Source organism: Dipodomys spectabilis, unplaced genomic scaffold, assembly GCF_019054845.1.
Source record: "Dipodomys spectabilis isolate Male_0828 unplaced genomic scaffold, ASM1905484v1 ptg000002l, whole genome shotgun sequence".
Lineage (NCBI taxonomy): Eukaryota > Metazoa > Chordata > Mammalia > Rodentia > Heteromyidae > Dipodomys > Dipodomys spectabilis.
Genome location: NW_024870679.1, coordinates 36043805 through 36182428, shown reverse-complemented (window position 1 = coordinate 36182428; position 138624 = coordinate 36043805). Strand labels below are relative to the sequence as shown.

The 138624-nt window shown below is 40.5% G+C and overlaps 3 protein-coding genes and 1 pseudogene across 9 annotated transcripts; 1 reads left to right on the top strand and 3 right to left on the bottom strand.

Annotated features, from left to right (window-relative positions):
* The first annotated feature begins 20515 nt into the window (after positions 1-20515).
* Positions 20516-86605, top strand: Il12rb2 (interleukin 12 receptor subunit beta 2). Of its 4 annotated transcripts, none has more exons than XM_042683721.1 (16): positions 20516-20712; positions 32612-32719; positions 33458-33730; positions 34984-35089; positions 36310-36494; positions 38550-38692; positions 42207-42354; positions 50913-50992; positions 60307-60526; positions 65506-65706; positions 66773-66871; positions 66959-67117; positions 72833-72970; positions 74737-74827; positions 80035-80134; positions 85249-86605. In XM_042683721.1, the coding sequence occupies exons 2-16, from the start codon at positions 32644-32646 to the stop codon at positions 85774-85776; spliced, it is 2547 nt and encodes an 848-aa protein (XP_042539655.1). In that variant the 5' UTR covers positions 20516-20712; positions 32612-32643; the 3' UTR covers positions 85777-86605. The 4 variants fall into 4 exon arrangements, with proteins under 4 accessions (XP_042539655.1, XP_042539673.1, XP_042539664.1 ...); XM_042683739.1 differs by lacking the exon at positions 85249-86605 and adding an exon at positions 80954-81220; XM_042683730.1 differs by lacking the exon at positions 66773-66871.
* LOC122111062 lies at positions 78210-79446 on the bottom strand (annotated as a pseudogene).
* Positions 86606-97710: 11105 nt separating the features above from the next.
* On the bottom strand, positions 97711-112967 carry Serbp1 (SERPINE1 mRNA binding protein 1). 4 transcript variants are annotated; one of them, XM_042685589.1, is made up of 8 exons: positions 112541-112967; positions 108875-109025; positions 108178-108318; positions 107979-108068; positions 107383-107502; positions 105051-105228; positions 100187-100360; positions 97711-98686 (listed from the first exon to the last, which is right to left on the bottom strand). In XM_042685589.1, the coding sequence occupies exons 1-8, from the start codon at positions 112851-112853 to the stop codon at positions 98630-98632; spliced, it is 1224 nt and encodes a 407-aa protein (XP_042541523.1). In that variant the 5' UTR covers positions 112854-112967; the 3' UTR covers positions 97711-98629. The 4 variants fall into 4 exon arrangements, with proteins under 4 accessions (XP_042541523.1, XP_042541531.1, XP_042541538.1 ...); XM_042685597.1 differs by having other exon boundaries at positions 107979-108050; XM_042685604.1 differs by having other exon boundaries at positions 107383-107457; positions 112541-112966.
* A 24211-nt stretch (positions 112968-137178) lies between these two features.
* On the bottom strand, positions 137179-137693 carry LOC122103725 (40S ribosomal protein S24-like). The gene has a single exon (XM_042674335.1). The coding sequence runs from the start codon at positions 137674-137676 to the stop codon at positions 137179-137181; it is 498 nt and encodes a 165-aa protein (XP_042530269.1). The 5' UTR covers positions 137677-137693.
* Between the last annotated feature and the right edge of the window lie 931 nt (positions 137694-138624).

Here is a 138624-nt window from a genome sequence, read left to right as displayed (position 1 = left end):
AGGCTGGTGTTATTGAACTCTGATGGACACAACTCTGACTAGAAGATCCTACGATTCCTTCTAGTTCTAAGATTCTTTAATTCCAGAGACAGCCTGAGAAGAAATGGAGGGATGGAAAAAGAATTCCTGGAGGTCCAGGGCAAGCTCCTGGGATAATGTACTGTGCTGGCAGAAACATAACCATTGCCTAATCCATCTCTTGGAGGTAGGCCAGAGGAAACAGAGGGGAGGGTTTGGGTGAGGCTCCTGGCAGACAGGCTAATACAAAAACAAACTGTTGGAGCTGAGTCCCATTTCAATATTAAATTACTTTTAAGGGGTAGCACTGGTGATTCATGCCTGTAATCCTAGCGACTTAAGAGACTGAGACCTGGATGATGACAGTTCAAGCAAGCCAGGGAGAAAAAGTCTGACACCTCATCTTCAATCAATTGGTAAAATTCTGGATGGAAGCATGACTCAAGTGATAAAGCACCGGCCATGAGCGAGAAAGCAGAACAAGAATGTGAAGCTCTGAGTTCGAGACCAGTATCAGCACAATCAAAAACAAAGAACTTTTTAAAGGGTATTTTATACACTGCCAGGTTTGGCAACTACCAAGCTAATTGTTCCTTTTCATGAAACAAAAGGAGAGCTTTTGCTTCTATTACCCCAATCCTTTCATTAACTCCTCTTACAGGAACCATAGATGACAGTCAATGAGAGTCTGCTCCCCTCGTCAGCAGCCCATGCTCCAAACTTCCTCTGACCCATCTCCTCTCCTTCTCTCCATGAATGAAAGATGCTGCCTTTCCTTTGCCAGGCTAGTTCTTCTGCTTGGCCCTGAACCCTCTCCTCCATCTGGCACTGCTATCTGGCTACAGCTAACTGTTTATTTGCATGCCACTCTCATCTTATTACCAGCATTTACCACAGTGTCTGGCGCATGTGAACTGTGGTAGTATCTGTTAACTTGTCAGTTCAATGACCATTTCCATATGCTATTTACTAACAGAGCCCCTGTGACACTGATAGCAGGAATGTTCCTAGCTAAAAGCTGCATTTCCCAGCCTCCTTTGCAGCCAAGTGTAGCCTTGAGATTGAGTTCTGGCCAATACCCTATGTATGGAAGCTATTAAAAATTGCCAGGATTTTTTTGAAGAAGGGACTAGCAAAGAAATTATCTCCTCCCTTCTACTCCCTGCCTCCTCCCTGCTGACTGGAAGATAGGAGTAATGGCTGTTGGAAGTTAGAAGCCATGCAGTATGGTTGGCGAAGCAGAAAGTAAGAAGGAGCTCATATACCTGATAATTTGAAAAGTTGCCCTGAATCACTGACCTCAATGTATTTGCTCTGGAAATAATGTTTTGGGGTCTTGTGGGTTTTGGGCTTTCTATTTGGGGGGGTTGTTCTTTTTTTGTACTGCTATGTTTGTAGTGTTACCTAAGCTAGCGTCAAACTCCTGGGGGCTCAAGTGATCCTCCTACCTCAGCCTCCTGAATAGCTAGGACTCCTACTATTACTATGTGGGCAAATCCACCATGTCCAGCTGTCAGTGATGTTTTTAAGTCACTGTTAGTGAAGGTCTTGCCAATTGTATTTGAACTATTCCTCATGGAAACACTAGAAAACCAGAAAGTACTTTTTCAGAGAATGGATAGAGTATAGCATTATCATGGTTGTCTTAATCAGCTCAGGCTTTCATAACCCAGTACCACAGATGTGGTGGTTTAAATAAAGAACATGTTCTGTCTTATAATTCTGAAGCTGAATTATAAGGCTAGAAATACACGATAAAAATGCCAGCCCAGTTGATGTCTGGAGAGGCTTTTCTTCTTGACTTGTAGATCATCTTCCTCCTCCTTCTCCTTCTTTCTTCCTTCTCCTTCTTTCTTCTCCTTCTCCTTTACCTTTTCCTTCTCCTTCTTCTTCTTCTTCTCCTTCTTCTTCTTCTTCTTCTCCTCCTCCTCCTCCTCCTGCTCCTCCTCTTCCTCCTCCTCCTTCTTCTTTTTCTTCTTCTTCTTCTTTTTCTTTAAGCTTCTTCTTCTTCCTCCTCTTCTTTTTTGTTGTTGTGCAGTCCTGTCCTGGGGTATGAACTTAGATCCTCACTTGACTTGCTTTCTCAGCTAGTGCTCTACCACTAGAACTACATTTCCAACCCTGCTTTTTTGTTGATTATTTTGGAGACAGAGTCTCTCCACCTTTTCTGTCCAGGCTAACTTTGAGTCATAATCTTCCAGATCTCAGCTTCTTGAGTAGCTGGAATTGTAGAATCAAATCACCAGTGTCTGGCTGGTTCTCTTCTAAAGCCATCAATCCTGTCAGATCAGAGCCTCACTCTTAACTTGCTTAGTATCAAATCCCTCTCTAAAGGCCCTTTCTTCAAGTAGCTCACATTGGAGTTTAAGGATTCAAAATATGATTGGGTGGACAGATTTCCCTTCATACAGTGATCATTATTGTCTTTCCATGTTGTGTCCCTTTCCTAGGGACTGCTCCTTTGTTCCTACCCATGATTTCCTTCAGCTTGTCTAATTAGCTAGCTAGGCAGTTGATTGACCTAAGGTACACACCTATTACAAGCTAGACCAATCAAAGGTCTTCTCAGAACCTGCTTCTGGAAAGGTAGGGCAGTCTGGACTAATCTAAGTCTCCCCATGGGAATTTTAGTATTAGGTCAAAGACAGATCTTCAGTGACAGAATGTCAGATACCTACTTCAGCTGTCTTAGTCTTATTTTATCCATGTGGCCAGGATAAAAGAGGGATGGAGATCATATGCAGTCAGACAGCAAGAATAATAAATACATAAACAAAACAGGGCAAAAGAAAATGAGACCCCAAATGCACTTGAGTACCTGTTTTGTCAATAAAACTCAGTCACATTCACAGCTAAGGGATCAGTTGATTTTCTTTTGCTACATAGACTTTGGCTCATTATTTATCATTGAGAATCTCAACTAAAATGTAATTTCTAATCTCCTGATGAATCTCCTTAGAATGTTTGTCTTGCTGGGCGCCGGTGGCTCACACCTATAATCCTAGCTGCTCAGGAGGCTGAGATCTGAAGATCATGGTTGAAGACCAGCCAGAACAGGAAAGTCAGTGAGACTCTTATCTCCAATAAACCATCAGAAAACCAGAAGTGGCACTGTGGCTCAAGTGGTAGAGTGCTTGCCTTGAGCTGAATAGCACAGGGACAGAGCCTAAGCCCAGAGTTCAAGCCCCACGACCAAAAAAAAAAAAAAAAGAATGTTTGTTTTATCTTGAACTTTAGTTTACATGAAACTGAGCAGGTACCACTGTCTAAAGAAGTATTTGAAGTTATCCCAAAAAAGTGTCCAGGGTTAAAACTCAAGCTGACCTGACCACTCCTCCATTCTTCAACCCCTTTGCAATGGCAAATGAAAGACTTAGCAAAACGAAAACAAAAATAAAACAAAAATTCAACGTGAAAAAACACTGTAAGCTAAAAAACAAAACAAACAAAAATCTTGTGAGGAGACGCTGGGTCCCACAATCAATTCCTTCTCATGTCTATTTAAAAGGCAAAATGAAAGTTCTAATGCATTTACTTTTATAAATGATTACAACAAAATGATTACAATTGTCATCTCTTAAAACTGAACAGTTTTCCTGCATAAAGCTATTGCATGGTATCTAGGAGGGGAAAGAAACCTTTAAAGTTTATGACTGAGTTACAGAATGCAAATAAAGATCTGGCTAACCATACTTTGTTTAAGTAAAATGATGCAAATTTCCTTTCTCATGACTACATAAGCAAAAATCCTTTGCACAGTACCAAGTTTGATGTGGTGCAGCATATAAAAGAAGGCATTGTGTGTGCACAGAAACACGATAACTAGGGAAGAAATGACTTGCGTGTCAGCTCCCACATCTGCTGTGACTTGGCTTACTAGCTATGAGGCATCATAACCATTAGCATATACACCTGACAGAACTGAAATTTCAGTGCACAAATTAAGAAAATATGTCTGTATAAAAAGGTTCTATGACTTCCTATGGTGTTTCTCCTATACTTCATTAAATTTAATCTTCTAATAATCAAGGTAGATTATCTCCACCATTTTACAGTTGAGAAAACTGAACCAGAGCAATGAGGCCTCTTGCTCAGCATCACCTATTTGGTACTTGGAAGAGCAGTCTTGAGAACATAGGCCTCTACCAGATATTTTCTTTTTATTTTTTATTGTGAAAATACCATACAGAGGGGTTACAATTACATGGGCAAGGTAATCAGTACATTTCTTATCAAGCATTGTTGCCTCCTCCTTTGTTTCCCCTTCCCATCCCTTCCCATCCCCTCCCCCAAAGTTGTAAAGTTCATTTTTCCACATAACGTCTTGTACATCTCATTGTTGCAATGGGTCCACTTGTATCCCTAGTTAAACAATTTGTTTTTTCCCTTCCCCTCCACAAATTATACCAACATCAAATACAGTGAAAACGGGTTATACTGTGGGGGAGGGACATACAAAGCAACAAAGAAATCATCTTATAAATATGTTAGAAACAATCTCAAGAAAGGAAAAACATTTGAATCTTTATCCTGGGGTTCATTTCGCCTAGCATCAACTTATCTCACCTTTTCTGCTTGTCTCAGACATATACTTGTTGCAAATAAGGGAAACCATGGGACCTATGTTTCTTTGGGCCTAGCTTACTTCACTTAACATAATTTTTTCTAAGTCTTGCCACCAGATACTTTCCTTTTGCCTAATTCACCACTGGGCTGTGTATTCTTCAGGGCTGTGGGGCCACTAGTTAAATTGTTTCTTTAAGTTGCCATGCAAATCTGGTGGCTGCTTCTTGGTAAAGCAACAAAAGAATAGCAGTAACACCGAAGAGTTATGACAGCCAACAGATGTGTGTGTGTGTGTGTGTGTGTGTGTGTGTGTGTGTGTGTGTGTGTGTGTGTGCATATGCACATGCAAGCTAAAGGAATTACCCAAAGTACACACCTATGACATACATTGAAATTCAGTCATAATACATAAATTAGTCTCCACCTCCCAACACAACACCTGATCCTGGACTGTATCCTGTGCCTAAGGCAAGTTTGATGGGAAATTTCCTCAAGACAAGAATACTGTTGGGATAATCAATGAAAATTTTAATATCGTAGATTATTTTTTAAAAATGTGTTCATATTAATTGTCCTTCATTTTTTACCTAGGCTACAAATCTTTAAAAGCATGCAAGCCTTTATTAACATGAAAACACACTGGAGTTGCAGCTAACAATCCATAATATACACATTTGTTGGAGTATTTGGGGAGGAAATTAGATAGACAGACAAATAGATAATAAAATATATGTGACCAAAAAATGTCTAAAAATAGGTAATCTGGCTGGGTATTGGTGGCTTATACCTGTAATCCTAGCTACTCAGTAGGTTGAGATCTGAGGATCATGGTTCAAACCAGCCCAGGCAGGAAAGTCTGTGAGACTCTTATCTCTAATTATTATTATTTTTTTTAATTGTTGGTTGTGAGGCCTGAACTCTGGGCCTGGGTGTTGTCTCTCAGCTCTTCAGCTCAAGGCTAGCGCTCTACCACTTGAGCCATATAGCACCACTTCTGGCTTTTTTTCTGCTTATGTGGTGCTGAGGAATTGAACCCAGGGCCTCATGCATGCAAGGCAAGCATTCTACCACTGAGCCACCTTCCCAGCCCTCTAATTATTAAAAAGCCAGAAATGGAGCTTTAGTTCAAAGCGATATAGTGTTAGCTTTGAGCACAAAACCTCAGGGACAGTGCCCTGGCCCTGAGTTGAAGAGAAAGAAAGAAAGAAAGAAAGAAAGAAAGAAAGAAAGAAAGAAAGAAAGAAAGAAAGAAAGAAAGAAAGAAAGAAAGAAAGAAAGAAAGAAAGAAAGAAAGAAAGAAAGAAAGAAAGAAAGAAAGAAAGAGAAAGAGAGAGAGAGAAAGAAAGAAAGAAAGAAAGAGAAAGAAAGAAAGAGAGGGAGAAAGAAAGAGAAAGAAAGAGAGAGAGAAAGAAAGAAAGAAAGAGAGAGAGAAAGAGAAAGAAAGAAAGAGAGAGAGAGAGAAAGAGAGAAAAAAGGGAGAGAGAAAGAGAGAAAGAGAGAAAGCAAGAGAGAAAGAGAGAAAGGAAGAAAAAAGAAAGAAAGAGAGAAAGAAAGAAAGAGAGAGAGAAAGAATGAAAGAAAGAAAGAAGGAAGGAAGGAAGGAAAGAAGGAAAAAAGAAAACACCATATATGGAAACTATTTGTGTGTTTTCATGTTTGTTCCAGAAAATGAAACTATTTCCAGATATAGAATTTTCTTCAGCAAGAGCGCGAGGCTCAAGCCCAGGAGTCCTACTTTTTTTCTTCAGGTTTTTTAGTCATCCATTGGGCAGCTTTTGTTCTTTCACAACCTCTTTGGGCCGCATCTCTTTCCTGTCACAAACTTCAGAACTTTTTAAACTGTGGATTGGCATTCTGTTATAGAAATAAACTTCAAATCATCCATTCCTCTACACTGGATAGTTTCAACAGCAAACAAAAGTTCACTAAAGAAGCTGCAGCTGCATGAAAAACCCAACTCTTTGTCCTTGCTCAGTAGATCATTGTAATTGTGGACAGTAGAATGTTGTAGGTCCAGAAGCAAAATGACCTTGGTCTATGTCAGGTCATTTACAACTCATTTACCTTAACTTTTGTGATCTGCCTAGTTCTTGTGACTATCATATAAACATCTTGGGATGTATCACTAAGCTTATCAGACCTCTAACCTCTACCAACCCTAAAGCTAGGAATGCTGTCATCTCTAAACCTGTAGAAGGGATGTCTCCGCTTTGTAGTACCTGGTAAACTTGCTGCTCCCACCTGTGAATTATGAAAGTGACTATGTTTTGTTCTGTGACTATAAAATGTCATGTAACCTCTTCCACAGGAGAACGTGTTTTTATGGTAACTCAAACCATGTCCCTGAGCCATGAGTTTTCACATTTGGCTCAGAATAACTAGTGAAATCAGAGGTGTTATTTTACAGTGACCTGACTTTTTCCCTATAACAACAAGCAGCACTGCACTAAACAGCCATTTGCATGTTCTCTGATGATCACATGGAAGCTTATTATATATCTATATCAATGTAGATAAGCTCAAAAAAGAAACTGGGCAAAAAATGCACTGCAAAATAATGTGTGGGGGGGGGAATTCTTTTTCTTTTTCTTTTCTGGTCAGTTGTGGGGCTAAACTCAGACCTGGGCACTGCCCCTGAGCTCTTTTGCTCAAGTCTTGTGCTCTACCACTTGGAACTACAGCACTACTTCCAGTTTTCTGGTGATTAACTGGAGATAAGAGCCTCATGAACTTTCCTTTCCAGGATGGCTTTGAACTGTGTTCCCCAGATCTCAGCCTCCTGAGTAGCTAGGATTATAGGCATGATGACACCAGTATCCTACTTGAAACAATATATTTAATATGACTTCACTTGTGGAAAATTTCAGACAGTAAACTATACATCACAAAGTGATTTACATTGGATTAATATATACCAACATTATCTTAAAGCTTATCTCTTAGCAGGGAAGAAAAAGAAAGAGGATTTGAGTGGGTGTTATGATCTGATTATGAAATATCCCTTACTGCTTATTTGTCAAAGTCTTGGGCCACATATGGTGACACTACTTTTGTGAAGTGGTCAAAAACCTTAGGAGATGGGCCTACCTGTTTGAGCCCTGGGAATGTGCACTAGAAAGATATCCATTTCCCCAGCTTCTTCCTTCTTCTCTCTCTCTGTCTGTCTCTCTTTGTCTCTGTATCTATCTCTTCTGTCTCCTTTTCTGTCTCATTGTCTCTGTCTGCCTCCCTGTCTGTCTCTCTTTTTCCCCCCTTTCCACCATGAGCCAAGCAACTTTGTTCCTTCCAATGGCGTTTAGCCATGATTATCTGCCTTACCATGGCCCAGAGACACGAAAGCTAGCTAACTATGAACCAAAACTTTGGAAACTATGAGTCAAAGAGATTCTTCCTGTTTTAATTTGTTCCTCTCAAGTATTTATCACAGCACTGAATATCTGCCTAAGACAAACAATTGGTACCTTGGTGCCAGGGGCTGTTACTTTGACTATCTCACCATGTGATTCAGGAAGGCATTTGAAAAACTTTGAAAAAAAAGGTCTTGAATATGTTTACAATGTGCTGAAGTACATTCAAGGTCCTCCATTCAAACTCTAGTATAGCCGGGTGACAGTGGCTCATGCCTGTAATCCTAGCTACTCAGGAGGCTGAGATCTGAGGATCACAGTTCAAAGCCAGCCCAGGCAGGAAAGTCTGTGAGACTCTGATCTCCAATAAACCACTCACAAAACTGGAAGTGGTGCTGTGGCTCAAGTGGTAGAGTGCTAACCTTGAGCTGAGGAGCTGAGGGATATTACCCAGGCCAAGAGTTCAAGCCCCACAACAACAACATCAACAAAAACAAAACATTCAAGTAGGGAGCAATAGATAGATAGAGAGAGAGAGGGAGTGAGAGAGAGAGAGAGATATATACATAATACGTACATACGTACACATGTATATACATAGACTTATATATGTGTGTATATATCTCTCTATATAGATATATACATGTAGAGAGAGAAGAAATAGAGACAGAAAGGCAGGGAGGGAAGAAAAAAGGAAGGGAGGGAGTAAGAAAAAAAAATAAAGAAAAGAAGAAAGGCAGGGGGAGAAAAGAGAAAAGCAAATGCCTAGAATGCTACAAAGCAGAGCCCAATGGGCAGTTCTGGTTGAGTAGGAAGAAGACAGCAAAGATTGTGCTCTTGATATTTCAGATGAAACTAAGAGCTCCATTGGAGACTGGATGAGAGGCCATGTAGATTACATTCTAGCCAAGAATTTTGTCCATGCCCTGAGACTTTCATGAGGTCAAGTTTAAAGGTGATGAACTAGTTAATCTAGCTAAGACAATTTCCAGGCTGCCCAGTATTTGTGTTGTTGTACAGATATTGTGAGCCACTTTTAGCCAGATTTAAAGTGAGAATTGAGAGTAAAAAGTAGAGCAGAGAGACTTGAACCATTTGCAATTTAGGAAGAAAGAAACAACTTAAAGTCGAAAATCAAGGAAGCTGTAGCTGCTCAATCGATTAGTTCCATTAAAAAGAATCTCAGGGGTCCAGGCATGCAGCAGATGAATGCCTGTGACCCCATTTATATGGGGGCGGGGGGCCATAGGTAGGATGATCATGGTACAAGTCTAGCCCCATGCAAAAATGTGACCTTGTCTAAAAGAAAATAATAACTAAAAGACCTGAGTAGAGAGATATGGCTTAAGCAATAGAGCCCTGTCTGCCTAGCAAGGAAGAGGCTATTAAAAGCACAAATATCTTGAATTGGACAGACTAACACAAGCTCTAGGATGTGAAAGTGTAAAATCCCTTGGAAGTCTTTCCCTTCACAGAGCAGTATTAGAGCACTCTGCTCACACAAAGACTCCAAGAAAATTGTTTCTCCAGAACTGATTTCATTGTGTCTATCAGCCAACTAGGTACTCAGAGGCTACTGCAGCTATGTTCCAAAGAGGCCAGGCTTCTGTTCCTGTTGGTAGCAGATCTTTGCTGCCAGCCATGGGTGATGGTTCTGCAGGTATGCCAGGATGCAAGGTCATAGGGGCTTCCACCCAGATTTCAAAGGAAAATCTGAGAGGCCAGAAAATATGTAGCAGAGTCCGATTTCCTGCAGGCAGGTCCAGAGAAGGTGGCACGTGACCCTGTGATATGGGAGCAGAGGCTGCAACAGGGACCCCAAAATGTGAAGATGGGAGAATGTAAAACTTCTCCTGAGGAAAGCCAGGCAGAGAGAAGAGTCATCCAGAAGAGAGAGTTCATACAGCTTCAGCTGGCCAGGCCACGGGGGTGGGGCTGCCCAAGCCCCTTGTAGCTCACATCATGCCACCACATGTCTGAATACCAGACATGAAGCTGTAGCACTTAAAGTTTGCCCTGTTGGGTGGCAGTCCTGCTTTGGACCCATCTGTCCTGTGTTTGTCCCCACTTTTCCTTTTGGAATGAGAAGGTTTACTTTGTGTCTGTCCCACTATTGTATTTGGGAAACACACAATACTTTTTTCTTTAAATATTTTAAATGCTTCTTCCTCCTTGCGATTTTTTTTCTCAAGTATTGGTCACAGCAATGAAAGACTAACAGTAAACTTGAGATGTTTTATCTCTGAGAAAGACAGAGATAGTAACTAGTAACAGTGATCTAGATTAACAAAGTCATCAGCTTAAGAATTGCTCAGATCCCTTCTAGCAGTCGTGGTTTACATTTATGTAGTATGAGTATGTGGAGACTTAACTGAAATTTAAGTACATAGTAAGAAATTCTTTACACCTGACGTGGAGTACTGCCAAGTGTAGCCAGAGAAAAATGAAACTAGTAACCTAAGTTTGGAATCCTTACAAGGAAAAAATGCTGAGAAAATTGTACTGAAGAAAAAGGCTTAGTCGATCATTTTCTTGAGACAATGGTACATAAGCTACTCTTCAAAGAGATAAAGAACACTCTGGGAGGGACATCTCACTTTGTTTGAGGTAGCACACATATTCCTGATAGGAAAACAGGAGTTTTTCATTCTTAGGATTGTTGATTCCATGAACTGCTTAGGGAAGTTACACTCTAGAAGGAAACATCATTACACATTGAGTTGATTGGTTCTCTATTGCAGCTACAATTGACTTGTATATGATGACATATACTTGTATATGATGACAAATACCCACACCTTCCCCAATCTGCTTCTCATTTCACAAGCTGTCTTTGTGTGTGTGTGTGTGTGTGTGTATGTGTGTGCGCACGCAGAAATGGTTAAACTCTATTGATGATTTAGTTTATGTGTCTCATTTGTCATCTTCTCATGGGCACCTCCTAATGCTCATGACACATAGCCGTCATTTAACACATACTTCGTCGCTGGTGGGATAGGTACTGGCACTTTCAGGGCTTCTCAGAAATGACTAATGAGAATGGGTCCTTCCCAATCTGACCCACATACATTCTAGTCCATTGCTTACCATATCATTAACAGGAAGGCAAAATCGTACCTCTATCCTCTCAAGAACTGGACTAACACAAGACAGGTAAACAACTTCCCTAAATGAGATTTTATGAAATGAGTGCCTTCTAAGGAAATGAAGACTAAAAGGAAAGACCCAATTGTAGCTAAGTCATTACACTGTGACAAGGCTAAGGGAAAGCTGAGGATTTGGACAAAGTCTGTTTGTGTAGAATTCTCTTAGCTTCATCTTCATCTTTGATGATAAGGATGCTACTTTCCTTCTGGTATAGGAAAGTACTTTTCATGGTGCTTTGTTCACTTTGGGGAAGAGAAGGGGAGCCAGGGCACACTTCTTGATGCTAATGCTTCCATTTTTAAGAGTCTTTAGCCCAAAAGTATCTTTATGCAGAAGTGGCATTTTTTAAAAAGAATTAAGTAGGATACATGAATAGTACAAGGGAGTTTCATTGTGATACTTTTATAAGTGCAAATTTTTCCTTAATTATCCTCCCTCTTCCCTGCGTGTTTCAGTCTTTGGTGATTTCATTATGGTGTCTTTAGATGTGTGTGTATATGTAATACATTTTGATTCTTGTACCTCCTAGTACTTTCTCCTTTACCTTTCCCACTCATGATAATTTCAGCACCCCAAGATAGTTTCCCTTTTAAACTCATGTCTCATTATCACCATTATTAACATCATCATCATCATCATCATCATCATCATCATCATCATCATCATCATCATCATCATCATCATCATCACCACCACTTTAGGTCTATATCCCACATATGAACAAAAACATGCTCTATTTGTCTTTCTGAGCTTTGTTTATTCAATATGATGATATTCAGTTCTATTGATTTTCTTACAAACAAAATAGTCTCATCCTTTATTGCTGAATAATCTTTCATTGTGTACATGTGCAATATGTTGCTCAATTGTTCTCAGGAGTTCTCTGTACATCTTAGTTACACTGAGACAGTTTACAGATTTGGCAAAAATTAGAAAGTTGATGTGGTAGCCACAAAAATGTGCCTCAAATAAATCTACTTTCTAACTTCAAGAACTTGTGAATGTTTTGGGTAACATGGAAAAGAGAATTAATACTGAAGATGGAATTAAGGTTGCTAATAGAGACTGATACTCTGTCTGAGATAGAGAGATTACCTAGGCAGGCCCAGTGTTCCATGGAAGGGAGGACGGAGGAGGGGTGTTAGAATGGTAGCAGATAAGGACTCCGGCGAGGACTATCTTTGAAGATGTTTCCATCTTCAAAACCATGAACCAAGTCACACAATTGTGCGCTAGAAGCTGGAAAGGACAAGAAAATAGATTCTCTTTCTGAAATGAAGCCCTGCCAATATATTTATTTTAGCTACACAAAAGCCATTTTGGACTTTTGATTTGTTGAACTTTAGTTTCATATTATTTTTAGCCACTAAAATTGCAGTAATTTGCTGCAGAGCAATAAAAAAATGAATATAGCTGAATGATACAAAATTCCAGAAAGGATGCAGAGAAAAATTGTTATCCCCACATGCCAAGTGATGCAGGATATTCTGAAGAGCAATAACATGGCATCATTAGTGCAATCAAGTGTGTGTATCACTTAAAACCCAACACTTCTATTTCTGCATCCACATCTGAGAGAAATACCTGTAGTCATGCTCAAGGATGTTCAGTTATCAAGTATTATTTGGGTTAGAAATTGGTGGAGTGCCTAGCCATGGGCCTAATCCTTGGTGTCAAACACACACACACACACACACACACACACACACACACACACACACACACACTACAATAACTGGATGGTTTTAACAGAAGGGAAAAAGGCAATGAAAAATTTGCAAATTGAGGGAAAGGCAGAGAGGGAAAAAGAAGACTGAGAAACAGTGAACAGAGTACCATCTGAAATTGAACAGATGGAATCTAGAAAAGGAACATAAGAAAACAGTTGAGGAAACAGCTGAGGTTTCCCCCCAAATTTGTCAAATGGTACAAAACCACATCTCCAAGGAGCTTGACAAATACCAAGCAGAATAAACAGCAAAGAAGCCACACCAGGGGATGTGGGATAATTTAAAAACAGTGATATGGAGATATTTAAGGCATCAAAAGGAAAAGAAAGAGAGAAAAAAATTCAGGAGAACAACTTAACTCTGTTTTCCCCTCAAAAACAAATGGCAGCTGAAAACCTTCAAATTATATGACAGTATGAAACACTGTGATTGTTGAAGGAAATGAATGGATCTCATACATGTTACCAAATGAAGCTTATGTATGTGTAGATAGAATGGCTGTTTATGTATAGAATACTTACGTTTTCCTTTTCATTTAGATTCAGAAAAATATGGGTTTTTTTTGTGGTAGTCCAGGGGCTTGAACTCAGAGCCTGGATGCTGTTCCTTAAGCTTTTTTTACTCAAGACTGCTGCTCTACCACTTGAGCCACAGCTCTACCTCCAGTTTTCTCTTGTTATTTAGAGATAATCGTTTCATGGTCTTTCCTGCTCAGCCTAGCTTTGAACTATAATCCTCAGATCTCAGCCTCCTGCGTAGCTAGGATTATAGGCATGAGCCACCAGTGCCCAGCAAAAAAATACTGTGTTTTAAAATATCTATAAAGGCATAAAGACATAAAGATTCTCATAAAACAATTATATGAGGAAGATGAGATAGGGAGAAGAATTTATTAAAATTTAATGCTACCTGTAGAGTATGATGTGTAGAGGACCCCTAATTGAGCACAGCACCTGGGGGCCACTCAAACACTGTACTATGTGGCTGAGAGTGTAGCTCAGTGGTAGACTCATGATGTGTTGGGTTGGATCCTCAGCTTCTCCAACAACAACAACAAAACCCCACAAGCTAGCACACACCCTGCAGTTGGTATGCTTTGGGGTAGTGACTTCCATGGTCTTACATTTTTCTCTTTTTCAAAGCACAAGCTACAACATGCTGAGTGAATGAAGGATTGAGCAGCAAGTTATAAGGGTTTTTTAGTTGACACATTGCCATGTCCCATTAAGCCCTTACTACCATTCATTGCTCAGAAAGGTTGCCTCTGAGCTGGATTCAAGATGGGACAATCATCTCAATTGGGAAATTAAAGTGCTTTCCATGTACCATACAAAGGAATGTTTAGAGAATAGAAGATTGGAATATAAAGAAGAAGGTTAATGTCACATTCCAGAATGATCCTTAGGCTTACACTTTCAAAAATGTTTGATTAAGCTGGCACCAGTGGTTCACGCCTATAATCCTATCTTCTCAGGAGGCTGAGATCTGAGGATCATGGTTGAAAGCCAGCCAGAACAAAAAAGTCCGTGAGACTCTTATCTCCAATAAACCATCAGAAAGCCAGAAGTGGCACTGTGGCTCAAGTGGTAGAGTGCTTGCCTTGAGCTGAAGAGCTGAGGGACAGCGCCCAGGCCCAGTGTTCAAGCCCCATGACCGACCCCCCCACCCCCCAAAAACAAGTTTGATTTAAAAAAAACAAAAAACCTCGAATACAAGATGTATGTAGCTCAGTACCCAAGCACTTGCCTAGCAAATGCAAAGCCCTACCTTCAATACTCAGCAAAAGCAAACAACCTAAACCCACACACAAGAAACATATGTGGTTTTACACAGGAATATTTGTAAGAAATTTCCCTTTTATATGAGTCGCTCTCCTTTTCATAAGAATGTGCCAAAGTTTTGCTGCTGAGAGTCAAGTAACCAGCATCATGTGGTAGCATCTATGAATCCTGTAACTCTTATGTCTACACTTAAGAACAGCCAAGAATAGCAATGCCAGTTTGTGAAGCAAGTTTATATATTACAGGACTGTGTGTTTTAAATTTGTCTCACTGTGTGTTTACTTTTCTAGCCTTTATTTTCATTTAGCTAGGCCTCTGGAAACCTCAGATTTCTTGACAATACCCGATCTCTCTCTCTCTCTCTCTCTCTCTCTCTCTCTCACACACACACACACACACACATACTCACTCTCTCATTCTCTCTTTCCCTCTTTCTCTCTGTCTCTGTCTCTGTGTCTCTCTCTGTTTCCCACCCCTCCTCCCCCCCCCCCCCCTTCCCGGCTTGATCTCAGAGCCTACGAGCTGTCTCTGAGCTTCTTTGGTTGAAGACTAATGCTCTACCTGTTGAGTCACAGTGCCATTTCTGGGGTTTTCTGAGTAGTTTATTGGATATAAGAGTCTCAAAGACTTTCCTGCCTGGTCTGCCTTCAAATGGCAATACTCAGATCTCAGCCTCCTGAGAAACTAGGATTACAGGCACAAGCTACCAGCACCTAGCTCTGACTTTTCTCTTTGAGACATGGAGTTCCCACATGTTTTGTTCACCCCCACAGTGTCTGTGCCTGCTGAATGTCAGTTGAGGAGAAGTTACAGCTTTGCATTTTGAGAACCTTTGGGGTTTACTAGAATCTGAGGATCCTGCATTGCCCTTTTATGTATAACCCTCTTCAACATATGACACTATGAATATATATAGGAGATAAATTGATTTCTATCCTGTGTGTTTTACACTTTGGAATGAAGAATGACACTCCTGTCAGTGAAAACTGTAAAAAGGAATACTTGCTCAAAATGAGACAGCAAAGATGAACTGTCAGTCTTAGTTCTAAGTCTCCTCATTATCAATACAAGATTAAATGTATGTTAACATCTTCTTACAGAGCTTAATTAGTAGCAGTATTCCTCTAATGCCCCTAATCTCTGTGTTGGCAAACACCTCTTACTATTTACCCTAAGTGACATTTTAAACAGAGTACATCTCAGTTACTCATAGAACAGTGTGATGAAGTCTTTTCAAGATGGTTAGTGTCAACAATGAACGAAAATAGACATTTAAAGGGATAGAAACACAGAAATGGAAACTGAACTCACATTTCCTAGAAAAGGCTTTGTTACTGTCACTGTGGTTATTCGCTTAATTGAGCTGTTGATTTGCGAGTATATTTGTCTGTGCAGAAAGAAGGCTGCATCACACCCAGAGACATAAGATTCTTTATCACCTGCAAAATCAGAGGCTGACTTTTTGTGTTAGGCTCTTGCTTCTCCAGCTCTTTACCACTGTCTAGGGTTTACCCTTCAGGAAGCACAGAAGCAAGGTTTTCCTCTAACTACACAGGCAATCCTTGACACCCATGGTAATGATAGTCATGTCTCTGCTACTGAAACTCCCTAGATAATAAAAGTAAGAAGAAGAGGGGAAATAAAATGGATGGTAGATAATATCAAGGTCTCTACAGCTGAAAGACTATTGACTTGCTAAGAAAAATCATGTAGGGCTGGGAAGGTGGCTCAGTGGTAGAGCGCTTGCCTTGCATGCATGAGGCCCTGGGTTCGATTCCTCAGCACCACATAAGCAAAAAGAAAAAAGCTGGAAGTGGCGCTGTGGCTCAAGTGGTAGAGCGCTAGCCTTGAGCTGAAGAGCTGAGGGACAGCGCTCAGGCCTAGAGTTCAGGCCTCATGACCGGACACAAAAAAAAAAAAAGAAAAGAAAAATTATGTATAGCTCAACTACTTTTTAACTAAATGGAACATTTATTTGGAAGATTCAACATCTCTAACTTTGGTTGACCAAAACTAATGAGATGGAATCATGTGTCATTCCTTGTATACCAAGGAATCTGCAGAATGAGAGAACCACTGTTGCCAATAACCATTAGTGTAAATTTTCACATGATCCCTGAGTTGAATGATACACTGTTGGACTTAGAACATGTTGATCCTTTTAGAACTACGCAAAATAGTTCATCCTGTAGTTTGCTTGAGAAGATGACTAAAGCAAATTATCCACATTACCTATATCATATTGTATTTTCATAATTTGTTGTGTTTGTTTCACAATTTCACTCAAATCCTTGTCCCTCAGAGAAAATGCCCAGATGCTTTTGAAAATGACCTTGACTTAACAATGTTATAAGTTGCTGAGTTAGTGGTTAATAGAACAGTGGTATCTCAACATATTAAATTAGTCCTTCAGAAAAAAAATAAACATATAAAGGATTTTAAAAACCACATCCCCAAAATATGTTCCATTTTTTCCTTTATATGTCAATAAAGATGTAAACAAAATGAAAGGCTTTCTCCCCACTACAAAGTATTTTTTTAATCTAATCCATAAATTATGGAATTTTGGTATTAATATGCACTGCCATTACCTTATCCTTGATATCAATTAGCTGTCTTTTCAAACTAATCAGAAGCTTCTGGATATTCATATTTTGCAAACAAATAGGCTTAAAGTTTATTGAAGTGCTCAATTAGACAGCTGGATTTTGAGAGGTCTATGAGACTATCCTCCACTGTGAGAATTTTTGTTGTTGTTGTTGGTCATGGGGCTTGAACTCTGGGCCTGGGCACTATTCCTAAGCTCTTCAGCTCAAGGTAAGCACTCTACCACTTTGAGCCACAGCCTCACTTTTGGTTTCCTGGTGGTTAATTGGAGATAAGAGTCTCAGAGACTTTCCTGCCCAATCTGACTTTGAACTTCGATCCTCAGATCTCAGCCTCCTGAGTAGCTAAGATTACAGGTTTGAGCCACTGGTGCTCTGTATTACAGTGAGAATTCATAAAACAAATCAATGAATGTTAGTTACACTGCTGTCCATCCAACCCAAAGTCAATAAGTTAACAAGAGTCGCTCAATTGTTACTTGAAACATTGAGTGCTGTTTAAGAACATTTATTACAATAAATTGTACTTCACTTAACTCTAGTTATTGTAACTATTGTAATTGGTAGTCACCTATGTATTCTTTCAATTAACTTGCACAGTTTTTGTATTTCTTTCCCTTTGCTTTGATTATTTAATAAAATGTGGTTTATTTCTATTAAATAGAATCTGGCAAAAAAAAATTTAAGAGACTGAAAGGTAGTAAGTAAATAGGTTCCATTATTTTAAAAAAAAACATGCTTGTGTAGCTGACAAATTTATTTACTTTTTACCATCAAAATTATACAGACTCATACCTAAGTACTCAGGAGGCTGAAATCTGAGGATCGTGATTCGAAGCCAGCCTGGACAGAAAAGTCCATGAGATTATTTTTTTTTCTTTTTTTGTTGATCATAGGGCTTGAACTCAGGGCCTGGGCACTAGACCTGAGCCTTTTTTGCTCAAGGTTAGCACTCCACCACTTGAGCCATAAGTGCCACTTTCGGCTTTTTCTATTTATGTGGTACTGAGGAATCAAAGATTCATACATGCTAGGCAAGCACTCTACTACTAAGTCATATTCCCAGCCCCATGAGACTCCTATCACCAGTAAACTACTCAGAAAAGCCAGAAATGGCACTGAGGCTCAAATGGTAGAGCACTAGCTTTGAGCACAAAGAGGCTCAGAAACAATGTTCAGGCCCTGAGTTCAAACCCCAGGCTGGCACACACACACACACACACACACACACACACACACACACACACACACCCATAACCTGATGGCAAGATCTTGAAATATTTGCTTTAAAATATTCTCTTCTCATTATGTTTTCACTTGGGGTTAACATTGGTTTGAAGGAACAAAATTACGTGTGGGTTTGGGTTTTTATAATGTTTCATTTAGAAAAACCTTTGAGTATTGAGTAGCATATTACTGAGAAAGAACTACATATAAGTACTGAGAAGTTCAGAAAGTTTGGATATTTGTTTTTATAAAAATATTTCTAATAAACTCATATTAAATAACTTTCTTAACAAGAAAACTTTGTCATAGGCTGGGAAGGTGGTTTAGTGGTAGAGTGCTTGCCTAGCATGCATGAAGCCCTGGTTAGATTCCTCAGTACCACATAAACTGAAAAAGCCTGAAGTGGCACTGTGGCTCAAGTGATAGAGTGCTATCCTTGAACAAAAGAAGCCCAGGGACAGCACCCAAGCCCTGAGTTCTGAGTTCAAGCCCCAGGACTGGCAAAAAAAAAAAAAAAAAAGCAATGCAACTTCAATGATTAAAAAAAAAAGAAAGAAAGAAAAGAAAAGAAAGGAAAATATTGTCACAAGATGATACCTAATTGTTACAAACGATTTTTACAATCAGGTACCATTTTGTGATAAAGCAGTACTATAATGCTACAATTTAAAAAAGATTTATTTGTTGATCACAAACTAAATCTATCAGCACAACTATGTTTATTGTAGCATTATTCACCATAGCTAAGATATGGAACCAACCCAGATGCGCCTCAGTAGATGAATGAATCAAGAAAATATGGTGTATATATACATTTTTTAGGAAATGGAAAGACTTGGAAAAAATAATAATAAGTGAAGTAAGCCAAACCCAAAGAAATATAGTCCCATGGTTTCTCTTATTTGCAATAATTAGTATACATCTAGGGGATAATCTTATCAGATGAGCAGAAAAGCTCAAATGTTATGTGCATATGACCATATAAGATGATGCTAAATGAAATGAACCCCAAGATATGGACACAAGAAACTTTTCTTTGTTGTTGTTTTTAATGGACTATGTGACTTTTTTGTTTGTTTCTTTTGTATGTTCTTCCCCCTATGGTATAAATGCCTGTTGTCACTGTATTTCATTTTGGTACCCTGCATCTTGTATATACATTTATCTAATTTGGGGAGGGGAAGGGGAATAACAATGCTGAAACAAGGACACAGATGACCCATTGCAACAATGATACTCACACGACACTATGTGGGAAACGAACTTTACAACTTCTGGTGGGGGGAAGGAATGAGGGAGGTGGGAGAGGGAAGGGATAGAATAAGAAAAACAAAGGAGAGAGTAACAATGTTCAACAAGAAATGTGCTCATCACCTTATTCTTGTAAGTGTAACCACTCTATACAGCATTTTTACAATAAAATAAAATTTTAAAAAGATTCATTTGTAACAAAGTATTCACATAAATAAGTTACTAAAGCACATAAATTATAATACATACTTACAAATCATTGATTTCCATTTTTCTTTTTTCTTTCTTTCTTTTTTTTTTGTAGATCATGGGGCTTGAACTCTGGGCCTTAGCACTGTCTCTCAGCTCTTCAGCTCAAGGCTAGCACTCTACCACTTGAGCCACAGCGCCACTTCTGATTTTTCTGATGGTTTATTGGAAATAAGAGTCTCACAGACTCTCCTACCTGGGCTGGCTTTGAACTGTGATCCTCTGACCTCAGCCTCCTGAGTAGCTACGATTAGGGGGGAGGGGAGGGTAAAGGGGGAGGGAAGAATTGAGAAGCGATGGGAAGGGGAAACAAAGGAAGAGACAACAATGCTTGATAAGAAATGTACTCACTATCTTGCCCATGTGATTGAAACCCCTCTGTACGGTGTTTTCACAATTAAAAAAAAGTTCATTAAAAAGAAGAACCTTGAAATGAATAAATGGAAACGGAAATGATCCTGGTGATGAAGCAGCAGTGTATCATAGTTTCTGTGGAGGTTCTTTTGATTTCTCACTGGATGGCCCTTTCTCTCAGAACCGCACTGAAGTTCCTCATTAGAGGGTTCTTTCTTTCTCGCTTCTTAGACGGCACATTGAAGGAAGGTTCTAGCAGTTCCTGCCCGGCTCGGTGAATGGTCCCTCACTGCTACTACGGTCCAGGGCGCAGAGGAAGCTCAGACTCGGGGACAAATTCCCCCGAGGTTTGCAACGACAAAAGTGCCGCGTGTGCGTAGCAGAGGGAGCCGAGATGACTTTATCCTGCCTCTGTCTTGGTGTCTCAGATATCTTGGTGAGTGTGTCTGCGCTCCGTCCCCAGGAGGCAGACTCTGCCTGGGGAGAGAGGGGACTGCCTGGCGCACGGTGACACACGCCGCGCTCCCGGGTGGCAGACCCCCGTCCCGGGCGGCTGGCGGTGGGGAGCGGACGGGCCACCCGCAGGCACGGGCCCAGCCGAGTCCCGCTGCTGTTGGAGAAGCCCGGTTCTTCCCCTTTGGCGGCTGCGGTCACCGTCATGGTCAGGGGCAGGGACACGGCCGGACGCTGGGATTCGCCCTGGCCAGGTGTGCTCACTCCGGGCTGGGCGGCGAGCACGGGTGAGCGGGGAGCCACACGCACGTGTGGCCCAGAGGATCATCGGGGCCCCCGGTGCGGTCCCCGCGGGCCGGAGAACCAGGGCTCATGGGCTGGCCTTGAGCGGTGAGTTGATCGGCGGCTCCTGTGGGCGGCGGGAGCTGGGGATCCCGAGCACGAGCTGAGCCCCTGGAGCTGCGCTGGGGGGGTTCTCCTCACCGAGTTCCTGATGGATTGGAGCTAGGCTGGAGGGAGAGGACGGCGCTCACGCGGAGCCTCCCTGGAGTTCACGGGGACTCGGAGCTGAACTTTGGGGGTGGAGCAGAGGGACCCCCTCGGGGTCCAGACCCTGGCCCAGGCCCACGGATCTGCGGTGCGTTAAGGCTCTTGGGAGATCTTCCTTCTATCTTGGATGAGGGTGTACTGCCCTGCCAGACAGCACTTTCTATGGCCTGGCCAGTTATCAGCAGGGGCCTGTGGGGTCACGACCATCAGATGTGAAATGTGAGGTTCTTCTTACCTTCTCGGGGGCTTCTTGCGCTTTGCAAGGGCGCCTGTGTCGGTGCACTTCTATTCAGGTTTTGCAAATAGTAACTCTCAAAAGTAAAGATTTTCCTTGGGAAAGAAGGAGAAGGAAGGAAAGAAGAAAGGAAAGAAAGAGGAAGAACAAAGGAAGGAAGGAAGAAGAGAGAAAAAGGAAGGAAGGAAGGAAGGAAAGAAGGAAGGAAGGAAGGAAGGAAGGAAGGAAGGAAGGAAGGAAGGAAGAAAAAGGAAGGAAAGAAGAGAGGGACAGAAAAGAGAAGAGAAGAGGAAAAGAAAAAGAAAAGGAACGGGAAGGGAAGAGAAGAGGAAAAGAAGAGAAAAGGAAAAGGAAAGGGAAGGGAAGGGAAAGGAAGAGAAGAGCCAAAAATGAAGGCAAGCCACTGGTTCACATCTGTAATCCTAGTTACTCAGGAGGCTAAGATCTGAGGATCAAAGCCAACTCCAGTGACTCTTATCTCCAGGTTATCAGCTAAAAGCCAGAAGTGGAGCTGTGTGTCAAGTGGTAGAGCACCAGCTTTGAGAGGAAAAGCTAAATAAAAGAAAGCACAAGGCCTGAGTTCAAGCTCCTTAAAGAATACGGCAAAATGAGTCAGCTTTCTTTCTTTCTTTCTTTCTTTCTTTCTTTCTTTCTTTCTTTCTTTCTTTCTTTCTTTCTTTCTTTCTTTCTTCTTCTTGTCCTTTTTTCTTTCCTTCTTTTATTCTTTCTTTCTAGTCTGGTAATTGTTACAATGTGCTGTGTGCTCTCCATATGAATGAAACTCCTTGTGGAACACCTACCACATACTTGACCCTTGGGTTTTTATTGTTATCCTATAAAATTCTTTATAAACACAATGAAGGTGTTATCAGTATTTCCATTTTACACATATGGAAAGTTGTACACACAGAGAGAATTACAGGTTTGTGGCTACAAAGTCTATGTTCCTTTGGCTTGCATTGCCAGCTTTTAATATTATATCCAGCTTCACAGAAGCCAATACACTTTAGATTTTTACTCTCCATCAGTAAAGAGTGGTACAATGCTAGTTTCCTGTACAGCATGTAACTGAGAGGACCTTTGTGGCTAAGAGCTGACACTTTCTTCCCCATTTCAGTGTGAAATATTCAGTTCTTAGCTCTTAGGTACAGTGGGAAGAGTTTGCTATAGGCCCTTGATCATGTGTCATGGTTCTTGAACGTCATCCTGGTTAGATAGGATGGTAAATTTCCAGCCCTGAATCTCATTATTTATTCTTAGAATAAATTTTAATGTGAAAAAAATGTTCTAAAGCATAGCTTTCTCCTCCCCCCCTTTGCTGGGGATTTCTTGAGCTTGGGCTTTACCACTTGACCACACCTCTAGGCAGCTTGCTATTTAGTTGGAGATTAGAGTTTACTCTGTATCTCAGTCTCCTGAGTAGCTGGTGAGCCACCAGCACCAGACTTGCACAGGTAGGATTTTTAAGGAAGAAGAATATTCGTAGAACAGTAAGTGTTGCAAATCATCTCTAAGTATTGGACTTATTTTTATATTACTTCACCTGTTTTGTGCTAACAGTATTTGTCATTTTTATAATTGTAGTCAAAGTACTGTTCTACTATCTACAAATAAATAGAATTCCTAGAAAAGAAAGCCAGGATATCTCTTAAATAATTTCCTTTGATCTGGGAAATTTCTAATACTCTTTGCTAGTAGTTACAGTGTTTGTTGTTGGTGGGTTTTTTTTCACATACAAATATACATCAAATACCTATTATTCTCAATGCATTTGCTGGGCATTATAATATATTGAAAAAATACAAGACCCGGTTTCTGTTCTTAGAAGTTAAAATTGCTTGGGAAAATAAGAATTAGCAAAATACAGATGAACAGGCAAAAAAAAAAAAAATGGTCAGTCAAGAGAAAGGCTGCTAACCTAATTCTAACAATGTCCTTGAAAGGTAAGTGATAACTGTGTTTTGTCTTATCATCATCATAAAGCAGGTGTTACTTCCTGAGCTTTTGCTATGGACAGAGTGCTAAGCTGGGAGAATCTCATATAACACCCACAGTAACCTGTGAAATGGCTACAATTTTATTTCCATTTTACAAATGAGGAAACACAGGCTCAGGGTCACTGGCCACAAAGCTAGAATTGTCAGAGCTCAGAGGGGCTCTTTTGAGAGCTTGCACTGAGGTGATGTGATTGTTCATCTTTGACTTGGTCACTTGGTAGCATCAGCATGGCAGCACCAGAGTTTGCTGAGTGAACGAGTCTAAGCCACTTTGCACAGCATTTAAATATATAGGGAGAATTGAAAAGGCATTTAGGCAGGTCCAGTGGCTCACTTTTATAATCCCAGCTACTCAGTAGGTGCAGATCAGAGGATTATGGTTTGAAGGCCAGCTTAGGGGAAAAGAGGGGATGCTATCTAATAATAATAACAACTATTACTGCTACTACTCCTACTACTAAGGCAAAAAGAGGCTCAAGGTGTGACTCCAGTAATACAGTATTTGCCTAACAAGAAGGAGGCCTAGAATTCAAACCTTAGTACTGCCAAAAAGGAAGAGGAGAGAAAAAGAGTGTTTGTTCATTTGTTACTAGTGAAGAAGGGAAACATGGAAAACAGCTGTGATCTATTTGTGGTTCTCCTCCTAGATTTTCTAGTCACTGTGCAGATTTCTCCCCTGTAGGCCAGAGATGTTTTACATAACGGACCAACTATTCATAGCAAAATGGTATGTTCTGTACTGTGATAAAATGCCAGAAAAGACTATTAACATTTAGAATTATGGCTTAAAATCTACTTTGTGCAGTGGGCCAGGAAAATGAAGGCATTGTGTAAATATCAGGTAGCAATGAGGGGTGTTTATTACAAAAACTTACATTGAATTATTAATTTATATAAGAAACGTTGTAGTGTGGTCATTAGCCTTAGTTGTTGTTTTTTTTCTTAACCTCTTTCCCTAGAAATAATGAGATTTAAGATAATCATGAGATTCTTGGAAAACCCTCAAAATAATGTGATTGTAATATGCTGACTTATTTTAAGTGCTTCATAGCACTTTAGGAAAAGACAGGGGTTGGTGTTACAAGGTAACTTGAACTTGCCAGGATTTTCCAGTATTCAAAGATAGCATGCCAGGCTTTTCCAGATTGGAAGACAGCTTTTCTTCTCTTCTTCTCAATGGAACCACTTTTCACAAATGGAGACTTTAGACTGAGCATGTCAAAGGAGAGAGCTTGCCAGTAAACTAAGGAAGACAACAGCAAAAGGCATTAATTTTTTAATTGCCTTTTCTTTTGCTTCTGTTTCCTTTGTTTTCTCTCTCTGCGTTTGTGTATGTTTGAGAGAGAGAGAGAGAGAGAGAGAGAGAGAGAGAGAGAGAGAGAGAGAGAGAGAGTGTGCTTGTTTTTGCATCTATTTTGTTGAGATGAGGGTCTCACAGTGCTGTACAGCCTGATCTTGGACTCCTGAGCTCCAGATCCTTTTCCTCTCAATTTCTTGAACATTGAGACTACAGGAGTGTGCTACCACAGCCAGTTTGCTTAACTTGTTTGTTTGGTTTGGTTTTTGTTTTTGCCAGTCCTAGGGCTGGAACTCAGGGCCTGAGCACTGTCCCTGAGCTTCATTTGCTCAAGGCTAGCCACTCTACCACTTGAGCCACAGCACCACTTCCAGCTTTTTCTGTGTATGTGGTACTGAGGAACTGAACCCAGGGCTTCATGCATGCTAGGCAAGCACTTTATCACTAGGCCACATTCCCAGCCCCTGAGTTTGCTTAACTTGTGTATGTGTGTGAATGTGTATGTGTGCCAGTCCTGGGACTTGTATCTGGGACCAGGGTATTGTCTTTGAGCTATTTTGTTCAAGGCTAACACTCTACCAATTGAGCTGCAGCTGCACCTCTGGCTTTTTTTTTTCTGGTGGCTAATTGGAGATAAGAGTCTAATGAACTTTTCTGCCTGGGCTGGCTTCAAACTACAATCCTCAGATATCAGCCTCCTGAATTGCTGGGGTTATGGATGTGAACCGCCGCACCTGGCTCTTGCTTGCCTTTTTTAAAGGAAAGAAAAGTGGCTTTGAAATATGAATTAGTCTCCATGATGACACAGGAGCAATAGAAGAAGCAGAGTTGGTACCCAAGTCTCCTAAGCCCTGGACTCCATGGCTTTTCCAATTCACTATCCTCCCAGGTAGAGGGAAAGAAGCAGGTGGTACCCCGGTCTCCCCAGCAATGGGTGCCTTGCCCTTTCCATCCTCCAGCTTCCTTTTCCCTCTAATTCTAGGAGGAGGTGAACAGAGGAGACAGAGGCTGGATTTTTACAATTTTTTTCTGAACAAGTATCATAAGAACTGTACACTTATAGGAGTCAATCAGAGACAGGAAAGAGACTAGGCAGCAAATGTTATCATGTTTGCACATGCGCTGTTTCCATCTCCATCCATGCCTTGTTTCTCCTTTCTTTCTTTCCTTCTTATTGTTATGTTGGTGAGATGTTTGGTCATGTAGCCCATGTCTGTGATGTTCAACTATTGGATAGAAAGGGAAAAGTAGAGGTAGTGGATAGATCTTCCCCTTCTCCTTTATATATATTGGATTATATATATATATATATATATATATATATATATATATATCTTCAGCATTATAGATGATGTTAAATTTCACATTATCTTTTCTAAGGTCATCAATTTTAAAATTATCTTTAAGTAGCTCACAATATCTTTAGTATGATGCTGCTGTTCTTGCTATGATTAGAATTGGTCTCACATGCTAGGAAAGTTGTTGGATTAGAAATCAGAAAACCAAGTTTCTGCTCTGTCCATTTATAAAACGGGAAGGTGGCAACAATGACCTCTAGAACACTACCTGTGTACTGACCTACCACCAGTAAAACATGTTTCAGGGAACTTTGTGATAGAAGGGAAAGTCGTGCACTCTGTGTCCCCGAGTCTGCTGCTATGAAGCATTTTTAAGCCAGCCAGCCTGGTTGCACATTCAGAACCATGGTTTGTTAGTCCTTTGGTATCCCAGACAGACACGTCAGCTGTGGGGAGGCAAAGTGAACAACAGAAGCAGAATCGTTACCAGGTAGCCTTTGAAGTTTTTTTCCTTATTGTCTAACATGCAATGTTTTATCTGCTATAATATAACACACCATTCCACTACATGGCTGGGTACCTAATGCTTATGTTTGTAATCCCAGCTACTCAGGAGGCTGAGATCTATGGATTAAGGTCCAAAGCCATCCCAAACAGACAAAAACCAAGAGACTTTTATTTCCAGTTAATCAGCAAAAAGCTAGAAGAGGAGTTATGGTTCATGTGCTATAGCACCATCCTTGAGTGAAAACAAAAACAAAAACAAGCAAACAGAGCACAAGACCTTGAGTTCAAGCCCCAGTATTCACATGGGCATGCACGCGCACACACACACACACACACACACACACACACACACACACACGTATGAAAAAAAAGTTTTCTTAAATGTTTTGCAAAAGAGATTCAAAGGAAGATTCAGGAAACACAGGACATAGTGTCTATGCATAGCTGATTTTGTGGTTGGTGTTTGCATGGGTCCACAATGTGTTCATTTTTTTTCATAACAACTCTGTCTAGCTGGTGAATGAAGTACAGGTCACAGCCTACAATAGCACTGAACATTTCTAGTCTTCTCCCTTTTACAAGACCATCCTTTTCCTCAAACAGAAGTCAGCTAATGTAGAAGTGCAGCGCGCCACCTACACGAGATCATAACCAGAGGAGAAAAACAAAAACAAAAACAGCTGTGTTTCCAAGCCCCATCAGTCAATTTTGAGCATCTGTCTATCTTGTGCTTCTCTCTGGAGCTATAGGGACAGAGACCAGCTGAGGAGGAGAAGTTTGCAGCACCCTCCCCCCACCCCCCTCCACCCCCCTGCGCCCCCCAGCTCCGCCTTTCTGCCACTTGGTCTTTCATGCCTGGCTCCCACCCCTCCCCCTTCCCCTGAGACATTGACACTGTCTGGAAATTGTCACAGAGTGGGTGATGACTCAGTGACATAGCACACTCTTTGATTCATGACAGAGTTGTAGTTTTACTACAGACCCTCTCGACTGATTATATGAAGGATGTTTACAGTGTTTAGGCGGTTTCATTTTATTGGAAGATACCTCATTTACTTGAAGGTCTTTGGGGGTTCTGGGTTTCTCATAAATGGACTTGTTTTCACTTCGTATTTAGAGAAAATTAATGTTTATGTTTGGATCAACATGTGACACGAAATAAAAATACCTATTTTTACCTTGTCATGTGATGTTTAGGTTAAGTACTATATATATATATATATATATATATATATATATATATATTATGTTACATGAGCTATAGATCATGCATTTTAACCTATTTAATATATAAAGGTATGTGTATACATAAACATATCTCAGATGTATGATATGAGATAGTAATCCTTGGAATGACCATCTAAGTTTTTCATTATTTGAAGAATAATCCCAATGCATGTTGAAAATCCCTATGAGAGTGCTATTGGAGCTAGGCATGGTGCAACACATCTGTAATCTCGCACACAGGAGGCCAAGACAGAAGAATCCTAAGTCTAAGGCGAACCTAAAAGTCCCTGTGAGACTCTTATCTCCAATTAACCACTCAAAAAAAAACCAAACAAACAAAAAACTGGAATGGAGCTGTGGCTCAAAATGGTAGAGTGCTAACCTCGAGCAAAAAAAGCTCCAGTCTCTGAGTTCAAGCCCCACAACTGATAAACAAACAAACAACAACAGCAACAAAAAAGCTAGGTATGGTAACCCATGCCTATGATCCTAGCAATGTAGGAGGCAGAGATCAGGAGATCACTGAGGCCAACTTGGGCAAAAAGTTAGCAAGACTTCATCTCAACCTACAAAAAAATCTGGGTGCAGAGTGTGGTGGCACACATCTGTCGTCCTAAATACTCACAAAGTGTAACTAGGAAGATCAGGCAAAAACGAGATCCTGTTCAAAACTATCAAAAGGCAACGTGAGATGGAGGACATGACTCAAGTAGTAAAGCTCCTGGCCTGCAAGCATGAGGTTCTAAGCTTAAATCCCAGTACTAGAAAGGGGAAGGAAAGAAATAAAGTCCCAAAGAAGCCTTAGTTACTTACGTACTAAATTGCAAAACTAACAATAAACTGCCAAAATATGACTAAAGGACAAAGATAAGAGTTATTCTAACAAGGTCTATACCTTATTCTTTCAGTCTCAATTTCCCATCCCTGAAGATAAAGATAAAGCCTTTGCTTCTTGTACCAGAGAGTGTCTTTCACAAAGGAATTTCATGTGCTTTTGCAAAATAGCATGAAGAACAAACTGACATCCTGACACCTGCTCAGAATCAAGTGTCTTGATGGCACATAGTCAATACGCCAGGAGAGCGTCTTTCTGTAGTTCTTGGTGGTCATCGTGGAGCTTGAATTCAGGACCTCGGCACTCTCCCTTAGCTCTTTTGCTCAGGGCTAGCGCTCTACCACTTTGATCCACAGCACCACTTCTGGTTTTCTGGTGGTTAACAGATAAGAGTGAGATAAGAAAGCTGGGTGTCGGTGGCTCACACCTGTAATTTAGCTACTCAGGAGGTTGAGATCTGAGGATCGCAGTTCAAAGCCAGCTGGGGCAGGAAAGTCCATGAGACTCTTATCTCTAATAAACCACCAGAAAACCAGAAAGTGGCTCAAGTGGTAGAGCACTAGTCTTGAGCTGAAGAGCTGAGGGACAGTGCCCAGGCCCAGAGTTCAAGCCCCATGGCTGACAAAAAAAAAAAAAAAAGAGTGAGATAAAAGTCTGACAAACTTTCCTGCCTGGGCTGGCTTTGAACCACTATCAGATCTCAGCCTCCTGAGTAGCTAGGATTACAGGTGTGAGCCACCAGTGCCCAACCCAGGAGAGCATCTTTAAATCTCTTCACCTACAGTATTAAAAACTTACCAATAATGCCAGCCACAATGTAGCAGAAGATGGAATATAGTTGAATGTAACCATATGGAAGTAAACTAGCAATGAAATAGAAGGCATAAGCAACCCTGCTTAAATTTTTTCATGTTACTCATCTCAGAATGTGGCCCCTGCTCCTCAAGAGCTTGCAGAGCAATGGCCAAGACAGGCAGGTGCTAAGAAAGGACAATGCCAGGATGCTACCAGGATACTGGGAGGAGGTTTTGGTCTGACTTGAACATGTAAGTAAGGCTCCCAGAGAGGCCCTGCTGAGGAGCATATCAGCGGCACTATCCCTGGATCTCTGCGGTGGTTTCTGGCTGGCCTGAGGGAGAAGGCAGGAGCCACTTCCACTATGGACCTATTTTTGGAAGGGATTTGTCTACTGCCTTCTCCAGTTCTCCATAGCTGTGAAGCTGCCCTGGTCTTGTCTCTGTGGGCAGAGGCCTGCAGCTTTGCACTCAATGCTCCCTCTCAGGAAGGCTCAGCTTGAGCCCCCATCAGGCTCAGCTCCAGCTCCTCCAGGAAGCATTCCCTGTCCCTCTCTTCTCCAAGCTCTGCTGCCTCTTCTCTGTTCTGTAGTGACTATCTGAAAGGATGTGTTACTTATCTCCTTTGTTGTCTGTTTCTGCACTCCAGAATATTGTTTCCACATGAGCTAAAATCCTATCTGTCTTGTACTCCTATTTCCTAAAACATAGCAGTGGCTTAATGACCAAGTGGCTTGATTTAATCATCTGACTTAAAAAGATGCCATCAGTCTAAGAATCCTAGAAATGCAAGGAGACCCACATGAATATGAGACACAGAGCATGATAGACATAGGAGGTTCAGAGACACTGTTTCCTCGGGGTCGTTACACAATGAAGTGTCAGCAGATAGTGGTAAAATTAATTTCCAGAGGCTTTTATATGCCTTGACCTTGGATGTTTGGGTTAGATAAGGAGAGTAGGGGGAACAGCAAAGTTTGAGTTAAATCTGTATTTCTCAGTTTAAACCAAGACTTACAAAAATTGTATTTCATGTTGGTTATAAACTGAAGTCCACCCCTAGCTTTTGGAGGCTACTGCACTCCTTGGCTCATAGCCCCTTCCTTCATTTCAAACTCAGCAGTGGTAGGTTGAGTCCTTCTTACATCATGTCTCTCTAACCAAGTCTTCTATCTTCCTTTTGTTCTTTCGTGGATTCACATGATAAGATTGAGTTAATGTGAACAATCCAAGATAATCTCTAGGTCATTAGTTTTAATGACATATCCATGTTGCTGCTTCAGGTAATATAGTCACAAGGTCCTGGGGATTAGAGAGGAACGCTTCAGTGGTCCATTCTACCTGCCATTTGGATATTCATTGGCAGATTTCTCTAGCTCTTATTCCTTCATCTCCCCTCTTGCTCTCTTTTAAGACATATATTGACACTAACTTTTACCTGGTGTTAAATGCAATGAGCAATAGTTAATATTCTTCTTATCATGGTATGTGTTCTAATATAGAAGATAAATAACAAGTAACTAAGAAACCAGGTAGTTACAGCCTGTGCCATGAAGACAAAAAATAAGGTGTTAAATAGAAAATAATAAGGAAGATGACATTGGTCAGCAAGAACCAGGGAGAGGATCTCTGATAAGATCTGACATAAGTCAGCCAGAGGATATAGGAGGGCACAGGTAGCTAACAGCCTATCCCCTTCCCAAAATACCTGAAGGCCAGTGTCAGAGAGACAGAGTTGTTTGAACAAGATGCAGGGGGAGGGAGGTCATGCCATAGCTAAGAGACCCTGTGTGATAAGGACTTCGGATTGCATTCTAACAGCAATGAGAACCCACAGGAAAGTTTTACACTGTGGTCATGTGGAGTGGGTTTCTAAAAGTTAGTTGGTACTGTAAAAATGATTTCCAAAGGTCAAGGACGGGATATGTTAGAGGGCTCTTGTAATCTAAGGAGAGATGTCACTGGTTGGTACAGTAAAGTGGATTGATTTCCGGTGTGTCTTGGAGGGAAAATGACAGGACAGGTGATGGTTTAGTTGTGGGGGATGAAGAAGAGGGTGGAATCAGTGGTGACTACAGGGATTGTAGCAACATCGAAACATGAATGTCATTCATGGAGATAGAAAAGGCTGGGAGAACTGGCTTGGAGAGAGAGGCCAAGAATTTGACTTAACTTTGTTAATATTGAGAAGACTGTTAGACACCCAAGAGGTGATAAAGCTAAGGTGACAGATAGATAGGGAACCAGAGCTCAGCGGCATACTTGAGTTGTAAACATGCATCTTGAGGGGCTTTAGCTTATAGAAGATGGGGCCATGGCACTGGATGAGATTCCTAAGGAGAAAGTAGAAATAAAGCAAAACCTATATATCTTGAGTGTGCTGTGGTCCTCAGGGTGTTGCATCAACAGAAGACAGAAGAACAGCTAGCAGAGACTAGAGACAAGATGCTTTCACTACTTGGATCTTCCAGAATGATGATCAGGCTAAAGAAGGAATCAAAGGGACCCTTTTTAGAGCTCTATGGGGGGCAAGAGAATGCTGAATTTCTATGGAATTAGAAGATTAGGCCTGTGGGAGCTGATTAGATCATAGGGCAAAACCCATTTGAATAGATTAGTGCCTGGGCTGCCTTACTCTACTTCCTGAGGACCTAACTGAAGAGCACTAAGAATGAGAAAACAAGTCTTCATCAGACACTGAATCATATAGCATCTTGATTTTGAACTCTTCAGTAATGGATGGAGACATGTATATGACCCACCAGCTTCTCTCCAGGCCTTCTGAATTTGTTGTTTCATTTATTCATCCATCTGTCTGTCTGTTTCCATTTCTAGTCCAGGCTGCCCTTGAACTTTCAATCTTCCTGCCTGGCATTACACATGAGTGCCACTGCACCTGTCTTCCAACCTTGTGTTGACTCTAAGAAGCTTCACTAAAATGAAACATCTCAGCAACATGGCTGAGATGTTTCAGCTTACTAATATCAAGGGTATTTTTTCCTTAAAAAAAAAAAAAAAAACAACAAAACACCAAAATCTTAACATGGAGAAACAGAAAGTGCTGCTTTAAACTATTATGGATAATTTGGGTTCTGGTATTTTTTGGATGTATTTCACATGAATGAATTTGTTTTCTTTACCAGGAAAACCAGTTGTATCCCAGAGTTGACTGTTGATGGCCCTTACTATTGGGGAATGCACATTGGCACTTGTTTTTATAACCACGTGGCTGTTGATTCAAGCAAACATAGGTAAGGTAGTTCTATAAGCTGGTCTGCACAAGGATTTCTCCCTCAAACTCTCATCACAGATGCATTCATGGTAAATATCCCAAGTGGTCTTTTATAGTCTTTTTTCATCTAAATATAGGGCTCTAGTTGTATAAGTAATATGCGTTTTATTTCATTTATTTTAACAATTGAGTCCAGTTATATCAATTGTTCTTAAGTGGCTGGGTAACTCAGGCATAATGAATGCATGTTGCACATAAAAGTCCATTGTATCACAAGACTGCTCCAGAGACGATGCAATATAGAGGACTGAAGTTCAAAGCCAGCCTGCACAGAAAAGCCTACAAGACTCCATAGTCATAACAGCAAAAAGCTAAGGTAGAGGTATGGCTCAAGTGTAATATGCAAATGGGAGGTCTCAAGTTCATACCAAAAAAAATTACATATATCAAAAAAAAAAAGCTGGCTTAAAAAAAAGAAGATTGAGAGTTTAGCTTTGGTTTTAGAACCCATTCAAATGAAAGAAGATCGAACATGTAAGATTAACGGTGAGACTTCATTTTTATTTTAAAATAATTTTCACTATTTTCTTTACTTGACTTAAATAATGTTAAAAAAAAATTCATCTTTCTGGTAGTTGAACCAAGCAATCCTCAAGTTACTCAACCATCTTGAAAAAAAAAAAAAAGATTGTCAAGGGAGCCTTCATGTCACATTTGAAATTGAGAGTGAGACTGTATTTCCTTCTTCCACCTGCAGATGTGTGCCCCAAGGGCAATGTCATAGCGAAGCCTTCCCACGTGATTTCCCTTGGATCAGCTGTCAATATCTCCTGCTCTCTGAAGAACAATGCCAGTGCTAACAAGTTAATCCTCGAACGGGAAGGCATACAAATCGCTTCTGGTCGGGGGAGTTTCATCAGTGCTCGAGTCACTCATCTCCCCCTGGGGAAAACCTTGTTTGTCTGCAAGCTGGTGTCTGCCCACAGGGCAGAGATCTGGCCAGTGTGCGGAGTGGTGATCTCAGTTGGAGGTGAATGGCTTTTCCAAATTCCTACAGAAGTGGTGGTGCTTGTTGTGTGTTAAGCAGAATTCTTCCTTCTCTTACCACATGAGGTGTTAGTTTGATCCCAGCATGAAAGCCTCAGTGTGGGATGTCCGGAGGTCAATAGAATGAGGGTCTTATTCCCCCCTTCTCTTTTTCCTTTCTTTAGCTTCTCCCTATTCTCTTTCTCCTCTCGTTCCTCTCTTCCCCCATCATCTGCTTTCTCTCTTCTCTTCTGTCTTTCCTCTTTCTCTTCACTTTCTCCTCTTTCTTGTCCTTCCTCTCCTTTTTCCCTCCTATTTGCTCACTCTTCTCTCTTGCCTCTCTTTCTCATTTATTTAACTGCTGCCCTTGAACCACAGTGCTAGGAAGGAATTGGATGTCTGCAGTCACATCATAGTGCCCCCTTTGACTTTTGGAAGTTGATTTAAAGCTAAGGAAGAGTATCTTGCAGCTCAGGCTGACTGCATACAGCTAAACACCTCTCCCCTCTCTCACTTCATACATAGAAAGTCATCATTCCATCCATGCTTACCCCTGACCCCTGGATATCACTTATAGTGGAGGTTAAAATGGTGACCATACTTATGGTCTTTTCTTGGTTTCTCTAGGAAAGTGCCTGGACATGCTAACACTTCAAAAGAGAGAAGGACTTTTCAGAAAGCCAAGCGTGAGGAGGGGAGCTTAAAAGAGAGTTTGGTCAAATATGACTAATGTGTCCAGGAACATTGAGGCTGGTTCTGAGACCTGTGTCACTAAGTTGATTTCATTGCCATACAAACATCATAGAGTACTTTTGCAGACTAAATGGCTAGGACATCACTAGGCCATATGATCCTATAAGACTACCATTATATGTGATTGACCAACACATCATTGTGTGACACAACATGGTATAAAAAGTGCTGATGATACTGAGCTGGTAGTAGTTTCAACAGGAAGTATACCTGGTTAGTTGGCCTTTTAGGGACATCCTCAGAAAGAGCACATGAAGCTGGTACTAGGCGCTTGCTTGCCATTTTATATAGGGCTTGATAGCAATTGATTGATTGATATTTGCCCCTAGTATTATTCTTCTTATAAGAAATATATACCTTTAGGGGAAATTTGAACCTGATGGAATCTGTTGTCTGGATTGGGGAGGAGGTATTGTAAATTTGTTGGTGAATAATAACAATTCAGACTGCAATCTCTCCTACATGATATTTCAAAATGCAAAGTCTTACTATTTCTTTTGACAGTAGTTCCAGAGCAGCCTCAAAACTTGTCTTGTGAACAGACGGGAGAACGTGGGACTGTGGCCTGCACATGGAGCCGAGGGAGAGACACGTATCTGTATACATTACAGTGAGTAGGAGACTGCACGCACATGACCTTTAGCTTACCTCACAGTCATCTCTACCAAGGGCAAGCCAAACTGGATACTCTAGACAGTTATATTCCTGAGAAAAAAACATTTTGGAGTTCATCAATGCAATCTCATTTGATCATCCAAACTGGGAGACCTGACCCCTGGTCGTGTGCTCTCTTTAAGTCACCCAGGCCCAAATGGAGGATATTCTTCCCTGCTCTAGTTGTAGTCTTGGGGTCATAACTCTTTTTTGTTGTTGTTGTTTTTGGTTGTGGGGCCTGAACTCTGGGCCTGGGCACTGTCCCTCAGCTTGTCAGCTCAAGGCTAGCACTCTACCACTTGAGCCACAGCACCACTTCCGGCTTTTTCTGCTTATCTGGTGCTGAGGAATCAAACCCAGGGCCTCAGGCATGCAAGGCAAGCACTCTACCACTGAACTACCTTCCCAGCCCCTCATAACTCTTTCTTGTAGTCATTTTTCACTAGCTTGGAGAGACTGCTTTTAAGACAGAATTGGCTTATGGAAGAGTTGACAGGAAGAGAGATTGTGAGGAGATTCTGTTCTTAAGAGCAGATTCCACAAGCCCATTACAGATCGCGCTGATGGGCACTGTGGCTGAGTGTGCAGGACTTGGGGAAGAGTGCTTAAATGACCACTGTTCTGGCCCCTGAAGTACAAGGAGCTGACATTTCTGTGCAGTAGATGATGCGGTGGTCACAGAGTCTTTGATTAATGTTGAAACTGCCCTGGGATGCCAAAATGACAGACTGGATTTTGAGAATTCAGTGTAGGCACATTTACTTATTTATATGAGCATTAAAAAAGAAATGAATTTGTTATACCAAAAAAGAAGAAGAAGAATGGATGAAATGCAGGTTTGTTTATAAGAATACAATGCAAATATTCCCATGGTGTATCTCATAGTAAGACTAAGCTTTAAAAACTCTGAAGTTTTAGGGGTTGTTGGCATGGCTCAGTTGATAGAGAACCAGCCAATGAGCAAAGCATCAGGTAGATAGAGTCCCAGTCTTGGAACAATGAAAGGAAGGAAGGAAGGGAGGAAGGGAGGGAGGGAGGGAGGGAGGGAGGGAGGGAGGGAGGGAGGGAGGGAAAAATTCTCAAGTTTTAAATGTTTGAGCATTTTATTCTTTTGTACTAAAAAGAGAAAGTAGCTCTTAAAATATTTTTCTAAATGCAATTATGTTTTGTTTTTAGGTTTAATGGGCCAAAAAATTTAACTTGTCAGAAGCAATGCAGGAAGGATTGCCCTGAGTGGCTGGACCTTGGAATCAACCTAACCTCTGAGTATTCTGAATCCACGTTCACAGCCAAGGTCACTGCCACCAATAGTCTTGGAAACACTTCTTCCCTTCTGTCTACATTTACATTCTCAGACATAGGTACAGTTTACTTCACCTTTTGTCAGTGTCACTCATTGACATATAATATTAATTTTAAAACCATTCATAACTTCTTGTGTGTGTATGTTCTCGTGTGTGTGTGTGTGTGTGTGTGTGTGTGTGTGTGTGTGTGTGTGTGTGTGTGTCTGTACTCACTGCTATTGGGGCTTGAACTTACAGTCCTGTGCTGTTGCTTGGCTATTCTGGTTAAGGCTGGTGTTGTACTACTTGAATCATAGTTCCACTTCCAGCTTTTTGTTGGTTAATTGGAGATAAGAGTCTCATGGATTTTCTGCCTCACCTGTCTTTGAATAACGATCCTCGGCCTCCTGAGTAGCTAGGAGTACAGATGTGAGCCACCAACACCCAGCTAAAATCATTCATACCTTCTATGTGCAGTTACAAGAGGGATAAAGGTTGATGGCAAGTAGCCCATAGGCACAAGGCAGAGATAGAAGTTACTGTGATGTGAGCCATGAGGAGATGACTTTACAAAATGAGCTCTATTGGAGAAATAAGATGCCTGGCTTCAAACCTCATGAATGTATCAGTCACTTAAGGTACCATTCACTGGAAAGAGGCATTCAAGGAACTCAGTGTAGGCTGGGCACAGTGGCTCGTGTCTGTAATCCTGATTGACTCAAAGATAGAAATAAAGAGAATCACTGTTCAAGGCCAGGGCAAAAAGTTCATCAAATTCCTTATCAATCAGTAATTGAGTGTGGTGTTGGGCACCTATCACCCCATCTATGAGGGAAACTGTGATTGCAGGGAGTATAGTTCCAGGCCAGCCCAGGCAAAAAGTTAACGACGAGACCCTATCTCCACAAAAAACATTTGAACAGGGTAGTATGCACTTACCATTCCACACAATATAGGGAGTGTAAATGGGAGGATTGTAGTCCAGACTAACCAGGGAAAAGGTGAGATACTGTCTCAAAAATAACCAGAGATAGAGCTGGGTGCCGGTGGCTCATGCTTGTAATCCTAGCTACTCAGTAGGCTGAGATCACAGATCAGACCTAGCTCTGGCAGGAAAGACTATACTCCAATTAGCCAGTAAAAGCCGGGAATAGAGCCACAGCTCTATTCAAGGCTCAAGCAGTAGAGTGCTATCCTTAAGCAAAAAGAAGAGGCTCATGGTCAGCATCCAGGCCCCTGAATTCAAGACCCAGAATTGGCCATTCACACACACACACACACACACACACACACACACACACACACACACACACACACACACACAGCTAAAAGGCCTGGAAATGGGGTTCAAACAGTAGTTCACCTAACTAGCTACCATGAAAACCTGAGTTCAAACCTCAGTGTCACCAAACAAAAAGAAAAAAAAATAAGAAAAGACCCCTTAATAAAGGGATCCTCTTTTCCCAATGGTTATTTCATAGTTCAGTATGTATAGAATGTATCAAAGTACAAAAACATCTTGCTCTGAAAATGCCCATGCCTCTCATCAGCCTGGAAGCTAGTCTCAGCAAGTGTAATTGGCCCAATTGAACCAGAAGCCATTTTCAGACAACTCAAATTCTGGTCGAACCTAGGCTTCTGGGCTGCCTGAAGGTTCCACTTCCCCCTGGGTGTCTCCCTTCTCCCTTCCTGTGGTTCCTCCCTGCATACATACTGCTACCCAAGCATCTGACCATAGGCATTCACTGAACTCCTTCCTTTACTCTTCTCCCCATCCTGCCTTGTATCTCTTCACAAACACTTGTGTCTTGGCCACCTTCTCCACTACCCCGGCCCCCTGTTCTATTCTTCTATTCCAATTGCTATGAATTTTCCTACCAACATTTCTTTTCTTCATGAGACAATCACCACTGCACCTCTGCCTTTTTGGCCACTGGATCTTGAGATTGGCACATTGGTTTTCATTAAATTACTGGCATAAGTGAAGTCAACATATGCACTATTCCATAAACATAAAATTGGATTAAAGGATAGATGGTAAAACCAACTCTTTTTTATTATAGTTCATGTCAATATATGAAGTGATTACTGACTATAAAGTCTGACTTGTACTTTGTTTCTCTTGGTGACTAGTGAAGCCTCTCCCTCCATGGAACATGAGAACCAACTTTCTCAATGCTTCTTCAAGCAGATGCACCCTTCAATGGGAAGATGAGGGCTGGGTGCTGCTGAATCGACTTAGATATCGGCCCAAGAGCAGCAGCTTCTGGAATATGGTAATGTTCTTTAAAGGAAAGGGGATATAATTAAGGAGTTCTCAGTATCATTTCACAGACCTCTGGCTTGTTATATGAGAAAAATAAGGAGTTTGGAGTATTTAGCCTGACTACAAATGAGTTCAAGATCAGCCTGCAATGTATAGTGAGATGCTGTTGAAAGAAAAAAAAAGGAAGGAAGGAAGGAAGGAAGGAAGGAAGGAAGGAAGGAAGGAAGGAAGGAAGGAAGGAAGGAAGGAAGGAAGGAAGGAAGGGAGGGAGGGAGGAAGGGAGGGAGGGAGGGGGGAAGGGGAAGAGGAAAATGAGGATGGAGAGAAGAATGGGGAGGAGCAGGAAGGAGGAAGATACACAGCCTGAAGATACACCTTGAAGAGCTATTAGATAGTCATGTGCCCTTCTTTTTATTAAGAAATATCAGTCAGTATAGTAAATACACTTGCATATCCATGATCATTACTGCACTATTCACAATAGCCAAGTTGTAGAAACAGCCTAGATGCCCTTCAGTAGATGAGTGGATTAAAAAAAAATGTGGTACAGGGCTGGGAAGGTGGCTCAGTGGTAGAGTGCTTGCCTTGCATGCATGAGGCCCTGGGTTCGATTCCTCAGCATCACATAAGCAAAAAGAAAAAAGCCGGAAGTGGTGCTGTGGCTCAAGTGGTAGAGCGCTAGCCTTGAGCTGAAGAGCTGAGGGACAGCACCCAGGCCCAGAGTTCAGGCCCCACGACCAGACTCAAAAAACAAAAAATGTGATACATATATACAATAGAATTTTACTCATTCATTAGAAAGAATAATATATGTCATTTGTAGGAAAATAGATAGACCTAGAACAAATCATGTTAAGTTAGGTGAGCCAAGCTCTGAGAGACAAATGGCACATGTTTTCTCCCACATGTGGAAACTAGATCTAAAATACAGTTAGACATGATAACTTATTCAGGACTGTAAGCATTCACATACAGACTGAAGGAGGATAGTCTTAGGGAGGAACCCAAAGACATAACTCCTCGGAACATCTAAACTACTATTATCAAAACACATTTTAGAAATGGAAGCATGGGTTTTTGTTGTTGTTGTTGTTTGTTTTTGTTTTCAGGTTTTTTGTGGGTTCTTTAGGGGGAAAAAGGAGGGCACAGAAATGGAGGGAAGGATAAAGTCCTGATATCCAATATATACTAGAATTAACTATGTAGCTTGCAAAAAAATGAACTATGCAACTTGATGACAGGGAAAATGAAGGAAGGAATGGTATTGTCCAAGAAGAATAGTACTCATTACCTGATTTATGGTAATTTAGCTCCTCAGTATAACTCCTAAATAGCAACAATAAAATTATATATTTTTAAAAAAGAAATAGGGCTGGGAAGGTGGCTTAATGGTAGAGTGCTTGCTTAGCATGCATGAAGCCCTGGGTTCAATTCCTCAGTACCACATACACAGAAAAAGCTGGAAGTGGTGCTGTAGCTCAAGTGAAGGCTGAGATCTGAGGATCTCAGTTTGAAGTCAGCTGGCCAAGAAAGTCTGTGAGACTTTTATCTCCAAATAAGCACTAGAAAAGCCAGAAGTAGAACTGTAGCACAAGTGATAAGCACTAGACTTGAGCAAAAATGCTCAGGGACAATGCCCAGGCCCTGAGTTCAAGCTCCAGGACTAGACAAAAAAATCATGATCACTGATTTTGAATTTTAATATTTTTATTTTCGTTAGGTAGTTGCACAAAAGAGTTGCCATTCAAGAAAGCAGTTCATGAATATAGTAGATCTTGATCTATGTCACGCCTTTCAAAATTCTCACCTACTCCTCCCAAACCACCCCTTCCCTCACTTTTCTTAAAAATTTTAGGCTATGTATTGTGATTCTGAACTTTCTAACACGTTTCTCTAAACCAATAATAATTTTCTACAGTTATTTTATTTTTTTCTACAGTTATTTTAAAGAAATAATTTATTTTTCCTTGTTTCACTATCCCCTGCCCAATTAACATTTTTAAACTTTAAAAAGAAATGTTAATGGGAGAATTTCCACAGAACCTTATAGAGGAATAACATTTTTTGCAGTAAAATGAATTGGGTTCTAATTCCTTCCAGAATTTTTGCAAAACCCAGGGACTTATGAACATCACAAAGGATCAGTTCCACAGGGAGCTGATACTTGAGATGGGTTAACTAAAGTTTTCTTTTGAAGCCAGTTGTATGCCTGTGTTAAAACATTCATCGCATGTTAATTGTAACCAAACAAAAATTAATCTATGCCTGTGTTAAAACATTCATCACATGCTAACTGTAACCAAACAAATAATAATATCTAGTTTAGAAACCTCACCAAGGCTTTTGAAAATTGAGTTTTCAACTTTTGCTCAATTCTCAGCTGATTTTATGATCCCCCTGAGAACCTGAACAGATGGAGTCTGTCCCAAGAGATTTTTGTTTCTACTTTTGCTCTTTAATGAGAAATTATTATTCTAGGTTGACATCATGTGTACTCAGTAACCAATCACTGATATTTCTCATTGAATGACGGATTTGAAGGGTCAAAAGGGTCATAGGTTCTATTTTCCTCCTCCTTCTCCTCCTCCTCCTTCTTCTTCTTTCAGTCATGGGGCTTGAACTCAGGGCCTGAGTACTGTCCCTGAGCTCTTTTGCTCAAGGCTAACACTCTACCACTTTGAACCACAGTTCCACTCCTAGTTTTCTGATGGTTATTTAGAGATGAGTCTCACAGACTTTCTTATCCCGGCTGGCTTCAAAGTACAATCTTCAGATCTCAGCCTCCTGAGAAGCTAGGATTACAGGCGTGAGCCACCAGTACCTGGCTTGGTTTCTTCCCTTAACATTAAAAGTCTTTATGTTAATTTAGTATATCAGATGCTTCTTTAAAAAACCTTATGCATTCAGCTATTCCTTTCTGTTCTCCTATAAGATTAACTGATTAGTTCTCACAAATAGCAACCGGTATTTGTCACTAGGGGTCAGGTGGGGATAGATGGAAAGAATTCACTAAGATACATCAAAACATAGTGGATTGGGCAGATGGCTTTCGAGTCTTCTTCAGCCCAATAGAGGAACTACAAGTTGAAATTGTTTATGGTACATTTTCAGTAACCAGAAGAGTATGAAATGTTAACACATACAAAAGATTAGTGTTTGAGCCAGGTGCTGGTGGTTCATGCTGTAATCCTAGCTCTCAGGAGACTGAGATCTGAGGATAAAGGTTGGAAGCTAGCTTAAGCAGGAAAGTCTGAAAGTCTTATCTCCAATTAACTACCAGAAAACTGGAAGTAGACCTGTGGCTCAAGTGGTAGAGCACCAGCCCTGAGCACAAAAGCTCAGGGATAGCGTCCAAGCCCTGAGTTCAAGCCTTACAACCAACCAAAACAAACAAAAAAAGATTCATATTTGAAAACACGGAAATGCTTATTGATTATTACACATTATATGCATGTATTGAATCATAATGTAACCCATGAAAATATATAAATATATATTCAATAAAAACAAATATCTGATTGAAGGTTAATGTCACAACTGCCCGAGGAAAACATGATTTGCTGGATCTGAAGCCATTTACAGAATATGAATTTCAGATTTCCTCTAAGCTACATTATAAAGGAAGCTGGAGTGAGTGGAGTGAATCATTGAGAATACAAACACCAGAGGCAGGTAAGTGTTGGAGGAGGGGGAGGGAAAGGAGTGAAAACATAATGATTTCCTCAGAATAGAATTTCTGAAGTACTGGTACTGAATTTAAAAGTATGATTGCCTTAACTGATGCTTAATCAATTTTGACAAGTAGATTTCGGCATTAACTTAAGTACTGAAATTGTGCAAAGACATATGTATACTGATAGAATTTTCTTTTGGGGGGGGGGGTTGGTCATGAGGCTTGAACTCTGGGCTTGGGAGCTGTCCCTGGGCTCTTCAGCTCAAGGTGAGCACTCTACCACTTGAGTCATAGTGCCACTTCCGGTTTTCTAGTTGTTTATTGGAGATCAGAGTCTCACGAACTTTCTTGCCCGGGCTGGCTTTGAACTGTGATCCTCACATCTCAGCCTCCTGAGTAGCTAGGATTACAGACATGAGCCACCAGTGCCCAGCTAGAAATTTTTAACATTAGATAAAATGCCACTGGTCACTTTGGTACAAATTTATAATTCATGTTTCCTTAATCCCTTTCCCTGTTTCCCTTATGGTCTCCATAACTGTGATTCTACAAAGCTGTAACTAGCAATGAATTTCATTCCTTTCTCCATAAACCTTGATGCCTTTTTATCATATTTTTTTTATTCTCTGATACCTAAAATGACTCTATAAGCCATACTTAAAACTTGAAAGGACTATTTACAGTTCAGGACAGCTAGGTATGGACCTTTTAAGAGCTCCTCTACTAGCCAGGCGCCGATCCTAGCTATTCAGGAGGCTGAGATCTGAGGATCACGATTCAAAGCCAGCCCGGGCAGGAAAGTCCATGAGACTCTTATCTCTAATAAACCACTAGAAAAGCAGAAGTAGAGCTGTGGCTCAAGCGGTAGAGTGTTCGCCTTGAGCTGAAGAGCACAGGGACAGTGCCCAAGCCCAGAGTTCAAGCTCCACAACCGACCAAAAAACAAAAAAGAGTTGCTCTACTGGCATGTGCCAGTAAAAGACTAAACTAAGCAAGTTCTTACAAAGATGGTGAACTTCTGAAAACTTCATACTGTGCCTTCACTAATGTGGATATAATTGTTTGACTGGCTGACATAAGTGGTCACTAAAATGACCAAACAGCATTTTCAGAGCAAATCTCTTTCTAGAGCTGCTTGCCCAGGGTGCTGCCGTGCCCAGAGGAAGCTGTGTTGAGTTTGAAGCATTAACTAAGCAGGGCCTCTCACAACACTGTATATGCAGCTGCAAGGATTGTTGAGTCTTGGATTTGCAACGTGCCTTTAAATTAACACCTTAATTTTGGCAATCAGTTTTGGACAGTGTAAGAGTGACTAAAATACATAAAGTTCCCGTGAAAACCCCAGGTCATTTTTTGAGATTTGACATGACTTAGGGCTTAGGTGATGAGTCCTGTTACTGATGTTATAAATGGTGGTTATATTCACTCATATTGCCAAGTGTGAGAGAAGAGACACTCATTACATAGTTACTCAAGTAGACAAAGTGTAGGAAAGATAATTTATTACACGAAACATGAAGTATTAAGAAATAAGAAAGAGAACACTGAATTCAACTAAATCTTATTAACATAAGGTTGAGAAATATGTAAGTCTCATGTTAGCTACATGGTGAATCAATGTTAAATATTCAAATTTGAATAGAACAGGTAAAGGAGAAGGAAGTAAATAAAAAAAAATTTTTTAATTTGTGAACATACTGTACAGAGGAGTTACAATTACATGGGCAGGATAATGCATACATTTCTTACCAAGCATTGCAACCTCCTCCTTTGTTTACCCTTCACCTCCCTTCCCAGCCTCCCCCCTCCCTCCCCACCCAATCCTTCCCCCTCCTCCCCCCTCCACTGACATTGTAAAGCTCGTTTTTGACATGACAATTTGTACTTCTCATTGTTGCAACAGGTCCACCTGAATCCTTAAACAACTTGTTTTTCCCCATCTCCTCCACAAGTTATACTGACATCAAATATATTGAAAGCAGGGGTTATACTGTGGGGGAGGGACATACAAAGCAACAAAGAAATAATCTTATAAATGCGTTAGAAACACATGCATGAAAGAAAAAAAAACATTAAAATACCTATCTATGGGTTCATTTTCCTAACATCACATTATCTGACTTTTTCCGCTTGACTCATACATATACTAGATATTGCAAATAAGGGAAACCATGGAACCTGTGTTTCTTTGGGCCTGGCTTACTTCACTTAATATAATTTTTTTCCAAGTTTTTCCATTTCCTAACAAATGGGGCAATGTCATTCTTTCTGATGGAGGCATAGAATTCCATTGTGTATATATACCACATTTTCTTGATCCATTCATCTACTGAAGGGCATCTGGGTTGGTTCCATATCTTAGCTATGGTAAATAATGCTGCAATAAACATAGTTGTGCTGGTAGCTTTAGTGTAGTCTTGTTTGTAAACATTTGGGTAAATGCCCAAAAGTGGGATTGCTGGGTCATAGGGGAGCTCTATGTGAAGTCTTTTGAGGAACCTCCATACTGCTTTCCAAAGTGGTTGAACAAGTTTACATTCCCACCAACAATGAAGTAAGGTTCCCTTCTGTCCACATCCCCTCCAGCATCTGTTGTTGTTAAGAGTTCTTGATTTTTGCTATTCTAACTGGAGTGAGGTGGTATCTCAATGTTGCTTTGATTTGCATTTCTTTTATGGCTAGGGATGTTGAGCATTTCTTCATGTGTCTATTGGCCATCCTTCTTTCTTCTTCAGAGAAGTTTCTCTTTAAGTCTTTAGCCCACTTATTTATTGGGCAGTTGTTTCTTTGAGGATTTGTTGGTGGGGGATTTAATTTTTTGAGTTCCAAGTATATTTTAGATATGAGATCCTTGTCCGTTGTATGGCTAGTAAAGATCTTCTCCCAATCTGTGGGCTTTCTATTGATCTTGCTAGTTATGTCGCTTGCCATGCAGAAGCTCTGCAACTTTATGCAATCCCATTTGTCCAACCTTTCTTTGATTTGTTGTGTTTCCGGGTCTCTATTCAGAAAATTTCGGCCTGAGCCAAGGAGATCTAGGGTTTCTCCTATTCCATCCTGTAATGTTTTCAGAGTGTCTGCTTTGACTTCGAGGTCTTTGATCCATTTGGAGTTGATTCTGGTGCAGGGTGATATATAAGGATCTAGCTTTAGTTTTCTACATGTAGTTAACCAATTTTGCCAGCACCATTTACTGAAGAGGCTGTCTTTCTTCCATTCTATTGTTTTAGCTCCCTTATCGAAGATTAGATGGCTATAGGTCTGTGGGTTCATTTCTGGCTTTTCAATTCTATTCCATTGGTCCTGAGGTCTGTTCTTATGCCAATACCAAGCTGTTTTGATTACTATGGCTTTATAGTAGAGTTTGAAATTTGGTATTGATATTCCTCCAGCAGTGTTCTTTCCGTTGAGGAGCGTTTTTGCTATTCGGGGTCTTTTGTTGTTCCATATGAATTTTTGGATTGCCTCTTCTATTTCCTTGAAGAATGAGGTTGGAATTTTGATAGGTATTGCGTTGAATTTGTAGATAGCCTTGGGAAGTATTGCCATTTTCACGATGTTAATCTTTCCAATCCAGGAGCATGGGAGGTTTTGCCATTTTTTAAGTTCTGTGTTGATTTCCTTTTTCAAGATTTTAAAGTTTTCATCATAGAGGTCCTTCACTTCTTTGGTTAAGTTAATTCCTAGGTATTTTATTTTTTGTGGGGCTATTACAAATGGAGTTGCTTTCCTAATTTCAGCCACACTTTTTTCATTGTTGGCATACAGAAAAGCCATTGATTTTTGGGGGTTAATTTTATACCCTGCTACCTTGCCAAAGTTTTGAATCAGCTTGAGTAATATACAGACACACTGGGAGCTGGTGGCTCACATCTAGAATCCTAGCTATTCAGGAGGCTGAGATCTAAAGGACCTTGGTTTGAAGCCAGCCTCCAAGTAATGAGCAAAAAACCAGAAGTGGAGATATGACTCAAATGGCAGAGTGTTAGTCTTGAGCAGAAAAAGCTAAGCAGGAGTTTGAGGCCCAGCATTCAAGCCTTAGTAGCAGCATACACACACACACACACACACACACTATTGTACAGATGATATTTTAATGGAAATAAAAGTTATATTAATACCTCTCAAAAAAATCTACAATTGATACCATGGTATAGAAGTTAATAATTTTTGCAAATTTGATCAGAGAAAAAAAATCCATTGCTTATGAGCTGGAGCTTAATATTAATGTAAGAAAATCTATAATCCACATTCTTAGAATGACCCCAATGTGCAAAAATCTAAATGCTTCTTCCTGAACATTATGAATGTGTGCATGCATGAAGTAGCCTTTTAGTGACATTCTTTGCACTCCTAATGGTTTGGGTAATTGATAACACTTAGTAATAATATTTCAGTGGCATACAAGGTCCAAAAAGAGCATTATACCTAACATCCCATTTGTAGAATAATCTTACTTTCTTCCTATACTAACTTCATTTCTCTATATTTAAAATGAATTTATTCAACAAATGACAGTGAATTATCTCTCACTTTTTGATAAAATGTCTTAATGTTGATCCACTTGCTTTCTGTTTGTCATTATAATCCAGAACTTTGCCTTTTGTGTGTGTGTATATGTGTGTGTATGTCAGTCTTCAGGCTTGAATTCAGGTCCTAGGCACTGTCCCTGAGCTTTTTTGCTCAAGGCTAGTGCTTTACCACTTGAACCACAGCTCTACTTCCAGCTTTTTTGGTGCTTAATTGGAGATCATGGATTAAGAGTTTCATGGACTTTCCTGTCTGAGCTGGCTTGGAATGTGATCCTTAGATCTCATCCTCCTGAGTAACTAGGATTACATGTATGAACCACCAGCTTGAGGCTGAGCTTTGTCTTTTCTATACAGAGTCAAAGTAATATATATGTGTGTGTGTGTGTGTGTGTGTGTGTGTGTGTGTGTGTGTGTGTGTGTGTGTGTGCGTGTGTGTATGTGTGTGTATATAAATATATATGTATATATATATATTTATCCACCTCATGGCTTAGGTTTAGTTAATATAATACAGATAAATAATCTTAAATGGGCCATATTTTACAACCCAATAGTAAGTAACAAGCTGATAAATACTAACACAACATCATTAGGCTGAACTGTAAAATAAGGTAATTGGACTTGTGACTTCTTGTCATTCTTGTATTTAGTGAAGACCTTTTTTAAACATTATATGTTGGATTTACAACTCCTTCAAGGCAAGGTGGTAAATCTAAGATCCTATGAAATAAACCTCAATCATACGGAGTATAGTGACTCATAATGGTCATGACCCAGTTATTGGCTGTGAGCAGATCCAGGAGACCGTTTCCTTAGAGTGAATACTATCACAGGCTGTGACCAACACTCAGCACACTGTGCGCACATTGCTGTTACCTGACTCTCACCACGCTCCATGGGCTCCCTTTCAGTTTCAATCTCCCTTTCCTCAGTTTGATCTTTCTGTGGCTTGTTGTTGGGCTGTTCACTTGCTCTTACCCTACACTGTGTGGTTTTTCACCCCTCACCACTGTTTCTGTCATCAGTTTCTTTATGAAACACTAACTGATGTAAACTTAAAAGGTGTGAAGTTTTTTTTCACACTTCTTTCTTTTAACCCTTTGAAGGTGTACGCATGTGCAACTTGACATTTAAAAACTTACTCGTAAGCTTTTTTTAGGTACTCTTTAAAACCGTGACTGATTTATGATTGAGCTCTTTCTCTTACAGTTTTTTGATGGTTAATTGGAAATAAAAATTACACAGACTTTTTTCTTCCCCAGGCTGGCCTGAACTCTCAATCCTGATTTCAGCCTCCAGAGTAAATAGGATTACAAGTGTGAGCCACTAGTGCCTGGCTCAAAACTAGATATGAATACATGTATCACAGCCCAGAAAGCATATATCAAGGAACCCAGGAGGTAAATGGCTCCTCTTTATCTTGATGCTCAGCAGGAACTGACCAGGAGGGGAAGCCAAAAGCAAGCCTTTGCCTTGTTTTCCTCTTTGTTCAGGTTCCAATTTCACTATACAGAATTCTCTACTTTTCCTTAGTGTCCACTAAAACAATAAGAGCAAGAACAAACAGACAAACCTGTACAACTACTACTTTCTCTTGTTTAGCCTTTTTAAAATGATATTGGTTTTAAATGATATTGGTTTATTAATTGTAGCATTGTAAGAGATTCCATCATGATGTTTCCACACACATCACTTAGATCAGATTCGCCCTTATATGACTTTCTCATTCCCTCTCCTCCTTGCCCTGAGCTATGTGATTCCATTGCTGATACCTAGAGTCCGGCACTTGGCTTGACTTTAGATGTGGATGCCGGTCTGCAAAGCAACACAGAGACAGACTCTGATTTGTTTACCACACATACTGTTTATAGAGTCCTGCAATCTCAGCCTCCTAGAAAGAACTTGTGCCTAGGAAGTAGCTGAAAATTGTCTCCTTTCTTTAGTTGCCTGTGACTTTTTTTTCTTTTTGTATCCTGGCTTGTTAGTACATAGATGTCCCAAGTCACTTCCTGGGCCACTCTTCTAGATACTGAAGAAGTGGTTTTCAGAATGTTTAATGGGAACTTGCCTCTCAGTCTTCCCTGCAAAGGTAAATAGAACCATTGGGGAGATGAGATGGGGTGATGGGAGAAGGCTTTAGGGAAGAACAAAAGGGGATGTTTGAAAAAAAAAAAGAAACAGCGACAGAAAAAAGTGACAAATGAAGAGAAGAACCATCAAGAGGCCCACCTGAGGGGAATGGATGGATTATAGAGAAAGCACACTCTTTCTCAGAACCAGGCAATTATGTGACACAGAGCAAAAACTATGGACTGGGATCAAATGTTCCTGTGGCTTCTTTAATTTGTAGTTCTGGGGTATTGAACAAAGTCCCTTAACCTCTCAGCAGTTCCATTTTCAAAGGAAGAGAACAGAAACCACTAGAATTGCTGAGAGCTTGCCAGGTGCCATTATTCTTTTGTTTAACTTCTCAAGGCAACCTCACGTGATATACAGAAATATCATTCTAGTTTGACAGATGAGGAAGCTTGCCAAAGGACATGGTTGGTGTGTGTTGAAGATTACAGAGCCAGGTTTGGTTTGTAGATGCTCTGCCTGGCTCCACAGCTCACAGGTTAGCCAGTGTCTGAGCTAACCCCCTCACTGAAGCTTCATCATATACTCACTGGGTGTGACATGGCTGTAAATGGCCACACAGGCCCATCCAGAAAGGACTCCGCCCCCACCTTTCCCTTTTGCTTCCCTGCTTCTCCCTCAGGCAAAGTTTACTACTGCAGAAGTGTGCACTATTGGCCAAAACTCAAGTAAGGAAGCACACAGAGCAGGCAGGCTTCTCCCTCTCTATTCTTAATGCAACAGGCTCTGCCCCCTGCTCAGATTGGCCCAGCTCAGGTTCATGATTGGGTACTATGAAGAAGGTAAGATGTATTTGCATTAAATGGCCATTAAGACAAAGTCCAGGTCCTAAGTTCAAGCCCTCGAACTGACTTAAAAACAGAAAAAAAAGGGGGATTTTGAGATAAGTTGATTAACAGTATGCAAGCAATCTCAAAGCATATACCTTCTGCTATTTTCTTGAACAATCTGAGGTGTGTCTTAATTCCATCTTGGAACAACCAGTTAAGACAAAACCTTATATTTCAAAAATGTTTATCCCTACATAGTTCCTCTTTCCCTTTCTTTACTTGCTGATATTGTCTTAGCAAAATAATTAACAAGAGCCAAGCTACCATAAGCAGGAACTTTTAAGCAACTGTGATAGAAGTGATGACTTTTAAACAGGAACTTTTAAGCAATTTTAAGCACTGTCTCATAGGCTGATTCCCATTTCTTTTACCAGGTCAGAATATATTTGGGCATTAAAAAGATAATATTAACCAATTTGTTCATTTGCTCACTCACTGTTTAACAGCTATCAGAAGCCTTATGGCATCCTAAACATTGTTCTAGGTGTTAAGAATGACAACATAAAAGATATAGGCTTCAAGCACTTCATTGTCTAGTAATCAAAAACAAAAAACTGTACCACAGTGTGAATTCAGGATAATACAGATAAATACAAAGTTTGTCATTTGTATTTGTGTTGTTTTTTAAAAAATACCTAAATGTTTTTCTACTGTGTCATTACTTTTCTGCCAAGAGTTCTTTCCCACTTCATTACAGAAATAAATGGCCACCCATTTATCATTTAATTTTTTTTTACTATTCTTTAGGTTTTTATTAATTACTTGTATGCAAATGAAATCATGCATTCATATATTTTAAGGGTAAGTTAGGAAATGAATTTCTTCATCATTTTTCAAAACTTTCTTTTCCACAATTTTTGGGTCAAAGATATACATGTTTATGGTTAATGTCTGTTGTTTTGTGTTAATTTTGGAAAAGAAATGCAAAAGAGAATATTGGTAAATGAAAAATTGAATGTATCCTATAATCCCATTTCTAGAATCATTTATTGAATGGCCAATTGACTTGTAAAAGTTTCCTATTTCATATGAAAATACTTTCCCCCCTCTTCAAATCAGAGCCTACTGGGACACTAGATATCTGGTACACGAAGCAGCATGTGGACTACAATAGACAACAGATTTCTGTTTTCTGGAAGGTAAGTTTTCAAGGTCAATTTAAAACTCAGGAAATTCTATACACATGATTATGTATTTTCAGGACAGAAAGAGACCTTCTTTCCCACCGTGGCTTTGCCATGAGGTTTCTGATTTTGTTAGAGTTCATTTTCTCAGACATATCCAGAATTCCTGAGGGCCAGGCCCATTACCTTTGCCAGGAAAGAGGAAGAACTTTCTCTGCAGTCACTTCCTTCTTTCATTCCCCTCCTGTCAGATCAAGGTCCTTCCCCATCCCTGGCATAGTCCTCTGACTCCAGCTACTCCATTTCTTCTGACTCTTATCCACCTTTCCAACCACCTCCCTTCCCTAAATATGCCTAGCTGTGACCATGCTGCCTTCTCTCACTCACCTGCTGGGGAATGACTGAAAGGTGAGAAGCATGGATAGCACTGTTAGAAATGTATTTTCTATAGTCATTGAAAGAGAGAGTGCAACCAGAATTCTAATAGTAGAAAGTAGCATGAATAGCAATAGGAAATGGTCTTTCCTTGAGGAATAGTTGCAAAACATAAATAAATTGAACCACTTTTCAGAACACAATGAGCCTAACTTTGTCATTACAGACTGAAAGTTTCTCCAAATGCTGAAAGCACTATTTCCATTTCATTTAACCCTCAGAAAACCCTTATGGGTCTGAGAGAGGTATTCCTATAACAGAAAAAAACCAGTCTCAGAGAGATGAAGCTCCTGCCCAAAGTTACCCAGTCACTAAATACAGAACAGGGACTGAGGCCCCATCTTGACCTTTCCTGCTTCCCCACGACTCATCTTTGTTGAAACTATTTGAATTGAACTACTGATTGGCATGCTCATGAAGTTTCCTGGTGAGGCACACTCCACTTTCCTTCTCAAAACTCACATTCTTTCACTCCTCCTCCTCCAGTGGAAGACAAAGAAACAGTTTTGAACTATTCACCCACTGAGCTGGAAGCCTAAAGAGTCACAACCATGATGATGAAGTCCTCTCATGGATTCTGATCATTGCAATCTTCTTCAAGGTTAAGAAATGGCTTCCTTCTATCTCTTTTCCTCTTCTCTCTACACTAAAAATACTAAAAATAGCTTGGTGAATCATGATCAAGCTCTTTGAAACTAACACTGCTGCTCAAAATTTATTCGAAAATAAACCCACTTTTAATAAGACGATTCTCAAAGTAAGACTTGCAAAACAGTCATAATTTGTGAATATTATAAAAAGAATCCAGCTGGATTCTTGGCTGTGGGTTCTCATTTTCACAAGGAAGTAACTGGTTAAAAGCAAAATTCCTCCTCCCTGGAAGATTCTTCCTCCAAAAGAGTCCTCCACAGTAGTCTAGAAGACTGTCATGCTATTCCATTTCATGTCTCTTTTCTCAAGATTTTCCATGGCAGAAAGAAGGTCACTATATGGGCAACAAGGCCAACCAAACCAACAAGGCCATAGTGGGGATCCATAAATGAGAAGGCACAGATGTTAAAAATCACAAGTGCCACCAAGGTAAAGGTAGATGGTAATACATCCCGAATGTTTATCCTAACAGTCAGAGTCACCTGCCCCATGCCTTGCTTCTGTGCTCATCACGGTGGCAAAGAGACTTTCTACCCTACACTTCATGGTACTCTGAAAGCAATGTTAGACAGAAGTCAAATAAATACTTCCTTAACCACAACTACCTGAGCAAATGTGCACATGCAAATTCTTCTCTGCTGCTCGTTTTGGTCTAGCTTAGAAAGCTGAAGTGCTAAGTGATTCCTCTAATTCTAAGGGATTTCAGTGCTGTTCTAATCTACCCATTCTCTCATAAACATCCAGCCTACTCCTGCCAGGGCAAACAAAAGTCTGTTGGGACATGGCAGCCTATGATTGATCAGGCTCTTTTCTTTCTTTTTGTTGGTTATGGGGATTGAACTCGGGGCTTGGGAGCTATCCCTAGCTTTTGTGCTCAAGGCTAGCACTCTACCACTTTGAGCCACAGTTCCACTTCTGGTTTGGGGGTGGTTAATTGGAGATAAGAGTCTTGGGGACTTTCCTGCCTGGGCCATGGCTTTGGACCACACTCCTCAGATCTCACCCTCCTAAGTAGCTAGGATTACAGGTATGAGTCACCAACGTCCAGCTCAGACATCTTTTTTTTTGTGTGTGTGCCAGTTTTGGGGCTTGAACTCTGGGCCTGAGCACTTGTCCCTGAGCTTTTGCTCAAGGCTACCACTCTACCACGTGAGCCACAGCACCACTCTGGCCTTTTCTGTTTATGTGGTACTGAGGAATCGAACCCAGGGCTTCATGCATGCCAGGCAAGCACTCTACCACTAAACCACATTCCCAGACCAAACTCAAGACATCTTTTACCGTTAGAAAATCCTTCTTGTTGTGTAACCATAAACTGGAGGCTCAAGAAGGATGTTTTGGCCTAGAGCTGGCTTATGTAAGAGGTCAACAAGAAGTTTCTATGAGTTGGAACATTCTATGACTTGGAGCCAGATGGTGGTCATCACTGGGCTACATGCCATTATTCCATGATGCTCAAGCCTAGTAGGTTCCCAGGAAAGCTGGGCCAGTATTGTTTGCTCAAATTCAGGGCCTGAACCTCTGTGCTCCACTACTCACAGCTCCACTTAGAGCTTTTTTGGTTAATTAGAGGTAAGAGTCTCACAGACTTTCTTGCCTGTGCTGACTTTGAATCCTGAGCCTCGGATCTCAGCCTTCGGAGTAGCTAGGATTATGGACATGAGCCATGTGCTCCTGGTTCAGTGTTAAGTTTTGCAGAGTTGTCAAGGATCAAGTCCTTTTGATTTGATCAAGTCAAATCCTGGGTTTGTCCAGTGATCCCAAATAGGCTGCTCCTCTGAGCAGAGGAGTAGAATCATTGACCAGTCACTGGGAGGGGCTTTACTGCCTTCTTGCACAATAGGCCTACAGGCCTCTAGAGACACAGGGAGGTTAGCCAGCACGTACAGTAGACCCTGACCTTGTTTTATAATTCTGCCTCTTCTGTTTGGACCCATGTGCCTACTCCCATGAGGAATGAGTCTCATGCCAAGCCCTGCTGACTTGGAACTTCCAGGAATGGTATGAGGCAATCCCGGGATTCTGTTAAATGTCTTCCGAGAGAGAACATACAGCTAGATCACAAACTTGCTTTAGAGCCCAACGTACTTCACCAAGAAAAGGAGCAAAGGTCTATAGGTGGCATGGGATTCCCAGTGAGGTCTTTGAGCCATGTTCCAGCCCTATCTATAGCTGGCTATTTGTGGAGGAAAAGTCTCTTTGTCTGTGAGGCCTGCATCTGGGCTTAATTCACCTATGTTAGGCTCCCCGTCCCCACTAGAATGACAGGCATATGCCACCACTGGCAGCTCTCCACTAAAAGGGGTCTTGAAATGTTTATGCTTGGACTGACCCCCAACCATGGTCCTTCCAGTCTCAGCCTCCCAAGTAGCTAAGATGACAAGCATGAGCCACTGGCACCATTTCACGCTCTTTGTACTCAAGGCTAGTGCTCTACCACTTCAGCCACAGTGCCAATTCCAGCTTTCTCAAGTAGTTTATTAAAGATAAGAGTCTCACAGAGACTTTCTTCCTGAGGTGGCCTCAAACCATGATCCTCAGATCTGTCTTCTGAGTAGGATTATAGGCATGAGCCACTGGAGCCCAGCATCTCACAGCTCTTTTTAAGAGAAAAAGTAGTCTCTCTCTTGAAACCAAGACATTTGATCTATGAAACAAAATAACATGGGCATTATTTAAACAACAAATGCAGTAAGAAGGTATGCTGAATCACAAAGGCCATGGTAGGGCCGAGACCCCTTCCCAGTGGCCTCTAGCTTGGGTCCTTCCCTCCTTTCCTTCTTCCCAGTTTCCTTTGTTTTGATCAGGCATTTCAATCCATGATTCAAAGACATTTTCTTTCAGTTAATACCACATGTATTCTTCAAAAGAAAGTCACCTGAAACATAATATGTTTGATAATACCAAAAAATATATAGCCCATATTAACCTTAAACTTTCCTCTGAATTTCTTCAGTCTTGGTTATAGCTAGCCATCATCTTTCTGAAGTTATAGTTGAGGCCAGGAGTGTAAGAGAGAAATAACCTGTGTAAAAATGAAGCAGAAGCCGGGTACTGGTGGCTCAAGCCTGTAATCCTAGCTACTCAAGAGGCTTAGATCTGAGGATCATGGTTCAAAGCTAGCCCAGGCAGGAAACTCCATGAGACTCTTATCTCCAAGAAACCACTAGAAAACTGGAAGTGGCACTATGGCTCAAGTGGCAGAGTGCTCACCTTGAGCTGAAGAGTGCAGTGACAGCACCCAAGCCCAGAGTTCAAGCCCCATGACAAAAAAAAAAAAAAAAAAAGGAAGAAGAAACAGAATGCACTTTGTCATTCATTCAAATGACAAATATGTTATTAAGTCTCCTCTTTTCTGTTTTGCTTTTCCAATACTAGAACTCAGGGCCTTCTGCTTACTAGGTAAGTGATCTACCACTGGAGCCCTGTCCCCAGCCCTATCAGTGTTACCTTTCAAAGAAGGTTATTATTATGAAATTAAGAGTGGGTGTGAAGGATGTGAAGGTGAACTGACAGGTTAGGGGGAGTTAGATCCATAGATGGGAGAGTTCAGTGGAATGAGTTTGAGACCCTTGTGTTGTAAGTACGAAGTAGTTGGCATGTACCTCTAGTCTCAGCTACTCGGGAGGCTGAGTAGAGAGAAATCTCTTGAGCCCAAGAACTGGAGACCAGCCCAGGCAACCTAGCAAGCAAGACCCCACCTGAAAAAAGGAACAAGAAAAAATTTGAGTTACTTCTTCACTTTGGATTTGGATTGCTGAGGGCAGCCATGATTTCCAAAATCAAGGTAGCCAGGTTAAACATATCAGTTGTATGTACTTTGTAAGCAACAGGGCTGCAGAAACCATGGAGAGATGCAGAAAGATCGTAGGCGTGCAGCATATAAGGCACCATCACGAGGGTCGTGCCTGACCACAGTAACTGAGGACTCACCAAGAGTTTTAGGCCTGCATGTGCCACATGTACTTTTTGGAACAGCTTATGTCCTTGGATGCTCCAGTAGCTTCCAGTATGCATGAAATTATTCTCAACTTAAGATGAGAATACAGAGGCACATAAAGCTCGAGAAAAAAAAAATGGCCTAAAGTTATGCAGCTGCTATGCAGGAAAGCAAGAAAGCTAAAGGTTTCCTGAATGAGATTTGGGTCTGGGGATATAGCTTAGCATGAGAGCCCTTGCCTAGCATGGACGAGACCCTGGATTCATTCTTGAGCATCACTGATAAGGGATCAGGGCACAAGGGATGACAGTATTACGAAACCAAAATTAAAGGAAAGAAGAGCAGTGGTTAATCTGTTCAAATTTCCCCAGCCTTCAAGAGGACTTGATATAGACTCCTCTCTGACATAGGCTAAGGTTTATAAGTTTTGTTTCTCTTTTATTATTTGCATCAGAAGACACTAGAGTAAAGCACTCCTTTATAACTGCAATAGGCTTAAGTATTAAGAAAAAATGACTTAACAGTTCAGAGATACTCTTTCTACAATAGAGTCTGAGTTAAAAAATAAAATGTAATCCTAGCTACTCAGGAGGCTAAGATAAATGGACCAGGGTTTGAGGTGGCCTGGGCTAAAGAGTCCTTAAGACTTATCTCCAGTTAATGCCCCCCACCCCAAAAAAAGCCAGAAGTGGAGCTATGGCTCAAGTGGTACAGCACAAGACTTGAGTAACAAAGCTCAGGGCCAGTGCCTAGGCCCCTAGTTCAAGCCCCAGGCCACTAAAAATAAAGAAATAAAAATATAACAGGCAGATTGTGACATGTGTGAGATTTTTTTTCTTGTAGACTGTTTTTTATATGGACAGCCTTTTGAGGCAGAACTGTTCCAATAGGTTTATTAAGAGACTCATTCATTCACCATTTCTCAGATGCACCTCTGTCAGAGAGTTTCCATACAAGGTCTCAGTCATTTCCCCCAGGACAACAGAGCAGAAAGGAAATGGAAGGGGGGAACTAGCAGGACAGCACTTTCCATTTTCTCATCCTCCAACCTGTAGGAAAGTGGGATGAGGACAGTAGGGCCACTGGCCAGAGAAAGTAGAAGGGGTTCTAGGTGTTGCTCCCAAGGACACAGGATGTCCATTTGGGGTAACTCCCTTCTCCCTTGCATCCACCAGAGGGCACCTTAAAATCTCATGTGCTTCCCCTGTGGGACTGCTTGAGACAGTTCCTTCTTTGACTCAGCTCACTCATCAGAATAAGGAGTTACACGGACTAACTGTGACCATGGACACAAAGTTCCTGGCTTGGGATGACTAATCAATGTTTCTTTTCCTTCTGTCACCTGAGTAAGCAGCATTACAGTTGCCTGGCTTCCCAGGACAGTGTTCTCTGGATTCACAGCTTGACTCCTATAACTCAGAGCCTGCTGACCCTGGCAGAGAAAGAATTCTGGGGTTCCACCCACCCCGATCTGTTGAATCTATGACTGCTGATGATGCTATATGACAGAGTGCATCACAACAAGCCATTAGAGAAGCTGCTTTGCAACTTGGGGCAGGAAGGTGGCTGGGATCCCAGTGCTGAAACAAGTCCTGAACTTACCAGTTCATTGATGCCTGTAGCTTCAGGAGCAGTGATTCACAGGAGAGAGCTCTGCATTCTCCTACTCCCTCTCCTGCTTTTCCTTCCTCTCTCCTCTTCTTCTTCCCTTTTTCTTCTTTCTTCTTATTCTTCTACACTATTAAAACCAGACAGTCTCCAGCAACTTCAGGAGACTAAGAGCCTATTTAGTTCAATACTTGTTTCAATGTGCTTTATTTTTTTTTTTTTAAGGTTTCTGTTCCATGGACCCTACTGGAACTCTAGGTGTGTCTTCCAATTTGCTTAAGGAGGCCAACTACCCACAAGCAGCTAACCTTTACCCAAGCCTGACATTTTATATAAGCATAACCCCCAGAATGCCACATTTACCTGTCTAACCACTTCAATCTCACCTTATCTTTTCACTCATCTTCTAAGCTCTGAAACCTGAGATCTGAAGTTGGATACCCACCCAGAAGCTCGAGTCCAGGCCCTTTACTATGTCCTGGAGACCTTTATAAGCTTCTGACCTGCCCCTTCATTTACCAAATGTTACAACCAGTTGCACTTCTGCAAGGGTGACTGCGCAAGTTCCCAGTAACTCTTTCCCCTCTTTCAGTATTTTACTCTTGGACAGAATGAGATGTCTGGGTATAGGAAGGAGAGAGATAATACAGGCTGATTTGCAAGGTCCTGTGGAGTTTTCTTCTATTACTCTCTGTTTACTTACTTGTTAAAGTAGGGCTTAAATCTCGGGTCACTGGAAGTAGAAACTTTGTTTTGCCTTTTGGTTTCTGGGGTTTTTTAGAGTGAATCCTGGGGCTTGAACTCAGGGCCTAGGTGCAGTTTCTGAGCTTCTTTTGCTCAATACTAGCTCTCTAGCACTTGAGCCACAGCTCCACTTCTGGCTTTTTGGTAATGTATTGGAGATAAGAGAGTCGCATGGATTCTCCTGCCCAGGCTGGCTTTGAACTGTGATCCTCAGATCTCAGCCTCCTGAATAGCTAGGATTATAGGCATGAGCCACCTGCACCCAGCTCCGGAAGAAGGAACTAACTGAGCTTGTTTAACTCTTGGGAAGTGCTGAGGTGAGGTACGGGGGAGGAGTAATATACTTCTGCTTGATCTACAGAGCAGTTAAAAGGATACAGTGAGAAATAACTGAGGGACTGTCTTCAATAATGCTAACTTTAGGAACCTGCATTCACCTCGTACACTGACCAGGGTTGTTATTTTTTTGTTTTTGCTAGTACCAGGGCTTGAACTTACCTTTGCCTACTCAGCTGACTGTCTATTACTTGAGCCACATGTCCAGCCTGGCTTTTTGCTGCTTAATTACAGACTGAGTATAGTGGGCTTTTCTGCATAGGGGTTGGGCTTGAATGGTGATCATCCAGGTCTCAGAAGTCAGGATAACAGGTGTAAGTCACTGGCACCCAGCTAGCCATGGTTGAAGATTTGATTTTAGGCTATGTGGTACAGATGTATTATGTTGATCTGACTCCCAGAAACAACAATGAAAAAGGCAGAGGCTCCCGGATGAATTCACAGCAAACGTGCAGCTGTTGGGCCAAACAGAAGGCTTGAGTCAGCAAATAGGAACATTCTCTCCCAGAATGCTAATTGCTTTGGGAGTCAAATTATAATCAGCCATTTTATTCTCTTAAAATGAAAAACAGAGGTTGGAAGTGAGCTAACATTCTTGATAGCCTAGCCTTTCTGATAGATGAACTACTTAGGAAATCTTGGTGATGAGGGAACCAGAGCAGGCATTTGCTGTGCCTAAGGTGTTTCTTTCAGCAGATGAAGCTTGAGCCCCCATGCTGAGAGGGGATGGGCACTGTGTGTTTCCCTCCACAAGTCCATTTTCCAGGCTTCTGTCTCCCAAACAAGATTGTAAGTCATTTGTTTTCACCTTACTTTCCATAACTGGAATCTCCCCAGTTACAACACTTAGACACACATTTATGAGGAGTTTCTTGGTTTCTTTTTTGTTTTTTGCAAGTCCTGGGGCTTGAACTCAGGGCCTGGGCACTGTCCCTGAGCTTCTTTTTGCTCAAAACTAGCACTCTACCACTTGAGCCACAGTGCCACTTCCAGCTTTTTCTGTTTATGTAGTGCTGAGGAATCGAACCCAGGGCTTCATGCATGCTAGGTGAGCGAGCACTCTACCACTGAGCTACCTTCCCAGTCCCAGCACAGATAGCTAGTTCATTTCACCAAGTATAGATTTTGCTCACTCAGCTCTTGAATGTCTTGGGTTTGATGTTTTGAACAGCCTTATATTTTCTACACAAAGCTCTGTGTGTGTGTGTGTCTGTGTGTGTGTGTGTGTGTGTGTGTGTGTGTGTGTGTGTGTGTGTCTGTGTGTCTGTGTCTGTGTTTCACAAATTTAGAAATGGAGAACTACAGGGACTGAGAGCCTAGTCCTGGGTCTGTGTTATGGCTCAGATCCCATGCTGTCTTACTGACCAGATTGAGCTACTTTCTACTAGTAAATTTCACCTAGAAGAAAGGAAGGAAAGTCCATGTGTCTTGGAGCATTATCTTTCAACAATGATTAAATTGAGTCCTTGTATAGAACTATGAAGTGGAGATGAGAAGGCATAAATTAAAAACCACTCAGATATAGCCACCTAACATAGGGACATGGAGGCCCAGGGTAGGAGCATCTAGTAACCTTGCTGGAGAGGAAATAGTAAGTGGATGTGTTTTGTTGCAGAATCTGAGTGTGTCAGAGGCAAGAGGACAAATACTGTACTATCAGGTGACCTTGCAGGAGGTGACAGGGAGGAAAATTATACTACAGAACATCACGGGCTATACCTCCTGGACATGGGTCATTCCCAGAACTGGGACATGGACCGCAGCTGTGTCTGCAGCCAACTCAAGAGGAAGTTCCCTGCCCACTTATATTAAGATAATGGATCTGTGCAGCACTGGTAAGTACTGATCCTTTGTCCTATTCGTCTTTTACCTCCAAAGTTTATACTCCCAGCCTTTGGAGCCTGGCATGAGGAGTTGGGAGTTTAAACACTGGAGTCTACAGCTGTCTTTTTCAATCAGCTGAGTGGTCTTGGTCAAGTGACTTCACACCTCTGCACTCCAATTTCTTCCTCTCTAAAAGAAGAATTCTATTTCCTATCTTGCAGGTCATCACAAGAGTAAATAATATACAAAGCCAAGCATTGGTAGGTCATACCTGTAATTCTAGCTACTCAGAAGGCCGAGATCTGAGGATCACAGTTCAAAGCCATCCAAATGGGCAAATCCATAAGATTCTTATCTCTAATTAAACAGCAAAAAGTTGTTGGTAGAAATGTGGCTCAAGTGGTAGAGTGCCAACCTTGTGCAGAAAAAGCAAGATGAGAATGTAAGACCCTTGAGTTCAACTTCCCACACCAGCACAAAAAATAAAATAAAATAAAATTATAAAAAAGGTCAAATGTGTAGCAAGCACTTAATAAAATATTAACTAGGAAAGTATTAGTTACATTAAATTGAATACTAACATTTTTCAATTAGACTAAGATCTATACTTATTGTTAAATTCTACATAAAACATTTTAGATTTACTATTCAGAATGTATTTTTCAACCAATAATATTAAAAAGAGATTCTGACTGTGATGAAACTCTAGTAAAAACTCTGCTCTACCATGGCTCTTTACTACACAAATTTAAATATGCATCCAATTATTTTCATCTAAAAACTCCCAGTGAGATGGAGAGTCTCACATTTATAGTCATAGTCTTGAAAAATAACTCCTTAAAATAAAAGTCCATGATTAGCCAAGAAAATGGATGCTAATACTACCGCTCAAGATTTGTATTCTACAAGAATTCAATGTCAACACTGTCAATCAGCCTAACATCAAAAAATGAGTAAACTGAATTAAAACCCTATAATTAGACCCTTTCTTAAGATTTAATGTAATAATTTTAGGTACATGTGAGTCTAGCACAATCATTTTAAAGAAATGTCTACCAAAACATGATCTCAAATTCACTGTTACATCCTGGTTCTGTTTCTTCTCAGTTATATATCAGAAAGCCAAAGATAATATAGTTGATAAAATGACTGAGGGAAGAAAAGCTAGTTCTGGACATGGCCTTGAGCTGTCACATTCACTAGGCATGGCCCCTAGCAGTTAGAACTGTTCTTACCAAAGGACTGACTACAGAGACTTAATTATCTTCTTATGTGAAAGATGTTCACAGAAAGATGGCTCAGGGTAGGTGACAGCTTTGTGACTTCAGGCCTCTGGGCTCCTCTTTCATTCCCTCTGCCAAGCTTGGCTCTCATCCCCAACATGGAACTGATCCAAGATGGTTGCCAGAGCTGTGTTTCCTTTTAGGCTGCAGAAGAGAAGGAAAGAAGAAGGTCTTAGCTTCACTCTTAAGAGTTTTGCAGTTAGGCACTGGTGGCTCATGGCTGTAATCCTAGCTACTCAGGAGGCTGAGACCTAAAGCTCCCAGTTCAAAGCCAACGTGGGCAGGAAAGTCTGTGAAACTCTTACCTCCAATAAACTACTCAGAAAAATGGCACTATGGCTCAAGGGGTAGAGCACTAGCCTTGAGTACCAAGAGGCTCAGGGACAGCACTCAGGCCCTGAGTTTAAGCCCCAGAACAGGCCAAAAAAATAAGTTAAGTAATTTAATTAATTAATTAATTAAAGCAAAAGACTTCAGGGGAAAGGGCTGAAGTTGCAGAGTGCTGGCTTACCATGCTAAAGGCACTACGTGCCTGCACTACATACACACCAAAAAATTTATAAAAGGAGCAATAAAAATATGAAAATAGGGGGTTGGGAAGGTGGCTCAGTGGTAGAGCGCTTGCCTTGCATGCCTGAGGCCCTGGGTTTGATTCCCCAGCACCACATAAGCAAAAAGAAAAAAGCCAGAAGTGGCGCTATGGCTCAAGTGGTAGAGCGCTAGCCTTGAGCTGAAGAGCTGAGGGACAGTGCCCAGGCCCAGAGTTCAGGGCCCTCGACCGACCAAAAACAAAAGAAAAAGAAGATAAAAATAAAAAAAATATGAAAATATGTTTGGCTTAACTAGCGATCAATGAAATGCAAGTCTGAAAACCATGGAAGACAAAGTCAGATGGACAGCATAAGTAGATCTGAGTACCTACTGGGTGTTAGTGAAGGTGTAAGGGGAAGGAATACTGTTGTCAGTTGTTGGTGGGTGATACAATGTCTGGAAAGCAATTAGGCAACAGATATCAAACTTGAAATATGCACGTATTTTTGACCAAGGAATTTTACCATTACAACTTTATCGTCAGCAAATAATAAGTATTACAATGTAAGTACAAAGATGTCTGTTGAAAATTATTTCAAGTGGTGAAACATTGTGACACAAATGTACAATAATAGAAAATGGACTGTTTAAACATACTAGGATGCTCTCTGTCTTAATCTCATACTAGCATTCAAGTGACAAGGTGGATATATTTTTATTGACATGGAATGATACACAGTCTAAGTGACTGAATATGTTTTCAAAAATGTATATGGGACAATGCCAACTATTTAAAATATGTAAATATTTACATGAGCTTGTGTTTTCCACACAGGAAAAACAAGGCTAGAAAACATGGAAATGTTAACAGAGGTTCTCTTTGTGTCATTGGATTGCAGGTGATTTTTCTACCTGTTTGTATTTTTGGTACTACTGGGGATTGAACCCAGGGCCTCACACTTGCTAGGTGAGTGCTCTATCACTTGGGCCACACCTCTAGTCCTTTTACTTTCAGTATGTTTTCAGAAAAGGTTTCACACTTTTGCCTGAGCCAATCTCAGACCAAGATCCTCCTGTTCCTGTCTCCCAAATAGCTGGGATTGCAGGTAAAGTCCACTACACCTGGCTCCTTTGTTGTTTAATGATTCAATTTTTCTTCAATGAATAGGCATCATACAAAAAATTTTCAAGTAAAAGTCTGTGGTAGTACCCTGCTGGGTTTTTGTTTGTATTTTTTCTGTCAGTACTGGGACTTGAACTCAAAGCCTAGATGCTGTCTCTAGGCTTTTTTGCTCAAGGCCAGTGTTCTACCATTTGAGCCACAGCTCCACCACTGGCTTTTTGATTGTTCATTGGAGATAACCATTCCTGCCCATTCAGATTCAAACTGGGATCCTCAGATCTCAGCCTCCTGAGTAAACAGAATTACAGGTGTGAGCCACTGGTGCCCAGCTTACCCTGCTGTTTTAAAAATGTAGTATGTTAAAGCCAGATGTGATGGCACACGTCTATAATTTCAGTACTTGGGATGTGGAGTCAGGAAGATCACAAATTTGAGGCCAGTCTAGGAGACTTAGTGAGACCATATCTCAAGAAACCTCAAACCTCACTGCATAGAAGTCTGAAAGTTACAAAACTTCATTCTAGAGTCTTTGCTTATTAAAGTGACACATCCATCATGTTAGCGTTTACCTCCCTATGCGTGTTCCTACCTGAAAGGAAAGACAATGACTCGACATTACTTAATGTGAGCTTACGTTGATGTGGAGGAAGCAGGTACAATTTTTTTTGCGAAACATATCTGCCACAGCATTGCATGTCAAGAAAATTAAAGGAGGGGGAAACTTGGAGAGAGCAAAGGAAGGGATGACATTGCCCAGAAGAAATGTACTCATTACCTGACTTACAAAACAGTACCCCTGTGTACATCACCTTAATAATAACAATATTTTTAAAAAAGAAAATTAAAGATGTGTAAAACCCATAAACCAAAATGTAAAAGACCTAGTACTTGTGCCCAAGAACTCTTGAAACAAAGGAAGAGTTGGAAGTCAGAAAATAACCAGCAAAAAGCCAGACTGGAGGCATAGTTCAAGTAGTAGCGTGCCAGCCAAGCAAGCACAATGTTACTCATGCCTGTACATGTAATCCCAGCTACTCAGAAAACAGAGATCAGGAGAATCTCAGTTCAAGGCTGGTCCTTGAACTGAGATCCTCTCCTTCCCTCTTCCTTTCCTTTTCTCTTTTGCTAGGAAACCTTTTACTTCTGAGCTATACCCCTAGGCCAGCTGGCTACTATTATTATTATTATTATTTTTTTTTGGTCATAGGGCTTGAACTCTGGGCCTGGGCACTGTCCCTCAGCAATTCAGCTCAAGGCTAGCGCTCTACCACTTGAGCCACAGCACCACTTCTGGCTTTTTCTGCTTCTGTGGTGCTGAGGAATTGAACCCTGGGCCTTGTGCATGCAAGGCAAACACTCTACCACTAAGCCACCTTCCCAGCCCAGCTGGCTACTTTTGAGATCAGTCTGATGGTATGAAGTAATATATGAGTGATATGTAAGTTTACTCAATAATCAAGCAATTCTGTGCTTGAATATCCAGAGCTGATCAAGAACAGAATGTTCTCTGTACCTGGGTCTGTATGGACAGAGCTAGAAGGAACTTCCTGATAGTCACTTGGAGATCGCACACATAAAGGGTTTGGGCACTGATCTGTAGGAATGAACTAGATTGACAAAGGAGGAGGATGAATATATAACAGACACATAAGATTAAATAAAAAAGAAAAGAAAATGTTAGATTTATCTGTCTGTCATGTATGTTCCATGAAAATCCAACAAACCACAAAGCTAGGCTAATTTTCAAAGATATATAAATGTCTACAGACATATGGAAGGTGAATTAGAAGGCTTCTCATTAAATTCACTAGAGTGGATCATGTGGGAACACAGGAACGGAATGCGAAGGGGAAAATTCCACAAATAACATTCCACAGGGCTCCGCACTGCTCATGATGTTAGTTCTCCAAGGCCCAAGAAATGGGATGAACATAAACTGGTGACCTGGAAGTCCTCAGATTGGTTCTTTCTGAATGGTGGCTGGGATGAGCTATTGTGATTTTCTATGTTTATCTTCACTGATTTCTCCCCTCCTCTTTTTTCCCCCATAAAGGGTCTTTGGCTCCTCGTGAGGTCTTTGCAAACTCAGAGGGCATGGATGACATTGTGGTGGCCTGGCGGCCTCCCAGAAAAGCTACCTTTGCTATTCAGGAGTATGTGGTTGAATGGAAGTCATTCCATCCAGAGGCCAGCATGCAGCCCCCTCTAAACTGGCTGAGGGTCCCCTCCTACAATGTGTCAGCTCTGGTATCAGGTGTGTAATAGTTCACCTTCCTTCTAGAGGGCTTCCATGTCCAGTTTTGTTTGGTGATGCTACCGGCAGAGGCCTAGAGCCTTGCCTTCAATGATCACAATGAGACAGTGGTGAACTAGAACCCATTACAACAACACTGAACAATACACTACTACAGCCATAGAACTGCTGAACTAAAATGCTATGCTGCTGGCACAGTGCCAACAAAAGAAAAATAGAACCAGAAAAAAAAAACAGAATAGTATGGCTGAGGTGGTTAATCTGTCTATGTGATACATGCCTTTATCTTTGAGCAATTCATTTAACTTAAGTAAGTTTGTGTATTGTCATTATTTTAAACCATCACACAGATAAGGAAGCTAACTAGGAGATCTCTATTCCCTATTCTGCTACTTGTTATTAGTGTGATAATTAATCCAGAGTTATGTATATAATAATTGATATCTGTAATCCTCAGGTTCATGATGGTAGTAGTTAGAATCAAGTGAGAGAAAGCAGCTGAAAAATATTGTAAAGTAATTGGACAGCTGGGTACTGGTGGCTTACAGCTGTAATCCTAGCTAATCAGGAGGCTAAGATCTGAGTATCAGAATTGGAAGCCAGCCCAAGCAGGAAAGTTCAAGAGACTCTTATCTCCAATTAACCACCAAGCCCTAAAGTAGAGCTGTGATATAAGTGGTAGAGCTCTAGCCTAGAGCAAAACAAGCTAAGGAGTAATCCCAGGTCCTGAGTTCAAGCCCCAGACCCAGAACAATAATAAAATGGCTCCCTGTGTGACTTAGCATGCCTGTTTAAGAACATGCTTGGCCAGGTGTTGGTGGCTCACACTTGTAATCCTATCTACTTAGGAGACTGAGATCTGAGGACCTCAGTTCAAAGCCAGCACAAGCAGGAAAGTCTGTGAGACTCATTTCCAATTAACCACCAGAAAACCAAAAGTGGCGCTGTGGCTCAAAATGGTAGCGCACTAGCCTTGAGCAAAAGAGCTCAAGGACAGTGCCCAGGCCACAAGTTCAAGCTCCACAACTGACATAAAAGAAAAAAAAGAACATCCTTTTCCTGGCAGAGAACATAAAGCCCTACATATGTTATGAGATCTGCGTGCATGCGCTATCAGAGGGTGGAAGAGGATGCAGCTGTGTCCAGGGTAGCTCCAAGAACAAAGGTGAGCCCGGCAACTTCTACCAAGCTTTGCTTTCAGTCAATGAGTGGGACTCAGAAGGTAACAGAACCTCCTGTGTCTTCTTCACAGAACCACAGAGTGGCCCCCGCATCAACACCATCACAGAGGAAAGTGGGAGTGCTTTTGTTTTCTGGAACCACATCCCAATCCAAAACCAAATGGGCTGCATCCTCCATTACAAGATATACTGGAAGGAACGAGACTCCAAGTCCCAGCCTGAGCTCTGTGGTACGTATGGAAACCAACTTCAGAGGGGCCTCCTTGCCTGAGTGTCAGGAAATACAAGTTTGTACATGGACACAGATACACAAAAGTGCTAGCACTGTACCTGGCACTAAGTAAGCATCAATACTTGTAAGATGAATGAATGAAGAAAAATACAAGACCCTTAAATGCACCTACGTAAAATTGTTTAATACATGCATTGCCAAATTTCTAAGATTACATAAATGAAGTAAGTGGACTAGGTTGTCAAAAGACTTACTCACAGGGCAAGGAATCATTTCAAAAAGTCATAAAGGGCCAGGTGTGGTATGGTGGTAACATACCTATAATCCCAGAACTCAGGAAGGTAAAGCAGGAAGATCACAAGATTGAAGCTAATTTGGGCTATGTAGTAAGACTCTGTCTCAATAGATAGGTATGTATGTATGTATGTAGGTAGGTAGGTAGGTAGGTAGATAGGTAAGTAGGTAGGTAGGTAGACAGGTAAGTAGGTAGGTAGGTAGGTAGGTGGGTAGATAGATAGATAGATAGATAGATAGATAGATAGATAGATAGATAGATAACCATATAGACCTTTAAGAATGGTAAGGAATACATTTAAAGAACTTCTTAAATCCCTATATTTGAAATCACTATCATAGCTGGATAAAATACAATACAGTTTAAATAACTCTTTCTGATCTATAATTATTCTATAACTCTAAGGTCAAAGCAATTAAAGTCTAGCTCCAGCATTATCTCAAATGATTTGATGACTTACTTACATTGTAGCTACATAGTCACTGAGAGATCAGATGTTCCGATCTTGTATTTAATCAGAGCTTGTGTTTTTTTCTTGGCTTGACCTTCCCTTTATCTCATGAGCAGTTGGCTAGTTTTCAGTAGCATGTATCATAAAGAGAGGACATTTTTATTCTTTCATGAGTGTTAATAGGTCCAAGAATAAACGAAGCCACGCAGGGATGCACTGTAGTGATGCCTGCAGGAGGGCTTTCCCAAGCAAACTTCAGTAGTTTGTCTTTTCTCTTGACCTTAGGAGATTTGCAGTGTTATTCTGCTAAAAATGATGGCTTTCAAAGCTAGTTAATTTTTTATTATATAAATAAAACTTGCTGAGCATCATGACTCACACCTGTAATTCTAGCTTCTCAGGAGGCTGAGATCTAAAGTTCAAAGCAAGGCTAAAAATATCTGAGATTTCATCTCCAAAAGGACAGCAAAAAGCTGACTCAAGTGGTAGAGCACCATTTATTAGCAAGCAAGCTGAGCAAGTGTAAGGTCCAGAGTTCAAACTCTGGTACCAAAAACAAAGACAAAACCGACCACATAAACAAAACTTTACCCTTGATAAAAAAACATTTAAATTTCTCAAGAAGATATGAAATGAAAATTCTCCCTTTCTTCTCACTTATGCTCTTGGAAGTTCTTTATGCATTCCTCCCAGAAAAAAAAATAATGCATATGTAAGAATAGATCTGAAGTTGTTTTCTGTATTCTGAGCTACACTTTTAGCACTCAGTAACACACCCTACAGATCTTTCCACATTAATCCATGTGGATTTCTTATTCCCCTGGGTGTGTATGTGTATGTGTGTGTGAGAGAGAGAGTCCTGGGGCTTGATTGAAGGGCCTAGGTGCTGTTCCTGGGCTTTTTGAGCCACAGCTTTACTTCTGGCATTTTGCTGGTTAATTTGAGATAAGAGGCTCACTGACTTTCCTGTTTGGGTTGGCTATAAATTTAATCCTCAGATCTCAGCCTCCTGAGTTCTTAATCCCTTTTTAACAGGCCCTATAGTATTCCATTACAAAGCCTTACGGTCATTGTTTAATTAGTCCAGCATTAATAAACAGAATGGATCACTACTTCCCACTAAGTTTATCAGTTCTGAAATGTACCCCAAGAGGTCACCAGCTAATCATTTAACCTGATTCATCATGAGCTATTTGGAATTCTTCAGGTGAAATTTGCCCCCAGGTAATTTTCATTTTGGTAGAATTTAAATTGAGATGTTTGCTTACAACCAGAAAAATCAATGCGGTCTGTTGCTTCTTCTAAGAAGCAACATTCTTATAGATGTGGAAGAAAATCCTCATCTATTTTGCCACAAATCTGATGCATCTAAAGCTTCTTAAGGGTTTTAAAATAAAGATGCTAGTGCTGGTGGCTCATACCTGCAATCCTCGCTACTCATGAAGCTGAGATCTGAGGATCACAGTTCAAAGCCAGCTCAGGCAGGAAAGTCTATGGCACTCTTATCTCCAATAAACTACAAAAAGATGGTCATAGAGTTGTGGTTCAAATGGTAAACTGCTAGCCTTGAGCACAAAATCTCAGGAACAGCACCGAGGCCCTGAGTTCAAGACTTAGGTCTGTCACTAAAAAAAAAGTCAAAGTGGAGGAGGGGTATGGATTCATATGTTCTAACAGTTTGGATGAAATTTCCCTTTTAGTAGCACACTCTTGATGGTCAGAGAGTTGAGTGTACAGAAAGAGGCAAGAAGTCCCTAATACATCACAACTTGCTATAAACCAGAAACCAGTAGGGAACCCAGAGAACAGTCTTTAAGGAGAGGGATCAGCAAAGGAAGGGTGTCCCATGGAGAAAGAGCTCCATCCTATTTGAGTTTAGCACTCCTGGCCCAGCAGCAGTGCTAAGGTGCTAGTAGGAGCAAAAAGCTGAGGGCCTTGGCCCTGCCTAGAAAGGGGGGCTTTGGCATCTGCAGTTCAGTGAGTTCCATGGGGCACTCTGGAGCCCAGCTTTCCTCAGGGGGTCTGTAGACAAAGTGATGTTTACAATACCACAGTGGCAAGCCCACTTCCATTCCCAACAGCACATTATGCTTTCTACCCATCCAATTATCTTGGCCAAGGTAGTAAGTAAAAGGGCAAGAGCTATACACTTGGCTCACTACTGTCTCCTCCATTAGTTGATAAGGAAGACAAACCCAGTTTCCACCAACACTGCAGCTGTTTGGCCTGGTCCCCTTGGCCATCCTACCCACAGCCCTTCAGATGGCAGACAGCTCCCACATCTTCCTAAATGGAACCACCTGAGTCTAAAGCTGCCCTCTGCCAAGGTTTGAAGGGCCCCCTCTATCTCTGCAGGGCATCACAGCTCAGAGGCAGCAGGACCAGTTTTTCCTGCTTGACTTCTTCCTCCCATTATACAACTCAGCCTACTTTGCCAACCAAACTGCTGACTCTATTAGCCTCATCGCTGCTCTCCCTATAGAGCTGCTATTTTTGTTCTTCAAATACACACATGTGTGAACTAGCTGTATGGGCCCAACCTCCATCCAATCCCTTTTTCCCTTCTGTTCCTCCATTGCTCACTCCCCCAGCTCAGCTGGGCTCCGGACTCCTGTACACAGTTGGGCAGTTGATTCCCTGCTGCCCGCTGATACTTTGCTGAAGCAAGATGAGCAGAAGCTCTTTCTAAAATTAATTTTTTAATCCCTTGCTTTAGGAATGGGAAAGGTTTTTTGTTCTTTTGTTGTTGGTTTTTGTTGTTTTTTTTTTTAGCTCATCATATGGCTTAAGTCTGTGCAAGCTATTTCACCAGGCTAGAGTAAACTTGGAAATTTTCCAAAGATAACTTTTCTCAATAGGATATAAAATGAAAAAAATTGCTCTGATAATCACAGCTGTAGAATGATCTGCTTGGACCTTAGCCCCTGTGGGTGCAGTGGAGGGATAGAGGAAGTGGTCTGGCTTTGTCATAAAATTGTGAACTCTTTGATCCAAATACTCTGCCTTTGTATGTCAGAGGCTAGTATAGTCAGTCACCAAGGTTCTGGTTGTTGCTATAGGTTGACATGCAGAAGATCAATGAGTGTGCCCAGGGTTTATGAACCACATTGTGAGACTGAGACAAAGTGCTGAGTTCTGTTTCCAGTCTGACCACCAGCACAGACCCAGGACAGCTGCATGAACTTAACAGCTAGCTATGACTCCTCAAGTGCCGGTCTTGAATTTATAATCCTCCCCAACATTTTTTTCCAGCACTAGGGCTTGAACTCAAGGCCTCTCAATTTGTTTTGCTGCCACTCTACTAGTTGAGCCACTCCTCCAGTCTGGCATTGTGCTGGTTATTATGGAGATGGAATCTCACAAACTTCTTTCTGGGCTGGCTTTGAACTACAATCTTTGCTGGAATTGTAGGTACACATCACCACTCCCTGCATACCTCCCTAGCTTTTGAGAGGTCACTCTAAAACCTGTGTACCCAGCAGAGTATTGGAGGAAGAAACACAGCTTACTAAAGACCACCAACACTCATGCTTCTTGGAAGACAAAAACATTGTAACACTGCTCAAAAGACAAAATCTGGGCTGGGAAGGTGTCTCAGTGGTAGAGTGCTTGCCTTGCATGCATGAGGCCCTGGGTTTGATTCCTCAGCAGCACATAAGCAAAAAGAAAAAAGCGGGAAGTGGCGCAGTGGCTCAAGCCTGTCCTGCCACCCTGACCAGTCACTGTAGGAACCTTCTCAATAAAGTTGCTTCTTTATTTAAAAAAAAAAAAAGTCTCATCTCAGAACCATTGCTCCAGTTTTTAATGATCTTATGATCTTATGATTTTAATGATCTAACTCTGAAGCAGAGTGTAAATGTTAAGATAAATTCAGGACCCAGAGCCTTCAAAAAGAAAAGTGCACAAAGCTTGGCGGTTCACACCTATAATCCTTACTCAGGGAGAGAATGGGAGGATCACAGTTTCAGATCAGTCTGGGCAAAATGTTCACAAGGCCCCATCTCAACAGAAAGAGCTGAATATGGACATGTGAGACCATCATCCCAAGTATGCAGAAAGTATAAATGGAAGGATCACAGTCAAGACTAGCTTGGGTAGAATGTGAAATCCTATCCAAAAAATAATGGAAACACACAGGGATAGAAGCATGGCTCAAGAGGTAGAGTGCTTGCCTAATTCAAATCCCAGTACCACCAAAAGCAAAAGAAAAAAGCAAGAGTAAGATCAGTTTTGAAATGTTAATACATTAAATTTCGTTAATTGCTAAAAAAAATTCTATTACTTTGAAATTAATTTATACATTGAATTTCCTCCTCAAAAATGCTCAAATATTGCTGGGATCAATGGCTCATGCTTGTAATCATAGAAACTCAGGGGAATGAGATCTGAGGATCAAAGTTTGAAGTCAGGTCAAGAAGGAAAGTTGAAGACTCTACCTCTACTTAATCATCAAAAAGCAGGCTAGAGGCATGGCTCAAGTGGTGGAGTACTGGTATTGAGTGAAAAACAAAGAGAAAGCCTTCAAACCTCAATACCAGGACATGGACATGGACGGACAGACACACACACACACACACACACACACACACACACACACACACACACACACACACACACACACACACACACACACACACACACACAGCAAATATACTTGATTAGATACTTTATATTCAGAGGAAACCAGAGAAATTGCTCCATGTAAATAATTCCAAGGACAAAAATGACCAAAAAAATTCTTTCAAAAGATTTTTACATGGGAAAAGTAGGTAGGGAGACCTCCACAAATGACAGTGCTGAGACCTATTGAATTATAAAGTGCTGAGAAATTAGGATTGTCCTTTTTGAAATTAAAGATGTGCTTTTTTCCTCTTTCCAGCTAAATGAAGCATTAACAACATAAATAAGCAAAAGGCTGCATTCAACTGTTAATGAAAACATGACTTTTTCCTTTATCTGCCTTTCAGAAATTCCTTACAAACCCTCCCAAAATTCATTTTCAATTAATAAGCTGCATACCAGAGTGACATATATCCTGTGGATGACAGCTCTGACAGCTGCTGGTGAAAGTCCCCAGGGAAATGTGATAGAATTTCGTCTACAAGGTAAGAGATGGTTCTAAAGACAGCAAGCATGAGTACATTGGTATCATTGTGTGTCCATGAGATAATCGGATTTTCCTAGATTCACTAATTACCTCTCACTGCCACATTTCACTCTTGCTGTTTCCTCAAATGGTAGAGCTCTCCCGTGTCACTGTCTCAGCCTTTGAATGCTGGGATTTCAGATGTGTGCCACTATACCTGGCTATATTCCATCTCTTGTAAGTCATCTGTAGTTCTCCAGATCTTCAAGTCCAGTTTTTTGCTGGTTATTTTGGAGATGGAATTGGCATGGAACTGGTTTTAAATCTTAATCCTCTGGATCTGTGTTCTGAGTAGCTCGGCTTGCATGTGTGAGCCACAGGTATCCAGCTCACCTCTTAACTTTTGGTATCTTGCCTTTCTCAAAATTTCTTCAGCTACCATGAAACAGTGACCCATGCTACACTGCCCAAGAATATTATTCATACCTGCTTTTACAATAGCGCATAGCATTGGGGTTTATTGCTTCCTCTTTATAAATCTGTCTCCTGGACTGTAATCATGACTTTTTTTTAGTTTTTGAAAAAACCTTTTGTTTCCATTTTCTGGAGTTCATTTTGATAGATACTACTTCATATGATCAGATGCATGTAGGCATTAAGCCTTTGTGTTCCTCTCCTAAGAATGTGTAATCATGACTTTTTTGGGGGTGGGAGGGTCGATCATGGGGTTTGAACTCTGGGCTTGGGCGCTGTCCCTCAGCTCTTCAACTCAAGGCGAGCGCTCTACCACTTGAGCCACAGCGCCACTTCCTGTTTTCTAGTGGTTTATTGGAGATAAGAGTCTCACGGAGTTTCCTTGCCCAGGCTGTCTTTGAACTGTGATCCCCAGATCTCAGTGGAACCCTTGCCCAGTGTTAGAGATCACACCTGTTATCCTAGCTACTCAGGAGAGTGAGATCTGAGAATTGCAGTGTGAAGCCAGCTGGGGCAGGAAAGTCCATGAGACTCTAACCTCCAATTAGCCTGCAAAAAGCCAAAAGCAGAGCTGTGGCTCAAGTGATAAAGTACAGTCTTGAGCGAAAAACTAAGGGAGAATGTGAGAGCCTGAATTTAAGCCCCAATATGGGTGTTAAAAGAAGAGAGAAAAAAAGGCAGGATCCTGTCCTGTTTATCTTTGTATCTCAGCACCTAACAAGGGCCTGCCTGATCTGTGGTTGGTGCTCAGTGTTAGATGGATTAATAAATAAGTAGTGAAATGTACTTCTTTTCTTGAGAAGGAGTATGCACAATTTCAAAGACCTAGGCTACATGGAAGTCTCAAACCCATGGTTTGAAAAAATCAAAAACTACCATGCCTTGAGAATTTTTTCTGTTTGGATACATTGGCACGCTTTCTAAACACACCATCTTCCATCTTCATAACTGCACAGTAGATACCCATTTGCATGTTATAGATTAATAAACTGAGGTCCATAGATCCCAAATCTGTTAGTGACTAGTCTGAGACTAGACCTCCGAGTTCCAAATTCACAACTGGCACTTAGTATACCACATCTCTGTTTTTGTGCCTGTGAGATGGTAGAGCCCCTTTAGGACTGGAGTTTCTCACAGCACCACAGAATAAGCCTCACATAGATCCCTTTGTCTCTAAGCAAATGGACAAAAATGGATGGGTTTTATTCCTGTGCCCAGCTACCCAGGAGCTGTAGCTAGGGTCCAGAGAATTTTGAAGTAGTATCGAAGACAACTCATTAACATAATTTGCTCATTAACATAACTTTTCAGGTAAAGCCACTTGGAAAGCATTTGTGGTATCAAGCATTTGCACTGCCATTGTCATCGTGGGCATCTTCTCTACACAGTACTTCCGGCAAAAGTAAGTGGGTTATACTTGCCAATTTGGTAATTGTACATTTTTAAAATAGATTAGTAAGTATTGCTGCTGTGGATCAGATGAATAGAAATGTTGATGTTACTAGTGGCACAATAAATTTGTCCATCCCTTTTGGGTGGCAATATGTGTCATATTTTAAATGTTTATCTTTGATCTAAGGATTCCTAACTAGATATTTATGTATGCAGATATTTAGTGAGAAGTGTTTACTGAACTGTTTTTCATAAAGAAACATTTGAAACAACATAAATGTACAATGATATGAGATTGGTTAACAAAACTCTGTGTATTTCAAAACACAATCTGTATCCATAAAGAGGATATAGAAGAAAATTAAATGTTACTGATTGCTATACTGCATTTTAAAAAGCAGGTTACAACACAGTATGTTTTTTTTAAAAAAAGTGTATAATCATATACATATACAAGATAGATAAGCTGATGGCCTATAATACAAAAATCAAAATAGTAAGATTTAAACTACTAGCAGTTCTTGTCCAGGTAAAGGAAGTAAGTCATAAAACAGTGCTCCCTGCTTCCCCAGGACCTTCTACTTTTCTGCTCCATCCTCCTGACATAGCTTCCATCCTCAACTTTTATCTCATGTTCCCTTAGCTGCAGAAACTCCAGCCACCACATTTGCATTCTACAACCACAAGAGGAAGGAAATTACACCAGACACTTGTGGTAGCATCCCACTGGACAGCATTTCATGAGGCAAAGGAGTCTTAAAATTATAATCTTTTAGCTGGGGGCTGGGGTCTCACATATGAAATCCTACCTACTACTCAGGAGGCTTAGATCTGAGGATCATGGTGCAAGGCCAGCCCAGGCAGGAAAGTTGGTGAGATTCTCATCTCCAATAGAAATGCCAAAAGTGAAGCTGCCTGAGCAAAAGAAGCTCAGGGACAGTGCCCAGGCCCTGAGTTTAAGCACCAGGACCGGCACAAAAAAGAAAACAAAACAAAACAAAACAAACCTGTGTTTTTTTAGCAGGATTCTCAGTCATCTCAATAAATCAGGATCCTATTTCTAGGAAATAGGGAACATAAATATCAGGTAGCAATTAGTAACTCAATCTCAAAGATACAGAATACAATAGAAATGTTGATTATATCTGGGGATAGAATTATAGGAAATGTTTTTAAAATGTTACTATATTTTCTAAAATTTCTTTAGTACTTATAAAAATTAATTAGTTTATGGTTCAAAACAACACTTCCTACAGATGCCAAATAAAATGATAGATCCAAAGTCATTCTACCTGCCATTGAACTTATCTGCCAGGCCTTACATTTATTGAAGAACCAATGTGTGGCAGATACTTCAAAGCAGAGCTCTCTTTAGGCAGACTTTGGAATAGCTTAACTCCAGAGTCAACTAGGAGCACATGGACTCTCTTCATGGAAACAGTCAGCTAGAGTAAAGGCTAACCTACTGATCTCTTAAAAAAAAGAAAAAAAGGGAGGAAGAAGAAAAAGGCCCAAAATACAGAGGTTTCAATGAGTCCAATTTTCCCTAGAGTGTAGTCATTGGGAACCTACTTTTCATACAGTCCATTCAGTCACTGTGAACCTCCATCTTATTGGCCAGCCATCACCTGGCTCCATGAACATGGTCTATATCAGCCCACAGACACTTCTGCTCTTATTTCTGTGGAGACAACACATTGCTTTGTATTACATAACACATCTTAGCCCAAAAGTTAAAAAATTATAGAAGCTTACTTTTTTTTGTATCAAACCTTTTAATGCCAAGTTTAAAAACATCTCATATTACTCCATTATTTTTAGAAGGCAAGATATTTAATTCATATGTACTTATTAGAAAAGTTTTAATATATTTTTTCTTTCTATATCATAAAAACCTGTATTTTCTTTGCCTATCAAAGGCAATCACTGTTAATAGTTCAGATATGGCCCTAGAAATATTTTTTGGCATTTTTATTTATTTTTTGGGTCCGGTTGTGGGGCCTGAACTAACTCTGGGCTTGGGCACTGTCCCTCAGCTCTTCAGCTCAAGGCTAGCGCTCTACCACTTTGAGCCACAGCGCCACTTCCGGTTTTTTTCTTGTTGCTTATGTGGTGCTGAGGAATCGAACCCAGGGCCTCAGGCATGCAAGGCAAGCGTTCTACCACTGAGCCACCCTCAGAGCCCATTTTTTTGGCATTTCTAAAACATGGTTATATTCAAGCTACTCATACAATTATGTACTGTTGGGTTTTTTTTTTAATTGCATATATCTTGGTCTTTTCTTTGTTAGTACTAGAGATTGAACCCAGAACGCTGCATTTGCTAGGCAAGTGCTTTGCCACGGAACTACATCCCAGCCCCATTGGGTTTATTTTTGTTGTTTTGTTTTTGTTTTTTTACTTTGTAATCAGTATATTAAGGAGACATTCATACATTTCAGTAATTGCTTAAATTCTGGTATCCAGATTTAAGCTTATGAATGTATGACTTTAAACATACAGTTAAAGCTATTCACTGTAATTTGCTATACTACCAACATTGAATTACAGCATTTAAAGTAAGCCTGTAACATATCTAAGGAACACCTTCCTAGGTTATAAATGCAACTTCTCAATGTACAGGTCTCTTCAATTGTTTTTTTTTTCTACCCATCTCTGAAAGTCACTACTCGAGGGCTTTATCATGGTCCAAAGGGAAAAAGAACATAACTATGACCAATCAACATAATATATATGCATATTTATATATGAACACACACACACACACACACACACACACACACACATATTTAAAAAGATGACAGAGAGGGGATGCAATTCTAGAAGTGCAAGCCCTTAGAAGCAGCATATGATAAACCTCTTCACTAGGAAGGTATCATTTCTGTATCACTGTTAACACTTGCTAAATTATGTATTATGCCACTCTTCAAGTAATAGTTGAGGCAATAAAATGCAAAGGTATCACAATGAGTCCACTTAATACAAATAGCTAGACAAATCAACATTTCTCTACAAATTAATTTCTCTTTTTCAGATTACCAGTCAAATACAAAGTTTTAGCTCCATAGATTAATGATAAAAGGCCATACACCAAAGTCAACACATATACCTAGCATTTCAGTTCAAGCTTTGTCCATGTACACAGCTGAATCAATTACAAGATGTAGTTTAACAGATTCTAGAGGAACTATTTTAAAAGTAGTTTTTACGGGTATTAAAAGTTCATCTTGCACACTGAAGTCATCATACAGAGAAAAGTCAGAGCTTTTATATTTGTTTATTCTTCATTTAACTTTTAAAACACTACTACAGTGAATATTACAACAAAAAACAGTAACAAGTAGTGAACTTATTATGATTAGTCCTTCACTCATTTACTACTGCATTTAAAATGCCAGTAATGGGTGCTATTCACTGGCCCCATTATGAGGTTGACACACACCACCACTTCTAGGGTGATGTTCATCATCCTCGTAAGCTTCTCCATTATAATGGTGCTGTCTTTCCTGATTTGGATCAAAGTCTACAAGTTCTACCTGATCCATTTCATCAGACTCTTCTACTTCCTTCCTCTCAGGAAGGAGTTTTTTCCAGCAAAGAGAGTTTATCAGGAGAGAGGAAGCTGTTTTCAGGAAAGTTTACCTTAAACTCATCAGGGGCCCCTTTTCATATGGTCGTCCATAAACTGGCATGTCTTCATTTAGCACACACTTGGTATCTCCATGCTTGACAATCTGACCTGGATGAGAAGTGATGACTATGGTTCATTTATCAAGAGTGGAGATTGGCTTTTGGACATCACACAATGCTTCAACTAGTTGTATGTCCATACACATGCAAAGGTCTTCTCCTCGTCTTGTAAAAACAGCATGGTCCATCTGATCTAATACAATGATGATATCTCCAGGCTCCAATCCTGGTTCTTGGTCTCCTTCACCATGGAATGTTATCTTCTGGCCATCTTTTATGCCTTTGTCATTATGAACTTCCAGAGTCTTCTTCTCTCAAACTATCTTCCTTCCATTGCAGCTTTTACATCTATCTTTAGGACTGATCCTTTCTCCATGGCTCTGGCACTGAATGCACACAGACTGAATTTGCTGAACCATTCCAGGTCCTATCTGATGAATACGTATTTGCATCCCAGTACCTCGGCAGTTGGGACAGCACTCCACTGCCCCCCCCCCTTTTTTTTTAACCACTACGGCCTTCACATTTGTCACAAATCACCTTCTTTTGCAGAGCCACTTTCTTGTTGCACCTTTATATAAATCTTCTAAGGTAACTGAGAGCTGATACGCAACATTTTTACCTCGCCTTTCTCTCTGCATCCTTCCTCCAAAAAACATATCAAAAATGTCCATGGGGGAACCAAAACCACACCTGCTCCACCCTCCTTAATTGCCTGTTCTCCTCCTTTGTCATATAATTCTCTTTTCTTGGCATCAGAGAGAACCACATAAGCTTGAGAAATCTGTTTAAACTTTTCTCCTTCATTTGGATTCTTATCAGGGTGGTACTTCAAAGCTAGTTTCCTATAAGCCTTTTTCAATTCTTCCTGAGTGGCATTGGGTTTACTCCCAAAACATCATAGTAAGTCATTTCTTTCACCATTTTCTAGCCGGTGAGTGTGAGTAGGCTGGGGCCGGTGGAGGAGTGGGAAGGAGTGTGTAGCTATACGCAGCTAGGGCAGCTGCTGCTCCTCCAACCTCTCTCCGAGCATTCTGGAAAGTTCCCCCCATTGTTGTTTTTTAATATACGTGTTTCACATAATTCATCAGTCATTACAATCTTTCTAAGCATTCTAATTCTCAACAGCAGTTCCTCTGGGTACAGGCCATGTCTTCTTGGTTGCTGTTCTGTCCCCAGCATGAGGCACTGATGGTCTCATATTTAGGGGTTTAGTCAATATTTGCTGAATGAATGCATGGCTGGACAGGGATAGTTTGCTAAAAACTACGTCAGCCAAAATTCCATAGTTAATTTAGCAAACCCCAAGTAGCTGCATCGTGACTCATTATCATCAATCCAACTGTCACAGAACAGTGTTCTAACCTTGGCTAATATGTTGTCTTTGCCTTTCAGGTTTATATTTTATCCTGCCCGTGCAGAGGCAAACCTCCTCTCTAAAATCACTGCACGAAAAGCTGGGCTTTCATGCCACTGTGCACATGGTTCGCCCAGTGTCATTGGTTTGTTTTTTCTGTCAATCTGTAGGGTGTTTGTTCTCCTTTCGGCTCTCAGACCTCAGTGGTGCAGCAGAGAAATCCCAGACCCAGCAAACAGCACTTGGGCCAAGAAATATCCCATTGTGGAGGTAAGGTAGGAAGGGCAGGAAGTGGGGTTCCAGTCATGACCACATCTGATTCTCAGTGTAGTTACATGGAAACCTAGGGCTGAGATCCTATAGATAAGCTCATGACACTCAGGATGAATGACAGATGACTCATAGCTTTTGGTTTTCTTCCTGGACTCAACAGCAACTCATGCACTGGGACTTCTGAATCTTATGAACAAAAGAGTAAAAGGTGCATAATGTTTTAGTCTTCCACAGGCCTTATATTCCCCTCCATTATCTCCTTACCTCGACTTACTTCAAAAGAAGCAAGCAAGTATTTTTGCAATTAGCATGCCATTTTTGCCACCCCACTAGCCTGAGCATTAAACTCATCCAGTCCTGAATTTCCCAGTCCTGTCTGAGCATAGTACAGATACTTTTGGATGTGGCAAGAAGCCAGTAAGTAATTCCATTATGCAAAGGAAAGGTTTTAAAAGAGAGGTGCCCAGCTGTCAGAGGAAAAACTGAGAGGAAAAGGAGCTGCTGCTATTCAAGACAGCAGTAAGAACAGTCCATAATAGGCAAAACAGATCATCTCGGAGGCAAGTCTGCAAAGTTAAAGCAACTAAGTTATGGAGCAAGACTACGATTAAGCAGAGAAGCCAAGGAAGGCTAGTGGCATGCCAATAATCCATTCCATTGCCTTGGCCCTTGGCAGCCTCAGGCTCCCTTTCTCAAACCTTACAGCCCTCCTCCTCCCAGTAGCTTCTGCCATCCACACCCTTGCCTCAAGACAGAAGCCAGTAGACCAGCTTCTGCTTAGAGAAGGAGCTGATCCCAGCCTTCTCTTCACTTTAGTGTTTTTGGAATCCAGCCTGGAGTCAACATACCACTTCTACCACTTTCTCCATCTGTGGGCAACTTTCCCAACTCTAAGTCCTAGATTCATCTACTGTACAGCAAGGATCAGCATCTTTTATGCCAACTGTCATGGGGATTAAACAAGATATCTTGAAGAGCACACCGAGCCATACACGGCAAAGAGCATTCACTTTTTTCCCAAGAAGACCCATACGTCAAGATCCCTCTATATTGCAGCAAGTTTGGCCCAGTTACCACGGCACAAATAATGACTATGACAAAAATATATGTATAATATGTTACATGTTGTATGTTACTGTAGTATATAATTATATCTTATATGTATGTATTAGTATAATTCACATAATTACATAACTTTCTACATGTCAGGCATTTAAAAACATTGCACTCCTGTTAACAATTCATACAATAACTATAAGAGGTTGTGCTGTATCCTCATTTTTCAGATGAAAACATTAAAGCACAGAGGATCAAGTAACATGCCAATACATTAGAAATAAATGTAGATCCTGGATTCAAATCCAAGCAAGTTATGCTACACACTACTGCACTGTAGACTATCATACTACATAATCCAACAGAGGATGAACAATGCTTCTAGTGGTCTACACATTACTATAGAGGTGTCCATACACTAGGTGAAAATATTAACATGTATGGAATATTTCATGAGCACCAAGGCTTACAGGATGCCATTACCTGTGTTAGAAGGGATTTCAAGTAGCAGGAGTTGAACCAGATGAGCTTGAAGGTTTCTTCCAGTGCTGAGATTCCAAGGTCCTAAATGCCTAAAATAGCACAGCATGGAAGCATCTCTGATCAGGTGTGGATATTGGCCTCCAAGTGCTGCTTTGGCATCGTAGGCTCTATCTGACTCTGCCTTGATGATAGGCATATAGATCCATAAGCCTAGAATCTCTCAGAAAGAAGCACAAAAGGTTAGTCAGTAAGATAGGGAGGTAACTCAGACTGGAATGTATACACCCAAAGTCATACAGCGGAAGTACATTCATTGCAGCATTATACATAGAAGTAATACATTGAACACAGTGTAAAGCCCATCCAGGTACATCCATACCACAGGGTAGTGGCAAACCTACAGGTACTTGAAAGATCATCAACATACTTAAAAGAGAAAAAAGCAAAGTTTAGGCATGTGCTGTAATCCTAGCACCAAAGAAGCTGATGCAAGAGTTTGAGTTTGAGGCCAGTCTGGGTTATATAGCGAGACCTTATCTCAAACCAACCAAACTAAAATAAGTGTAATTGTCTGAATTGGGTTTCACTTGAGAAACAAAAGAATTTTTTTTTTTTTTTTTGGATCTGGTTGTGGGGCCTGAACTCTGGGCCTGGGTGCTGTCCCTCAGCTCTTCAGTTCAAGGCCAGCGCTCTACCACTTGAGCCACAGCACCACTTCCGACTTTTTCTGCTTATGTAGTGCTGAGGATTCGAACCCAGGGCCTCATGCATGCAAGGCAAGCGCTCTACCACTGAGCCACCTTCCCAGCCCCCAAAAGAATTTTTTATATACCCACACATCTGTGTGCACAAGATTTTTCCAGAAGCCTACATATCATACATAGAAAACCTATTTGAGGGGGGTTGGGAATGTGACTTAGTGGTAGAGTGCATGCCTCATATGCATGAAGCTCTGGGTTCAATTCTTCAGTGCTAGATATACAGAAAAAGCTGGAAGTGGTGTTGTGGCTCAAGTGGTAGAGCACTAGCCTTGAGCAAAAGCAGCTCAGGGACAGTGTTCAGGCCCTAAGTCCAAAAAGAAAAAGAACATCTATTTGGTTGCTTTTGGGGAAAAAGCTGGAAAAATGAAAAACACTTGATTTTCATTATTCATTTTAAACTTATTTTAATTTAGAAAATTCAATACATATTTCTGCCAAAATAGTGTATTAGAAAGTTGAAAGAAACTAATGAGTTTAAACATGATCTCAAGATGAAACTCTTTATTTAGACAGCCTTACAACTGCATGTGATTGAGCCTTGAAGTAGCAGGACTATTTTTTATATGCTGGTCCCAAGGCTTGAACTCAAAGCTTCATGCTTTTGGCTTCTTGCTTAAAGCTAGTGCTCCACCATTTGAGGTAAAGCTCCACTTCTGGCATTTTACTGGTTGATTAGAAATAAGACTCTCACAGACTTCTGCCTGGACTAGCTTGGAACTGCAATCATCAGATCTCAGCCTCCTAAGTGGCTAGAATTGCAGGCCTGAGCAACCAGCACCCAGCAAATAGACTGGTTTTAAAGAATCAAATGTTCTACTGATGCCTGCCTCAGGCAGACATCAAATTGTATCACCCCAGGCAAAATATGATTTGAGCTCTTACGACTTATATTCCCTACCACTTCCTATGATGTAACCATGTGCCTTTAAAGATCTAGCTCTGAAGGAAAAGACAAAATCATAAAAGAGATTGTGGGGATGTTATCCAGCTTGTAAAAGCTTAAAATAGTGACCATGAGGTTCCTACCCAAAGTGGGTTCAAAAGGCTTCTTGCAGGGCTTCCCAGAGGTCCTTCTCTGGGAAAGCTTTAAGGAACAACCTTGGCCAGTGTTGTCAGCCTTTAATGTAGGCAGAGGAACTCGTTGCCTTTTGCAAACAACCAGCTCTTTCCACAACCAGTGTAATCTCTACCACAGCTATGGCGACAGTGCTTTTGGCAGCTCTGCTTCTCACAGCTGCCAGCTGTATTCCAATCCAGATCAATGTGCCAGTGCCAGTTTGGGTAGTGAGTAAAATGAGACAGACTTCACAAGCACCCCTTTCCTCCAGCTTAGAAAAGCCTTTAGGGAAGTCTGACTGCACCCTTATCTTTCTTCATCTATCATGACCAAGGCACAAGGAGGGGATATCAGAGGCTGATCAAACCAAATCCTCAAACAAGCTGTCATTTGACAAGAACTATAGCCCAGAGAGGTTAATCAAGCTTCCCCAGGCTAAAATATTGGAGTTAGGATTAATCTTCAGGATTTGCCCTGTCCCAAGGCTATTTTTCATCATCTTTCTCCTCCCTTAAGACTTGGTCCACATGATAAGATTGTTTGCAAACATGTTAAAAAAAATAAGTATCATCACTTGCCAAAAACCTACAGGGTGCTTTCTCCACAGCTGGAGGATTCCAATGGGAAGAATGGTCATTAAGGGCCTAACAATAGAGGCAGGAGCCAAGCAGGGGTTTGTGGAACAAACAGAAGCAGTAAGAGTATGTTGGTGGTACTGTGAGGAGGGTACAAAGTAAGTGTGGCCTGGGGCTGAAGGAGGAAATCAGTGAAAGAACTGGAAGGTAAAGGAAGTAGCAGAAACCCTGACCAGGATAAGGACTTTATCTTTACAGGTAAACCCTAGTCATTACAAGATTTGGAAGCCTTTGGCTTTGTGAGTGATAGTTTCTAGTATATAAGGGAAACCCAAAGTCCTGTAAGGACTTGGACTCAAACTGGCAGAGTTAGAGAGAAAAAGAGTACATTACAAAGCTGGTGATCAATGGAAGCAAGAGAACTAATGAAATTCAAAGCAAATTTTCCCAGTTACAAACAAAACTAGCTAACGGGGACAAAGAATGGAAATTTTTTTCCCAGGGAAGTTACTCAAGTGGTTGGTCTTCCTAAAAAGCAAATGTGGCAAGGGTATTACCTTACCTGAAACCTAGGAGACCCACCATATTTCAAACCCCTTGGCATTCCATGAAAGGATGTGATCCTCCCCTATCTCCAAAGCCAGTGCTTTCCAGGAATAGAAATAACCATGGAGTTGAGAATGTAGCTAAGTAGTAGAGCACTTACCTTCCATGTGTGAGGCCTCTGGTTTTATCTTCAGTATCTTAAACAGCAGATTTGATTGCCCACTGTGTCCTACCTGGAAATGCTTCCAGTCCCTCAGGGTTCACTCCATTCACCTCTTCCCTAGAGGCAAGCTCCACCTCTCCTTTATACCCATAGTACTGGTGCCCTCCATCCTAAATGGAAAAGCATGTAGTGCAGCTCTGTTCAAACTAGAAACACTAGCTGAAGGTTGAGCTGGGTAGTGACTCAGTCCCCTGGCAGAAGGGGGTGAGGGAGAAAGGGGATTAAGGAGTCTTTGGCTCCACTACTTCCCTAACCACTAATTGTTTCACTGTTAATTGTTTCTCTGAGAAAATGGACAGTTTCTCACCTGTTGCTAAGGCAGTGCAGGTCATCAGACCTTTGAGAACCCTGGAGATGTAGATTGTCAAGATGATCTACTCTGTAATATAAGCCTTTCTTCTTCCTCTCAGGAAAAGATGCAGCTGCCCTGGGACTGGATCCAGATGGCCCTGTGTGCTCCTGAAGAGCCAGAACCCCTGGTCATCAATGAAGTACTTCAAATGACCCCAATTTTCCAACACTCACAATGCACCAAGTGGCCAGAAAGAAGACCAGATAGGCAAGGTCACTTTACCTCTAAAGAAGACATTGCATACAGTAGCTCCAGTTTACAACCTTCAAGAGTTCTTACAGCTGAGACAAGACAACTCTACAAGGTGCTTGGAAGCAGGGGTCCTGACTCAAAGCCAGAAAACCCAGCCAGTCCCTTGATGGTCCTCCCAGTGGACTACCTACCCAACCATGAGGGCTACTTACCTTCCCACATAGAGGAGCTTCCTCCACAGGAGGCTCCTCTCACTGACCCTTTAGAAGAACTAGAGCCACAGCACATCTCTCTCTCTATTTTTGCATCTCATTCCCTTCACCCACTCACCTCCTGTGGTGAAAAGCTGACTCTGGATCAGTTAAAGATGGGATGTGACTCCCTCCTACACTGAATGAAGCTTAAAATCTGGAAAGCCAATGTGTTCCCAAACCAGCCCAGCATGCCCAATCTACCCACCCCTACTCACCATCTTTGGTAGCATCAAAAACTGGCTGTAGCTGGAGGACAGGCCAGCCAGTTCTTGGTTCTAAGAATTGGCCTTTCCCAGAGCCTTACAATTACATACTCCAACATTGTAGACCTAGAAACTGTAACCTCGGATCCTGGCAACTTCTTAGATACACTGACCAGGAAAAGGGGATGGGAGTGGAGCCCAAACTCTGAGTAACAATGGCAAAGATCCAGAAGATCATTCATGGAACAACTACCTTTGAGTATGTACTACTATTCAACAGAATTGACATCATAGAAATGCTCTGTCTGCAGTCAATAGAGTAGACAATATTCACATATTAGGCTGTCTAGCATGATCACAGAAATAAATGTTTACAGTAAATAGCCATACATGGTTTATAGCTGCTATACAGAATGCAACTCTAAAAGGTAAATTAGAAAGCCTTCAAAACAATAAAACAAGATAGGGTGTGAATATGACCAAAGTATGCCTTCAAAACAAAACAAGATAGGGTGTGAATATGACCAAAGTATATCATACACATTAATGAAATGCCATGAGGAAACACCTTATGATGCACAATATGCCAGTATTTTTCAATCAACCTAGTTTTATGGCTGAGACCTAAGACTCTGGTGAACTCTAATGTAAAAAGGCACTCGAGATGGTCATGACTGTATCTTTAGACATCTTTTTCCCAACTTTCCTAATTTGTTTTTTGTCAGTTGTAGGGCTTGAATTCAAGGACTGCGTGTGGTAGCCTTTTGGCTCAAGGCTAGCATTTTTGTTTTTGTCAGTCGTGGGGCTTGAATTCTGGGCCTGGGCCCTGTCCCTGAGCTCTTCAGCTCAAGGTGAGCACTCTACCACTTTGTGGTGGTTAATTGGAGATAAGTCTCTCGGGCTTTCCTGCCTGGTCTGCCTTAGAACCACAATCCTCAGATCTCAGCCTCCTGAGTAGCTAGGATTACAGGCATGAGACACTGGCTCCCGACTTCCAGTTTTTGAGTGGTTAATTGGAGATGAGAGTCTCATGGAGACTTTTCTGTCTGGGCTGGCTTTGAACCACAATCCTCAGATCTTAACCTCCTGAGTAGCTAGGATAACAGGTGTGAGCCACTAGCACCCAGCAACTTGCCTAGTTTTGAAAGTTGTTTTATTTTCCTTTCAACAAACTAAGAACAGTTTGTAGAGAGCTATTAAAGCCACCAAAGGACCTTTGCAAGCCACTCTTACTCTGGATCTCTTGGAAAAGACTTGATTCTTGTTTCCTTTTCTTTCTGCTACAGCAGGTGCTGACTGAAGCAATGAGGTTCCTACAACCCAGCCTCCGAGGTTTTGCTTACAAGCTGTCCCTTTCTCTGAGGGCTCTTTGCCTTTACTACTGATGATTCTGAGCTGGCCCTCACACAGCTCAAGTTGAGTCTCTAAGACAATTGTGTCTCACAACATAAACTAGGAACATTCCAGTAAAAATGCTCTTTTTCACTGACCTAGTTTTATGGATGAGGACTTAAAAAGACAATGATGAGCACTAATTTAAGTTTTCTTATTCACTTTCTTTCCCCTTCTGCTTTCTTCGCATCCTAGCCCTAACTTTTCAGCTTCCACTGATACTCTACAGCTACAACTCACTAAGTCCTCGGGCCAGGGAAAGAGATTCGCCAAGCCAGTAAACAACGTCCCATATTTGATACGTGGAGTTAATTTTGCTTACCAGCTCCTTTTCTACCTGATGCAGTTTGTCCCAGTCCTGGTATTAAAGTTCAAACCTCCAAAGAGGCCATAGTATTCTTTGGCCATAGTATTCACAGATATTCACATTAGACAATTTTATGAAAGCACTCCCTCAAATAAAAGAGCAGTAAAGTCTCTACTTCCCCTTTAAAAAAGAAAAAAAGCAATTCAGGATGGGGTTGTAGCTTAGTGATATAATACTTGCCTACCAAGAAAATGTCTTAATTTTGATCTTCAGCAGTGAGAAAAAAAATCAACTAGATAACTGATGAAAAGAAACAAGCCAAAATAAATTTCCAATAGATTAAAAGAAAATTTTACAGACCAGGTGCAGTGGCTCAAGTCTATAATCCCGGATACAAGGGAGTAGAGATTGGGAGGATCTTGGAGGCCAGTCCAAGCAAAAACATAAGACCCAAGGGAGGGAGTAACAATGTTTGATAAGAAATGTACTCATTACCTTACGTATGTAACTGTAACCCCTCTGTATATCACCTTTACAATAAAATTAAATTAAAAAAAAAGACCTACCTGAAAAATAAGCAAAAACAACAACAACAAACAGTTGGAGGTTCAAGTGGCAGAACATTTAACAATTGTAAGGCTGAGTCAAACCCTAGAAGCACAAAAATAAACTAATTTTTTTTAATTTGCAAAATTCAGATATCTACAACATGTCAAAAATCACTTAAGGCACTTTTACAGATCAATGTGAAAAGTCAGTACCTCAAAGAAAGCCTACATGTACATACTTATGCCCAGTATATGTGATGTCATCTATAATTAAAGAAATGGATACTAAATTCCAGTAAATAATATTTCTAACCAGATTAACAAATTGCTGAAGAATCTACCCAGCAATATCAGTATTATGTAAGCTAGTATTAATCAGGGAAAATGGTGTTAGTTCTGAAGAGCAGCTAGATATTCATTAAAATTTGAATAAGCAACTCCAGTCCCATCAATGCAGCTAGCCTAAGGGACAGTGTAAATATACTAAATTGAATGGATTCTTCAACAGCACAAATTAAAAGGGTAGAGGATTGAAGAGTCTCGAATGCCCTTTAGAAAAGGACCTACTGAAATATCTGTATAATCAAACACTGAACTTCTGATTCTACCAGTTGTTAGATATGCCAATACTTAAAATTCTAAACAGAGAAAACTGCTAATGTGTAATATGCCATTATGTCCTGAGAGCACTTTTCTTTAGTGGTTCTAGAGATAAAACCCACAGTTCTGTGCATCCTGGGCAAACATTCCATCACTGAACAACATCCCCAACCGGTTTCATATTTGAATATTTCTGAAATTAGGACAGAGCTTAGAACTGACAAGAGCCATAGTTCAACCACAATGAAAAGGGGGGAAAAAGCCTATTTGACAAGATGGTCAGTTACAAATCAATCAAAACATTTAAGCCAGGCACCAGTGGCTCACATCTGTAATCCTACCTCCTCATGAGGCTGAGATCTGAGGATCATGGTTCAAAGCCAGCTGGGGCAGGAAAGTCTATGAGACTCTTATCTCCAATAAACGACCAGAAAACCGTAAGTGGCATGTGGTTCAAGTGGTAGAGCACTGGCCTTGAGCTGAAGAGTACAGGGACAAGGCCCAGTTGGAGTTCAAGCCCCACAACCAACACATTTTTTTTTTGCTTTTACTAACCAACACAAAATCTGGAACCTTAAAAACGCTGTTTCTTACCTATCAATTATAAATTTACTTTTATTCCAAAATACTCATTATTCTTATAACTCAACACATCCCATTTAAATATTATAAATTTCTATTCGAACTTGGGTCAGTAGGTCTAGGCAGACACTACTGTCTTTGTGGCTTCTTACTTTAAGGTGGTATCTGGCCTCAAACTCTCCATCCTCTTGCCTCAGCCTTCTGAATATAGTATCGAGATTAAAAGTGAGCACTATCACACTCAGCTTGTAACCCATGGATCTTTAGTTCTCTTCCTTGTGTCTGCACTTTCATTTGGCCCTTAGTACTCTTTCAGGCAGCAGCAAAGATAAGAGATGAAAGATAAGAGATGACATATCAAGTGAGATGTAAAGATCTTAACAAATGTCTATGTTGAAAATGAACTTTACAACTTTGGTGGGGGGGGGGGAAGCGGGGAGGATTAGGTGGGGGGTCAGGGGGAGGATGGGAAGGGATGGGAAGGGGAAACAAAGGAGGCTACAATGCTTGATAAGAAATGTACTCATTATCTTGCCCATGTAATTGTAACCCCTCTGTACAGTATTTTCACAATAAAAAAAAGATCTTAACAAATGTCTTTGATATCTAGTTTACTGAACTTTTTTTTAAAACAAATTCCCATTTAAATAGAAGTGTATGTAACAATTTTCCCACCCAAACTACTGGAAATGTAACCCTACTATAAGGAATTAGGAGGTGATTATGCCAAGGTTGTGAGAGATTAATTCACTCATAAATTAATGAATTATCTCTTGGATGAGCCCCTCTGGCCACTGGATACCTTGTGCTGCCTCAGGACTTAAATCTTCCATCAACAAGATCCTCACTAGGTCTAGCAACCCAATCTTGCTAGCCCCCTCTGCAATCCCCAAATGAGCCAAATAAACCATTTTTCTTTATAAATTACCTGGTTTTAGGCATTATGTTCTAGCAACAAAAAATGCAACATGACATCTAACAAAAGATATAAAAGGTTTTCCTTACGTATCTAAGAGCTAAGTTCTTCCCACAAGTTAGGCTGGATGTGATCATTACTAGTACAAGTGAGGAAACAAAGAACAGAAGTCACACAACTGTATGTCATGTTCAAACCTTAATCTCTAACTGCTCTATACAACCATTTCTACAATTCTATCTGGTGGGGTTGGCTATAGTTGATAACTGTGATTCCTCAAAAATCTTTGAAATGAAGCAAGGCCAAAAGTTTTACTGTGCAAACAAGAATTGGCATTTCCAATGCTCCTAAACTTAAGTTTAATCTTGACCCTTGAAAATTAACATAAAAACCAGTCACATTCAATGATAGCAAGACAAAAAAATTCACATTCCTAAATCTCGTGCATTTAAGTAGTTAACATAAATTCTACAAGCCACGTGTTAAACTACTAGTCCCAAGAAGTTTTAAGGAAATTACAATAAATGGAGTATTTAAAGCCATGAATGTATTATGCTTTTTTGGGGAGACTGGTTTTGAGTTAGGGTCTCACTATATAATCAAGGGTGGACTTATTAAGATGCCCTTCCTTTGTAATTAAAAGTGTAATTCCACCCAATTCACCTAAGTCACATTTTGCTAAATAAATGCTAATTCTAGGACAAAAATAGTTTATATTTGATTCAAGTTATATAACTTGCCTGTTATTCAAACACAAATACCTTACGCTCTATAGTAAATGTCTATTTGTGTCATTTGAAAACATATACAAAGTCAAAACCACTTAAAAGTTGGTTCCTCTAAATCTCTAGAAGCATCCAAACCTGCCAGAGTCCGTTTAAGTCAATGCAGGTAACGTTCCAAGTTCCACTTTTAAGTTCTTTTACAATTCCTGTCAGATGAGATTTAAACTACCTTCCCTAATTTCAGACATTTTGCCTCTGATAGATAACATGATTTATACACTGGGATTTAATAAATTAAAAAGAAACTTTTCTCTAAGGACTAAATTTCCACTGGAAAAGTATGAGTATCCATTACCTTTAGGGTATTTTCCCTCATATAAAAGACTAGGTGGGGCTGGGAAGGTGGCTCAGTGGTAGAGCGCTTGCCTTGCATGCATGAGGCCTTGGGTTTGATTCCTCAGCACCACATAAGCAAAAAGAAAAAAGCCGGAAGTGGCGCTGTAGCTCAAGTGGTAGAGCGCTAGCCTTGAGCTGAAGAGCTGAGGGACTGTGCCCAGGCCCAGAGTTCAGGCCCCACGACTGGAACCTCCCCCTCCCCCCCTCTCCAAAAAAAAGATTGTAGGTTGACACCAGTGTCTCATGCCTGTACTAGCTACTCAGGAGGCTGATATCTGAGGATACAGTCAGCCTGGGCTGGTAAGTCCATGAGACTTTAACCACCAAAAATTGAGCTGTGGCTCAAGTAGTAGAGCACTAGCCTTGAGTATTTTTGCTCAGGGACAAGGCCCAGGTCCTGAGTTCAAGCTCCTGAACTGGCACAAACAATAATAAACTGTCAATCCATTTTCAAAATTGGATGAAAATTAATCAAACAATCTGCAAGTGGTGACTCAAACCTGTTATCCCAACTTGGGAGGCGGAGATGGAGAAATCAAAGTTTTGGTCAGAGGGCAGCCCAGGCCAGTACATTCCATCTCAACCAATGGCTGAAAACAGCACAAATTTATCATCCCCAGAAAAGCATGGGTAGGATTGCAGACCAGGCCCACCAGAATGCAAGATTCAAAAGCAACCAAGAAGTTGCAGATGTTACTCAAGTAGTAGAGTAGGAAACCCTGAGCTCAATAGCCTAAGAAAAGGTTCCCACTTAACTAATAATCTCAATTCACTTTCCAAAATTCACAAATGGGCTGGAGTGGCTCAAGTGGAAGGGCACTTAACTATAAAGTATGAAAGTCCAAGTTCAAATCCTACTACCACTATAGAATTATCACAAAGTTCACAACAAAATGTGTTACTCCACAATTAGTCCTGAGAATGTGACCCTCATAACCTGAGGGTGGTTTCCTTGAGTGACCCAAAAAAGGAGCCAGAAGACTCCCTAGACACTATAGGGAAATGGGACATCCCAAGACTCCTGTTAAAAATGTCAATTATATGACCACAAAAGGAGCAAAAAAAAATCTTCACAACACTGTAGAAAAAGCTTTCCCTTTTTCCTCCACTTACACAACTCAATTTGACTGTATTTGTTCTGTACACATGTTCACCCCCTTTGGTCTACAGCAGGGTAGCTTTCAGAAAAGTTGCGCACAGCTTTAAAAATTGACATCCACGTTTGACGTGCTTGTAACAGCAAAATAATTTGTAAAAATAATCTCCCCACCTAGAGCCAATCTTCAAACCAACTTTTAAAAATCTGGTTAAAGTTCTAAAGATACAATAATAATCAAGGAAGGGGAATGAGGCACGAGACAAAAACATCCACGCTCTTAACTGGTTAGTACTGGTTATGTTAAATTATATTTGTTAGCTATTTTATTTTAATAAGTTCTTTCTCCTGAAGGTAACTTTCCCCCTCAGGTGTTAAGCTCACTTAGCTACACAGCATCAAGAACTTCCCTACTTCTGTCAATGTAATGTCCACCTTTTAATGATAAGTTACAACTGTTAGAGATAAATAACCAAATGCCTACTTGATCTTTTATTCTTCATGGTATAAGACTGTAAACTAAACAAAGAGGTATACAAAGTATACCTGGCTATGTATACTATCCCCACCCAACCACGACTAGTGGCCAATAACTGCCTAAAAAGAGCCTCATTGCCACAAACTGGTGGCTCACACCTGTAATCTGAGCTACACAGGAGGCTGAGATCTAAGGATCATTCATGGTTTAAAGCCAGCCCAGGCAATAAAGTATGAGATTCTTTCTTATCTCCAATTTAATACCAAGAAAACCTGAAGCAGAGCTGTGTCTCAAGTGGTAGAGGATTAATTAGGCTTGAGCTCAAAAGCTCAGAGACAGCACCAAGGCCCTGAGTTAAAAGCCAAATCACCGATAATTAACAAAAAACAAAGAAGGAAATGTTATTGCTGTCTAGGCACTCATGGCTCACTGTCTGTACTCAGGAGGAAGTTATGAGGATATCTCTGTTCAAAGTCAGCCAAAGGCAGCTTAGGCAGAAAAACACACATGCAACTCACAGTACATCAAGTTAGTTAGAAATTTGGGAAGCTTGGGGCTGGGAGGGTGGCTCAGTGGTAGAGCGAGCGTTTGCCTTGCATGCCTGGGGCTCTGGGTTTGATTTCTCATCACCACGTAAGCAGAAAAAGCCGGAAGTGGGGATGTGGCTCAAGTAGTAGAGAGCTAGCCTTGAGCTAAGGAGCTGAGGGACAGCGCCTAGGCCTAGAGTTCAGGCCCCAGGACCAGACCTCCCCGCCAAAAAAAGAAACTTGGGAAGCTGACTTTCCAAGAAAAACAGGGAAACAAATCAATTGCCACGAGTAATATAACCCTCTCAGTCTCCTGAAGCGGTAAGAGCTTGAGTTTAAGGATGGCCTGGGACATCTAAGATCCTGCAACTGGAATTGCCCATCTCTAAAGCCTCTAATGCTTAAGCCATGCAATGGGGGATAAAAACCCACTCACTCTTGGAAGTAGACCTCTTCCCAAAATAGCCTAACAGTCTTGAAAAAACTTTCAAATAAAATTCCAAACATGAAGTGTCAGTTGTCAGTGTATAGCTGAGTAAATGCCTTTGTAGATTCAACCCCAGGTTTGAAACAAGGAAGAATTAAAGTTCAGTTTTCCCAGTTATTACTCATTGACTAGCATTTAGTCCTAATATGTGTGTGTGTGGGGGGGGGGGGGGCGGGGGACAGATAGGAAGGCAGTTAAATGCCAGAAACCAAATGAAGTTGAGCTTTATTTTGATGGTACTGGGGGCCTTGAACTCAGCCATGGCTTTGGGCTCACTATACTTATCAGCTTTCTGGCCCAGCTGGCTCCCAAATGTTTTTCAGCTTCCTTGGTATCTAAAATTATAGAGCCCAGCTGTAACGTGGACCATCTTTTAAGTCTTCACCTAGGTATAAGAAAACCAACATCCTCTTCCAAATTAGCTACTTGTAGGTTCTAAGTTCTGGAAGAAAAATGGCTAAGCTCCAACTACAATTTCAACTATACAGTGCAAACCAATAAAATCCAAAGATAAACTAAACCCTATTTTCCTCACTTGGCAACACATAGAAATCCTGACTCCTTGTCCTTCATTTTCCCTACTTCATATCAGAAATGTAATATATTCCTAGGACAAATCCACAAAATCCACTAATTGTCTCATCATCTGGCAGGAGCCCATCGCCTACACAGTTTAACCAAGTCCAAGTCTATATTTCACCTGTATTTTTTCCTTCACAAGTCTCCAACCAAGCATACTTGCCACACCCAAACGAGGAGGGGGGGGAGCAAATATTAATATCTACACAGCTCAATCATGTGCCTTGTCATTTTTTCTTCCACTTACTAGAGAACTGACTCATTATTGAGTATGATAGCACAAATCTACATTCTGTGAAAGTGGTTATTTAATTATTGGTGCGTGTCTGGAGGCTTGTATTACCAGCCTTGAGCTCCTGCTTCCAGCTGGCACTCTATCCCTTGAGCCTTATCTCTATTTCTGGCTTCTTGCTTCGTAACTGGGGTTAGTTAATCTGAAAAAGATTTATCTGCCTGTGCTGGCTCCACACTTCCAATCCCAATTTCAGCTACTGGGTTCTTTCTTCACAATGTTTCACTATGCTGGCTTCAAACTCAAGATCCTCCTGCCTCAGTATCCCAAGTAAGGGCCTCCAAATTAAATGGGTATTCTAAATTCAAGTAGCCATTAATTACAGACCTAGCTCAACTTGCCTATATAAAAAGACATGTTAAGTCTCATGGAAAAAAAATATGTACAGAACAGAAAGCTGAGAACTAAGTGATTTGAAGTGCCACTAAACATTATGTAACATTGGCATTTCAATTTTACAGCCAATTTTTTGAAAATATTTAAGCAGCAAGCTATACAATCTTGTCTGAAAACAAAACACTAAATTTACTTTTAACCCTTTAAAACTGCACCACCTTACCTTTAAATCAAACTGTCAGGTACTAGCTTTGTCTCTTTAAATACCTGTTGCTTTCCTTTATCTCACAGTTCTTAAAGACTTGTTATTAAAGTTCAACAAGCAATATTTAGATGTTGCATGCAACTCCTTATTAACATTTTTTAGCAAGCATCTCTAGCAATTACAAAATACAAATCAAATACTCTTCCTCCAACCCATACCAGAATTATGACTCAAGTAGTCAGTATTTTGCTTTCATTTCTAACACAAAACTGAGTTAAAGAATTCAAGGTATAGGAACTGGTGATAAATTGAAAATATTTCAGTAACTCCACAGGCTACAAAACAGTACTATGCCTAGTCATTCAATATAAGCTAGAATGTCTTAAAATTTCAGACTTTCAGTTTATAGGCATATTAAAACTCAATGGAGCCAGGCGCTGATGGCTCACACCTGTAATCCTAGCTACTCAGAAGGCTGAGGTCTGAGGATCATAGTTCAAAGCAGCCTGGGAGAAAAGTCTGAGAATCTTATTTCCAATTTACTACCAAAAAAGCCACAAGTGGAGCTGTGGTTCAAGTGGTAGAGTGCTAGCCTTGAGCACAAAAGCTCAGGGCCATTTCCCAGGCTGACTTCCAAGCCCAAGAACAGGCACTGCATACAAAACAAAATTGAAAAGACAGCATCAGTGTCAGTATCTTAGGAATCTACCCTTTAAGAGCATCTCCATAGAGCAGTGGTGGGTGATTTTTTTTCTGCAAAGGGCAACAGAAAACCAATATAGGCAGGCCACCTTGTGCAGCTGGTAAACATACATGCTGTCCTATTCCATACCAAATGATCACAACTCACTGACTGGTTAATCTCCACCCCTGCTCTAGATTATTATACCCAGTTTGTCACTAAAAAATATTTAGTATGAGTTCTAAGAGAAAATAGTCAGCTGTTCTATCAGCCATTGAAATTCTTAAATTTTTTATCCGACTGTGTTACTGCCATAGCTATTTCTCCCAAGTGTAATTTGACATCCTGCTTTAAGTAGAAACTTCATATAATTTCTAAACATTGAAAAACTTTAAAACAGAAAGGAGGAAGAATGATAGGAGTAATCATGATCAAGAAGCATTGTATAAATATTTGCTTGCATCACCTTAGGGATACAGAGATCAGAAATCAGAAAGCATGATAAATGGGCTCCTATTTAATTGTTTGTATGACTTCTTAAGAAGTGAGCATGAAAATAAATCTTTATTTTCAGTTATTACCCACCAATAAAGGTTCACAGTTTTAGCTCTTGACACAAAGTGAACTAGGAGGCAATTTCACATCCATCAGGTACAACTAATGGACCAACTATTTCAAGTTTAAGCTACCTTCAAGCTTGCAACATAACAAATATTGCTGTGTGTTCTCTGGTGACAATGGCTAACAGCTAACACAACTTGTGTTTTAATAGATATTTTCTAAATATTGCTGGATATCAAGGGGTCTGTAAATATGTTACATGTTCAGAAATTAAGTAGATACTTTCAAGTTGAAACACACTGATTTAAGAGTACATATGCTGCAATCTCAAAAGGGGTCAACAGCCCATATGGACTAAATTCATACTTGCCTAGTGGTAGCAAGTATGCTTGTAGATTATAAAATTAGACAATAGCACCAGTGCAGAACATGCTCAACATCATAAGTTCTAAAACACCAGCACACGTTTATCCATCATTAAAAAACAATTACCCCCTTTTTAAGATGTCAAGACTATTAGTAGGTAACTAAATCAATAAATCTTATCAAATGAATAACTTGTACTGTACAATATTTTCTAGAAGGGTATGTGAAAACAAATCTACTAAATAGCAGATGTGTTTACGATTTAAGATCTCCAATATTTTAAAAACAGGACATAGAGGTAGAAAATTACTGACAAAACTGAATAACAAATGAGTTTAAACTTTAAATTCCTTCCCTGTTTAATCAATAATGTGGCGGGTTTCTTTTAAATATCTAGAAAACCTCTATTGATAATTCTATTTATGTATTTTTTAATTAGTGGTATTGTTCCCATTCAAGGAATTAGTTCATTACCTAACTTTCTAATGGAGGAAGAAGAAAAATACTTAACACCTCCAGTGGAACGTTCACCTATAAACTTCAGGCCAAATAATATAGTATAAAGACTAATACATTTGGTTTATATTTTATGGAAGGTGCTGCTGTTCCAATCTTGTAAAGCTAATTTCAAATATTAAAAATCAAAATACTCTCCCCATCTCACCACACTAACCAGTGCCCTTTGGTGTCCTCAGAACAAGAAGAGTTATTTATTATGGATATATCACTTTGATTTGGGGATCTTTCATACACCAATCACAGCAAGTGGCTAGACACTTATTTTATGAAGTATAAATGTTGTGCACTAACCCAACTATTCCACCCAATCTGTTGTAAGGAAGGGGAGAAAAACTCATACCCATAAAATGACTTCACTTGACAGGATGTCTATCAAGAGTATCTTAAACAACTTTCACTAATAACGTATCTAGTTTAGCTTTTAGCTGGGAAAGTCACACATTTTAAAGGTAAATATATTTGTAATTGTGTATCAGATATAATTCAAACCTAATGAACCATGCAGGAGTTAAGGGTTAATAAACCAATGTGCTTTGAATTTGTTCAAGTACTGATACTTCTGTATATAAAGATTTAGCGTATATAACAGCTATGAGAAGTGAAAAGATTTCTCCCCAAAAATGAAATTAAAACTAAGTTAAAATACATAAAGTAGTTAGTATTCCACACAGAATAAAATTTGACAAATCAAAGTTTACATGTCCCAGTTGACTATGTGTGAAAATGCAAAGCAGGTATTAAAACTGATAATGTCTGATATTTATACCAGTTTGTATATTAGAGGAACATCTAAATCCTTAATTAAAAAACACAAATGAAGTGAAAGCTTTAAACTGGTACACACTGTTCACACCTATATTTCAAGTTTGGAAATGCATATTTGCAAGCAGCAATACAAAAGTATTCATGAAGAATGCATAATCTCTGAAAATTATGAAAACATCCCTGCTACCAATACATTTCTAAATACAAAACTGACTACCATTTTTGTTACTTCTGTGTAGCGAGAGAAGTTCATTTTTAAAACAGATAAAATTCAGTCTTTAGGTGTGAATGGTATGAATGACAGTCTTTTTTGTTTTTTTTTTTTGTTTTTTTTTTTTTAAATTTCTTAGTTGTTTGGGATCCTTAAGCATGCAAAAGCTTTTAGAACAGGATGGTCCACAAAGGAACCAGGGTTGTCTTATGGCATCCAGTTAAGCCAGAGCTGGGAATGCTTCTGGGTCATCCACATCAGGAGCAGAAGCACTTGACTGGAAAAAACAAAAACAAAAACAAAATTAGCCACAATTCTCAAAATTTGAAAATATACTATACTACCAGCATTCACATTTAACCATTGACCTCCAAAAACAAACTTTGAATTAATATACTGGATAGTATTGTCAGAAGGAAATCACAATTACTTTCAATAAAACATTTTCAATTTCTAGCAAAACTTAAAATTCCCTACAATAACACAGATAGTGTCTCTTTTCACTTTTTTGGGTTTTGTCAGTTGTAGGGCTTGAACTCCAGGCCTGGACACTGTCCCCGAGCTTCCTCTGCTTAAGGCTAGCGCTCTACCACTTGAGCCAGAGCGCCAATTCCAGCTTCTTCTGTTTATGTGGTATGAGGAATCAAACCCAGGGCTTCAATGCATGCTAGGCAAGCACTCTACCACTGAACCACGTTCTCAGCCCCTCCTTTTCCTTTTTATCCCTCTAGTACCAGGAATAAAAATCCAGGGCATTTTTTTATGCAAGCTAATCAACACTCTACCTTACACTACTTTATTGTACCACAGGGTCTTACTAAGCAGCCCAGGCTAGCCTCACACAAACTTGAGATCCTCGTACTTCTTTACTGTCTAAGAGTATTGGAATAGTTCATCATTACATCTAACTTATTTTCCACATAATGGATTCTTTAGTATTTGTAGGTTTTTGTGACATACAGGCTAAGAAACCACCTAGCCACATAAGTTTATGTATTAACAAAACAAAAAACAAACAACAGGCTAGGGAGCAAACCTCCGTCGTACAGTACCTATCCAACAATCAAGCACAGTACAAATTCATAGCCCAATACTACCCAAACAAATAAAACATGAATCCCAACTGTCAGAGTTAGAAATAAACAACAAAAAAACAGTGGTCTTACAAACATGTCCAACAATGAATAGTATAACAGGATATAAAGTAAAGGACAGTGCCCTGGCCTTGAGTTCAAGCTCCAGAATTGGCAATAACAACAGTAATAATAAAGGGAATAGATTGGTATTTCAAGTAAACCAAGCAAATGCCAAGAATGAACTTGATACCCCATATCTGAATTTCCTCATCCATTATTAAATGATGTCATCACCACAGAGAATAAAAATGACCTAAGTACCTTAGCACAGCACTGTCACCAACACCTAATAATTCATGTGTGGCTGGGTGCTGTTAGCTACTCAGGAGGCTGAGATTTGAGGTTCATGGTAGGAAACCAGCCTGAGCAGGAAGGGCCATGAGATTCTAATCTCCAATAAACTACTCAGAAAAGGCCAGAAGTGGTGTTGTGGCTCAAGTGGCAGAGCACTAATGAGTTCATGCCCCAGGATGGGGGGAAAAAATAAGTTACTGAAGTGCTTTGAACAGAAATGTACTTAAAATACAGCTTTCTAAAAGCAGCCTATTTTTAAAAAACTGAAAGCCTACTTTTGCTTCTCATATTCTGAAAGGCTTCAGCCAGTGATTTACTACGTAAAAGGGAAAAAGTACTACAATTACCTTGTCAGTCCTACTGCCACGGTTTGGACGTCCACCACGCCCACGTCCACCTCGTCCTCCCCTGCCACCACGTCCTGGGCGGCCTAGGTCACCAAAATTGATCTCCAGCTGAGATGTTATATCATTTGCTGGCTTCCGGAAATGATGGTCCATAACGGAATCTTCAGCATGAGCCTAAAAATGTTAAGTAAAGAATTCTGGGTAATACTAGAAAGGCAATACCACCAAATTTCTAAGTAATGAGCTTTCTCCTACAAAAAGACCAACTATCCAACCTACATATGTGAAGAAATTTCACAGGTAATAAAGTTAGCTTTGGGTTCAGCTACCATCATCCTTAAAGTAAGTATTCCCTATAACCTTCCTCTATCTCAAATTGCTCTAAATTGCAAGTTATCAACAGTCTTCAAAAGATTAAAGTAGCTGGTCCCCTCCCCCCTTGTAGAACTACTGAATGGTAATCTTTGGCTGTGAAATCTGTGAAAGTGCACCTAAGGTATCCACTAGTAATAAGACACTTAAATATTCTCTTTTAACACTTTCAAAACTACAATCTGGGAAAGTATGTACAGATTTTAGGTTTGTCCACTCATATATCTGAAATTTGGGTCAACTTATGAAGCTCAATATCTGATTTGAAAAGCCACACACACATAAAACCACATCTTAAAATATAATCAAAAGAATTTTTCTTTTGATATCAAGTGGGATTGAACTCAAGATCCTCCCCTTGCAAGATAGGAATTTCTACCACTCTTCTGGCCCTTTTTCTTTTTCTACATTAGTTATATTTGCGTTATGATGTCACTTTTATGTTTGGGTTAAGATTTTCCCTTCAAAATTACGTTTCCTCCAATGTCATTCTTATAAAACTTTATCTGAAAACTGGCCTCAAGCCACATCCCAATGTATATCTTCCAAGTAGCTAGGATTATAGCCTTAAGCTATCACTTGTAGGCAAATGAACTTTCTTGAAAGTGAAATGTTTGTGAAATCCAGATATTTTGTAGGTGTAAGCTCTATGACTCACTCTGGGACTCTAGGTAATAAGTAACAGGAAAGCCAACCTTGTAAAATAATAAGCTTTCTTGTTTAAAAACATAAAGAGAATTAGCCAGGCACCAATGGTTCATGCTTATAATCCTAGCTACTCAGGAGGCTGAGATCTGAGATTGCAGTTCAAAGTCAGCCCAGGCAGGAAAAGTCATGAAATTCTGATCTCCAATTAAGCACCAGAAAACTGGAAGTGGTGCTGTAGCTCAAGTGGTAGAGCACTTGCCTTGAGCTGAAGAGCTCAGGGACAGCGCCCAGGCCCAGAGTTCAAGCCCGATGACCAACAAAAGAAAAAGAGAGAGAAAGAGAGAAAATCAGCCCAATTATCCAACCTGTACTTAACATGAATGAATATATTAATCATTTTATATTGCTTAATATCAAATTTCTTGTACATCTGAATAAAACGTTTATTCCCTGGATGGAAATGTTGCTTATGCTGATTAAAAGTACATTACTCCTTTCTCTAAGTACATGTATAATCCTCCTTTCTGAAGAGAAAAAGTACATTTTCTTCCTTCCAAATCAACTTAAAGTACTGTCTTTACATTTTTATCATCCTATATCCACATCACTGTCAAGCCAACTCAAAGGCTCTCTTAAAATTAATTTTAAAGGAATCTAAAAATCTGATATGAATATAAAACCTCTAGCAAATTACAAATCAATTATATAGACTATGTTGTGTTTAAATGTGTTCTATCTGAAACAAATTATACCAATTCATTAATTAGAACTTATTTTAAAATTTAGAACAGAAAAGCAAATAACAAAAAAGCCCTAGAGGGTTTTTTGTACAATTACAAAAGTCTTAAGCCAGGCACAGGTATCCCATGTCTGTAATCCTAGCTACTTGAGAGACTGAGAGCTTAAGATTGTGGTTCAAAGTCAGCTGGAACAAACAAATCCCAGACTTTTACCTACAATTAGCCACCAAAAAACTAAAAGTGGAGCTGTGGCTCAAGTGCTATGAGTGCTGCTAGCCTTGAGCAAAGCAGTTCAAGGACAATGCTCTGGCCCTCCAAGCCCCTACAGTACTGGTACATGCACACAGATGGATGGAAAGGAAGGGAAAGGAAAAGGAAAGAAAAGAAAATAGAGGAGGGCAGGAGCAGGCAAAGTGAGTCAGGTAACAGTGGTTCATGCTTATAATTCTAGATAACCAGAATACCGATATCTGAAGGACAGAAATTCAAGGCCAGTCTGGCCAAGTCTCGAAGACTTTTATCTCCAAAATAATCAGCAAAAGCTGGCTGGAGAACATGGCTCAAGTGGTAGTATGAGGAGAACATGGCTCAAGTGGTAGTATGAGAACCAACCAAGTATGAAGTCATGAGTTCAAACACCATACTGCCAGAAAAGGGTTGTTTTGTTTACATTTCTAACTAAATATTAACTCTACTGCAACAGTTTTCTAAGTGTCTAGAATAGGAATTGCTGAATGAGGAATAGACGCTTTCTGATCAAGCTGTCAGTAACACACCAGGTTATCTCATTTCCCCACTCCTAAATTATCTTTTTTTCCTCAACCTCCTTTGTAACAAAGACAAATATCTGTAAAAGTATTACAGACAGCACACTTTAAGACCTAGACATCCAAAATGGTAAAGGCATACATACCAGTTTAAACAAGCATCTATTTCCAAGGGCATTAATACATTTTTAGTGGCTTAATAATACGAAGGTCCTGGTTTCAAAACTCCTCATAACCAGTTTCATGTTTTACAATTTCTAAAACGTGTAGTCATATACTTACTTTGCATGATACAGTGGTCTTCATTATCTGCAAAGGACCACAAATTCCAAGACCACAAATTCTAAGCACACATGGGGTGCTTAAAGACCAGTAAGACTAGTTAGTACTTTTTTTTTTTTTGTCGGTTGTGGGGCCTCAACTCTGGGCCTGGGAGCTGTCCCTCAGCTCTTCAGCTCAAGGTTAGCGCTCTACTGCTGGAGCCACAACACCTACTCCTGGCCTTTTCTGCTTATGTAGTGCTGAAGAATCAAACCCAGGGCCTCATCATGCAAGGCAAGCACGCGAGCACTGAGCCACCTTCCCAGCCCACAAGTTGGTACTTTTTATGCACCGCTTTTCTACACTTAGGATACTGAGCAACTAAGGGGCAAGTAATGTATATAATGCAGAATGACACTGGACAGGAAGATAATTCATTCTGAGAGACAGGGCAGTGTTGAGACTCTACACTATTCAGAATAGTATACAATCCATAAAGTTTATGGAATGGACATTGTAGGGATTTTCCATTTAATATTTCTGGACTTTATGTTCAAAACTATGGGTAAGGTCAGACTAGTTGAAAAGCCCAGTGTAAAAATATTAAATTGGGATACCTACCCAGATGCTTACAAAATGTAGACTTCAACGTTTTAATAAATCCACTTTATGTTACAAATAGAATTTTATATGTATAAAAAACTACTCTCCAACATAAACTTTCATGGCTCCAGAATCAGAAATTCTATACTGCTCTACTCTGACATAATGATGATTTTACCTCAATTACTGACAAAGAAAGAGCAAAAGCGAGTCCAAGTTCAAATACCAGGCAATAAAACAGATTTGAGAAGTTCATTTTGATGGACACTGACTGGGCCAAGGTCATAATACTAGCTACTCAAGATGCTGAAAACCTGAGGATCACAATTTGATGTCAGCCTGGGCACAAAATTATGAGACTGCTATCTCAAATTCATCAGCAAAAAGCTGAGTGGATATGTTGATCAAGAGGTAGAACACCAGCCTTGCTTGAAAGCTTGAGGCCCTGAGTTCAAGTTCTAGTACAGGCACCAAAGGCAAAAATAAACAAAAAGCATTCTAATGAAAGAAAATAATTTTTTCTATAAGACATTTAAGACCATGTTTTCATTTGTTATGATGGAGTTGTTAAAAACAACTCTTCTCTAAACTCAGAAAACCACTTGTGTTTTCAACCTCTACTTCGTAATATTCACCAAATGTTTCACAGCTTTTTGCTTATTAAACTAAATTACTTTAAGATTTTACTGAGTTGGGTATAAACGTGCCAAGTGGCAGAGCACATGCACTCCAAATGCCGAGTTCAATCTCCAGCATCAAAACTAAACAGAATGTTATTGAATCTTTCTATTATGCCTATGTAACATTTAACTATGTAACATTTAACTTTACCTTAGGGTAATAGGATTTATACACTGTAGTTTTGTTACAGCCAATTTATGATGTAAGTACATACCTCAAAAGGTCAAAAGAAGCTGATAGAGAAAAAGAATTTAGTAGAAAGAAATAATGGCTAAGATCTCACACTTAACAAACCTTAATCAGAGATAGCATTGTGATCTTTTTCCAACAACATGCCCCAAGACTTATAAATAAAGGCTACTGAATCAAAAGTCACCAGGAAGCATTTCTCAAATATTTTCACTTATTTCTATGCTTCCAAAATAAAGGAAATGTTATATAAGTTAATTATTTGGTCTTCTAAGATTTCATTCCTTAGTAAAGATTTCTAAAATTTACCAAGTTCTAACTATTGTACACAACACACAGATAATCTTGAAATGTATTAACTAAAGAAAGCCTAGTATTTTAGGTTAAACTACAGGAAAATGTCAACATTTCAACCTAATAAAAGAAACCTTTAATGATTCCAAGTAAAATTCCAAAAATAGGTTCAACTTTTATCTGCTCTCAACCATCCATGTAAAAACCTTTTTGTTTTATACAAATTATCAATGTAAAATCTACAGCAAAAGTTACAAATTCATTCAAGTCACATTTGAACACACCAAACACCACAAATCTTAATTTTACCTCTTCACTCTTTGATTTATGAAGAACAAATCCCTTCTTCCACTGCCCATCAGCACCTTCATTTGGTTTCCGAATATTAAATTCCACTTTTGCCCGGTCTTTATTTTGAATAGCCTTCCACTCATCCAAAGTCATCTCTTTTGGACCCTCTTCCTTAACTTCTTCAACCTCATTCTCCCTGCAGAAAAAGATGTTTCAATTTTATACCTGGTAGGTAGCTAGTAAAATTCAGCTCCCAGGCCCAGAGTTCAAGCTCTACGACCGACAAAAAAAAGTAAAAGCCAAAAATAAACCAACCAAACAAACACCTGATCTTGGGCTGGGAATGTGGCTTAGTGGCAGAGTGTTTGCCTAGCATGCACGAAGCCCTGAGTTCAATTCCTCAGTACCACATACATAGAAAAAGCCAGAAATGACGCTGTGGCTCAAATGGTACAGCGTTAGCCTTGAGCAAAAGAAGTTCAGGAACAGGGACCAGGCTCTGAGTTCAAGCCCCAGGACTGGCAAAAACAAAAAAACAAACAAAAAAAACCCTAATATAAACAGATCCTTTTTCACTTCAGCACCAACACTTAATGCAAAATAAACCAAAAGCCAAGTTTCTGCACATCTTAAAATCTGTACAATCCAACCTTCAAACCAATCTAAGGTTTCACTAGTAATATGTTCACAAAAGCTGTTTCAACATAATACAAAGTTAGTTATTTCTAAATATAATTCTTACAGAAATATAGGCCTAGGAATCCATTAACTACTTTAGTCAAATCTTAGTATTATCCACTAAACAAGTCATTCCCTATTTGGGGAGCCCTATTTCCAAAGATAGTAAGTAATTTAGTTAACCGTAAGTTTTTACTAATCTTCCAAACTGCCCTTTATTATCTGACAAATCCTATCTTAAAATTTCCAAAAGCAAGTTTACATTAAATTAGAGAGCCTTAGCAGGGCACCAATGGCTCACAATCATCTATCTAGTTACTCAGGAGGCTGAGATCAAAGCAAGCCTAGGCAGACAAGTCTGTGAGACTCATAAAACCACCAGAAAACTGGAAGTGGTGCTGTCGCTCAAGTAGCAGAGTATTAGCCTTGAGCTGGAGGCTGAAGAGCTCAAGAACAGTGTCTAGACCCAGAGTTCAAACCCCATGATGGACAAAGAAAAAAAAAGTCTTAGGTACTGAATATTTATCAGCTTACTATTTAGTAATTTATCAATTGACACAGCCAAGATTAGGACTTAACATAAATTTGAATACAATGAGTTATGACACCTACATTTAAGGACTGATGTAAGGTGTAACTAAACATTAAACCAACAGAATGTCTGGAAACTTCAGACATTAAGTTTTGTTTAATTTATATTACCACATACAAGATATAATACTAAGAGAATGTTTTGATAAGCATCATTACCTTTTTTAGACCCATTATTCCCAAATTTATTTCTTCATATTGAGCCAAATATCCTATCAATATTATCATTTACTTCTGGTATACAATTACAATTTTGTGGCTCTTGTTGAAAGTGACTTAAGCATTGGTTTTCTAATGAAGTTGTTTTCAGCAGTCTGGGGTTACTTAATCCTACACAGGGTTTATGTAAGTCACCATCACAATTTCATTGTTTACAACACAAAATTAGGACTCTATAGTTTCATATAAATTAATATTACCGCAAGTACAAAATACCACACAGTACTCTGATCTGCTCTCTCCAATAATAAATCATTTTTTCTCAGGCCACCAAGTCAGGGAATATGGTATCCCCTTCTCATCATTATCAGTGTTTCACTCTAAGAGCAATTCTTCCTGGAAAAGGAAATTTTTAGAAAGAGAATCCTCCTCTTGACTGGTTTGGCTGTGCTCTAGTTGAGAATAATCTAAAAAGACATAAACCCATGGAATGAAACAAAACCCTATTAGCCATATTTACAGTCAATTGATTTTTGCAAAGATATTAAGAACATATCTGGGAGAAAAAAACCTGTCTTTTAGATAGATAGATAGTGATACAGGTCAAATGTATAAAACCCTGTTACCTTTGGATTTCAAGGGTTATTTTTGTGATTAGTGTTAATAGGCTTTACTAAAATAGTGTACCTCTTAACTCAGACGTAAGAAAGTAGTAAAAGAACTAATGAATTCCAGCACTCAAACTTAAGCAAGAGGATTCCAAGTTCAAGACATCCTGGGCTACATACACAGCAAGTACCCCGACCCAAAATAAAATCTCTCTTTATTGTCATTAAGTAACAGAACTGAATCTATGAGTCACCTTACTGGTAAAAACCTAACCGCATTCAGTGTTGAACCCTCACTCATAGAAACCACTTACTTATTTTCAGTGTCTGCCACTGGGTGTTCTTCACCTTCAGGTGTTTCCTCAGTCACATTTGTTTGATCCAAGTCACTGCAATTATAAGATATTTGTTTCTGAATGTATTTGGGGGACTCTCTAAGGAAAGAAAGAAAAGAAAGGCATCTAGGTCCATTTACATGTAACCAAAGAGTTCTTCATACAAACAGAAATTTTTCACATTTTTTTTAACATTCCCACTAAATTTACTCCCTAGAAGACAAGACCTCTAAGATAATCTTAAACAAACCTAAACAAAGTATTACTGACTTACATATGGGAAGGACTAAAATTCAAGGAACTATTGCAGGTACAATGAAATGAGAATACTGAAATGTCAAGTGTAGGGCTTTAGGAAAAGCTACATTAATAACATACTTAAGGATAGGATACTTAAGGATAGGATAGAAAAATGATCATGATATAAAAACCAAACCTATCTCTTAAGACATTATTTTGTAAGTAATAGCTTTGATAAAGTATCCATCCTTGTCTAAGGAGCAAAATTTAAGCTTATAAAAAACTTTCAAGTTCAATTTATTGAAATAATTTAACTTAAAAATCAGAATACCAACGTTAATTCATCTTTGACAGTTCCCCAGTTGTGAGATCCGCTACCTCCACGCTTGTCCTCATGCTTCAGACCACTGTAATGTGAAAAAGAACTAACAAAACTGAGTTAACATAATACTCTTTAATTCTAGAAATTCAAATTTTGTTTATTAAATAAGCATATTAACATCTAAGAAATGAAATAATCAACATAAAACTTACGATCTATCACTTCCACTATGCCTATCAAATTCACGTTTGCCACGAGAATCAAATCCATCTCCTCGGCCCATTCCACGTCCACGACCTCCTCGCCCCCTTCCAAGTCCACCACGTCCTCGAATAGGTCGGTCAATAATCGGTCTACAATACAAATTAACAATTACATCTCCAAAGTTTCCAGAAAAAGGAATAAGATACCCATTCAAAGGCTCGTAAATACAGAATATGCTTATTGACTCATAGCAACTAATCACACACTTTATAAAATTCAAGTCTATTTCCAAACACAAAGGAAACCAGAATCAGGAAAACCTTTGAAACAAAATTATTTGGCCTTTGTTTTTAAAAATTGTTAGTGATATATTTCCAATGCTATTCACTATTAAACTATTTACATGTATACAAAAGTTTAAACACATCTAACCAACATAAATTATTGGTTTGTAATAAATTAGCATTAACATCCTTTTAGCCCAACATTTGGAGAGTGAAAGAAATTAACATCCAAAGTGTACAAGATGTATGTTTGAAAATGTTTATCCAAAATCTAAGTACAACAATGAACACACAAGTTTCTCTGAAAAACTGACAGAAGTAATCAGCTACATTATTACTGGCAATTATGCCCAATTTATAACTATATGTTAAGATGTAACTACAAAGTAATAAAACATGAAGTACTATTTTAAAAACTTACTTGTCAACTGAAAATTCGCCTCCTTCACCCTTTTCTTCGAGTGGCTTTTCAAATCTTCTTTCACGAGGTGGTCGCCTTTCTGGTCTTCTATCAATTATTTTCCCTTCACCCTGAAGTTGCTGATCAGGTCTTCTTCCAACTCGTCTTATTCCTAATAATGAATAACCAGCACACCAAATCATTTTTCCAATTGAAATTTAGGCCTGGATTAGAAAACACCCAGTGTATGACCAAATATTTTAGAGGAAATTTCTCATCATTCATGATCTTGTTTTAACTTTCTCTCTAGTTTGCCAAGTTATCCCTCACATATCTGCAATTATTCTGACTTGGAAGTCATTTGGGTAACCCTAACTTCCATCAGGAATTTTTAAAAATGTCACACAGTCAAAAAAGTGAATGTCTGTACTATACTATATATAGCCTGGGAAGAAACGGAATACTCGTAATTCCTTAAAATGACAAATGTGAAAGGATAGCAAATGGCATTTAAGACCGCTACAGAACACCTCCAGTTTAGAATGAGTTCTGAGTTACAGAAACCCTGTCTCAGATTAAGAGTAAAACACCTATTTGGCCAGAAAAATAGTATCATCTTCCTCTAAAAAATAAGATTATGTGAGGTTGGAGGCATGACTCAGATGGTAGAGTGCCAGACAACAGGCAAAAGTATCAGATATCAAATTCGAGTCCCAGCCTGGAGCGGGAGGGGACTTATATAGCCTTTAGGAAATAATTCAGTAGTCTCTTATTAAGGCCACCCTTCATGAATCTGTTTCCAAATAATTCTTAAAAACAGACACAGAAAGACCCCTCCCTTAAGTAAAATGCAGTAAGAGACCTGTGGATACAGCTCAGTGGCATGTTAGCATGCTCAAGATCCTGGATAAATTCCAGCACAGAAGAAAAAGATGATTAACAAGTAATAGCTAAAGCATTTATTGATTTCCCAACTTTTATTATTTTTCTCCAAATTAGAATGAACCAGTGAGTCACCCAAAAAACAATCAATATGAATTATTGGTAGTCTCAAAGAGATTGTTCATTCAATACATGACCAAGATTTCAAGAATGCTGTAATTCCCAAATCAGTTTCTGAAAACACAGCTGAGACATGATTTAAGATCTTACATTATTTCACTATTTCTAAGAATGGAACACTATCAGGACACACCCAATTATTCAAAAACGCCTACCACTCCAGCCATACACAAATATGTACCTCTTTAATAAAATTTTAAAGTTCATTTTCTGTAAACTTTCAGAGCAGACAAAAAAAACATAGGCCTTGTACCAAAGCATTTAAATAAATTTCATCAGAGGTGTAAAGTATTAGGGAGAAGCTATGTAACCAGCCCTCATAACAATATCCAAGCCAAACACACCCAATGAACAATGGCTTGCTTCCCCACCCAGTAGTCAACATCAGGCCTACAAAACCTAAGAATCTTAAAAACTCATCGCCGGACTGGGGATATAGCTCAGCAAAAAAGTACTTGCCTAGCACGTTATCTGTTAGGGTCCACCATTAGAACCGCACGCACACACGCACGCACGCACACGCGCGCACGCACACACACACACAACCTCACATAGTGAAAAATGACTAATTTTTTTAATGCAAGCTTATTTTGAGGTACTTTATACTTGCAAGCTAACTGCACTCAAATCTAGGTGTTATTTCTTTATACTCACTGACATTCTAAGTAAATTAAACGGCTAGCAATAGGCTATAATACAAAATTCATGTAAAACAAATATCCAACACCTAAAGCCCAGCCTTAGGACCTATTACCAAAGGCACAACACCTGAGTAATCGTTCCAACTCTACAGCGTGGGGAATTTGTTTACAGGTCTTTCATCCCCCCCCTCCCAAAAAAGACTAACAGGCATTAAGAACTGAAAATGGTTAACTTTCCCATTCAACATTTCCTCTGTATTTATAAGCTTGATTTTTTTTTAAACGTCACATCAAAAAGTGTTTTGAGGATGTGGGATATAGCTGAGAACTGTTGCATGCCAAGAGCTGAGTTCAATACCCAACACTTTGGGGTGGGGGAGAAACATCCACTAAAATACTAAGGAGCACAATGATAACTAATCTGAAAGTTTTTCAAGCCAAGAATGATTATTTAATGTCAAAATCAATTCAATTTTATATCAAAAGCTTTATCAATTTATAAACTGTTTTCCTACATTTATAACTGCAGAGGTTATTTCAAAGGTGGTCTTCATAATCAAATCTGAAACACTGAAACCATGTTTCAGGTTTTAAACACTTCAAACGAGTAAACAAGTCTACCTAGTATTTATTTTTTAGACCCAATTCATTCATGTTAGTGTGATCAAACAGTTAAGTTTAAGCAGTTTAAATAAATCAATTGTGCTCCTTCTGACACAGAAATTAAATGCTTTATTCACAATTGTGAGGCTAAATACTTTATACATAATTTTAGGCAAGACTTTGTGTTTAATTCACCATCTAGATGCAAGATTTTTGTATTCCAAGTCTCACGAAAGTTCTTTTTAAAAATTTCCCTACACCAAAGCCAAGCTAACAAGTCCTTCCGCTAACGAGAAACAAGTCCTTCCAGGAGCACGTGGTAGTATAGGCTAACTTCAACTTTCAATGTATGCTGGCACTCTCAAAACACTCAGAGCTTAGGTTTTAGGTCCACCCCTATTTGTTACAGATTATTCATGCTTTCTTGTAATTGTTCGGTCCCTTTTCATACACAACAAATCAGTAACAAGCAAGAATGCAAAATTGAATCTTGCACCACCCTAGGAACAGCGAAGTCCTGACCATGCTTCACGCACATGTACTGGGCAAGCTACAGACTATACTGTTCGGCTGCGGAACACTGACAGCCTCGATCCTCGTTTCACCCACGAGGCCCAGACCAGACCAAAGGCAACCGTGAATGCTGGAAACCGGGAGAAGGGATGGGCCACGGGGACGATTCTATAATACCCAGTCTCCAATTCTGTAACAACCAAGTCTTTATTCGGAACTCCCACTTCACCCAAAGGGGCCAAATCCCTTCCTTCTCCACAGTTCAATCCACTTCTGCAAGTTAGAACAAGATTCTAGGAGTGGGGACAATAAAGCACATGCGGTGCTCCAAACAGCACCTATTCCAACCACACCTGATACCTTCAGGTGCAAACTCCGAGCCCCAGTTTCTCACTTAGGGTGCCCCGCGCCATCGTGGGGGCAAGATGGCAGAGCTAGAGCCCGAAGCAAACCAGAACACCTCCTAGGAGCACGCTGAAGGAAGAGCTCTGCCCGGGGAGGAACTGTGGCCACTGAGACTCTTCCTACGAACGAAAGGCTGCAAAAAAGAGCCCGCCCGCCTTCTCGCCCGCCGGGGGAATCGGCGGGAAGGGTCCGGCCCGCAGGACCCGGCTCCTCGCCCAGGGTTAGGCGGGAACGGCGTGGCTCCGCGAATCCTGCAGGCGGTGGCGTGAACTTGGGGACCGGCCGCCAGGCTCCCAGCACCTGCGCGGAACCTGGCTTTTGTCGCGTGGGGGAAACGTGCGGAGAGGAGGACCGAGTCTCCGAGCGATCCTCGCAACTTGTCCTACAAGCAAGTGGTGGCCGTGAGTCCCCCGGCGCCTTCCCTTCATCCCCGGCGCTCCCTGCCCTGCCACCCCGGCTTTACCTTCTTTCTTAAGCGCCACGGGCGGCTGTGTCTCCTCCTTCTTATCAGCCACGCCGACATTGGGAGGCAGCGGGTTCTTGCGGTCTTTCTGGGACTCTTTACGCAGCTGTTTGCCCGCCGCGTTGGAGTTGGTCTGGGCCGCGGCCTGAGCAGCGCTCTTGGCCCCAGGGCCCCCAACGCCGCCCCCGCCGGCTTCTTTTTTCTTGTTCTCTGCTGCCTTCAGCACCTCGAAGGGGTCCGATTCGTCGTCAAATAACTGGTCGAATCGGTTGGTGACCACGCAGCCGAAGCCTTCCTGTAGGTGCCCAGGCATGATGGTGGCTCGGCGGCGCGTTCCTCTACGGATTGCAGCGGGCCGCGCCGAGCCAAGAGCGCCTGCTTCAGCTCTTCCCACAAGATGGCCGGGCCGAGAGAGGGGGGCCGTCTTCTCTTCCGGCGCCAGGCACACATCCGGGAGCGGCCAATGCCGCGCTGCACCATGGGATATGTAGACCCCAGTCGTCTGTACCGAGGCTGCCGACCGAGACGGGACTACAATTCCCAGCATCCTCCGAGCGAGCACTCTTCGCGCGCGCCCGAGAGGCGGGATCATAGGGAGCGATTGAAGCGTGCGAGCCGAAGGAGGGGAAAAAGCCTGATGGTGGGCGGAGTCCTGCCACCTGCTCTTGTCACCCCGAAACTCGCCAGGTCTTGACGGTGAAAACAGGAAAACGTGACGGCATCTTTAGCTCATGAAAGTGTTCTGTGTCTTCGGTTTCACTCACCGGACTCCTAAGGCCGGGGCTAACTTTCTCCGCCTCTCGGGGAGAGTCAAGGTGACTCCGAGACCTCGCAACTGGAGACAAACTTCCGGGGGTGGGAGGTGAGGCGCCGCACCGGCCTCCTGTAGGCTGCGTCCGCGGCGCCGCGAGTGCCGGAGGCGGGAAAAGGGGTGACCCTCCACCCGCGGCCGTGGTGCGCGGGCTTGGCAGGCGGGAGGCGAGGTGCCCTCCCTCGGTGCCGGGACTGGGGGAGCAGAGCTAGCCACAAAGCCAACTAGAGCCATCCCGCGGCCGCGCTGGCACGCCTGGCCGGACGTGGCGACCGGCGCTGGACCCCGGTGGTTAGCCCCGAGTCTGCAGCGCTGGAAGCCGGGCAGGGCTTGCAGAAACGTGTTCTAGGATCGATCCAATTAATTGCCCGGGAGTCTCTGACAACCCAAAGGTTAGATGGCGGTGGTGGTGGTGAAATGAGCTTAGAAATACTATTTTAGAGCCCCTTGAGTACGTATGAGAAGGAAGGATAGGTCAGAAATTATTGAACAGTGACGGAAAGCATTGGCATCCGTTGAGAATTTAAGTCCAATTGAGGCAATACAGTGTCAAAGAATATTTAAGCACATTTAGTAACTCTGTATTCCGATATGTCGTGATTTTAAAAACCTCTCTGCGTGGACACCAAACTCTCCCGAGTGGCAGATGCTAGGACTATTTCAATCTCAATATCTGAAGTAAGTAGGTTCTCTTTTTTTTCACTGGTGATGAAGCCATTTCGGGAGACTAAATGACTTAACAGGTTTACACCCTCAGTAGGTGCTCGGGCCTGACCTTAGTTTTTGTTTTTGTTTTTTTTTAACACAACTGATACTATTGACATCAATTCTGTAATCTAGACACTGCTCAGTTAGAAGTTGGACGATTATTTAATTTCCAGTAGCTAATAAGTGTAAACATAGTTGCAAATCCGTTAAAGTTTGCAACAGCAAAACTGAGCAAATTTCTAAGGCCCAGAAAGTAGAAGACAAGTTATATTGCAGGTATGTAGCAGCAAGCCTTATGATTGTGCTTTGCAGTCCTCTCCCACTCCTCAAAGTTACTTATTTTGCTGTTGTCATTCCTCTGAACATCCATGCCCACCACTACCTCACCCTTCCTCCCGCCGTTCTGGTTCTTGTAACTCTTCGGAGACAAGAGACAATGGGCTGTCAACCATTCTTTTCCCATGTTTTGAAAATAGCCCAGATCAATAGATAATGTTACTGTGAGCAAAAGATGTTCGTCTGAAATACCATGCTGAAACCTTTTGGGGCAGTGAATACAAGAAAGTAAAACAGGCTTTGTTGGGGGGGGGGGGGGGAGGAATGGAGAGGTGCTGGGTTAAAAAGGTAGTAAATGAGAATTAATATGATCCAAGTAGTTTGTTTGCATGTATGAAAAGAGCTTATTGACGGGGCTGGGAATGTGGCTTGGTGGTAGAGCGCTTGCCTAGCATACATGGAAGCCCTGGGTTCCATTCCTCTACCACATAAACAGAAAAAGAAAAAAAAAAAGCTACTAGTGGTCCTGTGGCTCAAGTGGTAGAGTGCTAGCCTTGAGCAAAAAGAAGCTCAGGGACAGTGTCCAGGTCCTGAGTTCAAACCCCAGGACTGGACTGGAGAGAGAGAGAGAGAGAGAGAACATTGAGATTGTTTTAAGAGGGGAGGAGGTAAAGGAGAGTGATGGGGTGGAGAGAGAGAAAGAGAGAACATTGAGATTGTTTTAAGAGGAGAGGGAGTAAAGGAGGGTGATGGGATGTGGAGGAGTTGTTGATTGGTGTAGATTGTACACATATATGAAAAGGTCCCCAATCATAGGGTTTGAACTCAGGGCCTGGGCATTGCCCTTGAGGTTTTTTTGCTCAAGGCTAGTGCTCCACCACTGAGTCACAGCTCCACTTCTGACTCTTTTGGTGGTTAATTGGAAGTAAGAGTCTCACAGATTATCCTGCCCAGGCTGACTTCAAACTGTGATCTTCAGATCTTAGCCTCCTGAGTAGCTAGAAGTAAGCCACCCACACTTACTCAAAGTCCATTTTTAAAGTATGTAAATAAAGCTACATATGGTAAACCTTTTTTTCATGTTATTAATTATTGAGGTATTATTATATGTAGTTATTCTCACTAATGTTTTCTTTGTCCTAAGAAATCAAAATAGTGTTTAGGGCAGAAGAAGTATCTAAGTAGTAATTACTTAATATGCATGAGGCCTTGATTTAAATCCAAAGCATAGTATAACACAAATAATACACAATACACAAAAACACAACACACAAATACGTAGTCCTTTTTTTTTTTTTGTCAGTTGTGGGGCTTGAACTCTGGGCCTGGGCGCTGTCCCTGAGCAATTCAGCTTAAAGCTAGTGCTATACCGCTTGAGCCACAGTACCACTTCTGGTTTTCTGGTTGTTAATTGGAAATGAGAGTCTCCTTTCCTACCTGGGCTGGCTTTGAACCTCGATCCTAAGATCTCAGTCTCCTGAGTAGCTAGGATTACAGATGTGAGCCACTGGTGCCTAGGTTTTTTTTTTTTGGGGGGGGGGGGTAATGAAACTGGAGTTTGAATTCAGGTCTCAAGCATGGAGCCACACACCCTAATCCAAACATTAAAATATTAAAAGCTTCCTATTATAGGAAAATATTGGTAGAAAAATCCTCAAAGGAGAGAAGACTTCCTAGCAGACTTTAAGTAAAATTCAATGAATGATTTATAAAGCAACAAGTTTGTTATGAGATGTCACTGATCAGAAATGTGGTATAAATATCATGTCTGTAGCAATACTTGAATCACATGTTCTCTAAAAAATACTCAAGTAACAGCACAGTCTCAACTGTATATAGCAAGCCTCTCTAAAAAAGGCTCTAGCAATAAATGCTGAAAACTATCCAAATACCTTAACTAAATACCCAAAGTAGTTGCTTAGTGTTAGCAAAATTGCAAAACAAAATATCCTTTCAGGACACTAATGCTCAATTCTGTTATATTACACACAATCTTGTTTTTATCGTGTGTGTGTGTGTGTGTGTGTGTGTGTGTGTGTGTATGTGTGTGTGTGTGTGTGTGTGTGTGTGTGTGTTATGGGGGATTAAATCCAGGCCTTGTTCTTGCCAGGCAGTTGCTCAACCACTTGACCTACTCTTCCAGTCCTTACCCATTTCATAAAAATCTCAATTCCCTATGACTGTTGCTGTAACTAATAATTTTACAATCTTAGTGTTTACTATGTTCTAAACATTATGCTAAGTACCTTACTTCCTTGAATTCTCAGAACAACAATATGAAATAAATAGCATATAGGAAAATTGAGTAACTATCACAAATTCACAATGACTGAAAGAGTCCCGGCAGCCTGTTCTTATAGCCTAGGCACTCAACTATTATGCTGTATTACATATAGTAGAGGGAAAAACATTTTACCCTCTCATGATTAGCACATGTAGCAGAATAAAACTCACTCATTTATAACACTTATTTACATAAAAGTAAATAAGACTGATTTTTTTTTGGTGTACTCATACAGAAAGCATTTTTAATTAAAAATAAATAAAAGTGGTTCTAGTTTCTAGTGAGGGCAAACCCTCTATGCCTCATATTGGAATGATAAGTATAGTATTGCAGGTCAGGGTTCTTGCTGAAGTTAGAATATCAAAGCTAAATATAGAAATATTACATGCTGTTTTACTATCTCAAACTTAACTTTGAAGCCTGAGCCTCTTGATTTTAAACCTCTATTTTTTCCTACTCTATGTTCTCTTCAAAAATCTAAAAATAATAATAAAAGGTTTTTTTCTCTATCACCTTTATGATAACAATAACAATTTTAAAGTATATTAAGATATAATTCATTGCAATTCAACTACCTAGTGAATACTATTCTGTAGTTTTTAATATATTCACAGACTTGTGCAGCCATCACAGTTACCTGATCTTAGAACATTTTTATCACCCCAAAAAGAAATCCATACCCATTAGCAGTCACTCTTCTTTCCCTTCATCCTCAGTCCTAGGCAACCACTAATGTACTCTCTTTCTCATGCATTTGCCTATTCTGCAAGTTTCATATAAATAGAATCACAAAATGTGTGGTCTTTTATGGCTGGCTTCTTTCAGGTGTCATGATGTTTTCAAGGTTCATGCATTTTGTAGCATGAATCAATACTTCATTGCTTCTTATGACTAAATGATATTTCATAGCTTGAATAGATTACATTTTATACAGTCATTAGTTGATGGAAATTTGGCTATCTACATGTCTTAACTGTTAGGAATAATGGCCTGAATATTGGCTTACAAATTTTATGTGTATATATGTTTAATTCCTTTTGAGATATATATATATAAAGATATATATGGGGAGAGAGAGAGAGAGGGAAGGAGGGAAAGGGAGTGGGAGAAGAAGATAGAGGAGACTTACTGGATTATATGTTAACTCTGTTTAATTTTTTTCTGGTTTGGGCACTGTCCCTGAGCTTTTTTCTTTTTTACTTTATTGGAGATAAGATCTCATGGAGTTTCTTGACTGGGCTGGCTTCAAATCTCAATCCTCACTCAGATCTCAGCCTCCTGAGTGCTAGGAATGGCTCCTGGCACCAAGCTTCTAACCAAGATTTTGTCTAACCCAAGTTCACAAAGATTTATCTCTATGTCTTATTCCAATTGATTTTTGTATCACAAGATTAATAGTACAGGCCTGTAGTCCCACCAAGAGGGAGATGGATGCATGATGATCAAGGTGCAGGCCATATAAGCTACATATATACTCAGTATGACTATCTCAAAAAGCCAATGGCTGGGTTCAGTGGTTGGGTGCTTGCCTGTCACTTTAGAGAAGGCCCTGTCTTTGATTGCTATTGCAAAAACAAAACAACAACAACAAAACTTTTGCATGCTTTCTAAGAATTTATAGGATTTTATAATTGGGACTATATTTTAAATTAACTTTTGTGTTCAATATATCCTCTTTTAACTTAATTTTGGACTGTCATAGCCAGAAGAAAAATTTTACAAAAGGTTTTTTATTATTATTCATTATATTCTATAAAATAATATGGCCATTATGATGGATATCAAGGTTTTGGAGTTTTTTGGTTTGTTTTTTTCCTCAGTCATGGGGCTTGAACTCAGGACCTGAGCACTATCCCTGAGCGATTTTTGCTCAAGGCTAATGCTATATATATCACTTTGAGCCTCAGAACCACTTCCAGTTTTCTGGTGGTTCATTAGCGGTAAGAGTCACACAGACTTTCCTACCTAGGCTGGCTTCGAACCACAATCCTCAGATCTCAGCTTCTTGAGGAGCTTGGATTACAGGTGTGAGCCACTGGTGCCCAGGATGTTTTTTATTTTAAGTACATCCAATGATATTCTAAGTATATCTATACAAACCATTTTAAGTAATGTATTTCCTACTTACTGCTATTTATCCATTCTGATGATAATTCTGTTGTTAAAAATCAACAACTATTTATTCAATCAAAAACTTTGATTTATAAAATCAACAACTATTCATTCAACTGTATGCTTAACCTTGTTTTGAACCTTGCAGATTCTATGATGGATGAATTAAGAATGCCCCTATTTTTCTGCTTTCATGGCAGTTACATTCTGAAGTAAATAAACAGGGAGTTAATACATTGCCACGATCATTTTCAGGAAGAAATATGAATTATGAAGTGTGAGGTAAGGAACAAAAATTCTCATACAATTGAGTCACAAAGCCCTTTGAGCTGAAACCTGCATCAGAAGAAAACAGCCTTGCAAAGACTTAAAGGAGAAAAAAAAAAGAACAGGAATAAAAGCAAGCAAAAGAGCATGAAATAGGGAGTTTACAAGCTCTGAAATTAAAAAAAAACAAAAAAACAAAAAAAAACCTCTCTTCTTGCCTCTAGTGAAAAGATCATGAAGGGAAGTGGTGCTGTGGCTCAAGTGGTAGAGTGCTCGCCATGAGCTAAAGAGTTAGGGATAGCACTCAGGCCCAGAGTTCAAGCCCATGACCAACAAATAAATAAATAAACCTAAGAACTATAAAACTTGGGCTGGGAAGGTGGCTCAGTGGTAGAGTGCTTACCTTGCATGCATGAGTCCCTGGATTCAATTCCTCAGAACCACATAAGCAGAAAAAGACAGAAGTGGCGCTATGGCTCAAGTGGTAGAGCGCTAGCCTTGAGCTGAAGAGCTGTGAGGCTGCACCCAGGCCCAGAGTTCAGGCCCCATAACCAACAAAAAGAAAAGAAAAGAAAAGAACAAAAAAGAAAAAATATCATGAAGTCTTTGGAGTTAGAAAAGTTGAGCTGGAGGCCTTCCTGCTACCTGGATAAGGACAGGTGCCATGTACTCCCTCTTTGGGGAAATATGGCACCTCTAATAAACCTTGTAATAACCTAAAAAAAAAAAAAAAAGTTGAGCTGGAAGACAAACCCAGTGTAAACAGAGGTACTTGAGTCCGTGTGTGCTTTCACATTATTTCTATTTCTTTTTTAAAAAGGAACCTTTAACTAACATGATAATCAAAATCTAAACCAAGAAATCATTTTTTTCACTTCCTTTTTTTTTTTTTTTTTGTCAGTCATGGGGCTTGAACTCTGGGCCTGAAGCTCTGTCTCTCAGCTCTTCAGCTCAAGGCTAGCGCTCTCCCACTTGAGCTACAGCACCACTTCTGGTTTTCTGGTGGCTTATTGGAGATAAGAGTTTCATGAACTTTTCTGCCCGGACTGGCTTTGAACCGCGATCCTCAGATCTCAGTCTCCTGAGTAGCTAGGATTATAGGCGTGAGCCACCGGCACCCTGCAAAAAATCATTTTTTTAATCCAAATTTTTATTTATTTTAAAAGAGGCCAGAACAATGGCTTCTTAAAGTGTTAATCTGAGGTCTTTAGGTAATAGAAATGTAAAGACATACTTACTTCTTCCAGAGGGAGCTAGCTCAAACATTGCTTTTGTGTGTGTGTGTGTGTGTGTGTGTGTGTGTTTAACTATTTAAGGTTTGAGTTCACTCTCCATACTCTTCTCTTGGCTTGTGTGGAGTGAATTAGAAACAATGATACAAAATAGAGATTGACAGAAGCTACCTTCATAGTGATATCATATACAGAGCAGGTCCAGTGATATTCCTAGACCTGAAAAACTAAGATCAATAATTGTTAGCATATTACTTACTAGTGATACGCATCTAATAACATTGTATCCCAATAGCTTTCACTCATCTTGACTGCTGGCTAAAATCCTTTAAATTTCTGCTGCTTTCAGAGGAAACAGATGGTGAAGGTAAATGAGTTGGAACTCCATAGCTGACATCCAGAGTGGAGATTTATCTGTAAAAATTTGGGAGCAAATTGTGCATGTGAAAATTACCAGGGTTCACTGTTGCCCCCTACACCACCACAAGGATTCCTCCCTTTGGGGCCAACTCAGTAAACACTACTAAGTTGGAATGTATTAAAAATACTGTTTTGTAAATTTTAATCTAAGGCTTCCTACATAGAAATTACACACCAGATTTGTGCATATTTTCAGGGTAGAAGCTACTTTCACCCAATCATCAGAAGAATTGAAGAACAAATCAACAGAGAAAGTAGTTTAAACCAATACTTGTGACACCACTGCTTTGGAGGCTGGGGCAGGAGGATTATGAGTTTCTGACCAGCTTTGGCTATATAGTGAAACCCAGATTTAAAAAAAAAAAAATGACGGGGAGAGCTGGGAATGTGCCTTAGCGGTAGTTTGCCTAGCATGCATGAAGCCCTGAGTTGCATTCCTCAGTAGCACATAAACAAAAGAAGCCAGAAGTGATGCTGTGGCTAAAGTAGTAGAGTGCTATCCTTGAGCAAAAGAAGCTCAAGAACAGTGCCCAGGCCTTGAGTTCAAACCTCAGGACTGGCAGAGGAAAAAGAAAACTCAGGGAAAAAAAAAGATTTGTGTTTGCCTAGGACTGTGGAGGGTCAGTAGGGAAGATTGTCCAGTGATTGCTGATAGGTATTGGATTTCTTTTAGAGGTGATAAAAGTGTTCTAAAATTAGATTGTAAAAGTGGTTGCACAACTCTGAATATAGTAAACAACACTGACTTAAACTCCAAATGGGTGAGTTACAGGGTATGTAATTTTATCTTGATAAAAGATTTTAAAACACCATGGTTTCCCTTATTTGCAATAACTAGTATATGTCTGAGACAAGCAGAAAAAGTCATATAAGATGATGTTAGGCAAAATGAACTCCAAGATAAGGACACAAGTGGTTTTTTTTCTTTCTGGCTATTGTTTCTAACATATTTGTAAGGTGATTGTATTGTTGCTTTGTATGTCTCTCCGATATAACCTCTGTTTTCACTGTATTTGATGTTGGTATAATTTGGGGAGGGTAAGGGAAAAAAACAAATTGTTTAAATAGGGATACAGGTGAACCCATTGCAATGAGATGTACAAAATGCTATGTTGAAAAACGAACTTTACAACTTTGGTGGGGGGGGGGGAGTGTAGTTGTGGAGATGAGAGGGCAGGGAGGGTAGGGGAAAAACAAAGGAGGAGGAACAATGCTTGATAAGAAATGTACTTATTACCTTGCTCATGTAATTGTAATCCCTCTGTACGGTATTTTCACAATAAAAATAACTTATTAAAAATTTTTAAAAAGATTTTAAAACAAAAGCACCTCATTCAAAACCCCACCTGCTCTCTGGCATGAACCTCTTGACCATGGTTTATTTTCAATTCTCACAATACTCCCATACTGAATGTTTATATATAGGTACTTTATGAATAATCATAACAAAATGAAGGATTGCTATCCACAGTAAACACAAAATCAGCAAATGGTAAGGACTTAATTAGAATTCATTTGTTTGGAGCTCCAAAAAACTCATGTTCTTTCCGTTATACTGCCAATACAGTGGTTGTCCTTTGTCTGCTATCGTTAGCTGTTAACCCCCCAATTATCCATGGTTTGATTCTGCAATTTTGCTTTACATGGTTCATGTTAACTCTCCATCAACTGCAGTCTGAAAATATTAAATGGAAAAATTCCTGAAGTAAACAATACATAATTTGTTTTCTCTTTCCCTCCTTTTCTTTTTTGTTTTACATTGATATGGATCAAACATAGGGCATGCTAGGTAAGTACTCTACCACTAAATGACACCCCTAACCTCCATAGGTTTTCATTTATATGATGCTCTGAATAACATGATGGATTCTCTTATTTTGCTCTGTCCAACCCAGAATGTAAATCATCCCTTTGTCCAGTGTAACCATGCTGTGGGTGTTACCTGTCTGTTAGTCATTTAGCAGTTCTTTCAGCTATCAGAATGACTATTACAATGATTATACAAAAGATTTAGTACTGGGCTGGGAATGTGACTTTGTGGTAGAGTGCTTGCCTAACATGCATAAAGCCCTGGGTTCGATTCCTGAGTACTACATAAAGAGAAAAAGCCAGAAATGGTGCTGTGGCTCAAGGGGTAGAGTGCCATCCTTGAGCAAAAGAAGCTCAGGGACAGTGTCCAGGCCCTGAGTTCAAGCCTGAGGACTGGCAAAAAGAAAAGAAAAAGAGTTAGTACTATCATGGTTTCAGGCATCTACGGTGAATCTTGGAATGTATATCCTAAATAAGGGAAGATTATTACACTTATAAAATTTTTCCAACAGTATATTACTGGCTAGATAATATAGGGTATTATTGCCCTTCCTTTCTACTCTAATCAGTCATTATATTCCAATAGGTATTCTTCCTCTCATCCTCCAAATACCTACTTTTCTCCATCCCTGTGGCTGGCATTCTATGGCATTCATCACCAGGAGTATTCCTATACTGGAGTCCTGACTTCAGATCTCATCTGATCTGGATCCTATTACCTTGTTTGAGCCTGTAATTCTAAACCTTTTCCATTGTTGTCACTACATATAAGAATAAAATCCAAAATCTTTTGCAAAGAACTTGAAGGCTTTGACAAGATGGTGCCAAATTTTTCCTACCCATCTGTCATGTATCCAACCTTCAAGTGATCCAAGATACTCTTCTTCCTTCTTCCATATGTGTCCTGTGCACACATACCTGTCACAGCCACTTTACATATAACCCATTCTCTAGTAATTCATTGGCAAATTTCTTCTCCAGGAGGCCTCACCTTGTGTTTACTTTTCTTTTTTTTCTGTTTCTGTGGTACTGAGGAATTGAACCCAAGGCATTATGCATACTAGGCAAGTACTTTACCACTAAGCCACATTTCCAGCCCTTGTGTTCATTTGTGACAAGGCTCTCCTGACTGCCCAGTCATTTGCTGCTCTGGCATGTTCCTAGGTTTTTCAAATGGTTTATAAATATTTGCTGTAAGAGATACACCCTGTACCTAGTGCTTAGTACATGAAGGTATCTATTGAAGGAATCAAAGTATCCTCAGCTGTGAGGCCTTTTCTTCCACTCCCTAGTATACTTCTTTTCCTTAAATATCTACTTAATAATACCTTGGTGCTTACTACATGCCAGACACTGTTTTCAGTATTCCCTATGAATATAATCTCATAATAACTACATGAGGTCAATATTTTCATTAACCCATTTTACATTGGAGACCTGAGACATTGAAAGGTTAAATAACAAGTTGTGTGACCTTGAGCAAGTAATTGTCAAACACACAATTTAATCAACTCATGCTAGTTCCCAAAACTTCTCAAATGATGCCATGTTGCACGCATACCTATAACTGCTTGTCAAATGAGGGATTTAATAAATAGAATTTCTTCCACTTTTTGCAGGAGTAGAGTCCCTTAGCCTAATTAAGGAGGGAAGATAGAAGATGCACTTAGAACTGGAATGCATTTAATATCTTGTAGGAATCATGTGGATAGCCCTCTTGGAAATGGTTGAAATGTGAGAATTTCAGGGATATGACAGGTAATTGTACGCAATTGTGAGTTATTGATCATTCTGGGAGGTGGCAGAGCCTGGTCTGTATGTTGAGGCTATTTTGTTTTGCTGGAACCAGAACTTGAAGCTTTTGCCCATAGGTTATGGTATTCTACCACTTGAGCCATGCCTCCAGCCTCTAGTCTATATGAAAAGATGATGCAAACTTGGCTCTCATGAGCTACCAAGGAATAAAGATTCCTATCAAACCATCACTTGTTTCATAGCCATATGATCTGGGGTACCGTTCTGAATGTCTCCAACCTTAATCATCTCATCTATTAAGTAGGATTGTAATTAAGACTGTGAATATTCAATGAGTTAGCACAATTACAACATTTGTAATAAATGGTCATATAGTTAAGGTCTGAGAAAAAGAGAAGAAAATCAAGAAAGAAAAATGAAAGAGAGAAAGAAAGAGAAGGAAGTAAAGAAAAAGAAGCCAGGCACTGGTGGCTCACACCTGTAATCCTAGCTACTTAGGAGCCTGAGATCTGAGGATCACAGGTCAAAGCCAGCCCTGGAGGAAAGCCTATGAGATTCTTATCTCCAATTAACCACCAGAAAACTGGAAGTAGCACTGTGGCCCAAATGGTAGAGCACTAGCCTTGAGCTGAAGAGTTCAGGGACAGCACCCATACCCCAGAGTTCAAGCCTCTTGACCAACAAGAAGGAGGGGGGGGGCTGGGAAGATGGCTCAGTGAGAGGAGGAGGAGGAGGGGGGGGGGGGGTGTGCTGGGAAGATGGCTCAATGATTAGAGTGCTTGCCTTGCATGCATGAGTCCCTAGGTTCGATTCCTCAGCACCACACGAGCAGAAAAAAGCTGGAAGTGGCGCTGTAACTCAAGTGGTAGAGTGCTAGCCTTGAGTTGAAGAGCTCAGGGACAGTGCCTAGGACCAGAGTTCAGGTCCCACGACAAAACACATACACACACATACACACACAACACACACGGAGGAGGAGGAGGAGGAGGAGGAAGAATAAGAATGTTTTCCCCCTTGGGGTAGAGCACCAGTGCCAAAAGACTGTATCAGTATCTGCCAGGAACTTTGCAAGACAAATACAAGAGAAAGAAGAAGGGTATAAGCCACTTCTGCTACTTTTTAGTAAGTCTGGGAATTCAGTTAGGAAACACTAATATGAAACGTTGAGGATATCATACACAACCAAAGAACCACTTCAGAGATTCGCCCCAGATCAATAAAAGGTTCCTGACCATATAGTTATACTTAAATAACACCTATCTTATGCAAATGTAAATAGCTTTTAAAATTAGAAACTTTCTAGCTCAGAGGAAATTCGGCAAACAATTATACGGCCCTACTTGTCTCCTTTGTCCCAATCTTTTTTTCCCTTCCTACCTCCAGCTATCTACTTTCCCCTACAAACAACTTTTTTTAAGTGCACTAGCAAAGTCCTTGAGTTCCTTTTTGTTTATTTTGAGAGGAAATGGCTAAGAATGAAAGTAAAAGAAAACAGAGAAATATTCAGTCCCTTTCCCTTTAGCTGCCAGCCAGGAAAAATAACAAATAGCAGAGGTCATGCTAAAAGGGAGTAGCCCACCACAGCATAACCTAGCATGAAACCACAGCCTGAGAATAGCATGGCCCTAGTAACTCTTCCTCACCAAGGTCCTACAAGCAGACCTGGTGATGTATTAGAGCTTTAAGCTTCTAAATCAGTCCCCAAAGACGCTATGGTCTTAGACTGCATACAAAAAACTTGGGTATATGAATGCTTTCATCTACCTGGGAGACCATACAGCATTATGAGGAAGCATCTGTCATTTTGAATTCTGGGATTTTACATAAATTGTTTATACTTAACAAACTTCTATATACCATTATCTATCTATCTATCTATCTATCTATCTATCTATCTATCTATCTATCTATCTATCTATCTATCTAGTCTATCTAGTCTATCTAATCTATCTATCTCTATTTTGCGATCCAGACATTAATCTAAGCTGCCTCAAAGTCCTGTATTTTTTTTTTTTTTTTTTTTTGCTAGTTCTGGGGCTTGAACTCAGGGCCTGGGTGTTGTCCCTGAGCTTCTTTTGCTCAAGGCTAATACTCTACCACTTGAGCCACAGCACCACTTCTGGCCTTTGCTATTTATGTGGTACTGAGGAATCGAACCCAGGGTCTCATGCACACTAGGCAAGCACTCTACCACTAAGCCACATTCCCAGCCCAAACTCTGTATTTCTTATTGTGGCGTTGTTTTTTTTGTTTTGTTTTGTTTTTTTGGTGCCAGTCCTGGGGCTTGAACTCAGGGCCTGGATGCCATCCCTGAGCATTTTTGTTCAGTGCTAGTGCTCTGCCACTTGAGCCATAGTTCCACTTCTGGCTTTTATTTTTGGCTATAAGAGTCTCCTGCAATTTCCTGCCTGGGCTGACTTTGAGCCATGATCCTCAGATCTCATCCTCCTGAGTATCTAGGATTATAGGCATGAGTCACTGATGCCTGGTGTATATCCTGTCTGTAAAAGTAGGAATAAGCTGTTTACTCAGTAAATGTTATCTCTACTGGTGTTGCCAGCTGTCAACATCTATGGGCAAAAAACAAACATTTCTTCCTACAGGGTTTAGCACAAAGGTTTTGGACTATTATAAGTTTATTTCTGTTCTGTCTATAACAGTAAGTCACCCCAGAGAAACTAGGTAGGTTTGGAACTCAACCAATTTCAAAGGAAAAGAAAAATTAATTTCTACAAGTAAATAACTAGAATCAGATAAAAGATGCACTTAGTAATAGTACCTATCATTTTCTAAATACATCATACTGCTTAATCACTCCTAGGAAGTATTATTACTTGTATTTTATATAGAAACTGAGACTCTCAGAGGCTTATCTATTGAGGATAAAGGAAGATGGGATTTATTCCTAACATTATCAAATTCCAAGCTTAGTTTTTTTTGGAGTCCTGGCAATAAATTCTTCAAGATTAAACAGCATAATTTAGAAAATCTCAGTATTTTTTCCCCAACATGCACCTATGTAAGAGCTCAAAGAGTGATTTTTCTCAGTACCTCCTTGACCCCATCTGGAGATGTGTCTTCCTTAAGCACACTCTCAATAAGGCATATGCTTAGATTGCAGAGATTCTGAGTAAGACTTTTTTTTTCACCCTATTAGAAACCACAGCCGGGCGCTGGTGGCTCACACCTGTAATCCTAGCTACTCAGGAGGCTGAGATCTGAGGATCGCGGTTCAAAGCCAGCCAGGGCAGGAGAGACCTTGAGACTCCGATCTCCAATAAACCACCAGAAAACCGGAAGTGGCGCTGTAGCTCAAGTGGTAGAGCGCTCGCCTTGAGCTGAAGAGCTGAGGGACAGCGCCCAGGCCCAGAGTTCAAGCCCCACGGCCGACAAAAAAAAAAAAAAAAAGAAGCCACAGTTGGGTGCCAGTGGTTTGTGCTTATAATCTTTGCTGTTCAGGAGGCTAAGATCTGAAGATTGAGGCTTGAAGCCAGCCTGGGCAGGAAAATCTGTGAGACTCTGATCTCCAGTTAACCACCAATAAGCTAGAAATGGAGCTGAGGTTCTAGTGGTAGAGGACTAACCTTGCATGAAAAGCTAAGAGAAAGTTCCCAGGCTCTGAATTGAAAAAGCCCTAGTGGGGCTGGGAAGATGGCTCAGTGGTAGAGCGCTTGCCTTGCATGCCTGAGGCCCTGGGTTCGATTCCTCAGCACCACATAAGCAAAAAGAAAAAAAAAGCCGGAAGTAGCGCTGTGGCTCAAGAGGTAGAGCGCTAGCCTTGAGCTGAAGAGCTGAGGGACAGCACCCAGGCCCAGAGTTCAGGCCCCACGACCAGACCTCAAAAAAAAAAAAAAAAAAAGCCCTAGTATGGCCCTCCTGCCCCTGAAAAATGGGAATCAAATCAAAAGAAAAGGCTGATACCTGAACCTGTCTTATCTATGTATACATGATAACGAATGCCTACAGATTGGGCAGAGCTTATAGACAAACCTGAGAAGCATAAGTTCCAATCAAGCAATGATATGCCCCAAATGCTGAACTGGCAGAAAGTATTATCTAAAGATAAAGACAATAATGCTCATCCCACATGCTCTTCTGCAATGTAATCTTACAAATCCCCCATCAAAAGGTAGAATCTGTAAGTGAGGTAATATGTAGATTTGTAACTTAGCCATACCACAGTGTTTACATATTTCAAAACAACATATTTTACATAATAAATACATACAAATTTTGTTTGTCAATTAAAAAAAAAAAGGTGGCCTCTCATTTTCTTATCTTTGAATCTGGGCTTGCCTGATCAATAGAATGTTTTGAGTGACATTGTGGGTCTTGAGAGGTGGGGTCATCTTCTGCTCAGGGTTCTTGGAACACTCCTTGAGATTCTCTCTGTGAGAGATTCAAGACTCATAAACAAGTCATGTGGAACCAGCAAGTGACAATCCCTGGGGACCTTCAAGTCAACAGCCAATCTTGGCTGTCAGTCCTGTGAGTCAGCCATCTTGGGACAGTCACTGTATGTAGGTCTTCCTTCAAAGGAGAGCAGCCTCAGCCAGCAGGAGCACCAGAATGTGTAGGGCTGTGTGCAAAACAAGAATCTGGAGTTCTGCATTCACAAATTTGAAAGATTTAAAACATCAACAACAGAACATTGAATCAAGCATGAGGCTCTTTGAAGCATGGGGCCCTGTGTGACTGAATAAGCCACATGCCATAAAGCTGACTCTGGCCCAGTAGACTGATCGCAAACACATGAGACACCTTCCCAGTGGAGGCCAGTCAACCCACAGAACCACGAGACACAGTTATTTTAATTCAAGTTTGGGGGTGGTTTGTTATGGCAGCAATAGATAATCAGAACATTGCACAAGATTCTTTCAGGTAGTCCTACCCAGAAAAATGAGCAAGTCTATGAAAAGGACCCTCTGCTACATATATACAAGGAGGCTGATTGTATATAATGAAACACATAAAGCCCAGACCCAGATGTAAGGCTTCCAGAGGGATTAGTCTCATATGGACAGATAGTACAAGAGAGAAGGCAGTGAATTGTCTTTGGAAATAGCTGCAACAAGAGGCACTACTATTAGAAATAAAAGTTCCAAACATAACTGAAGTCAAACTCTGAATTTGATTCACTAGAGCAACAAGAAAAAACAAAGCTGGGGATGGTTGATGATGTCTTTCAAGTACCAGGGGGAAAAGGAGATGTACATCGTCTCATTTTCTCAAAGGTACAAAAATTTTATTTTAGAAGTGGCAGTTGAATTACTTCAATATGCATCCGGGCAAGATTCTGGAGCGGTAAGCCAAAAGGAGAATCGTGAATTACTAAACAAGGAGGAATTGATCACTGGGATCTTTTCTTTTTGGCAGTCCTAGGCTTTGATTTCAGAGCCTCTTGCTTGCTAGGCTGGTATTTTATGGCTACAACCACACCTCTGGCCCTATATTTTGCTGTGTTTGTTCTGGTTTGGTTTTTTGAGATAAGATCTCTTGAACTTTTTTTTGACCGGCCTGACCTTGAACTGTGATCTTTCTGCTCTCAGCCTCCCAAGTAGCCAAGATTAAAAGCATGAGCCGCTGATACCCTTGCTTCACTAGGATCTTATATTAACAAATGAATTATGGTAAACATAGGGTTTGACACACAGTATGTGTTACGAATTACTTCTATGGATTTCTTTTCCCTTTCTTCATTTCTTTTCTTCCTTCCTTCCTTCCTTCCTTCCTTCCTTCCTTCCTCTCTCTCTGTCTCTGTTTCATGTGTGTGTATGTGTGTGTGTGTGTGTGTGTGTGTGTGTGTGTGTGTGTGTGTGTGTGTGTATGTGTGTATTATTAGGGATTGAACTCAGAATCTCATACTTAAACCATGCCTCCAGACCTTTTTTAGTTATTAAACTTTTTCTTTTTTCCATGTTAGATAGAGCTTATGCCTTTTGCCTGGGCTGGCCTTAAACCAAGAGTCTACTTCTACCTCCTTAGCTGGTGGGCTGGGCTAAGCCTGCTCAAGCACTCCAGAAAGGCTTGCCTGGCCACGTTTCCTTTCTTTCCTTCCTTCCTTTCTCCCTTCCTTCCTCCCTTCCTCCCTTCCTTCCTCCCTTCCTTCCTTCCTTTCTTCCTTCCTTCCTTCCTTCCTTCCTTCCTTCCTTCCTTCCTTTCTCTCTTTCCTTTTTTTTTTTAAAGACATTGTCATAGGGTGCTGGTGGCTCATGTCTGTAATCCTAGCTACTCAGGAGGCTGAGATCTAAGGCTCAATGTTCAAACCCAGTTTGAGCAGGAAAGTCTATGAAACTCTTTATTTCCAATTAACTACCAGAAAAGTGGAAGTGGCACTGTGCCTCAAAGTGGTAGAGTGCTAGCCTTGAATGGAAAACCTCATGGACAGTGTCCAAGCCTTAAGTTCAAACCCCACAACAGAAAGAAAGAAAGAAAGAAGAAAGAAAGAAAGAAAGAAAGAAAGAAAGAAAGAAAGAAAGAAAGAAAGAAAGAAAGAAAGAAAGAAAGAAAGAAAGAAAGAAAGGAAAGAAGGAAGGAAGGAAGGAAGGAAGGAAGGAAGGAAGGAAGGAAGGAAGGAAGGAAGACAATGCTTCACTATGTAGCCCAGCCTGGCTTGGAACTCATCATCATCTTGCCTCAGACTCTCCTGAGTGCTGGGATTATATATATGAGCCATTATGCTTGGTCAAATACCTTTTTTGATTGTGTTATCCCACATTCCTTAAGGAATTCAAGGCATTCAACAAAGTATTTCACAAATTTCTCAAGGGAAAAAAATATGTGGACCACAGGTCAGTAACATTAGGTGTTTTGTAGTATAATTGAGTAAATAATTCATTATGAACACAAAAAGTCAGAAGGAATAGCCTACTCATCCTTCTTATAATATGCTTGGACAGAGAGTCTTTTTCACAGTCCTGCTGCTTTTAGTATTTTTCTGGTCAGGGGTAGCAGCAGCAGGTTTTTGTGAATGTTCTGTTTACTATTGCTGCATAACAAACCACGCCAAAAGTTAGTGAATTATCTTGCATTGTGGAATGGATTTTGGTGACATTGCTTTGCAACCTGCTAGTGATATCACTTTAGGGAAATCATCTAACCTTTCTCAGACACAGTTCATAAAGGCTGTAGCTGGAGTAGCTAAGTAGAAAACCTTAGGACAATTGGCTGTGTTCACTCCCCAGAGAACTAGAGCAGGTGGTTCCTCTGCCAGGCAGACAATGAAAGCAAGAGACAGGAAACAGCCAAAGGAAAAGGTTTTTGAGCAAGAGGAGAGTTCCCACGCAGTACTGGCCCAGGAGAGTCTTTTGTTTTTTCTCCCTAACAAACGTTATATGATAAAGTGTAATATATTACACACATGCGCGGGCGCATACACACACACACACACTCCATATATATGACATAGAGTTATGGAGATTGAACCCAAGACCTTGTACATACTTGGAAAATGAGCTGTATCTCTAGCCCTTGGTGTTTTGAGAGAAAGACTCACTATATAACTCAGACTGGCCTTGAACTTGCTATGTAAGGTAGAACAACTTCAAGCTCACAATTCTCCTGCTCTGCCTCTTTTTTTTTTTTTTTTTTTTTGTCAGTCGTGGGGCCTGAACTCTGGGCCTGGGTGCTGTCCTTCAGCTCTTCAGCTCAAGGCTAGTGCTCTAACACTTGAGCCACACCACCACTTACAGCTTTTTCTGCTTATGTGGTGCTGAGGAATCGAACCCAGGGCCTCATGCATGCAAGGCAAGCACTCTACCATTGAGCCACTTTCCCAGCCCCATGCTCTGCCTCTTAAGTGGTAGGATTAACAGACATCTCCACCACACCCAGCTCCAGAAGATCTTAGACACAAAGATCTTAACAGCCTGTCTTTCCACCATGAGTTAGAAAAGAGGAAAGCCGAGCAGTGGTGTCTCATGCCAGTAATGCTAGCTATTCAGGAGATGGAGATCTGAAACTCATGGTTCCAACCCAACCTGAGAAGGAAAATCCATGAGACGCTTATCTTCAATTAACCACCAAAAATAAATGCCAGAAATAGAGCTATGGCTCAAGTGGTAGAATGCCAGCCTTAAGTGACAAAGCTCAGGGACAGCATCCAGGCCTTGAGTTCCAGTCCCAGTTGTGACACACACAGCCACTGACTCTTAGAACCTTTAGAAAGATTTTGACTAGAAGGAGAGTCATGACTCCTATATATGTTCTATTACTAATAGGCTCATGAAGAAAGTACAAGAAAAAATATAAATTCAGCAACAGAAATATGTAGGGAAAGTCTATGCTTGAAGGACCCAACTTGGGGACAGCTTCAGAGAAAAAGCTCTATGTAGTTGACAGATAAAACAGGAGAGCAAACAATCCAGTGATAGTACAGAGATGGATGGCTGGATAGATAGATAGATCATCAAAGTTCTGAAAGTTTGCACATGACTCATGACCTAGACTTCTCTCAACCTCTGAGAGAAGGTAGATGAGTACCAGGCTCAGAATCAAGAGGTAGCTGAGACTCAGACAGTGTAGGTATTATTCCTGGATGAAATTCTCCAGCATCAGAAAGATGGTATGAAGATGTTGTCCACTATTTATATGCTTCTTTTTTTGTTTGTTTGTTTTTTTGGGGGGGTCTGGTCGTGGGGCCTGAACTCTGGGCCTGGGCACTGTCCCTCAGCTCTTCAGCTCAAGGCTAGCGCTCTACCTCTTGAGCCACAGCGCCACTTCCAGCTTTTTTCTTTTTGCTTATGTGGTGCTGAGGAATCGAACCCAAGGCCTCATGCATACAAGGCAAGTGCTCTACCACTGAGCCACCTTCCCAGCCCGCTTCTTAATCTATAGATCTATGGACACTAGTTTTCACCTTAAAAATAAAAAACTTCTGGAAGCAAGGAGCTGGTGGCTCACACCTGTCAGTAATCCGAGCTACTCTGTAGGCTAACATCTGAGAGTTGTGGTTCAGAGACAGCCTGGGCAAGAAAATCCATGAGACTACTATCTCCTATTAGACACCAAAAAATCTGGAAGAGGATCTGTGGCTCAAGTGATAGAGCACTAGCCTTGTACACAAAAGCTCTGGAACCAAAACAACAACACAAAAAGCCAAACATCTAAAAACAAAGCAAAAAGGTACTGGATGTAACCATCTATAGCATGTTTTCCTCTTTCAAGGTTTGCTAGCTTTGTTTTAAAGTTCTACTTCCAGAGTTTGACAGCTTTTCTTTTTGTATTTTTATTGTATTACCCTCAGATGCTTGCTTCTGTCTGGAGGTTTCAGAGGAAGAGATCAGGAAAGGAAGCAAGGAGAATGAGTGAAAGGTGGGAAGGAAAGCATCCAGTCTCATTCCCTCTGTCTCCTGGATCCTGGTCACTTTTCTTAGTGCTGCCTTTCCTCTCCACTCTGGCCATTTGAGTTCCAGAGTCAAAGCCATTTCTCCTATAATTTATTTTAATCAAGACCTTCCTGAAACAGAAACATCCTCTCTGGAGAAAACAAAGCATCAAGGATCCAAGATGGCCAGTGCTATGTCCGGCTCTCTTCCAATGTGGAGAAGCACCCGAGGACAAGAATGACACATCTCAACCAACTATCAAGATAGCAATCTTGTCATGTGACTCTGGTATTGAAATCCCTGTGATCTTGGGTACTCACCAGACTTAAGAACTGGCATTTGAGCCGGGTACCAGTGGCTCACGCCTATAATCCTAGCTACTCAGAAGGCTGAGATCTGAGGATCATGGTTCAAAGCCAGCCCTGGCAAGAAACTCTGTGAGATCTTATCTCCAATTAACCACCAGAAAACTGGAAGTGGCACTGTGGCTCAAGTGGTAGAGTGCTCAACTTGAGTTAAAGAGCACCGGGGCAGCGCCCAAGCACAGAGTTCAAGCCCCATGACTGACAAAAAAAAAGAAAAAAAAAAAAAAAAGAATTTGAAGCCAGCCATGACAGAAAAGTCCATGAGATTCTTATCTCCAATTAACCACCAAAAAGCCAGAAGTAGAGCTGGTTCAAGTGGTAGAGCATCAGTCTTGAACAAATAAGGCTAAGGGGCAGCGCCCAGCTCAAGCCCCAGAACCAGCTCTCTCTCTCTCTCTCTCTCTTGCTCTCGCTCTCTCTCTCTCTCACACACACACACATGCACACACACACATGCACACACACACAAACACACACATGCACACACACACACAAACACACACAAATTGCAATGTCCTGATGCAGTAGAGATGTATATCAAATACATTAAAAATATTTTTTTGCAGCAATGAGGTTTGAACTCGGGGCCTAACACTTGCTCAGCATTTTTGCTCATGGCTGGTACTCTACTACTTCAGCCATGCCTCCATCCTTGCTTTTTTGCTGAATAATTGCAGATGGATTCTCATGGACTTTTCTTCTTGAATTGGCTTTGACCACAATCCTCTGGATCTCTGCCTCCTGAGTAGCTAGGATTACAGACATGAACCACTAGTGCCTGACTCAAATGCTGAGTAAAGTATAGGGGGGGAATGCAGTAACAAACTCAATGTAGATCCTACAAAATTAAGAAAAGTGAGGGAAGGAATGGGTTGGGAGCGGTGGGTGAGAATGAGGAAGGGGTGACACTGTTCCAGACACACTGTACTTACAAACTGCTTTGTTGAAAAGCAACTCCTTTGTATAACTACTTAGATAATAAAAATATTTTTCAAATTATTTCCTTCTTTCCTCTTATAAGAATGATGGCATCAGCAAACTGATATGGAAGTTATAAAAGGTAGACAAAGGAGAGAATGAGCTGAAAGTACAGGTCTTCTTTGCTAAACCTGAAGAGCAAGCTACCTGTGAGATCTTTTTAGTTATGAAAAATGTTGGAAGGGGAGAAAGGGACAATTTGAAAGAATTCAATTATCTCCAGCTTAGCTTGTCTGACACTTAAGTCATAGCCCTGGCCTTTACTTAATTCCCATTCCTTCACCACTTTTCTGACAGAAACAAGCCACAGCAAGAAATGATCAGATTTGCAATCTTCCCTGATAACAATAGAGCTTGAGGTCAGCTCCACACATACTGTTACTACAGGCGTATTTCAAAGCTTCCATTTGAGCATCTATAAAATCGTATAACCCTACCTAACTCAACACAGTCATTAATTTACTCATAGATGTTTGGGGGACTCTCATCACCTACCAGGCACTATGGTAGATGTTGGGGATACAGGTAACAAGACAAAAATCCTGCCCTCGTAGACCTTGCATTCTAGTGAGAGAATAAACCAAGAAAAATTAAGCCAGCAGAGAACTGTGAGTGAGAGAGTACTCTTTTATATAGGGGCTCTGAAAAGCTTCCACAATTAGGTGCCCTCTGCAAAATGTTTGACATGAAAGAAGAACGTTTAGGTTGTCTTGAGGATTAAAGGAGACTATGCAGGAAATTTCTTAGCAACTGGAATACACTGGTTGCTGGATCCATACTATTTGCGTCAGTCCTGAAGTAATTCTGTGTTGTTGCTGAGAATGTTGCAACAGGTGAAAAATCTGTCTAGTTTCACCAAAGACTCTCCTAAGGGATCCTTAAGCATTGTGAAATAGAAGAGTGCTGACTCAGGGGACTTGCATTTCATTGGTGAAAATAAAATGCCAACTCTATGAGCAAAAGTATGTCTGGGAGAGGGATGTTTTAATCCAGCACGAAAGAGAGTAGGTAAGAGATGCTGTGCAGTCAGATTCCCATTCTTTGTAACAAATATTCCCAACTCTGAAGTCAGCATGTGCATTGAACTCTTCCCCCTCATCAACACTATTAATGGTGGTGATGACATTAATCATATTATTTATTGGTTTGTAAATGCTTTTCTTCCAAAGACCTTAAGTGTTTTATGGGCATGACCTAATTCACCCTCACAACTTCCCCCAAGACAGATCTAACATCATTTAATAATGAGGAAACTGAGGCATAAAGAAGCTAAGTAACCCTTTCAAGGTCAAACAATTATTTAAGCAAATCCGGTCTGCATCTCAGACTTTAGTTTCCAGGTCAGTTCCCTCTGTGTCTGTCTGGTTATCCCCATGGGTTTCAGAGGTGATATGGTGTGGTGTGTACAATCCAAGGATTGTGGATGTCAAAGTGCCATTTTTGCTTATCACATAGTGATCAGTAAATGCTGGTTTTAAGAAATATATTCTTTAGAAAATGTCTTCTTTAATATTCCTAAAATATTATATATCTAATACACTTCTCTGCTTATAGATAGCAAACTTATACTTAGAAGTCCAGATGGCATAAATGTAACTTTTGGTTGTAACAGTGACCTAGGTTAGGAATATACTGAAGTGTGTGGTTTTTCTCCATGGAAGTCAACAGGAACATAGGAGGGGAACAAATTTTTAAAAAAGTTATCTGAAGAAGTAAACAACTTACTGAATGCCACATAGCTAGTAAATAGCAAAGCTATGATCTGACACCATATCCATGTGACACTAAATGTCATCATCTTACCAAATGCCAGTGGCTCCACTTGTAATCCTAAATATTCAAGAGGATGAGATTTAGAGGCTCTCAGTTCAAAGCCAGCCTAGGCAGAAAAGTTTGTAAGACTCCATTTTCAGTTAATTAGCAAAAATGCTAGAAGGAGGCAGAGGTAGAGCAACAGCCTTGTGCCAGACAGCTGAGCAAAAGCCCAAGGCCTTGAATTCAAGTGCTAGTACTGGTACAGAAAACAAAAACAAAAAACTCATAATCTTCAAAAAAGCCAAATATTCAATTCATACCAATTTTCTCAGAATGCCATCTGACCATCCAATGTGAGTCATGTATGACCTAACTAACCATAGTTTAAGTGGTAAAGGGAAAGCCAGGAGTCAGTGGCTCATGCCGTAATCCTAGCTACTCAGGAGGCTAAGATCTGAGGTTCGTGGTTCAAAGCCAGCCCAGGCAGGAAACTCCATGATACTCTTCTTTAAATTTTTTTATTTTTTAAATTTTTACTTTTTATTTTTTTTCAAAGCCAGACCACAGGTTTTTACAGTTTATTAATTCCTTCTTGAAAATTTCATCATCACTGCAGGTCAAGTCATTGCAGGATCTTTCTTCCTTTGGCTTCTTGCCAGCTCCAACATTGGCCTTTGCAGTCCCTCTGACTTTCTTCATTCTGTTTTTGCGTTCCTTTCGCTGTTTCCTCGAAGTCTTTTTCTTTTCACACAGGCCATGTCTTGCAAGTCTGTGTTTGGGCTCATTTTTCTTTGTATAATCCAAAGAATCATAAATCATGTCAGAGCCAGTTGTTTTGTCACCACCAAAATGGGTTCTGATTCCAAATACAAAGATGACATCGGGTGCGGTCTTGTACATTCTGGCAAGTTTTTCCCGAATGTCTGTCTTAGGTACTGTTGCCTTTCCAGGGTGAAGGACATCAATGACCATCTGCTTCCTCTGAAGTAGTCGGTTGGTCATGAGCTTCCTGGTCTGGATAGTCACTGTGTCATTCATGATGGCGGCAGACCTTCAGATAGCCAGGGAGGAAAAGAGTCCATGATACTCTTATGTCCAATAAAGCACTGAGGCTCAAGTGGTCGAGGACTAGCCTTGAGCTGAAGAGCTGAGGGACAGCGCCCAGGCCCAGAGTTCAAGCCCCACCACAACCGACAAAAAAAAAGGTGGTAGAGGGAGGCATGGCTTAAGTAGTAGAGGACTAGCCATGAGCAAGAAAGCTGAGTGAGAGCACAAGGCCAAATTCTAGCCCCCCATTATTGATACACACACACACACACACACACACACACACACACACACACACACACACACTACTATATGTAAATTAAAATGGAATGAACAACAATGTTCAACTAATAGGAAAGTATGAAAAAGAAAAATAAATAAAAAAGTAAAAATAGAGCAGACAGCTCTAGTGTCTCATACCTAAAATCACAGCACTCAGGATTTTTTTTTTGTTGTCGGTCATGGGGCTTGAACTCTAGGCCTGCGTGCTGTCCCTGAGCTCTTCAGCTTAAGGCAAATGCTCTACAACTTGAGCCACAGTGCCACTTCTGGTTTTACTGGTGGTTAATAGGAGGTAAGAGTCCCATGGACTTTCCTGCCCCAGCTGGCTTTGAACCGCAATCCTCAGATCTCAGCCTCCTGAGTAGCTAGGATTACAGGTTTGAGCCAATCTTAGTAATATAGTTTGTTCCAGGCCAGCCTGGACTACATAGCAAGATCCTGTTACAAACAAACAATAAATGAAACAAAAATAAATGGCAACCAAATCCTAGCATACTCATAATTACATTCAATATACATGATCTAAATATGCCAATCAAATGACAGATATTGGAGGGGTGAACCTAAAACATAAAGCAACAAAATGTTGTTCCTAAGAAATTCCTTTCAAATATCGCAATTTATGCAGATTAAAATTTAAAGAATAGAAATAAATAT

Bases quoted from the DNA above. Each gene is read 5' to 3' on its own strand.
- Il12rb2 (XM_042683721.1), top strand. From the start codon at position 32,644: ATGGCCCTTACTATTGGGGAATGCACATTGGCACTTGTTTTTATAACC. The intron at 38,693-42,206 runs GTAATGTTCTTT...ATCTGATTGAAG, and splicing joins GCAGCAGCTTCTGGAATATG to GTTAATGTCACAACTGCCCG. The intron at 65,707-66,772 runs GTGTGTAATAGT...TTTTCCTGGCAG, and splicing joins TGTGTCAGCTCTGGTATCAG to AGAACATAAAGCCCTACATA.
- Serbp1 (XM_042685589.1), bottom strand. From the start codon at position 112,853: ATGCCTGGGCACCTACAGGAAGGCTTCGGCTGCGTGGTCACCAACCGA. The intron at 108,319-108,874 runs GTAAGTTTTTAA...TTTGTATTGTAG, and splicing joins GGCGAATTTTCAGTTGACAA to ACCGATTATTGACCGACCTA. The intron at 108,069-108,177 runs GTAAGTTTTATG...CAGTTTTGTTAG, and splicing joins CATAGTGGAAGTGATAGATC to TTCTTTTTCACATTACAGTG.
- LOC122103725 (XM_042674335.1), bottom strand. From the start codon at position 137,676: ATGAATGACACAGTGACTATCCAGACCAGGAAGCTCATGACCAACCGA.